The 121,335-nt window shown below is 41.9% G+C and overlaps 7 protein-coding genes across 7 annotated transcripts; all 7 read left to right on the forward strand.

Moving 5' to 3' along the window:
- The first annotated feature begins 4,881 nt into the window (after window positions 1-4,881).
- On the forward strand, window positions 4,882-8,188 carry LOC120052992 (B-cell CLL/lymphoma 6 member B protein-like). The gene is made up of 3 exons (XM_039000245.1): window positions 4,882-4,914; window positions 6,544-6,655; window positions 6,871-8,188. Exons 2-3 carry the CDS (start codon window positions 6,553-6,555, stop codon window positions 7,791-7,793), a joined length of 1,026 nt encoding a protein of 341 aa, XP_038856173.1. The 5' UTR covers window positions 4,882-4,914; window positions 6,544-6,552; the 3' UTR covers window positions 7,794-8,188.
- Window positions 8,189-34,252: 26,064 nt separating this feature from the next.
- Window positions 34,253-36,652, forward strand: LOC120052981 (zinc finger protein 112-like). The gene is made up of 3 exons (XM_039000231.1): window positions 34,253-34,372; window positions 34,606-34,717; window positions 35,054-36,652. The coding sequence occupies exons 1-3, from the start codon at window positions 34,283-34,285 to the stop codon at window positions 36,013-36,015; spliced, it is 1,164 nt and encodes a 387-aa protein (XP_038856159.1). The 5' UTR covers window positions 34,253-34,282; the 3' UTR covers window positions 36,016-36,652.
- A 19,313-nt stretch (window positions 36,653-55,965) lies between these two features.
- LOC120052930 (zinc finger and BTB domain-containing protein 18-like) lies at window positions 55,966-67,975 on the forward strand. The gene is made up of 6 exons (XM_039000167.1): window positions 55,966-56,372; window positions 56,729-56,859; window positions 57,038-57,211; window positions 60,156-60,308; window positions 66,448-66,559; window positions 66,880-67,975. Exons 1-6 carry the CDS (start codon window positions 56,096-56,098, stop codon window positions 67,842-67,844), a joined length of 1,812 nt encoding a protein of 603 aa, XP_038856095.1. The 5' UTR covers window positions 55,966-56,095; the 3' UTR covers window positions 67,845-67,975.
- Window positions 67,976-78,830: 10,855 nt separating this feature from the next.
- LOC120053014 (zinc finger protein 583-like) lies at window positions 78,831-80,103 on the forward strand. Its single transcript, XM_039000267.1, has one exon. It carries the CDS (start codon window positions 79,009-79,011, stop codon window positions 79,753-79,755), a length of 747 nt encoding a protein of 248 aa, XP_038856195.1. The 5' UTR covers window positions 78,831-79,008; the 3' UTR covers window positions 79,756-80,103.
- Window positions 80,104-81,155: 1,052 nt separating this feature from the next.
- Window positions 81,156-88,513, forward strand: LOC120052989 (zinc finger protein 629-like). The gene is made up of 3 exons (XM_039000241.1): window positions 81,156-81,176; window positions 81,400-81,524; window positions 84,063-88,513. Exons 1-3 carry the CDS (start codon window positions 81,164-81,166, stop codon window positions 84,984-84,986), a joined length of 1,062 nt encoding a protein of 353 aa, XP_038856169.1. The 5' UTR covers window positions 81,156-81,163; the 3' UTR covers window positions 84,987-88,513.
- Window positions 88,514-99,297: 10,784 nt separating this feature from the next.
- On the forward strand, window positions 99,298-101,112 carry LOC120052980 (oocyte zinc finger protein XlCOF8.4-like). Its single transcript, XM_039000230.1, has 2 exons — window positions 99,298-99,342; window positions 99,526-101,112. The coding sequence occupies exons 1-2, from the start codon at window positions 99,334-99,336 to the stop codon at window positions 100,684-100,686; spliced, it is 1,170 nt and encodes a 389-aa protein (XP_038856158.1). The 5' UTR covers window positions 99,298-99,333; the 3' UTR covers window positions 100,687-101,112.
- A 359-nt stretch (window positions 101,113-101,471) lies between these two features.
- LOC120052973 (ichor-like) lies at window positions 101,472-108,630 on the forward strand. The gene is made up of 4 exons (XM_039000222.1): window positions 101,472-101,610; window positions 102,149-102,260; window positions 103,065-103,192; window positions 107,092-108,630. The coding sequence occupies exons 1-4, from the start codon at window positions 101,521-101,523 to the stop codon at window positions 108,034-108,036; spliced, it is 1,275 nt and encodes a 424-aa protein (XP_038856150.1). The 5' UTR covers window positions 101,472-101,520; the 3' UTR covers window positions 108,037-108,630.
- The last annotated feature ends 12,705 nt before the right edge of the window (window positions 108,631-121,335 follow it).

Below are 121,335 nucleotides of genomic sequence, written 5' to 3' on the forward strand. Positions count from 1 at the left end.
CGTAGCGTACGTGCAGGTATGTACGGCAGGACCAAATCGGAAAGATAGGTAGGAGCAAGCCCATGTAATGCTTTGTAGGTTAGATTCGATATAGGCCGATAATATAAAAAACTTTCTGGGTCAAGATTTGGCTTTTTCCAGAGAGACTTTATTACTGCCACTTTTAGTGAGTTTGCTACCTTCACTTATAAAGAATGCATTAATTTTACAATGCATTTTTTATTATTGAATATTGTGTTACCTTACATCCTTGCCAATTCTAGACAGTGTCAATAGTGTACAATATAGCATTGATAGTAGCTAACCTAACCACCTCTTTTCCCCCAATCACTCTCTCGGGTGAAGGACATCTCACTGGAGGCTACAGGAGCTTTGTGAAGCCAGCGGGACACAATACATGGAGTGATGACCAACCAATCACTGTTGATGAGGGGAGTGGAACCTCAACCCAGCACGTTATCATGATAGAGGTTAGTGTAACAGTATAACATCAGAATTACAGTACATCAAATGTGGCCAGTTTATTTCAGAAAGGCTCCCCTCAGCTATTCACTTCCTTACATGTAACATCCTCATTTATCTGCCAGAGGAGCTTGTGAGACTTCCTTACTACATTGTTATCCAATTAAACTCATGTACCGGTAATAACCCCCTTTCTTCTTGTGTCAGTCTGCAGATGCAGAGGCTGCAGGTCCTGGAGGATTGTCTCTGGTCAAGCATGAGAGTTCTGAAGGAGAGGAGGACCCACGGCACAGCAGAGACATTCCTACTGGAGCAGCTGGCGCGCCCCCTGTAGCCATGGAGGACCCCGCTACCCTCCCAGTGCAGCCCAGGACCCGATGCAGAATCACGGAGGTCAGTGGAATGCCGAACGCCGTCCTCAAGTCAGAGACCGACACCGAGACTTTAACGGGGCTGGGACAACTTGACTGTCCTCCTGCTCGCTCAGAGTATTTACTTTATGGTAACATGAGCCTGAGGACGGTTCTGTCCCATCAGAAGTCAGGTGACGTGTTACAGACTCAGAATGACCCGTCCTGTTCATATGTTACGGAAACAGAGATGATACCTGGTGACATGCCATTGGTTTTGGATACACAGACTAATCCAATGAGAGGGGACTGGAACCAGTACAGTAGTAGTGTATACTCTGAAGGGTGCCTAGATAAGAAAGGGGAGGGTCTGGTCGTAGATGAGGTCACTGTGAAAGTGGAGGGTGACGCTCCTCTGACATGGAATGCAGACGAGACTCACTTAGGAGAAGGACACTCGCAGGGCAACACCAGTGACTTCTTAGACTACAGGGAAAGCTTACAGACAAATGGAAATGTTGCGACCCACTCCCCTTTACACCCAGTGTCCACATTGATGGCACCTTTCGATTCACACGGCCACGTCCTTTTCGATCAGGTATTGAACTCAAACAACAGGGCTAGAGAGCAGGCTCAGGGATGGGAAACAACATCAGACAATAGTAAAGAGGAACGGTTCCTCTGCATGTTCTGTAACAAAGGCTTCAGCTGCCCCCAGAAGGTGGAGATCCACCAGAGGGTCCATACAGGGGAGAAATCCTTCAGCTGTACCCAGTGTCACATGCACTTCGCCAAGGCTGGCAACCTGAAGAGGCACCATATGGTCCACACAGGGGAGAAACCCTTTAGCTGTAGCCAGTGTCACATGCACTTCGCCCAGGCTGGTGACCTGAAGAGACACCAGCGGGTCCACACAGGGGAGAAACCCTTCAGCTGTACCCAGTGTCACATGCGTTTCACCCAGACTGGTGACCTGAAGAGGCACCAGAGGGTCCACATGGGAGAGAGGCCGTTTGCCAGTACGCACTGTGGGAAGAGGTCCTCAGAGAGGAGATACCTCAGGATGCACCAGCAGAAAAACAATTCCACTCTATAACATAGAAAGTAACCATTCCACGCGATATCCTCTGACATTTAGATCAAACCCTGATTTATAGACAAATATACATTTTCATTCTTGTAAGCAAAATATATCCACATATGCATTTAGAATAACGAGAGTAACAGATTTCAATGTTGAATATTCCTGGGTAAAATATTGCATCCAGACATTGTGTGGAACACCTTCCTAATATTGAGGTGTCGAAAGCGTTCCACAGCATGCTGGCCAATTTTGACTTCAATGCTCCCCACAGTTGTGTCAAGTTGGCTGGATGTCCTTTGAGTGTTGGACCATTCTTGATACACATGTAAATTGTTGAGCGGAAAAAACCCCAGCAACGTTGCAGTTTTTGACACACGGTGTGTCTGGCACCTGCTACCATACACCGTTCAAAGGCACTTAACATTTTTTTTGTCTTGCCCATTCACCCTCTAAATGGCACACATACACAATCCATGTCTCAGTTGTCTCAAGGCTTAAAAATCATTCTTTAACCTGTCTCCACCCCTTTATCTACACTGATTTAAGTGGATTTAACAAGTGACATCAATAAGGGATCTTAGCTTTCACCTGAATTCACCTGGTCATGGAAAGTACACTAATGTTTTGTACACAGTGTATATCCACCATGATGGGCTTCACAGCAACAGTAAACATGTCTAGACAGGAGATATGCTTGTTTAAACTTTAGAATTTCAGTTGATTGCTATAGGGCCCTCTTGAGCCAATCAGTGTAATTTTGTAAATGCCAGGGCCCGGTTTCCCAAAATGGTTCTAACGATGAAAAGGAAGAGAATGGAGAAGAGAAAGATGCCTGTCACCTTTATTAATTCAGCCACTTACTTAGATAACTAGCAAGTTAAGCTTAGGCAAATTGTGTTTTTCACGCAGGAAATATCTTGCTGTATTTTGTAAACGCAGATCTAAAATGCTTATTGTAATTTCTGTCAAATGCAAGATTGACTTTAAGCAAAACATTAGGAAATGTCGCTGGCTACATTCTTTCTATGATAAACATTAGAAAGACTATGGCCATGCATCGCTTTTGCAAAAAAAATACCTTGCTTTTTCATTCTAAGTTAATTTATTTGTGTGGCTGCCAGTCAAATAGCTTTGCACTTCTGTTGTCATCTGATGAAAATGAAGCTATTTTCTGCCGAATGTGTTTCACTAATGTATTTATTGTGAAGGAAAACTATAGTTAAATGAATAAATAGTTAAATATAAAACGCGACCCCTGTCTACACAGCTGGACTCACCTGCTCCCGCTTTCTCCCGTTGTGCTATTTGCAAACCAACTGTTCTGGGGAACTGCGGTAAGCTTCATAATGTAAAATGATGTCTAATGAAGAACGCTATATGCTTTATCTCCTAACGTATTGCACAAGTTGACTGCAGGTATATGCTTAATAGGATCAGACCCCTTTTTTCAATTTTCGCCTACAATGAGATACCCAAATCTAACTGCCTGTAGCTCAGGACCTGAAGCAAGGATATGCATATTCTTGATAACATTTAAAAATAAACACTTTGACGTTTGAGGAAATGTGAAATTAATGTAGGAGAATATAACACATTAGATCTGGTAAAAGATAATACAAACAAAAAAGACATGTTTGTTCCATCATATTTTCGAAATGCAAGAGACAGGGCATATGTTAGAATTCTGTGTCATTTTAGATGTTGTCCACAAGATGGCAGCAGTGTGTGCAAAAGCTTCAGACTGGGGGGGGTGAAGCCAGAGACAGCAGTGGGGTCAAACTGTAGAACCCAGTTTCTACATTTGAATATAGACATTTATTTTTTCTAACAAAACTACACTACATTTTATCTCTGGAACCCTCAGATGAAGATTACTGAATGTAAGTACATTTTTTTACTTTCAAGGTGAATGTATCAAACCAGTTGCCGTGATGTGTTTTGTTGTGTATTTTTCTGTAATAGCTACTGTAAATTGGACACTGCAGTAAATTAACAAGAATTTAAGCTTGCCCATATAAGACATGTCCCGGAAAGTTGGCTGTTGTGTACAATGTTTTCTAGTCACATTATCGCATATTGAGCAACAACCGTCCCGGTGTAGGAACAATGATCCCGTAGTTGTTAAGTAGCTACAAACATAAACATTTATTGAAAAACTGCAAAGAAATAGTTAATACGGTATTGATAAACCATTCTGTGGCTATTTCCAAATACCCCAGTATACACGGTTTACCTCCCAAGCCTAGTTCCTAAATGTTTTGTACACTCGGTGTATAAGGCATATACTGGAAAAGCCTAAAGTCTGTTACGTATTGTGTTTGTACTGTGTAAGCTATAATGATGTTCACAAATGCCTATTTCATTACCTCCATTCAATACTTAATTTTTTTTCAAGACCGGATGCACCAGAATATGAATGCAGATTTGTAGTTGACGTGTGTGGTGTATTTAAAACTTGTTTATGTTTATTAATAAACACAAAATGGTACTTTTTCAACACGGTCATTGAGACTCTTTAATATACACCACATCTGATCTCACCCTATTCTGCATACATCCAACAGCACTTTATAACCAATATACACTTACTAAATATACCCACAAACAAACAAACACCTACTGTACACGTCAAAGTAGTTTTGTCAGGTTTGTTTGACTTATCATAGATTACTAATTTACCCACATCATATTTATGTCCACCCTGATGGGTTTAACAATTAAATCATTCTGTAACTACAGTATAGGACTCAAACGTAGTGTGGATGGGTAAACACTCCATGTTGAATGTGTGTTTATTATCTGTGTATGTGTACCTGAGGGAGTGTCTGTATAATCTGTATCACCTGTCTCTTCCAGGAGGAGGAGGGTCCAGAGGTGCTGCTGGTGAAAGAGGAGGGGTGTGAGGAGGGTCTGGGGAACCCTGAGGGGACCATGGTCATAGAGGACAACCAGACTACACCTCCTGAACCCACAGAGGAACCAGCTGAGCAGCACAGGACCACACACAGTCTCACTGAAGTGAGCCCACTATGAACTACTGGCTGAATAGTATTAGGTCAGGGCCCGTATCCACAAAGCCTCTCAGAGTAGGAGTGCTGATCTAGGATTAGTTTTGCCTTTTCGATCATAATCAATAAGACTAAGTAGACAGGTGGGAACCTGATCCTCGATCAGCACTTCTACTCTTTGTGGATACGGGCCCTGGGCATCTCAGAAAAGGTCCTAGGAATCCAGTTCAAACCTGTTTTAAGACTAAAAACACTCCCAGCTCAGAGTAGGTTTTAGGATGGTGTTAAGACACTGCCCAGACAAACTCTGAGGCAGGAGTAAAATCAACTCAAAAGTTTCTCAGCTGGTAATCACAACAGTTTGAGGTACTGCAAATGAAAGATGGTGATGACGCACGCTCATTGGCATTGTCACAAATGATGGGGAATAACCAATCGCAATGAGGCATCGCCAGCTGTGAACTCTATAGTAGTGAACTCTACAGTTCCCAAACTGTGGGGAGGGAGGGTGGAATTTCGAAATGAGTTTTTCTCTTGTCATGTCAGTCATTACATACCTTAGAGAGCTATTTAGAACTTGTCAGAAATGTCCAGATCAACTAGCCCATGTCAGCTAATGTTTTTTTAGCCCATAGATTTTCCTGTAACGAGTCACTTGAGTCACTCAAATATTACGGGATGTTCTCCAATGCTGGAAGGGGGGCCTGAGTGAAAAAGTTTGGGAACCCCTGCTCTATAGCACGTCTTAAACCACAATGAATGTGACTGTGAATGTTAGAATTTTCGCCTGACACGATCACATTGCCTAATCTTAATTATTGCCTACATGATATGTTGGCATGCATAACCTTTTTTTTAACCAATTTATGATGGTTGTTTAAAGCAAAATGTTGACTATTGCTGTTATCAACACACTCCTCACTCCTTTTAACAACTGTATATCGCTTTGGCACAGTAGGTATCAAGTCACTTGCCAATAATGTTGCATGCAACATTTTACTAAAGGTCTATCATTTGCATTGAACACAATCTAAGTTAACTTAAGCCCTAGATGCCTTCCATTGCTACAAAGGGATAGCTTGAAATAACATGTTCTAGGAAATTAAATAATGAAAAGAAAAACATGTTTATTAATTTCTGCCTAGTGGTTATAAGTATTTAGGCATATCATGTGAAATGATTGTCAAAAGTGCAAGAGATACTGTTGCATGTAGGTCTAGATTATTTATGGATTGATCATATATAAATATCAAAACATTATTCCAACAATTCCAAAGCATTTGCAAGTGGCACAGGAACCACTGACTCGCTGCATATTTACCCATAAGAGTAGGAGTAAAATGTCTCGATTCTCAGCACTTACGACCAATTTCCTACTACTGAGATGCTTTGTGGATACGGGCCCAGGTCTTGATTAATTTTGTCTTAAGTGTGGGACCGTGCCTTTCAATTATCAAAGCTTTATAGAGTGTCAAGTAATCAAATCAACTAACACATTTGCTGCATAGTATCAAATCAACTAACATGTTTGCATAGTACTCATAGCAATCCCTCTTTGCCCAATCAGAAGATGCTCCATAGCAGGGTGCTCATATGAGATTTCTTGATCCAACATCCTCTCACTCTTTATCTCTTACAGTCAGTAGACATGGAGGATGGGAAGCCTGACCTGCTGCTGGTCAAAGAGGAGACGATAGAAGACGGACCAGAGAGCATTGATCTGCTGAGTGGACTAAAGATGGGGGAGCAAGGTAAGGGAGAAATACATATAGCCTACAGTAATAGATCTTCAACGGGCAATTTTTTTTCTTATTCATTCATAAAATTAAGTCAATACAACCCTATGTTTATATACAAAACACACACATTATAAATGTATGAACTTGAGCAAGTAATTGACTCCACTGCATATGTAGAGTCTTCTCTGCCATGTTTGTGAAGTCTATTTTCTAACCTCTTCCTGAAGGTGGTTGGCTCGAGGCTAACAGAGCAGACTGGGCGGCCATCTTGGATTCCCAGACCCAGGCGTGTGCAGCTAAGAGCCCAGGGGACAACATCACTGAGCAGGCCAGTACCAGAGGGGACATAGTGGAGGTCAGTGGATGGGACAGCATCCTCAATTCTGGGCTTGGGAACAACACTGTTAACCACAACCAGAAACAGACAGTTGAACACAAAACAACAACTGAATTTAGTCTCCATGACAACAGACTGGCTGACACCAGGGCGAGGCGTAGATTTGGTCTGCGGGGACGAGGAGGTGTCCGTATTTGTCTGGAGAGAACAGACACAGACTTGACTAGCATTGATCCGTCCTGCTCCTATAGTTGTGATTCAGAGAGACTGATGGTCCCTCTAACAGGTGCTGCATTCAGCCTGCCTTCTATAGGATCTATCAACTGGAACATGAACCCTGCAACAGCACAGACACTCCCTGGCCTTCATCCTCCTCATACTCTCCTCCTGTTAAACCAGACCTCAGACAATGCCAGTGCCTCAACACTAAATGGCTACACAAGCCCATTGACAAATTACATTAGTAGTAATGCTATCAGCAAATACGGAGGCAAAGAGAAGCGCTTCCTGTGTTCATTCTGTGGGAAAGCCTTCAGTTTCCCCAAACAGGTGAAGATCCACCAGAGGATGCATACTGGGGAGAAACCGTTTGTCTGCCCCCTATGCCGGGCCAGTTTCTCCCACCCGTCCAACCTGAAGAGGCATCAGAGGGTCCACACGGGTGAGAAACCCTACAGCTGCCCCCAGTGTGAGAAGAGGTTCTCCCACCAGCACCATCTGAAGATGCACCTGAAGATCCACACAGGAGAGAGGCCGTTCACCTGTACGCTACCTCAGGATGCACCAGCAGAAAATGCACACAGCCATGTATAGATTGTAGTGATATGTAGTGTAGTACAAGTTAGTATGTAGTGTAGTACAAGTTAGTTTGTAGTTAATTCTGTTGGTTTTAGATGTATAGAGAACTGGATGAGGATAACTGAGGAAAGAAAGAGTATGATGAGGCAGAGTAGATGATATGGTGATGGTTGGTGTGATCGTGTCTGTAAAAATGCTTCACTGATAAATTGATAACCTTGTCTTTTGGTTTGATGCTGGTGTTTTATAATGAGGAAATTATAGTGCCTTAATTCATGTTTACTTTACTACTTTATGTAAAGATATGTGTATTGTAATGTTGAACCTTTTCCAAAGCGAGGGCACCAGATTTACAGAAAAGTTATTTTACTTGTCATGTATCGTTTGTGCAATAAAAGTACTGAACTTCATGTTGAGTGTGTGACCATTGAAAAAACATGAAATACAAAATTGACTCTGTGCTGACTGACTTGGTTATTTTTGTATCATTGCAGGGACTGAGTTTCCCTTATTTCAGTCGAACCAAAACATTATACTTCATTCTTGAATCAACACATACGGAATTGTTTTATAATAAACTCCAATGGCTCCATATTGTTAGGTACTTGAATCACAGTGTTAGAGATGGGCTCAACTGTGGTTAACATTTTATAATATAATTTCATGTTTCTGTAAGTACAGCAAAGAGTTCCTTATATAAACCTTTATGCTGTTCTGTTGAATTTCGTGAATATCTGCTCTGAATTAAGATGCCATTCTTTCTGCAGACATCTTTGTGTTTCAGCTATGACATGACACCTTGAGTTTGAACACATCTATTTTGGTAATTGAAGTGGATTTACATCCGGTAACAGAATTATGGTAATGAAATGACATCATCGGTCCCTGATCTGTACTATATAGAAATTCATAATTATGGATTTGAATGTTTATGGTGATGAATTCTGAACAGGTACACAAAAAGGTAGAAAAATGCGATATCCACCTTTGCATATTTGGGTATAATTCTACACACTGGTTATTATTCTAATCGACCCCCAAACAAGACCACAGTAGGGCCGACCTAGACAAAATCTAAACCAATCGTATACGTCTACGTTTCACAAGTTTGGACATGACAGTAGAGTTCAGTAGAAAGTATTCAGACCCCTTGACTTTTTCCACATTTTGTTACGTTACAGCCTTATTCTAAAATTGATGAGGAAAATATTTGATTTAATCAATCTACACACAATACCCCATGATGACAAAGCGAAAACAGGTTTTTAGAAATGTTTGCAAATGTATTTAAAATAAAAAACAGATACCTTATTTACATAAGTATTCTGAACCTTTGCTATGAGGCTCGTAATTGAGCTCAGGGGCATGTTTCCTTTAATCATCTTTGAGATGTTTCTACAACTTGATTGGTGTCCACTTGTGGTAAATTCAATTGATTGGACATGGTTTGGAAAGGCACTCACTTGTCTATATAAGGTTCCACAGTTGAGAGTTCAGGTCAGAGCAAAAATCAAGCCGTGAGGTCAAAGGAATTGTCCTTAGAGCTCCAAGACAGGATTGTGTCGAGGCACAGATCTGGGGAAGGGCGACAAAAAAATTCTGCAGCATTGAAGGTCCCCAAGAACACAGTGGCCTTCATCATTCTTAAATGGAAGACGTTTGGAACCACCAAGACTCTTCCTCGAGCTGGCTGCCTCGGCCAAACTGAGCCATCGGGGGAGAAGGGCCTCGGTCAAGGAGGTGACCATGAACCCGATGGTCACTGTGACAGAGCTCCAGAGTTCCTCTGTGGAGATGAGAGAACCTTCCAGAAGGACAACAATCTCTGCAGAACTCCACCAATCAGGCCTTAAATAGAATAGCCAGACGGAAACCACTCCTCAGTAAAAGGCACATGACAGCCCGCTTGGAGTTTGCCAAAAGGCACCTAAAGGACTCTCAGACCATTAGAAACAAGATTGAACTCTGGCCTGAATGCCAAGTGTCACATCTGGAGGAAACCTGGCACCATCCCTACGGTGAAGCATGTTGGTGGCAGCATCATGCTGTGGGGATGTTTTTCAGCGGCAGGGACTGAGAAACTAGTCAGGATTGAGGGAAAGATGAACGGAGCAAAGTACAGAGAGATCCATGATGAAAACCTACTCCAGAGCGCTCAGGACCTCAGACTGGGGTGAAGGTTCACCTTCCAAAGCACACAGCCAAGACAATGCAGGAGTGGCTTCGTGACAAGTCTCTGAATGTCCTCGAGTGGCCCAGCCAGAGCCCGGACTTAAAACCGATCTGACATCTCTGGAGAGATGTAAAAATAGCTGTGCAGCCATACTCCCCATCCAACCTGACAGATCTTGAGAGGATCAGCAGAGAAGAATGGGAGAAACTCCCATTGAATTGTGTTGAAGCATACAACCTCAGGGAGCTACAGACAGTTCCTTGGACCTAATGGTATAGTTTTTGCTTTGAGATGCCAACTGTGGGGTCAACTGTGGGACCTTTGTATAGACAGGTGTGTTTCTTTCTAAATCATGTCCAAACAATTGAATGCCCAAACAAAGGACTCCAATCTCAAGGATGATGAAATGTACAGTGTCTTCAGGAATACTTATGTGAATTAGATCATTCTGTATTTCAATTTGCTAAAATTTCTAAAAATAAGTTTTCACTTTGTCATTATGGGGTATTGTGTGTAGATGGGTGAGAATTGTTTTTGAATTATTTTTAATCCATTGTGAATTCAGGCTGTAACAATGTGGAATAAGTCAAGAGGTATGAATACTTTCTGAAGACACTGTACATTTCAGTATATACACACAAAGTTGGTCACATGGGGGAGAGCCGTTGCTTTGTTTTTTAAAAACCAGGTTTGCTGTTAACTTGCGCTATATGAGATGGAATCATGGCTCTGTATCAGTGGGGGCTGCTGGGGTGAGGACGGCTCATAATAATGGCTGGAACGGAGCTAATGGCATAATACCATTCCCCTAATCCCATTACAGCTATTACCACAAGCTTGTCCTCCCCAATTAAGGTGCCACCAACCTCCTGTGCTCAATATAATACTGTAGAAATGTCGGGACCAGTTTATTACTGGTCACCCATTCTAAAACTGACTGCAACTCTGTTTAGGGTCTCTTTGTTTAGGGTTGCAGTGATTTCACTAGCTGTGGTTGCTGACACGTATAGGGTTGAATCATCAGCATACATGAACACACAGGTTTTGTTTAATGCCATTGGTCATTGGTATAAAAAAAAAGAGTAGAGGGCCAAGAGAGTAGTGGTACGCCACACTTTACATGTTTAACATTAGAGAAGCTTTTATTAAAGAAAACCCTCTGTGTTCTATTAGATCAGGGGTAGGGAACCTTTTTGCCATCAAGGGCCATTTGGATATTTATAAATTAATTTGGGGGCCATATTATTAAAATTTGCTATTTTCTGCTTAAATCGTGTTTTAATTTGACTTTAATCACTGACATTGGTTTTATAGTATAAATATGACTTATGATGTTTCTTGTGTCCTTGAGTATTTAGAAAAGTGCTAGTCCTATTTAAATAAATATTAGTATTGTAAATAATGTTGTTGTTATGATTACTTGTTCAAACTCACCAATAATGTGATGGCTGAAACTGCTTATCTTTGACGAGGCGTTTGATGTCAGCTGGCAGTGAAGATGACGCTACTCGCAGCTGGTTTTCCAGGTTTGTGTCAGTCAGTCTTGAGCGGAATCGAGTCTTTGCAAGAGTCAGTTTGGAAAAGAACTGCTCATAGCAGTAGGTCGTCCCGAACACAGATGTAAATTTAAATGTCTCCTCAGAACCGGAAAATGCTCAGCACTAACGTACATTTTGTAGAACTCAAGGAGAGGGAGGTTGTTGTACCTGGCTTTGAGCTCCTCATTGCTTTGCAGCTCAATGACTTCGTGTTGTAGGCCATCCGGCACATCCGCTGGTTCGACGTTAAACGGGGTTGTAAATATGTTCAACTACGGTTGTTTACTTTTCACATCCTTAAACCGGTCACAGTTATTGACTGTATGCTTGTTTATTCCATGTGTAACTCTGTCTTGTTGTTTTTGTCGCACTGCTTTGCTTTATCTTGGCCAGGTCGCAGTTGTAAATGAGAACTTGTTCTCAACTAGCTTACCTGGTTAAATAAAGGTGAAATATATATATATATATTTTTTTTTTTTTAAAGGGCCAGATGTATACAGAATGGTGTCCTCTACATAGAGGTGGATCAGAGAATCACCAGCAGCAAAAGAGACATCATTGATCTATACAGAGAAAAGAGTCCCGAGAATTGAACCATGTGGCACCCCCATAGAGACTGCCAGAGGTCCGGACAACAGGCCCTCCGATTTGACACACTGAACTCTGAGAAGTAGTTGGTGAACCAGGCGAGGCAGTCATTTGAGAAACCAAGGCTATTGAGTCGACCAATAAGAATGTGGTGATTGACAGAGTCGAAAGCGAGGGCCAGGTCGATGAAGACGGCTGCACAGTATTGTCTTTTATCGATGGCGGTTATGATATCGTTTAGGACCTTGAGCAGTCTCACATATGGTGAGACTGCAGAAAAGTTCTGCTTTTCTGATGTATCAAATACTTATGTCATGCAATAAAATGCAAATTAATTACTTAAAAATCATACAATGTGATTTTCTGGATTTTAGATTCCGTCTCTCACAGTTGAAGTGTACCTATGATAAAAATTACAGACCTCTACATGCTTTGTAAGTAGGAAAACCTGCAAAATCGGCAGTGTATCAAATACTTGTTCTCCCCACTGTATATATGAAAAAGACAGGCTATTTACACGGGATAAGACACGGGATAACACAAAGACAAACACACACGTTTGACTGCTATGCCATCTTGGAACAAGTCAGACAGACACTTGGTTATGTCCACCATGAAGGCCAAATCACACATCCACTTGTCATCACTCAGTTCCGCGACAGGTTTCCCCTTCATCTCCATGAATTGTTTTACTTCATACTTCAGTCCGTAAAACCGCGTGACCATGTTTCCACAGCTCAACTTGCACAACACAGTGGTAAACTAGATCACCATACTCCGATTCAAGATCCCTCAATAGCTCCTTAAACTGGCGGTTGTTCAGCCCTTTGCTTTTAATAAAATTGATGGTCGACACTACAGTTGTCATTACGTTGTTCGGCTTCAGGGACTGTATACACAGACTTTCTTGATGTACGATGCAGCTGCATACAATTAAATCACATCAAGACTGAGACAACTCATTTCTTTTTTTCACTAATGCGGTTAACCCCTTTTTCGAGCCAACCATTGCTGGGGCTCCATCTGTAGTAAGGCCACTTAATTTTTCAAACCGTAGCTCAAATTTGCTCATAGCTGAGACAAGTCTCTCAAACAAGTCCTCACCTCTGGGTGGTGCCATGCATGGCTTCCAAAGACAGCAATTCTGGAAGCTTCAAAAGGACTGGAAGCTTCAAAAGGAGGGTGGTGCTTGGAATCATTGTTCTTCTCCTGTCACCCATGGTTACCTGCAAGGAAACACGTGCCGTCATCATTGCTTTACACAAAAAAGGGCTTCACAGGCAAGGATATTGCTGCCAGTAAGATTGCACCTAAATCAACCATTTATCGGATCATCAAGAACTTCAAGGAGAGCAGTTCAATTGTTGTGAAGAAGGCTTCAGGGCGCCCAAGAAAGTCCAGCAAGCGCCAGGACCGTCTCCTAAAGTTGATTCAGCTGCGGGATCGGGGCACCACCAATACAGAGCTTGCTCAGGAATGGCAGCAGGCAGGTGTGAGTGCATCTGCACGCACAGTGAGGCGAAGACTTTTGGAGGATGGCCTGATGTCAAGAAGGGCAGCAAAGAAGCCACTTCTCTCCAGGAAAAACATCAGGGACAGACTGATATTCTGCAAAAGGTACAGGGATTGGACTGCTGAGGAGTGGGGTAAAGTCATTTTCTCTGATGAATCCCCTTTCCGATTGTTTGGGACATACGGAAAAAAGCTTGTCCGGAGAAGACAAGGTGAGCGCTATCATCAGTCCTGTGTCATGCCAACAGTAAAGCATCCTGAGACCATTCATGTGTGGGGTTACTTCTCAGCAAAGGGAGTGGGTTCACTCACAATTTTGACTAAGAACACAGCCATGAATAAAGAATGGTACCAACACATCCTCCGAGAGCAACTTCTCCCAACCATCCAGGAACAGTTTGGTGACGAACAATGCCTTTTCCAGCATGATGAAGCACCTTGCCGTAAGGAAAAAGTGATAACTAAGTGGCTCAGGGAACAAAACATCGATATTTTGGGTCCATGGCCAGGAAACTCCCCAGACCTTAATCCCTTGAACTTGTGGTTAATCCTCAAGAGGCGGGTGGACAAACAAAAACCCACAAACTCTGACAAACTCCAAGCATTGATTATGCAAGAATAGGCTGCCATCAGTCAGGATGTGGCCCAGAAGTTAATTGACAGCATGCCAGGGCGGATTGCAGAGGTCTTGAAAAAAAGGGTCAACACTGCAAATATTGACTCTTTGCATCAACTTCATGTAATTGTCAATAAAAGCCTTTGACACTTATGGAATGCTTGTAATTATACTTCAGTATTCCATAGTAACATCTGACAAAAATATATAAAGACACTGAATCAGCAAACTTTGTGAAAATTAATATTTGTGTCATTCTCAAAACATTTGGCCATGACTGTAGAGCTTTTTTCATAAAAACAAAAATGTATTCATGAATTGGCTCGGGGGCTTGATCAAACGGTCTCAAGTTTTTTTCCTATAATTCTTTATATCATTGATCTTGGCTTCATAATAAAGTTTCTTCTTTTTGTCACATAATTTCGCAATTTGCAGTAAGTCAGCCAGTCAGATGTGCAGCCAGACTTATTAGCCCCTACTTTTGCCCCCATCTCTTTCATCCATACAGTTTTCAAATTCCTCATCAATCCATAGAGCCTTAACAGTTCTAACAGTCAGTTTCTTAACAGATGCATGTGTGTTAATAATTGGAAGAAGCAATTTCATAAATTCATCAAATGCAGCGTCTGGGTGCTCTTTATTAATCACATCAAACCAACAAACTCCGTACGGGAGTTGCAGTGATGAGACAAGACTGTAACTACCAATTGCATAACACAGAATTGGGTATCCAAAAGAATAGGCTTTAGATGAGGTAGGTGAACTTGCAACCACAACACAACACTTCCATAACACTTGACATGAGATCTTCTCTAAGCATTACAGAGATATGGCTCTGAATATATACAGCAACACCTCCTCCATAGGCATTCCTGTCTCTTCTTTAGATGTTATCTTTGTATTGCTACTGCTGTATCATCAAAGGAATTACCTAAGTCTCAGAAATTGCTAATGTATGAATGTTAGCAAGTTATTTATTAACATTATTTCTTAGGCTACATATATTACCTGGGTAGATGATCAGAGATAGACATAATATGGAAAATAACAAACAAAGCAAGAGAAAATAAAAACATTATTCAGCAGTCCATCAATCAGTTGGTATGTGTTAGTGTGTGTGTGTGCTGCGCAGTTGAAGCTACGAACCCTCAGGCTTGGCTCTCTCATTCCTTCCAGGCTTTTGGGAGGGAAGGTGAACATTGAGCTTATCATAGCAGATGTAAGCAATGTCCCCACGCACTGACAGCTTTCATGGCTGGGATAAGTTATTTCCTCTTCTGGTGCACAGCTTCAGGATAGTCCTTGTTGGGGAAGATGTACATTCCTCTTAAGCTTTGGCTCCTTCCAGAACAGCACCTTGTCCTTGAACCTCAGGAACTTGACCACTATCAGGCCTGTCACCTGGGCCGGTGATGGGTTTTCCAGTCCTGTGGGCGTGCTCCCCCTCAATCTTCCTGTGGTCCATCTTCAGTTTCTCAGTGATAATTTCCCTCACTTTCTCCTCAGACGACGTCCAGGTCTCTTGGAGATTCTGCAATTCCGTCCACAACGTTGTTCTGCCTTGATTGTCCCTCGAGATAATATGATTTCTCTGCCATTGTTATCATGGATTTGCATACAGAACTGATGTCCTCTCTCAATGAACTACAGATTGCTGTCATCTTGCTGTTCTCCTGTTTAAACTCATCGAGCTGACCCTGTGAGAACTGCAAACTGTTCTTCAGGTCCTTGACCTCTCTGGTCAGATCATCCATTCACACGTTAGTTGACTCTACCAGTATTTCGACACAACACTTGAAGTTATTTTATTGTTGTTGTAACAACTGCTTGTAGAACTATTGTTGTTTGTTTAAAAGATCCTTCACCTGTGATAGAGAGACACAACTGTCCTCAACGTTACTCCCACCGGCTTTGGTCTTTGTCATGGTAGCAACGTAGGCTACGCTTTTACTCCTCGCAGTTCCAGACAGGGCAGGTCACAGGGCAATTAGAAACAGCAGCAAACAGCAGGGATTCAAACAGTCAGGGACAATCTGTGGTCCTAGCCGCGAGGGCTGTGAGCTGTGTACAAGCTGCTAAGGAAACCTGGCTAGCTTGATAGCTAACTAACTAACGTTAGAAGCTAGGCTAGTGTCTGCGCCAACAAGGGAACAATGAGCTACTTCTCTGCAGCAAAATAGACTTGCTATTGTTCCCTGTAATACAGTAAACGTACTACACCTTAATGTGATACACTGAGTATACCAAATATTCGGAACACCTTCCTAATGGGTTCCACAGGGATGCTGGCCCATGTTGACTTCAATGCTTCCCACAGTTGTGTCAAGTTAGCTGGATGTCCTTTGGGTGGTGGACCATTCTTGATACACAATGGGAAACTGTTGAGTGTGAAAAATCCAGCAGCGTTGCAGTTCTCAACACAAACCAGTGCGCCTGGCACCTACTACCATACCCCGTTCAAAGGCACTTACATTTTTTGTCATGCCCATTCACCCTCTGAATGGCACACATACACAATCCATGTCTCAATTGTCTCAAGGCTTAAAAGTCCTTCTTTAACCTGTCTCCTCCCTTTCATCTACACTGATTGAAGTGGATTTAACAAGTAACATCAATAAGGGATCATAGCTTTCACCTGGATTCACTAGGTCAGTCTATGTCATGGAAAGAGCAGGTGTTCTTAAAATGTTTTGTATACTCAGTGTATGTTGACAATTATTTGAAAATAACAGAATTACAAAGCACAGGTCAATGTTTCTCCAAAACGAAATATTTGACATTAGTTGGCAGGGGTCTTTACTGCTACATTGTGTTTTCATGTATTTCAAATATCTTTGAAGTATTTTTTCTGGTAGATGTTGTCTAAGTCCCCTCTTCCATCTGTTTGACCAGAAATCAAAGCCTTTGCTTATTCCTATTTTTTAGGATATAAAATGGTTGTAATATGTATATATGCCTATATTTCCCAAAAATATAGACTCTTAGCTTTCATTTGACATGATCCTATGATTTGCACATGTTGGTGCTGTGGTACACCGTGGGGTGTTGGGTTGAGCATGCATAGATTGACACAGAGACAGGGAGGCTTTAGTCCGCAAAAACAACTTTACTAAGACAGAAAATAAATATAGCAAAGAAAATCACTACTTTTGCTTGGAGTCAGTCTCTCCCCCTTCTCTCTCGCAGTGTGCCACCATGCTCCTTTTATTTGGCCTCCAGGGCTGGTTGGCACTTTCCTCTAATTACCTCCACTTAGAGCTGTCCGTGTCGGGGTGCCCAGCTCCCGTATTCCCAGCAGAGGGAGCCAACGTCGCCTCACGTACCTCCCCTCTATTACCATCCCCGGGGTATACCTCCTGGGATACCACAGTGCTCGTGGATTCTTTTACATGGAAATGGCCATTTGTTATTACAGTCTGCAGTCCATGCTGGCGGAGATCAGGAGCCGTTGCTCTTCCTTCCCGAGTCAGAACCAGGATGGAACCGCAAGGGACAGAGACTGCACCACCACACAGAACACAACCAGTGGACAGGTGGACTGACCAACTTCAGTCCTGGTGGTCATCAGTGACACAGCCCAGACCATTCTCTTCACAGTCTCAGTGCAGGGATGGAGCAGGGCCTGGGGCTGATAGAGATAGACCCTCCTGTTCCTATGATACAAACACCACAGTATCCATGATGAACAGAGCAGGTCACCCTGGGCTGCAGCCTTCACAGAGAGTTGTGTAAGATGCCCCTGGTGGTAGTCGAATATGAAGTCTGTCTTCTCTTTCAGGATCTCGCCTAATGCCTAGGGAATGGTTTCATAGAAGGTCTAGGCGGCAGGTAGCCTAGTGGTTAGAGCGTTGGACTAGTAACCCAAAATGTTGCAAGATCAAATCCCCGAGCTGACAAGGTAAAAATCTGTCATTCTGCCCCTGAACAAGGCAGTTAACCCACCGTTCCTAGGCCGTCATTGAAAATAAGAATTTGTTCATAGTTAAATAAAGGCAAAATAAAAAGGCCTGCCTCAGTTACCTCATGGTTACCCCACTAATACAGGCAAGGTCAGGGTGGGTGTTCAACATAAGATGTACCTAGCCTATAACACTCAAACAATGGCTAGAGGTCAAGGAGGGAGTGCAAAGACTAACCACCTGACATGCTGACGACGTGCGAGCGTCGCAAAATAAATTTAGAAATCCATGTTATTCAATTATTGCACCCACACTTCTCGCGCGCGCCAACGAGCGTCTATGATGCCAGGGGCTAAAATAGAACTCATTCCTATTTCTGACGCAGATCGCGCTGCAAGTTCTGCCTCTCCCATCTCCTCATTGGTTTATAGAAGCAGGTACCCACGTGCCATCTCCTCATTGGTTATACCCACGTAGGGAATTGAAAGACGAACTTTGTTGCGGGTTGTCGTGGTAATACAATGAAAGTTTAGATGTGATCACCATATAAGTTCAAAGATGAAAAAGCCTGGAAGGAGGAGAGATGACTAGAAACGATTCGGTTGGCCGTTTTATGTGTGGATTAATTGTCGGAGTAGAGGTACTTGTGCATTTCAGGTAAAATAACAACTCAATGTTTATATCCCAGGACAAATTAGCTAGCAACAGCAAGCTAGTGTGGGGTTTTGCTAGGCTTAGCGTGCTAAAATAACTATAAACTAGAAGGATTTTGCATTAATTAAAGTTTAAGCTACTGACTCATGTAAACCTGACATTTGTCTTTGTTCTCAGGAGAAACAGTTCTCATAGCCTAACCATGAGGCCACAGCCTGAAATATGTGTGTGTATGCAATAAAGTACAAGGCCGTAAGATATGAACAATAATGTGTGTGTGTGTGTGTGGCAAGAAGGGCTCTGTACTGTGTGACCGAAACTGTGCTAATCTTAGAGAGGCACAGGAGGGGTGTAGAGGGAGGGGGGTGAATCAGGAGACTGCTGACTGTGGTGTACAATAGACAATAACAGATAAACTATACACACGAAGAACATCTGTGAGGTTCTGAGTTATGCACTATAACCCAATACTATAACACATGTGATTGAATATTAGCAACTGTTGGCCTGGGAGCCTGGGTCTCTGTGTGTGTGTGCTGGAAGTAACAGTTAGCCTCAGATAAGTGTGCTGGGAAGCTGTGGTTAGCCTTGAGCGAGAACAGTGGGCTTTGTATACAGGTGCAAATAGCTCAGACAATGTTGCAGAGCTGTCTGACCTCAGTCTCTGGGGTGAGGGAGCGTAATCTACCCAGCAACAGCGCCGGGACACCAAAGAGCGTTAAGGGGCTGGGACTAGCTTAAGCGCCAACACCAACGATAGGCTGGGTGAGTCTAAACCACGCCCAGTCTCTACTCTGACAGGCCGGCTCGGAAGCGGGAACTATCTCTGTCATGAGTATATTGTAATATCTTTGTCAGGAACAAATCAGTTCTCTGTCTTATCCTGCGTGATGAAACATTGAACCCGTATATACGGAAATTGCATTTGCCATTTATTAACTTTTGAATTAAACAATTATTTTAACCAAGTTCAGGTGTGCTATTGTTCCTATCTCAGTTGAACCTTCGCAGCCTTAACACTAGCTAAATAGGACAAATTAACGTTAGCTAGCAAGTGCAAGCTAACTAGCTAAATTGCCATACATGTTTAATGCTTTTCGACCTGTCCCCAAATGAATGTCATTGGTTCAGAGTTTGTTTTGATATTTTAACCTGGGTGTCGTGATCGCGTTGTGTGGGGGGGGCAAAATACATTTATGCATGATAGCGCACAATGGCGGGTTTGGGTTCCGTGTGAGGGTGGTTGCTTCTGTTTCTTAAAGTATGGGTCAGGTGGGTCGCGACGTAAATGTATCATTATTTAATTAATTACTGGAATCAGTTTGGTAGCTGCGCGAGTGTGAGAGGTAGAGGGAGATGCCCGTGTGCTTCGCGGTTTACCGGATCTTTTTCTGCAGTTTTGTTGAAGATCACTCCGCGATCTACACGCTGCGGCGCTGTGGTTCAAGCCACTGACTTGTTATTCCCACTTGCCATCACTCACTGCTGTCATGAAATGGACTCATGCTAGAACTCACAAGTTCTGACTGAGCTCAATCGTCATGAAACGCAAATACAGTGATTACTTTTTGTCTCTTTCATACAAACTTTGAGAAATAACGAGGAGCGCCCACAATATGTTTTGTGTGGGGAAGTGCGTAGTAATGAGTGTCAAAACGAACAAATTAATAGAACGACACGTACTGACCAAACATCCAGGCACAACATGACGGTAAACCCAGTGAGTTCTTTCAGAACAGGGAAGAATGCTTCAGGAAACAGTGCTTCGAAAGTGGAAAAGTAAGTCAACTAGCAAGGCATTGTTGTCATTTCATTTATGCAGAAATAAGGGAGTACTATCTCTCATAGTAGATGTGAGTTTCTCTTTCAAACAATCCCCTGGCCTTGTAACGTTAACGTTACACAACTAATAGTTAACTTTAGCCAAAGCAAGCTAACTACTGAGAGCGCAACCCTAAGAAACAGTACAGATGAAGATAAAAAATGATCAGGCCTACAGTACATTTTACTGTAGACATTATTGGTAAACAAGTATAGATTGGAACTGTTGCTGTTAAAATACAAGTAATCATTTTTATTCTGAACTGGAATAAACTGATTGAAGCAAGATGATTTTTGAGGCAAACACTCACACAGTTCTGGGTTGCTCATCTGCAGCATTAAGCGGTCTCCTGCCTGACTGAGAAAGCAGTAGATGTTCTGATCCAGTTTGGCACCACGTACCTATGCAAGTCAGGGTTCTCAAGTACAGAAACAGTGTCAATGCTGAGCATGACCTCAGTGTTGTACTGTTAAAAACTGAGCCCACAATAGACCTGCTTGTTGGAAGCTTCAACCAGCCACACACCTCTCATTAGGAATGTGTGTATGTAGGTGTTTTCTGGTCTACATCTGTGTGATGTGATCAAGCAGTTTATTCCAGTTCAGAATAAAAAAATATGTATTTTAAACAGCAACAAAGTCTAGGTTGGAAGTATCAACAATAATTTATACAGTAAGATGTACAGTAGGCCTGACATTTATCTGTACTGTTACTTAGGGTTGCACGTTCAAAAAGCCTGTGTGTGTGTGTGTGTTCTGTTATACATCTGTGTGATGTGATCAATCTGTTTATTCCAGTTAAGAATTAAATTATTTATTGTATTTAACAGCAACAGTTCCAACCTAGACAGGTATGTAAAAGTGTTTTTAAATGGAGAAAAATAAACATGAAAAGATATTTATGGGTATTTCATTATTTGTTTATGTCTATATTGCATTTTTGTTAGTCATAAAGGCATTGAAATGTACCGATATTTACGTATAGTTGCATATTTTCCTAAGCTTGGGTCCCAGGAAGACACAGAATTTATGATTTGGGTCCCAGGCTGAAAAAGTTTTAAGATCCCCTGCTCTAGTGTCATTGTGTCACAACGTGGGGGGCCGAGCATTAGGACGGACGCTGACAAGCTGTACGCATGCCCCACGTTTAGGAACTGCTTCACTGAGGCAAACTATGTGAAGCGGCACCAGACCGTTCTCACCAAGGCCCTTCAAGTGCAAACTATGTTACAAGAGCTTCTCCTTCCTGAGTAGCCTTATCAAACATAGGAGTGTCCACAACGGGGAGAAATCGTGGCAGTGTGGCTTGAGATGTACACAGGGGATATCTGGGAACCATTCTTTAGCTGACATATTATGGTTATCATGTATAGTGTCTTGGGGTACAGTAAGAGTTTTTTGGGATTACTAAGTCCCTCAGTTGAACATCTGGGTATGCTCACATGACTTGTTGTTTGAGGTGCTGGCATTAAAGTGTAACACTACATTTCCCCCTCTGAGTTTTGGTTTTGCCTGTGTTCTATTCATAACAATATAATGTTCCTATTTTTTGTATTATTATTTTACATAATCAGGTGGTCTGGAGGTGAAAGAAATGCACACCTATTTAGGCGAGGTGCTGGCTACCGGAAAAGGAGAGCCTCAGATGCAATAATTTAATAACCAATGTTTCGACAGACAAGCTGGCTTCATCATCTGTTCCTTTATGTAAAAAAAAAAAATAGGTGATCAAATCTGTCAGCAAATGAAAATCATGTTGTCTTTTTGATATGAAACCTATAGGTTTCTGTCCTTACCACTGATAGGATCTAGCCACCCATTCTTTTTAGGTCAGTAGCTAGGTTTCCATCCAATTTGCAACAGATTTTAATGTGAATATTCTAATATCTGCCTAAAACAGTATGCATTTTCTCACCAGTGATGTGTTTTGATCAAACTGACTTTTTGTGGATAAAAGGCTGTGTGTGATGATGTAGTTCACATAAAAATAACTTTTACAGTTCCAATTCCCATGTACTGAATGAAATTACAAGTTAAATAGGTTTCCATCATATTTTTAACTCTGATGGTTTTGTCACAAAAACTGTGGGGTACTGGGTTGGGTAGGTTACTTTCTAAATGTAATCTGTTACGTTATTGATTACAATTTGACAGGTAACTAACTTTTTGATTACCCAAACTCAGTAGCGTAATCTGATTACATTCAGTTACTTTTAGATTACATTCCCCTTAAGAGGCATTAGAAGAAGACAAAAATGTATGCTACCAATTGAACAACATCGATTGCAGGATAAATCAATGTTAAAGTTTACATAGCTGGCCATATATAGTTACCTTTTACTTTATGGGTTGGTTATGTAGGCTTCTTCTAACCTATCGCTTTATACTACATATAATAATAATACGATTAAATAATATCTTTACATTAGAAACCAAAGTCTATCAAAATTCCAGTCATTCCAATAAATGTTATACCCCTATATCTTGAAGAATAGGACTTGGAAATATGGAAGTATAGATTAGCCAAATTGTTTTACCTAGGCATAACCTCAACTAAGGATTTATTAGCCAGCCCTACTATGTTTATGATTTTGTTGTCATGGAGGACTGATTGGGCTCATTGATTCGAGTTGAAAAATAAATGCTGCGCTCATGGAATGGCATGCTTTGAGCGCGACTGAAAATGGCTATTACATGTGAAAAATGAATGCCATATGCTACATTTGCTATAGGCCTAGCTCTGTTTACCTTTTTGTTGGTGACACTTTGAGATCTTGATAATATGCAGCGCAAATCCACAGATGAAACAATAACAAAATTGTCGCCCGCCTCTGTAATCTGATTACAATATTTGTTGCTGGTAAAGGATTACAGCTACCGTTTTTTTTGTTGTAATCCGTTACTTCCCAACCCTGGTTATATAGCAAATGTGCCTACTCTGGTCTAGGCACATGCACTCTTGCCAACAAACTCGGAGATACAGTGCGCGTAGGCAACCTTCATTATGAGATTATTATGGATAAGAGTGATATTATTTGTCAAACGGCAGCCAAGCATCGATCATCATGTCACCAGAATAAGACCCTTGATATTTATTGGAAAGGTGCATCAAACTCATCACTTTGCACATTCACCACCCTGTGAAATTCATCATACTGTATTTAATCTGTAACATAATAAACTGCATGAATTGAGTCGTAGTGGGAGGACCACACAACATATCATAGCATGACTCCAAATTCACTTCGAAGTGATGGTTAAAATAGCAATATTTGTGCATGAAGGCGTTTCCACCGCCAATTCTTGCAGAATACATTTTACCGACACAGAAAGATCCAACCATGTCGAATGAATAAATTGTCTTCGTCATTTATTTTAAAAAATCCATCAGCCTGTCGTGACGTTTTGCCTACGTCAGGTAATTCATTCGCATGAAATGGTTGGATGGAAACGTGGTTAGTTACGGAAATTGTTCTAAACAAGTCTGCTCTGAAAGATACTGATCGTGAAATATTTTATGTGTAATGTAATAAACAGTACCGTTTTTCAAAGAACAGCCCGCATACCCTTTTCATTTAGCCACCATCTTTGATCTATGACGCCAACCAATTGAGCGCAATAGTAATGGCGTCGTTTTGTATGCACTAACGGAGGCTAACTCCGCCATGGCTCGTTGGCCAAAGCCTAAATTAATGGGGTTTTTTTAATTGTTTTTTTATAAACACCGAAAATAAGGTCTGTGGTAAACACAGGTTCAGGAGAATTTATACGTTTTGTTCTATGAGATAATCTTCATCAGCTAACCATACTTTGTGGATTTTGAAGCATTTATATAATCAAAACAAGCGCATAAAGGCTTCATTATTCATAAAGGTCATGTTAACTGACTGATGTTATCTCATTGAACAAAATGTAAAGGATCTCCTAACTAACAAGAGGTAGAAAAGGCTAACTCGTCTGTGGTTTTTAGGACTACAAGCTCGCAAGGTCTACGCCCATAAAATCCTTTCTCTAACCTCCATTCTGCCAGTAAGAACATGCAAGACCTAGCAAGAAAAAGTCTGTGACCGCGGCACTTTCCCTTCAAAATAAAAGTCCTGCAATGAAGATGGTAAAACAATTATAATACAAATGGTTGAAATTCGTAAAATTTTATGAGAAAATGTTAGCAGACTTAGAATTGTCTTTAATAATATCAAAAAAGGAAAACAGTTAATCGCCATAATTGCATAAATAATGTCATAGCATTGACATTATTATTAACAGCATTGAAGGTAATGATTACTAGATAGTTGTTATGTTAATTGCCTGTACCACCTAAAAGGGGGGGTCCATTCTACTCAGGAGCACTTCTACTTTCCAAATCCACAGAGTTTACAACAGGAGGAGCATCAGTGCTCATTTTGCAGCCCTTAAAGTCTGGCCTATCAGTTTAAATGCAACAGGATTTTCATATTGGACATACATATTGCATTGTACTACACTATGAAACAAAGATAAATGACAAAGAATGATAGTAAAAAGCTTTGGAGCACCTTAAATGAAATTTCGGGCAAAAAGGCATACCCAGCTCCATCATTCATTAAATCAGATGGCTCATTCACCACAAAACCCACTGATATTGCAAACTAATTTAATGATTTTTTTCCATTCGTAAAATTAGAAACTTAAGCATGATATGCCAGCAACAAATGCTGACACTACACATCCAAGTATATCTGACCAAATTATGAAGGACAACCATTGCAATTTTGAATTCTGTAAAGTGAGTGTGGAAGAGGTGAAAATATTATTATTGTTGTCTATCAACAATGACAAGCCACCCGGGTCTGACAACTTGGATGGAAAATTACTAAGGATAAAAGCGGACAATATTACCACTCATCTTTGCCATATCTTAAATTGAAGCCTACTAGAAAGTGTGTGCCCTCAGGCCTGGAGGGAAGCAAAAGTAATTCCGCTACCTAAGAATAGTAAAGCCCCCTTTACTGGCTCATATAGCCGACCAATCAGCCTGTTACCATCCCTTAGTAAACCTTTAGAAAAAATTGCATTTGACCAGATACAATGCTATTTTACAGTAAACAAATTTACAACAGACTTTCAGCATGCTTATAGGGAAGGACATTCAATAAGCACAGCACTTACACAAATTACTGATGATTGGCTGAGAGAAATTGGCCCAAAGTGGAGGAGATATTGACTTCATCACTACTTGTCTTTGTGAGAGGTTTTGACATGTTGAATGCACTGAGCTGTCTGTTTGAACTATTTGCACACAGCTTGGACAAACATGCATACCCCACAAGACATGCCACCAGAGGTCTCTTCACAGTCCCCAAGTCCAGAACAGACTATGGGAGGCACACAGTACTACATAGAGCCATGACTCCATGGAACTCTATTCCACATCAATGATGTATTTGATAACATTCCACTCCAGCCTTTACCATGAGCCTGTCCTCCCCAATTAAGGTGCCTCTAACCTCCTGTGGTACAGTCCAATAAATGATAGGACTACACACACACAAAAAACATTAAAAAACAAATAAATCACATAGAAATACTTTAAATTATTATTTCTATGATAACTTGTATAAAATATATAGATAATTGTGGACATTTTCCATTGTTTTGGCACAATTATTCATTTGCAAAGTGAAAGTGTACAGGACTCTTATTCAGAAGAATTCCACAAATCCGTGACTCGGAAGTACTTAGTTCTTCTTGCCTGTGTCACAGTTTCTGGACCATAGAGTTTTGTATGGCCTTTGGTCGGACTTTTGCCCAAACCCCAGTGTCCAATTACAATTTCCACGTTAGCGTTTTTAATTCGCGTTGCAGATAGGACTTGGTTGATATATGTTATTTAGGCAACGCTAGCTAGCTGCTTACAATGGCTAACTGTATGGTTTTTCACACTCAAATAGCCTCCGTCATGGAGGCGCTTGCGAATGCAGCCGTGGCAGAGATCTGTAAACTCGTAGACGACGACTATGCAGTGTTTCGTTTGGAAGTAACTCAAAGCCAGAAAGAAAACAGGACATTGCGGAGGAAACTACAGTTACTGGAACTGAAGGTGGCACGGGAGCGCGCAGAGAGGACAATGCGAGAGCGCGTCCTCGCAAGTCGTCCAAGAAGTGTCAAGATTCTCGACCAGTACAGAGGAATGGCAAGAGGTACATTTTGCAGAAGGACAAGACTGCCGGGCATAGCGCCCTGTTCCCCTCAGCGCACGTGTGGCTTTACATGTGTTAAGTACATATGGTTGACCAAAATTGGGTGTTGGTCAGTTTTTGGATTGCATGGAATAATTCCCCTGATTCCTTTGTTCAAGATAATTAAGACACTATCATATTTTAACCAGATTCTTGATTTACAACATTTCCTATTATTTACTAATTGAAAACAATATGATGCATGGAACATAATCAATCGATCTATAAATAGTATATCAAGAAGTTATGAGAAGTGTTACCTTACAGACAGTGTCAAAACGGTCAATAGTGTACCTAACCACCTCTATTCCCCCAATCATTCTCAGGCGAAGGACATCTCACTGGAGGCCACAGAAGCTTTGTGAAGCCAGCTGGACACAATACATGGAGAGATGACCAACCAATCACAGTTGATGAAGGGAGTGGAACCTCAACCCAGCACATTATAATAATAGAGGTTAGTATAATAGTGTTGCATAAAATGTTTTTTTAACTTTGTAAATCAAATGTGGCCTGTTTATTTCCGAAAGGCTCCTCTTCAGCTATTCACTTGCTTACAGTGCATTTGGAAAGTATTTAGACCCCGTCACTTCTACATTTTGTTACGTTACAGCCTTATTCTGAAATTGATTAAATCATTTTTCCCACTCATCAATCTACACACAATACCCCCATAATGGCAAAGAAAAAAATGAATTTTTGATTTTCTTCTCTCAATATATTAAAAATAAACTGAAATATAACAATTACGTAAGTATTCAGACCCTTTACTCAGAACTTTGTTGAAGCACCTTTGGCAGCGATTACAGCCTCGAGTCTTCTTGGGTATGACGCTACAAGCTTGGCACACCTGTATTTGGGGAGTTTCTTCCATTCTTCTCTGCAGATCCTCAAGCTCTGTCAGGCTGGATGGGGAGCGTTGCTGCACAGCTATTTTCAGGTCTCTCCAGAGATGTTCAATAGGGTTCAAGTCCAGGCTCTGGCTGGGTCACTCAAGGATATTTAGAGACTTGTCCCGAAGCCACTCCTGCGTTGTCTTGCCTGTGTGCTTCGGGTCATTGTCCTGTTGGAAGTTGAACCTTCGCCCCAGTCTGAGGTCCTGAGCAGGTTTCTAACATGGATCTCAATGTACTTTGCTCCGTTCATCTTTCCCTCAATCCTAACTAGTCTCCCAGTTCCTGCCGCTGAGAAAGATCCCTACAGCATGATTCTGCCACCACCATGCTTCACCGTAGAGATGGTATTAGCTAGGTGATGAGCGGTTCCTGGTTTCCTCCAGACGTGATGCTTGGCATTCAGGCCAAAGAGTTCAGTCTTGGTTTCATCAGACCAGGGAATCTTGTTTCTCATGGTCTGAGAGTCCTTTAGGTGCCTTTTGGCAAACTCCAAGCAGGCGGTCATGCGCCTTTTACTGAGGAGAGGCTTCCGTCTGGCCACTCTACCATAAAGGCCTGATTGGTGGAGTGCTACAGAGATGGTTGTCCTTCTGGAAGGTTTCCCCATCTCCACAGAGGAACTCTGGAGCTCTGTCACAGTGACCATCGGGTTCTTGGTCACCTCCCTGACCAAGGCCCTTCTCCCTCGATTGCACAGTTTGGCTGGGTGGCCAGCTCTAGGAAGAGTCTTGGTGGTTACAAACTTCTTCCATTTATGAATGATCAAGGCCACTGTGTTCTTGGGGACCTTCAATGCTGCAGAATTTTTTGGTACCCTTCCCCAGATACGTGCCTTGACACAATCCTGTCTCAGAGCTCTACGGACAATTCCTTCAACCTCGTTGCTTGGTTTTTGCTCTGACATGCACTGTCAACTGTGGAACCTTATATAGACAGGTGAGTGCCTTTCCAAATCATGTCCAATCAATTGAATTTACCACAAGTGGACTCCAATTAAGTTGTAGAAACATCTCGAGGATGATCAGTGGAACCAGGATGCACCTGCGCTCAATTGCTTTATAGAAAAATAAGGTATTTCTGTTTATTTTTAATACATTTGCAAAAATGTCTAAACCTGTTTTCACTTAGTCATTATGGGGTTTTGTGAGTAGATTGATGAGGAATTTAGAATTAAGGCTCTAACAACAAAATGTGGAAAAAGTGAAGGTGTCTAAATACTTTTCGAATGCACTGCACCTCTACATTCTCATTCTCTACATTCTCATTTATCTCGTGAGACTTCCCTATTGTACCGGTAATAACCTTCTCTCTTCTTGTGTCAGTCTGCAGATGCAGAGGCTGCAGGTCCTGGGGTTAAGCAGGAGATGGCTGAAGGAGAAGAGGACCCACGGTACAGCAGAGACATCCAGACTGCAGCGGCTGGAGCGCCCCCTGTAGCCAAGGAGGACCCCACCACTGCCCCAGCGCAGCCCAGCAGCATCACGGAGGTCAGTGGAATGCCAAACACCATCTTCAAGACAGAGACATACCCCAAGACTTCAATGGTGCTGGGGCGACTGGGCTGTCCTGCTCCCCACTCAGAGTATTTACTTCACGGTAACATGACGACGGTTCTGTCCCATCAGGACTCCGGTGATGTGTTACAGACTGTCAATGATCCGTCCTGTTCATACGCTACAGAGACACAGATGATACCTGGTGACATGCCTGTGGTCTTAGATACACAGACTAGTCCAATGAGAGGAGACTGGAACCAGTACAGTAGTAGTGTATACTCTGAAGGGCGCCTAGATAAGAAAGGGGAGGGTCTGGTCGTAGATGAGGTCACTGTGAAAGTGGAGGATGACGCTCTTCTGACATGGAATGCAGACCAGACTCACTTAGGAGAAGGACACTCGCAGGGAAACACCAGTGATTTCTTAGACTACAGGGAAAGCTTAGAGACCAATCTAAATGTTGGGACCCACTCCCCTTTACATGCGTTCAGGGATTGCGACCCAGTGTCCACGTCAATGGGGTCTTCCGATTCACACAGCCATGTCCTTTTCGATCAGGTATTGAATTCAAACGACGGGGTTAGAGCCCAGGCTCGGGGAGGGGGAGCAACATCAGGCAAAAGTAAAGAGAAACGGTTCCTCTGCATGTTCTGTAACAAAGGCTTCAGCTGCCCCCAGAAGGTGGAGATCCACCAGAGGGTCCACACAGGGGAGAAACCCTACAGCTGTACCCAGTGTAACATTCGCTTCGCCCAGGCTGGTGACCTGAAGAGGCACCAGAGGGTCCACACAGGGGAGAAACCCTTCAGCTGTACCCAGTGTAACATGCGCTTTGCCCATGCTGGCAACCTGAAGAGACACCAGAGGGTCCATACAGGGGAGAAATAATACAGCTGAGCCCAGCGTGAGAAGAGATTCTACCGCCAGCAGCCAGCTGAAGATGCACCTGAAGGTCCACACAGGAGAGAGGTGGTTCGCACTGCAGGAAGAGGTTCTCAGAGAGGAGCTACCTCAGGATACACCAGCAGAAAACCATTCCATTGAAAGTAACCATTCCAACTCGATTGCTTCTGACGTTTCGATCAAACCCTGCATTAAAGACAGATGAATTGTCAAGAGATCCACAGTTGCATTTGGAATTACTAGAGTTACATATTTCAGTGTGGAATATTCGGGAGGAATGTTGCTTCCAGACATTGTGTAAAATACACACTGAGTGTACAAAACATTAGGAACAACTGCTCTTTCCATGAATCCAGGTGAAACCTACAGTATGATCCCTTATTCATGTCACTTGTTAAATCCACTTAAATCAGTGTAGATGAAGGGCAGGAGGCAGGTTAAATAATATTTTTTAAGTCTTGAGACAATTGAGAATGTGTGCCATTCAGAGGGTGAATTGGCAAGACAAAATATTTAAGTGCCTTTATACGGGATATGTAAGTAAGTGCCAGGCACACCGGTTTGAGTGTGTCAAGAACTGCAATGCTGCTGTTTCCCATGTGTATCAAGAATGGTCCACCACCCGAAGGACATCCAGCCAACTTAACACAACTCTGGAAGCACTGGAGACCTTTGAGTCAATGCCCCGACGAATTGAGGATGTTCTGATGGCAAAAAGGATGTAACTCAATATTAGGAAGGTATTCCTAATGTCTTGCATACTCGGTGCATAAGGCATATATATGCCTAAAAAAATGTGTTTGTACTGTGTAGGCCAGTGGTTCCCAACTCCAGTCCTCGAGTACCCCCAACAGCACACATTTGTTGTTGTAGCCCCAGACAAAAAAACAGCTGATTCAACTCATTAACTATGTTTCCATTACATTTAAAGGTTTTTCATTGACATTTAGAAAGTTTGGGTAGAAAATAGATGTGACAGTTGTCTATTGCGGTGCGTTTCCATTGAACTGTCTTGTGTCGATCAAAAACAGCAGACGTAATGACTACATATCAAAAAAAGTACCTGTCCAAAGTTTGGACACACCTACTCATTCAAGGGTTTTTCTTTATTTTTACTATTTTCTACATTGTAGAATAATAGTGAAGACAAAAACTATGAAATAACATATATGGAATCATGTAGTAACCAAAAAAGTGTTAAACAAAATATATTTTAGATTCTTCAAAGTAGCTACCCATGACAGCTTTGCACACTCTGAAATATCACATTTATATAAGTATTCAGACCTTTTACACAGTACTTTGTTGAAGCAGCTTTGGCCGCGATTACAGCCTCGAGTCGTCTTGGGTATGACGCTACAAGCTTGGAACACTTGTATTTGGGGAGTTTCTCCCATTCTTCTCTGCAGATCCTCTCAAGCTCTGTCAGGTTGGATGGGGAGCGTCGCTGCACAGCAATTTTCAGGTCTCTCCAGAGATGTTCGATCGGGTTCAAGTCCGGGCTCTGGCTGGGCCACTCAAGGACATTCAGAGACTTGTCCCGAAGTCACTCCTGAGTTGTCTTGGCTGTGTACTTAGGGTCGTTGTCCGATTGGAAGGTGAACCTTCGCCCCAGTCTGAGGTCCTGAGCAGGGTTTCATCAAGGACCTCTCTGTACATTGCTCCGTTCATCTTTCCCTCAATCCTGACTGGACTCCCTGTCCCTGCCGCTGAAAACATCCCCACAGCATGATGCTGCCACCAACATGCTTCACCGTAGGGATGGTGCAAGGTTTCCTCCAAACGTGACGCTTGGCATTCAGGCCAAAGAGTTCCATCTTGGTTTCATCAGACCAGAGAATCTTGTTTCTCATTGTCTGAGAGTCCTTTAGGTGCCTTTTGGCAAACTCCAAGCGGGCTGTCATGTGCCTTTTACTGAGGAGTGGCTTCTGTCTGGACAATCTACCATAAAGGCCTGATTGGTGGTGTGCTGCAGAGATGGTTTCCTTCTGGAAGGTTTTCCCATCTCCACAGAGGAACTCTGAGGCTCCTTTAGAGGCCCTTCTTCCCCGATTGCTCAGTTTGAGTCTTGGTGGTTCCAAACTTCTTCCATTTAAGAATGATGGAGCCCAATGCGTTCTTGGGGACCTTCAATGTTGCAGAAATGTTTTGGTACCCTTCCCCAGATTGTTCCTTCAACCTCATGGCTTGGTTTTTGCTCAGACATGCATTGTCAACTGTGGGACCTTTATATAGACAGGTGCCTTTCCAAATCATGTCCAATCAATTGAATTTACCACAGGTGGACTCCAATCAATTTGTAGAAACATCTCAAGGATGATCAATGGAAACAGGATGCACCTGAGCCCAATTTCGAGTCTCATAGCAAAGGGTCTGATTACTTATGTAAAAAAATTATATATATATTTTGCAAAAATGTCTAAACCTGTTGTTGGTTTGTCTTTATGGGGTATTGTGAGATCTGGTATTTAAAAAAATATATATATTTTAGAATAAGCCTGTAACGTAACAATGTGTAAAAGGTCAAGGGGTCTGAATACTTTCTAAAGGCACTGTATATAGCAACACCTCCCCCATAAGCAATTCTGTCTCTTCTATGGATGTTATATCCTTGTAGTTGCTACTGCTGTTTCATCAAAGGAATTATCTAAGTGAGTCTTAGAAATGGCTAATATGAATGCTATCTGATGTTAGCAAGTTATTGATTTCATTAACCTTATTTCTAAGGCTACATATATTAATGAGTATTTTTTTTGCCCTTTCTTGGGTTGCCTCTCAGAGATAGACATAATATAGAAAAGAACAAAGTAAGAGAAAAAAAAACATCCAGCAGTCCATTAATCAGTTGGTGTGTCTTTGCTGCGGGTGGACAATAAGCTTGTCATAGTGGATGTAAGCAATGTACCCACACGCTTTGGCAGCTTTCATGGCCAGGTCAAGTTATTTTCTCTTCTGGCCCACCGCTTCAAAAACTTGAAGAATTTTGAAGAGAAAAATGGCCAATTGTTGGTTAATCCAGGTGTGGAAAGCTTATAGATTTACCCGGAAAGGCTCAAAGCTGCCAAAGGTGATTCTAACATGTATTGACTCAGGGGGTTATATACCTATCTAATTATGATATATTAGTGTTTTATTTTTCCTACGGTTAGAATTTTTCTTCCACTTTGACGGAGTATTTTGTGTAGATCGTTGACATTTTTCTTTTCAATTTAATCCATTTTAATCCTACTTTGTAACACAACAAAATGTGGAATAAGTCAAGGGGTATGAATATTTTCTGAAGGCACTGTATATGATGTTCCCAAATGCTTATTTCATAACTTCCATTCAACTACTTAATTTCTTTCCCAAGACACTTTTAATGAGAAAATTAATGTAGTTATCATGTAGATGTATCATTGTAGTTTAGACATGTGGTTTTCATACGTGTATTTAAACTTGTTTATGTTTAATAAACACTAGACTTTCTAAGACTTTCATTGAGACTCTCTTTTGTATATTACATCTGATATCACCCTATTTTGCATATACCCGACAGCGCTTTATAACTAAATACACAGTGAGCTCCATATTGGGACAGTGGCACATTTTTTGTTGTTTTGGCTCTGTACTTGAGCACTTTCGATTATAAATGATACAATGACTATGAGGTTAAAGTACAGACTGCCAGCTTTAAACTGAGGGTATTTTTAATCCATATCGGGTGAACTGTTTAGAAATGACAAAAAAAATTGTACATAGTCTCCCCATTTTAGGGGACCAAAAGTAATGGCACAAAAAAAGTGAGAAGGTTAGAGAAGCACAAATATCATACCCCCCCCCCCAAAATGTGTCACTGTCCCAATATATTTGGAGCTTACTGTAGCTACACATACCCACACACTAACAAACCTACTGTACACGTCAAATTTAGTCAGGTTTGTCTGATGACTTTTGACTTCTCATAGCCAACTTATTTTTACCCACAACATCATATTTATGTCCACCATGATGGGTTTAACAACAATGAAGTAATTCCGTAACTGCAGTATAGGACTCAAACGTAGTGGGGATGGGTAAACACTCCATGTTGAAAGTGTCTTTATTATCTGTGTGTACGTACCTGAGGGTGTGTATGTATAATCTGTATCACCCGTATCTTCCAGGAGGAGGAGGGATGTGAGGAGGGTCTGGGGAACCCTGAGGGGACCATGGTCATGGAGGACAACCAGACTACACCTCCTCCTGAAGCCACAGAGGAACCAGCTGAGCAGCACAGGACCACATACGGTCTCACTGAGGTGAGCCCACTGAACTACTGTCTGAATGGTATTAGATCAGGTCTTAATTTTGTCTTAAATATGGGACTATGCCATTGAATTAGTATTAAACCATTAGTATTGTATTAAATCAACTAACATGTTTGAATTGTACTCATATCAGTCCCTCATTGTCCAATCAGAAGATGCTCCATAGCAGGGTGCTCATATCAGATGTCTTGATTCAACATCCTCTCACTCTGTATCTCTTACAGTCAGTAGACATGGAGGATGGGAAGCCTGATCTGCTGCTGGTCAAAGAGGAGACAATAGAAGACGGACCAGAGAGCATTGACCTGCTGAGTGGAATAAAGATGGGGGAGCAAGGTAAGGGAAACATACATACACCTGCTTCTACACCTGCATTGCTTGCTGTTTGGGGTTTAGGCTGGATTTCTGTACAGAACTTTGAGATATCAGCTGATGTAAGAAGGGCTATATAAATACATTTCATTTGATATAGCCTACATACAGTAATAGATCTTCAATAGGTATAGTGATGCACCTGGCTATAATTGATTTTCTTCATTCATAAAATGAAATCAATACAACTTATGTTTACATATAAAAACACACATAATAATGTATGAACTTGACCAGGTAATATACTGAAAAAACTCCTTATGTAGAGTTCTCTGCCATTTTTGTAACCTCTTTCTGCAGGTGATTGGCTGGAGGCTAACAGAGGAGACTGGGCGACGATCTTGGATTCCAAGACAGGTGCAGCCAAGGGCCCGGTGGACAACATCACCGAGCAGGCCAGGACCACAGGCGACATAGTGGATGTCAGTGGAAGGGACAGCGTCCTCAACTCTGGGCTGGTGAACAACACTGTTAACCACAACCAGAAACAGACATTCGAACACAAAACAACAACCGATCATAGTCTCCATGACAACAGACTGGCTGAGACCAGGGTGAGGATTAGATTTGGTCTGCGGGGACAGGGAGGTGTCGGTATGCGGCGGGAGAGAACACACACAGACTCGGGTAGCGATGCTCCATCCTGCTCCTATAGTTGTGATTCAGAGAGACTGATGGTGCCTCAGGTTAACCCTCCAACAGGTGCTGCCTTCAGCCTGCCTTCTATAGGATCTATCAACTGGAACATGGACCCTGCCACAACACAGACACTCCCTGGCCTTCGACCTCCTCACACTCTCCTTATGTTAAACCAGACCTCAGACAATGCCAGTGCCTCAACACTAAATAGCTACACAAGCCCATTGACAAATGACATTAGTTGTGACACTATCAGCAGATCTGGTGGCAAAGAGAAGCGCTTCCCGTGTTCGTTCTGTGGGAAAGTCTTCAGTTTCCCCAAACAGGTGGAGATTCACCAGAGGATGCACACGGGGGAGAAACCGTTCGGCTGCCACCTGTGCCGGGCCAGTTTCTCACACTCGTCCAGCCTGAAGAGGCACCAGAGGGTCCACACAGGGGAGAAACCCTACAGCTGTCCGCAGTGTGAGAAGAGGTTCTCCCACCAGCACCAGCTGAAGAGGCACCTGAAGGTTCACACAGGAGAGAGGCCATTCACCTGTACGCACTGCGGGAAGAGGTTCTCAGAGGGGAGATACCTCAGGACACACCAGCAGAAAATGCACACGGCCCATGTACAGTGACATGTAATGTAATACTAGTTAGTTTGTAGTTAATTCTGTTGGTTTTGGATGTAGTGGGGAACTGGATGAGGTGAACTGAGGAAAGAATGAGTATGATGAGGCAGAATAGATGATATGGTGTGACTGTGTCTGTAAAAATGCTTCACTGATGAAAAGTGATAACCTTGTCCTGTTTGATGCGTTTTTTTATAATGAGGAAATATTAGTGCCTTAATTCATGTTTACCTGACTAAGTATTGAACACATTTATTTTGGTTATTGAACTACAGTAGGTATAGTGGATTTACATCCAGTAATGGAATTACATCTTGGGTCCCTGATCTATACTATACAGAAATGTATAATTATGACTATGAATGTCATTTGCTTCATGATGATGTACCCTCATTAGGTACACAAAGGTAGAGAAATATGTAATATCTGTATTTTGCATATTTGGGTATTATTCTACACACTGGCTATTATTGTAATGAGCTCCGCCCCCAAACAAAATCTTGTTTCACAAGTTTGGACATCACAGAAGAGAACCGTACAGGACAGTAGAGTACATTGTACTGTACTGTTCTCTAATGTGCTCTACTGTACAATACTTTACTGTTCTGTACTTTACTGTTGTTACAGGCTTTGGTTTTTCTATTTATATTTCGAGGTTGGACTTTAGCACGTTGGGTGCACCGATTGGTTTCACCTCGTTAGTCAGTATGTGTTACACCTGCGCTGGCCTGTCATCTCGTTAGTCAGAAGGTGTTTCATCTGTGCTGGCCCAGTGCTCCAGATGGCTTGAGAGATGTGGAGGGTTAACACCTTTAGTTGGCTCTCCCTATTTGATTTATTAAAAAAACAATCCTTTATTTGATTTTCACTTTTCGTTTTGCTCCACTTTTTGGTTTGTGTCCAGTCTTTAATTTTGGTGTGGGTTTTAATTTAGTTTGCCGTTTTTTGGGCAAATTTAATGGCCGCTCATGGTGAGTGTCTTTTATGTCCCAGTTGTTGTTGCTAGTCAACTTTCAGTGGACAACCCCATGAGTGTCTTTCAGAACCCCTCCTAGAACCCCACCTGTTTAGTTTTTGTTCGTTCCCCCTTCTGTTGGAGAAACAATTTTTGGTTTCTTGCTGGGGAATATAACAAAATGAGGGCTCGTCCGAGATCTTCAAGCCCAGGAGTATGATAGTTGCTCTAATCTTCTACTCTGAAGCTCTGCTTTGCCCAGATATTAGGGTGTTCAAAAGACACTTTTGTGGTAGAGTTTCTGTCACTGACATCCACCCTGAGGGCTTCGAAGATTGGTGGAATCATTTTGAAAAGTTGCATGAACACACAGGCTAATAAAAAAAAGTTTAAAAAGCCATGGACTTTAAGTTGGAAGCGTTTTTGGAAAACCCGACATGGAAGATGCTAGTACGAAGAAGAATATGCTCGTCAATGCAAAGCATTATGACATTAAAGTTGCACATGCTGATTCAAAAGCAGTATTCAAAGAGTTAGTCTATACTGCTTTGGTGGAGGAGGAAATGCTTCCGGAGAGGGAAGGATGATGAAAAGGGTCCTACGGGTGGTAGAGTACACCCCATAGATGTGCAACTGCGAGAGGTAGAACTAAAGGCAAAAAGGAAACAGAAGCTAGAGCTTGAGCACAAGAAAAGGGAAAGAGAACATGCAGCCAGATGACAAGAACAGGAACGTGAGCATGCCATGAAGATTAGGAGAGATGGATCTAGATGCACTCCGAATCCAGTCAGGCCATCTTGCACCTTCGACAGAGTTTGATCTTGGTCAGAACAGCCGACTTGTACCGCCTTTCAACGAAAAGGAGTTGGACATATATTTTACTCGGTTTGAGCAGATTGCCAAATTCCTAAAATGGCAGAGAAATACACTATATATACAAAATGATGTGGACACCACCTTTTAATTTGCGTATTCGGCTATTCCAGCCAAACCCGTTGCTGACGTGTATAAAATCAAGCACACAGCCATGCAATCTCTATAGACAAACATTGACAGTAGAATGGCCTTAATGAAGAGCTCAGTGACTTTCTGCCCTGCTAGAGCTGCCCCGGTCAACTGTAAGTCCAGTTATTGTGAAGTGGAAACATCTAGGACCAACAACGGCTCAGCCGTGAAGTGGTAGGCCACACAAGCTCACAGAATGGGACCGCCGAGTGCTGAAGCGTGTAGCGTGTAAAAATCGTCTGTCCTCGGTTGCAACACTTACTACCGAGTTCCAAATCTCCTTAGGAAGCTTCATGAAATTGGTTTCCATGGCCGAGCAGCAAGCCTAAGATCATCATGCGCAATGCCAAGCGTCGGCTGGAGGGGTGTAATCCTCATCACCATTGGACTCTGGAGCAGTGGAAACGTGTTCTCTGGAGTTATGAATCACACTTCACCGTCGAGCAGTCCGACGGACAAATCTGGGTTTGGTGGATGCCAGGAGAATGCTACCTGCCCCAATGCATAGTGCCAACTGTAAAGTTTGGTGGAGAAGGAATAATGGTCTGGGGCTGTTTTTCATGGTTCGGGCTGGGCCCCTTAGTTCCAGTGTAGGGAAATGTTAACGCTACAGCATACAATGACATTCTAGATGATTCTGTGCTTCCAACTTTGTGGCAACAGTTTGGGGAAGGCCCTTTCCCGTTTCAGCATGACAGCATGTCTTTTTGATTGGTGGTTTGGTTCTCAAGAGGTCAAAGACCTTGAGGATTTAAAGACACTTGTCAAGCACTGCAGCAGTAATGAACGTAGGAAAGAGTATCTATAGGCTTTCGTTGTCATTATTAGTGGCTTGGGTCTTTTTTAATAGGGAAATATTTAACTTTTTCTGTTCATCGGAGTAACAACATGAATTTGTGCATGAGGCACAAATAATGCAGTGCGACTCAAGTTTCGCCATCAGCTTTTTGGTCAATGTCAGGGGGGAGGAAAGGGAGAGCGGAGGACCCTCCATCAGCTGAGACCGACCACTGGCACTGTCAGCCCAGTAAAATAAAAAATAAAAAGCAAATTATTTAAATGTATGCTTCAGAAGTAATACAACAACGGCTCTATTACCGGTGTGATCATATAGCCCACCTCAAATTTTGAAATATAATTTTTTTAAATGGCCCTAACAACAATGCATTGGCAGGGCAATTCAAGCAAAGCCAATATACTGTGATTGGGCTTATAGCTTACTGTACAAACCTCATTGCTACAGTACTGTTTTTAAGTGGTCAATGTTGCATAGGCTTACGTTTTTGTAAGTCATGTTAAAAAAAAATCTGAGCTGTAAATCTCGGCTTGCATTTTCACTCAATGTAATCTTGACTCAGAAAAGTTTGGTGACCACTGTTCTAGAGTTTTTCCCTGTTAACACTATCAACGTTTCCCTTTACTGTGGCAATTGTGATCGAATCAACGCAATATTAGACACTTTCAATGCAACAAAACAAACTATGCAAGAGATGTTGTTGTAGGCAGAATGCATCGGAGTAGGATTATATTGCATTGACACGCACTACTCCGCCGTACTCTACACAGACCGGTGCGGCATAAAGTCAGAGCTGCAGTAGGCCTATATGCAAATAGACCATTGGCATATATGGATCTGTGCCATTTACTTTGAACTGGACTGTATTTACAGCATGAGCAGTCGTGAGTAGATGTGCTTGTTTTGAAATCAAATTGAGAGCTGTATGCAGCAACGTGTGCACATTTTGTTCATATCCTTTGCTACTTAGTGAGTTATTAGCCCAGTTATAGATCATTTGTAGTCAACAATAGGGGAGTGATTGCTTCCTATAAGAGCACAAAATGTGTACATCTTTGAAAAGCGAGAGAGGTAAAGCGCTTTTTTATTGTCTTAAAGGGGTAGTGTTGTATTTTGAGACAGCTTATTCAAGCCTAAGTAGTCAATAGGCAGAGGGTAGCATAATTTGTCTGATTCTCTGTAATAATTGTATGGGAATAATAATGCATTTTATTTTGTAAATTGGTTTCTTGCATCAAATAACACAACATTGAACACCACACATTAGCTGCTACTGTAGGCTGAATGATAGATCAGCTATTTCCATGTTAAAATGTTATGGGATGTATTTTCTCCATAGTTTTTGATGGTAGGTCACTCTGGTAGGGCCTACATTATGATCAAATAGCCACAGTAGCTTACATTGCCACTGTTAAAACTGTAACTTAAAGCGGGTACAGCCTCAGTGTTCACAGTAAACGGACGCTGGAAGTTGCACATCATTTTCACAACGTTCCAGTTTGCACTCAGTAGACCTGAAATTTCCTCAGTGCCCCAAAAAAATGAGGGAACATTGTTTGTGACTACTATGATTTCCCATTTAAGCCAATTCAAATGCAGTAATTCCGTTACAGAATTAGTAACATAATTATGAGTTTTAATCGCTTAATAATACATAAACAAAATGTATCAGTAAAATTACTATAACTAATTGGTAGGTATACTTATTACTTCTTTGAACTTCCATTATCCTCCCTCCTTGCGAGGGAGAGAAATTAGAAAATATCTTAAATATATGTGGATTTGTAATAACAGAATTACAAGGCACAAGCAATGTTTCTTAAACGTAAAGGCAAATAATATCTCAAACTACACTGAACAAAAATATAAACGCAACATGTAGAGTATTGGTCCCATGCAACACACTATCACAGTTTATTGTGTGAAATGGACACAAATTACAGGCACATGAAAAAGTCCACTTTTCGTGTCTATTACATGTTTTTCTTTCTTCATAATGTATTTGTGTACATTACACAAATTCCAATTTGTTGTGGCTAACGTTATCTAGGCTGGGGGTTAGGGTTAGGTTTATGAGTTAGGTTAGGGTTAGGGGGATGGTTAATTAACACTTTAAGTAGTCGCAAAGTATCTAAAAATGAGTAAGTAGGTGCAAAGTAGGTAATTATCAAAAATGCTAAAGTTATCCATGATGAGATTTGAACACACAAACTTTGGGTTGCTAGACATTCACATTATACAACCTCCCATCCTCCCTGACCAACCACCCTCCTATCGTTTATGGCTTAAGTAACCTACTGTCTTTATCTGTGATTGAAATGCACTGTATAAAAAATTGTGTACGGCACAGGAAAAAATATACTTGTTTTGTGTGCCTGTCACAAATTTCCAATAAGAAATTAGTTTCTAGTTCACAATAATCTGTGATACTGGGTTTGTTTCAGGAGCTGAAATAAAAGATCCCAGAAATGTTGCATATATACAAAAAGCTTATTAAATGTTTTGCACAAAATTGTTTAAATCATAGCATTTCTCCTTTGTCAAGATAATCCATGCACCTGACAGGTGTGGCTGATTTAAACAGCATGATCATTACACATGGGCACCTTGTGATGTGGGCAATAAAAGGCCACTCTAAAATGTGCAGTTTTGTCACACAACACAATGACACAGATGTCTTAAGTTTTGAGGGAGCGTGCAATTGGCATGCAGACTGAAGGAATATCAACCAGAGCTGTTGCCTGAGAATTGAATGCTAATTTCTCTACCATAAGCCGCTTCCAATGTTGTTTTAGAAAATGTGGTAGTACATCCAACCGGCCTCACAACCGCAGACCACGTGTAACCACGCCAACCCAGGACCTCCACACCTGGCTTCTTCACCTGCGGTATCATCTGAGACCAGCCACCCGGACAGCTGATGAAACTGTTGGTTTGCAAAAACAGAAGAATTTCTGCACAAACTGTCAGAATCTGTCTTAGGGAAGCTCATCTGCGTGCTCGTCGTCTTCACCAGGGTCTTGCCCAGACTGCAGTTTGGCATCGTAACCGACTACAGTGGGCAAATGCTCACCTTTGATGGTCACTGCCACGCTGGAGACTGGAGAAGTATGCTCTTTACGGATTAATCCCGGTTTCAACTGTACCCAGGCAGATGACAGACAGTGTATGGCGTTGTGTGGGCGAGCAGGTTGCTGATGTCAACGTTGTGAACAGAGTGCCCCATGGTGGTGGTGGGAATATGGATGGCAATTTCAATGCGCAGAGATACCGTGACGAGATTCTGAGGCCCATTGTCGTGCTATTCATCCACCGCCTTCACCTCATGTTTCAACACGATAATGCACGGCCCCATGTTGCAAGGATATGTACACAATTCTTGGAAGCTGAAAATGTCCCAGTTCTTCCATGGCCTGCATACTCACCAGACATTTCATCAAGTGAGCATGCTTTGTATGCTCTGGATCAAAGTGTACAACAGCGTGTTCCAGTTCCCAGAGATATCCAGTAACTTCCTACAGCCATTGAAGAGGAGTGGGACAACATTCCACAGGCCACAATCAACAGCCTGATCAACTCTATGTGAAGGAGATGTGTCGCACTGCATGAGGCAAATTGTGGTCACACCGGATACTGACTGTTGTTTTAATCCATGTCCCTACCCTTTTTTTAAGTTGTCTGTAACCAACAGATGCATATCTGTATTCCCAATCATGTGAAATCCATAGATTAGGGAAGAGGGGGAGAGAGATATATATATATAGTTGCAGTTCCACAAAAAAAATATATATATACATACATACTTAAATTCACACAGTACACCGGATAAGACATGAGAAATACTCCAGATATAAAAGACTGACCCTAGCTCCCCAACACAAACTATTGCAGCATAAATACTGGAGGCTGTTTGTGTAAAATTTACCAGAGAGAATGAATAAATTAACGACTAATTCAGTAGTTTTGTTTTCATTTGAATAATAATATATTACATCTTTCATTGTAAATACATGGGTCTTATTGATGAAATGTAAATACTTAACTCGCTCCATAATATATCCATAATAACTTCACAGTCACGCTCATAAAAAATGTGTATAATAGCTTCATGAATTTAGCCAACAAGTTATTGCAAGGGTATTTTTGATTTAAGTGAATTTCTTTTACTTTATTTGATAAACAAAATTTGTGACGGAGCAACCAAGTGTTCTTCCATTCAATTTCAGTAATTAATGCATTCCAGAAGAATTTCCTTCCCTCTAGGAGAGATCTTGTTCTTGGAGTTAAAAAGTTATCTTATGAATGTATTATTACATTACTTATCCAGCAACCTTCTAACATAAGTTTTGCATCTATCTTGACATGTTCTCCAAAGCACAAATGAGATTTAATTAATTAAGTCCTGAAGGTATTGCTTGGCATATAGAATTCAATTATTTATAATGTATTGGGAAGTTCTATGTTTTGAAGAACTTTCTATAAGAGAGTATATTTCCTTTTTATCAAATAAATCAAGCACAAATATCATATTTATTTCAAAACACTTAGGAAAGAACAAAGACTTGTTTTTAACAATTTCTTTGTTGTTCCATAGAAGTGCCTTGTGTGGGGAGAAGTTGTGGACATAAATTTCCAGGCTAAATGGGCTTGTTCATGACATTTGGACAGTTTGATGGGTCATTTTGCTGGAGAATAGTTGCAGTTCCACAAAAATTGAAGACCACCCAATTTCATAAAAATATGACAGGGAATGAAATACCATATAGATTCAGAACTATGCATACATCTTTCCATCCAGTTTACTTTAAAGGTATTGTTGATATCAATGAAATCTAGTACTTCAAGCCCACCATCAGCTCTTTGGTTTGATATTACAGACTTCTTAAGATGCGTTGTATATTTTTCCATATAAAGTCTAGGAAAGTCTTGTTGATATCCTTGCTGGTTTGATCAGCTACAAATAGGGAGACCAGGGTAGACAAAACGTGACAGAACTCTGCTTTGGACAATAAAACCCTTCCAATAATAGAGCGGTCTGGCTGGAGCCAGTTGTTAAAGATGGATTTTGCTTTCTTTAATCTCTGAGAGAAATTGAGATGTTGACGGACAATATGGTTCTTCACAATGTGCACCCCTAAATGTTTCACATTATCTTTCACTGGAATATTCTTAACAGATTGGTCATTTGAGTTATGCAGGGTCAATATTTCGCATTTAAGTTAAGTTCCAGACCAGAAGCAGAAGAGAATGATTTGATAATATTAAGTGCAAAAGAAACTTGATCCTTGCCTTTTAAAAACAGAGCTGTATCGTCTGTTAATTGAGATATTTGTATTTATTTTCCAAATATTGAAATACCTTTTAATTCAGGGTAGTTTAAAATGCTCATATTAAAAAAATAAAAAAACGTACAAAAATATTGACTTATCCTTCATTTGACATGCTCCTAAGAACTTCACATGTTGGTGCTCCTTTTAGACGGAAATGCCCACATGTTGTTTCAAGCTGGGTAAATTACAAACTGATAACGGTTGCATCCTCCGCCTAGACGCAGTGGGCACTCCGCGTCTCGGGGATCGACCTGTGTCGTGCAGGACGCCGCTCAAAGGAGTGATCAATGGGGTAGCATTGAGTGTAGTGGATCAAATGAAGTTTTTTTATTTCCGGGTGTTTGTGACGCATGCTGTTTGGTGAGATGTAGACCCAGTGGCAATGGCGAGACAGAATACCCTGTCTGTCTCGTTGAACTTAGGCACAGAGTTTCTACTTGATAAGGTCAGCTAAGGTTATATTCATTATTCTGTGAGAGCCTATGTTCCTAAACCCTACTGTGCTTTAGGTGCCAAGGATTTGGAGCAGTGTGTAGGAGGGAGATCCCACGATGTGAGAAATGTGCAGAAGGGCATACCCAAGCGTAATTTTTTTCTTGTTGAAATATACTTAAATCATACTTCATCAATATATTTAAGTATTTAGAAGTATGTCTGTGATAAATATACTTTCATATATTTAAAATATATAATATCTAAATTAGATTTTTGTTGTTGTACTTAAGTACACTACCGTTCAAAAGTTTGGGGTCACTTAGAAATGTCCTTGTTTTTGAAAGAAAGGCACATTTTTTTGTACAAAAAAAACCAACACCAAATTGATCAGAAATACAGTGTAGTTATTGTTAATGTTGTAAATGACTATTGTAGCTGGAAACGGCAGATTTTAGAATATTTAACCAGGATTTTCCTGCAGCTTCACGTGTAGTTACAGGAATGAGAGTCTAGATAGGCCCAATGAGACCATAACTTTAAAGCAACAACAAAACATCTACATGTCATTCGAAATGTTACATGAAACATAGACACTGCATGTTTCTTTGTCATGCCTAGTAGCAGGTCTGTTTGTGCTTTAGTCAACTCCTCTACCATTTATAGCCAAGCTAAACATTACAGAAGAATGAAAAAGATCAACAGCATTTTAATATATTTTTTATAGTTGGTATAATAATTTAATTCAGTAATACAATACAATGGGTTCTGTCAACAAAATCATTAACAATAATAATAACCAATAATGACATCATTATAATCAGTAAACTCTTCAAGCAGTCTGTGTGTGAACTAGACAACACATTCTTTCTTCCTCTGTCCTTGTTTCCTCCACTCCTTGTTTCCTCCACTCCTTGCCTCACCATGAAAGTGCATTGGAGCACGAGGGGAGGAACCTTGCCTCCTCTCCCCCAATGTGCTTTGAGAGGGAGGTGAGGAATGGAGGAAACAAGGGGAATATCTCAATTGCATTTTCTTCATTCCTCACGTCCTCTCTCCTCACCTCCTTCTCAAACCCCATTGGATAAGAGGGTGAGAGGTGAGGGACCTCTGACCTTCTCATCCAATGGGTTCTTAGAATGAGGCGAGGAGAGAGGATGCAACGAATCAAGGAAATGCAATTGAGATTCTCTCAAGGACAGAGGAAGCTATGATAATTTTTTGACAGTGCCAGACTGACTGAGCTACCATAATACCCATGGCATGTCCAGAAACACACCCTAGCCCCTACTGCCCAGAGTCTAGACACTTGTCTGGGAGCGATTGATGGGTGGTGACATGGTGAGAGCTCCACCTTACCGTCTGATAGGCTTGGGGGAATTTTGGCGGTATTGCTTACACTTGTCCAATTCTCTCAGATTTCCACAAGTGTGTAGGGACAGGGGCTAGGGGTTGTTTCTGGACAGGACCCCACAACCCTTCGGGTGTGTGGTGGACTTACAGCACGGCACTTGAGGCATTGGTTGGATGTTTAATTCCATTGCTATACACGCACAGATTTGCAGAGGTGTAAGCTGGACACACCCACAGCACCCTACCAGGCTGACCAGACAGGTCTGTGGAGCTGGAGGCCCTCCTGTAAACAGTGAAATTATGTATTTACATCTACTATTCACACCCTTGCCTCAATCCGAACCACCCAGGGCATTTGACCCAAAACAACACCACCGGAGAAGTGGCAGACGGAGCGGTCTGCTGGTCAGACTTCAGAGGCACGCACACCACCCACCGCTTCTGAGTATATTACTCGCTAATGTCCAGTCTCTAGATAACGAGGTAGACAAAATTAGAGCAAGGGTTGCTTTCCAGAGAGACATGAGGGATTTGAACATACTCTGTTTCACGGAAACATGGCTTTCTCGGGATATGCTGTCGGAGTCGGTACAGCCACCTGGATTCTCTGTACATCGTGCCGACAGGAATAAACATCTATCCGGAAAGAAGGGCGGGGGTATATGTTTCATGATTAACGACTCATGGTGTAATTGCAACAACATACAGGAACTCAAGTCCTTTTGTTTACCTGACCTATAATTCCTCACAATCAAATGCAGACCGTATTATCTCCCAAGAGAATTATCCTCCGTTATTGTCACAGCCGTGTATAACCCCCCTCAAGCCGATACCACGTTGGCCCTCAAGGAACTTCATTGGACTTTATGCAAACTGGAAACCATGTATCCTGAGGCTGCATTAGCTGGGGATTTTAACAAAGAAAATTTGAGAACAAGGCTACCTAAATTCTATCAGCATATTGACTGTAGTTTTCGTGCTGGAAAGACACTGGATCAAGGCCCTCCCCCTCCCTCCTTTCGGCAAATTTGACCACGACTCCATTTTGCTCCTCCCTTCCTATAGGCAGAAACTCAAACAGGATGTACCCGTACTAAGAAATATTGAATGCTGGTCTGACCAATCCACGCTTCAAGATTGTTTTGATCACGCGGACTGGGACATGTTCCGGGTAGGCTCAGAGAATAATGTTGACATATACGCTGATTCGGTGAGTGAGTTTATAAGGAAGTGCATAGGAGCTGTAGTACCCACTGTGACTATTAAAACCTACCCTAACCAGAAACAGTGGATGGATGGCGGCATTCGCACAAAACTGAGAGCGCGAACCACCAAATATAAACATGGAAAGGTGACTGGGAATATTGCCAAATACAAACAGTGTAGTTATTCCCTCCGCAAGGCAATCAAACAAGCGAAATGTCAGTACAGAGACAAAGTGGAGTCGCAATTCAACGGCTCAGATGTGAGATGTTTGTGGCAATCAGACAATCACGAACTACAAAAATAAAACCAGCCATGTCACGGACACCGCGACGTATTGCTTCCAGACAAACTAAACACCTTCTTCGCCCGCTTTGAGGATAATACAGTGCCAACAACGTGGCCCACTACCAAGGACTGTGGGCTCTCCTTCTCTGTGGCCGACGTGAGTAAGACATTTAATTGGGTTAACCCTCGCAAGGCTGCCGGCCCAGACGGCATCCCTAGACTAGTCCTCAGAGCATGTGCAGACCAGCTGGCTGGTGTGTTTACGTACATATTCAATCTCCCTATCCCAGTCTCCGGTTCCCACATGCTTCAAGATGGCCACCATTGTTCCAGTACCCAAGAAGGCAAAGGTAACTGAACATCGCCCTGTAGCAACCATTGTTCCAGTACCCAAGAAAGCAAAGGTAACTGACTAAATGACTATTGCCCAGTAGCACTCACTTCTGTCATCATGAAGTGCTTTGAGAGGCTAGTCAAGGATCATATCACCTCCATTGTACCTGTCACCCTAGACCCACTTCAATTTGATTAATGCCCCAATAAGTCCAGAGACGATGCAATCACCATAACACTGCACACTGCCCTATCCCATCTGGACAAGAGAAATACCTATGTAAGAATGCTGTTTATTGACTATAGCTACGTAACATTGCAAAAATCAGAAATTTTCTGTCCAAAAATGATGCAGAAAAATTAATCCATGCATTTGTTACTTCTAGGTTAGACTACTGCAATGCTCTACTTTCCGGCTACCCGGATAAAGCACTAAATAAACTTCAGTTAGTGCTAAATACGGCTGCTAGAATCCTGACTAGAACCAAGAAATTTGATCATATTACTCCAGTGCTAGCTTCCCTACACTGGCTTCCTGTTAAGGCAAGGGCTGATTTCAAGGTTTTACTGTTAACCTATAAAGCGTTACATGGGCTTGCTCCTACCTATCTTTCCGAGTTGGTCCTGCCGTACATACCTACACGTACGCTACGGTCACAAGACGCAGGCCTCCTAATTGTCCCTAGAATTTCTAAGCAAACAGCTGGAGGCAGGGCTTTCTCCTATAGATCTCCATTTTTATGGAACGGTCTGCCTACCCATGTGAGAGACGCAGACTCGGTCTCAACCTTTAAGTCTTTACTGAAGACTTATCTCTTCAGTAGGTCATATGATTGAGTGTAGTCTGGCCCAGGAGTGTGAAGGTGAACGGAAAGGCTCTGGAGCAACGAACCGCCCTTGCTGTCTCTGCCTGGCCGGTTCCCCTCTCTCCACTGGGATTCTCTACCTCTAACCCTATTACAGGGGCTGAGTCACTGGCTTACTGGTGCTCTTTCATGCCGTCCCTAGGAGGGGTGCGTCACTTGAGTGGGTTGAGTTACTGACGTGATCTTCCTGTCTGGGTTGGCGCCCCCCCTTGGTTTGTGCTGTGGTGGAGATCTTTGTGGGCTATACTCGGCCTTGTCTCAGGATTGTAAGTTGGTGGTTGAAGATATCCCTCTAGTGGTGCGGGGGCTGTGCTTTGGCAAAGTGGGTGGGGTTATATCCTTCCTGTTTGGCCCTGTCCGGGGGTATCATCGGATGGAGCCACAGTGTCTCCTGACCCCTCCTGTCTCAGCCTCCAGTATTTATGCTGCAGTAGTTTATGTGTCGGGGGGCTAGGGTCAGTTGGTTATATCTGGAGTACTTCTCCTGTCTTATCCAGTGTCCTGTGTGAATTTAAGTATGCTCTCTCTAATTCTCTCCTTCTCTCTTTCTTTCTCTCTCTCGGAGAACCTGAGCCCTAGGACCATACGTCAGGACTACCGGGCATGATGACTCCTTGCTGTCCCCAGTCCACCTGGCCTTGCTGCTGTTCCAGTTTCAACTGTTCTGCCTGCGGTTATGGAACCCCTACCTGTCCCAGACCTGCTGCTTTCAACTCTTAATGATCGGCTATGAAAAGCCAACTGACATTTATTCCTGATTATTATTTGACCATGCTTGTCATTTATGAACATTTTGAAAATCTTGGCTCTCTCTAATTCTCTCCTTCTCTCTTTCTTTCTCTCTTTCGGAGGACCTGAGCCCTAGGACCATACGTCAGGACTACCGGGCATGATGACTCCTTGCTGTCTCCAGTCCACCTGGCCTTGCTGCTATTCCAGTTTCAACTGTTCTGCCTGTGGTTATGGAACCCCTACCTGTCCCAGACCTGCTGTTTTCAACTCTTAATGATCGGCTATGAAAAGCCAACTGACATTTATTCCTGATTATTATTTGACCATGCTTGTCATTTATGAACATTTTGAAAATCTTGGCTCTCTCTAATTCTCTCCTTCTCTCTTTCTTTCTCTCTCTCGGAGGACCTGAGCCCTAGGACCATACGTCAGGACTACCGGGCATGATGACTCCTTGCTGTCCCCAGTCCACCTGGCCTTGCTGCTATTCCAGTTTCAACTGTTCTGCCTGCGGTTATGGAACCCCTACCTGTCCCAGACCTGCTGTTTTCAACTCTTAATGATCGGCTATGAAAAGCCAACTGACATTTATTCCTGATTACTATTTGACCATGCTTGTCACTTATGAACATTTTGAACATCTTGGCCATGTTCTGTTATAATCTCCACCCGGCACAGCCAGAAGAGGACTGGCCACCCCTCATAGCCTGGTTCCTCTCTAGGTTTCTTCCTAGGTTTTGGCCTTTCTAGGGAGTTTTTCCTAGCCACCGTGCTTCTACACCTGCATTGCTTGCTGTTTGGGGTTTTAGGCTGGGTTTCTGTACAGCACTTCGAGATATTAGCTGATGTACGAAGGGCTATATAAAATAAAAAAATAAAAATAAACTTGATTTGATATAGCTCAGCATTCAACACCATAGTATCCTCCAAGCTCATCATTAAGCTTGAGGACCTGGGTCTCAACCCCGCCCTGTGCAATTGGGTCCTGGACTTCCTGACGGCCGTCCCCAGGTGGTGAAGGTAGGAAACAACATCTCCAATCTGCTGATCCTCAACACTGGGGCCCCACAAGGGTGCATGCTCATCCCCCTCCTGTACTCCCTGTTCACCCATGACTGCGTGGCCATGCAAGCCTCCAACTCAATCATCAAATTTGTAGACGACACATTAGTAGTAGGCTTGATTACCAACAACGACGAGACAGCCTACAAGGAGGAGGTGAGGGCACTCGGAGTGTGGTGTCAGGAAAACAACCTCTCACTCAACATCAACAAAACAAAGGAGATGATCGTGGACTTCAGGAAACAGCAGAGGGAGTACCCCCCCTATCCACATCGATGGGACAGCAGTGGAGAAGGTGGAAAGTTTTAAGTTGCTTGGCGTACACATCACGGACAAACTGAAATGGTCCAGCCACACAGACTGTGTGGTGAAGAAGCCGCTTGTCACCTTAAACCCTCACAAGCTTTTACAGATGCACAATTGAGAGCATCCTGTTGGGCTGTATCACCACCTGGTACGGCAACTGATGTCACAAGAAGGCCAAAAAGATCATCAAGGACAACAACCACCCGAGCCACTGCCTGTTCACCCCGCTATCCAGAAGGCGAGGTCAGTACAGGTGCATCACAGCTGGGACCAAGAGACTGAAAAACAGCTTCTATCTCAAGGCCATCAGACTGTTAAATAGCCATCACTAACACAGAGAGGCTGCTGCCTACATACAAACCTGAAATCATTGGCCACTTTAATAAATGGATCACTAGTCACTTTAACCTTTCTGAACCACCCATCCCGGATCCGGGATAATTGTCATCAGCATAGCATAGCGTAGCATAGCGCCACAGGTAAATAATATTACTAGAAAATATTCATATTCATGAAATCACAAGTGCAATATTGCAAAACACAGCTTAGCCTTTTGTTAATCCACCTGTCGTCTCAGATTTTGAAATTATGCTTTACAGCGAAAGCAATACAAGCGTTTGTGTAAGTTAATCGATCGCTCGACAAAACAATAAGTACACTTAGCATCAGGTAACTTGGTCACGAAAATCAGAAAAGCAATCAAATTAATCGTTTACCTTTGATGATCTTCAGATGTTTTCACTCACGAGACTCCCAGTTAGACAACAAATGTTCCTTTTGTTCCATATAGATATTTTTATATCCAAATACCTCCGTTAGTTTGGTGCGTTATGCCCAGGAATCCACCGGAAAGAGCGATCACGACAACGCAAACAAAAATTCCAAATTATATCCATAATGTCCACAGAAACATGTCAAACGTTTTTTATAATCCATCCTCAGGGTGTTTTTTTAAATATCTATTCGATAATATATCAACCGGGACAGTTGGTTTTTCACTAGGACCGGGAGTAACAATGGCTGCCTTTCCCTTTTGCGCACAACTCACTCTGAGAGCCCCCACCTATCCACTTACGCAATGTGGTCGTTCACGCTCATTCTTCAAAATAAAAGGCTGAAACTATGTCTAAAGGCTGTTGACACCTTAGGGAAGCCATAGAAAAAGGAGTCTGGTTGATATCCCTTTAAATGGGCAATAGGGAGGCATAGGAACAGAGAGGTTTCAAAAACAGGGGCACTTCCTGATTGGATTTTCTTCAGGTTTTAGCCTGCAATATCAGTTCTGTTTAACTCACAGACAAAATTTTGACCGTTTTGGAAACTTCGGAGTGTTTTCTATCCTAATCTGACAATTATATGCATATTCTAGTTTCGGGAGCTGAGAAATAGGCAGTTTCAAATGGGTACGTTTATTAGCCAAAAACGAAAATACTGCCCCCTAGCCTTAAGAAGTTTTAATAACACACCTTTAATAATGTTTACATATCTTGCATTACTCATCTCATATGTATATATTGTATTTTATACCATCTATTGCATCTTGCCTATGCTGCTCTGTCATTGCTCATCCATGTATTTATATGTATATACTCTTATTCAATTCCTTACTTAGATTTGTGTGTATTAGGTAGTTGTTGTGGAATTGTTAGACTACATGTTAGATATTGCTGCACTGTCGGAACTAAAAGCACAAGCATTTTGCCACACTCTCAATAACATCTGCTGACCATTTGTATGTGACCAATAAAATTTGATTTGAAATGTTGAGGTTACAGTACACTTCCAAGATCTTCATACAAAAGAGTCAGACAGCTATCCAGGAATTTCACAGAATCAAGGTAAATGTGTAATTCAATGGTTAAATGCTTAGTATATGATATAACAACAAACAACAGTATCATAAATGTAAGGAAAGAAAGGTGGTGTTTTATGTCACACGACTAACTGGTATCCCCGCACTCTGTACCGGTACCCCCTGTATATAGACTCGCTATTGTTATTTTACTGCTGCTCTTAATTATTTGTTACTTTTATTCATATTTTTGGGGGTATTTTTCTTAAAACTGCATTGTTGGTTAAGGACTTGTAAGTAAGCATTTCACTGTAAGGTATTGTATTTGGCGCACGTGACAAATAAAATTTGATTCGATTTTTTGCCAAATCTGTGAAGACTAAGCATGAAAAAGGGTTTAAACATAAGTTTTGATTCAACTCATGAATTATATTGAATGTATCTATATTCCCCCTTTATATCTTAATGTATCCAAAAAAATGCAAATGATTATTAATGACTTGGTACCCTAGTTTATAGAAAGACCCATATACACTGAGTGTACAAAACATTAGGAACACCTGCTCTTTCCATGACATAGACTGACCAGGTGAATTCAGGTGAAAGCTATGATCCCTTATTGTCACTTGTTAAATCCACTTCAATCAGTATAGATGAAGAGGAGAAGGCAGGTTAAAGGATTGAGACAATTGAGACATGGATTGTGTATGTGTGCCATTCAGTGGGCGCAAGAACTGCTACGCTGCTGAGTTTTTCACTCTCAAATGTTTCCTGTGAGTATCAAGAATGGTCCACCACCCAAAGGACATCCAGCCAACTTGATACAACTGTGGGAAGCATTGGAGTCAACATGGGTGGAATGCTTTCGACACCTGTTTGAGTCCATGCCCCAATGAATTGAGGCTGTTCTGAGAGCAAAAGTGGGTGCAACTCAATAGGTGGTCCTAATGTTTTGTACACTCAGTGTATATCACACAATGTCTGGATGCAATATTCTACCCAGGAATATTCAACACTGAAATCTGTTACTCTCGGTATTCCAAATGCATCTGAAAGTCTTTTTTGCTGATAACAATGAAAATGAATCTTTGTCTTTAATGCAGGGTTTCATTTAAATGTCAGAAGCACTCCAGTTGAATGGTTACTTTCTATGTTATAGAGTGGAATGTTTTTTTTGCTGGTGTATCCTGAGGTATCTCCTCTCTGAGAACCTCTTCCCGCAGTGTGTACCAGCGGACGGCTTCTCTCCTATGTGGACCCTCTGGTGTCTTTTCAGGTCACCAGCCTGGTCCATGCTCTGACGGATTAAGGCTGTTCTGAGGGCAAGAGGGGGTGCAACTCAATATTAGGAAGGTGTTCCTAATGTTTTGTACAATCAGTGTAGTATACTTAAAGACAGAAAAACAATGCATTTAAAATGTGTATTAAGTGTAATGATAGTAAACGTAGTATACTTAAGATATACTAGAAAAATACATCTTGTATTTGTAGTATATTATGTGAATTTGTAGTATATTTAAGTAAAATATACTTTTTTCTCATTTGGATAGTCAGAGGGAGTGTAAAGTTGGGATAGAGAAAGCACTGTGTGTGTGGGCACCCATGCAGCTGGGGAGCCGAAGTGCCCTGTGAGAGAGAGACAGGTTGAGATTGCCAGAGTTTGAGTGGGGCAGAAAGTATCCTATGCTGAGGCAGTGAAGAGTAGCGGTTAGCCCAAGGTTGAGGGATTAGACTGGGAGCCCCTCAGTGAGTAGGCCTGAAGAGAGAGTGTTACGGGATTTTTGTGAATAATGACTAAAATATGTATACATTTGACTTAGAATTAAAACTAAACAGAATACTACTATGTTACTGTATGGATGAATGAACCTCTGAATATAATGTGTTCCTTGTTAGAAAGAATGGAGTTATCTTCAGACAGGCTGGAATGATGAGTTCCTTACAGGAAATTCTGTCTCTACCCAGGGAGGGGAGAGACCTTGGGTTGGTTGCAGATTGTCTAACAGGTGGCAGACAAAATAAGAACGATAACTGTATTGCCATTGTATCCGAGAGGAGGAAGGACCTTTTAAAACCTATGACATCATCTTTATTATATAACCTAATGTAAATTGTACTATGATCAGTACTCTCGAGAATAAACGCTATTGATTGATTGATTTTGAGACTGGTTTCTGTCCATTTAATGCTGATAAGTATCTTACAAATTCTTATGTATGGGCAGAGTGTTTTAATTGAATTGGTTGATAAACATATAGGAATTAAATTCCTTTAACAGCGAGAGATCCAGAGAGGATGAGTTTTAGTAAGGTAGGGTTTCTTGCGTTTATTGCTATGGTGGAGCTTGAATCAATTTGCAGTGGAAATTAAGAATGGACATTTGTCCAAAGAAATTGAAAAATAAGAAAAATTGGCTAGGGTTGATAATTCCCCATCGTGTCTTGGTAGGAGTATGTTTTCTGGAACTATGTACACCCAACTCTGTAAACCCATTGAAGATATCCAAAGTGGTGGAGAAAGCTTTGGGTAAAGTTAAATCGGAGCAGGGCACCTATTAAAAGGAGTCATTTCTGGAGTTGCATAATAAGTTGATATTGATGTGCTAAAGTAAATTCCTGGAGTGGTTGATGTACGCTGGATGAATTGTGTGGTTAACGGCAAGCAGGAGAAGAGTTTGTCTGTCCTTGTGTTTTTTTATGAGGACTCCCTCCTGACCCGAGTGCAGCTGGGATATGTGTATTATCCTGTCAAAGCCTTTATATCCAGGCCTTTGCAGTGTAACAGTTGTAAAATGTTTGGACATGTAGAAAGTGTCTGCAGACGGAAGGAGCCGAGGTGTGGGACGTGTGGGGGAAACCACTTTGATGGAGACTGTATAGCAGAAGAGAAATGCAAAGGAATAAAGTATTGCAACTGTGGTAGAGAACATGAGGCGACATCCTTGGAATGCCCAAATAGGGTGAAAGAGATGGAGGTGGCCAAAATCAGGGAATTCAGTCTGTCTCCTAGGCGGAGACGGTAGGAAGGGTAAACATAGTAGGAAGTCCGATGTTGTCAGGTAGGCCTCTGCAGGCTGCAGAGTTGGCCTCCCACCAGCAGGATCCAGATATGCTGTATGTAAAGAAGGTGGACTTGTGGGCTTTATGGCAATGGTGATCAATGGCACAGCTAACGTGGAGGGAAAGTCCAGGAAGATGGGCATTACTGTGGATGCGGCAGAGTGGTTCCTTGGACTAAAATATTCTCAGTGGAGGAGTTCCATGAGGTGCTGTCAAGAGCAGTGATACCCTCTCAGGCCCCAGAGCCTGGGAGGGAGTTATGGACGTTTGAAGAACTGAAGAAGTGAGCGATAATAACAAAACTGATCTCCCACTCTCACAATATGGAGTTTCCTTTTTTCATCCCCGTACAGCTGGTGGCGGTAATGCACCATAAATATTGGATGCCAACCGCTGTAAAGAAGAAGTATAAGGAAGTGAACAACAGTGACAATGAACAATTTCTACGTTCGCGTTTTTATTGTTGTTATTTAGACGTTTAACACCCTGGATTTACTCACCCTATAAAGTGTATAATTCGTGTTGGAGACTACTTAGTTGATAGATGTTATCTAGGTAACGCTAGCTGCTAACAATGGCTAACTGTATGGTGTTTCACACTCAAATAGCCTCTATAATGGAGGTGCTAGCGAATGCAGCCGTTGCAGAGATCTGTAAACTCGTAGATGACGACTATGCAGTGTTTCGTTTGGAAATAACTCAAAGCCAGAAAGAAAACAGGGCATTGCGGAGAAAACTACTGGAACTGAAGGTGGCACGGGAGCGCGCTGAGAGGACAATGCCAGAGCGCGTCCTCGCCATTCGTCCCAGTAGTGTCAAGATCCTCGACCGATACAGAGGAATGACAAGAGGTACATTTTGCAGAAGGCAGAGGATGCGCGGCCTGTTGCCCCGTTCCCCTCTGTACATGTGTTCAGATGTGTTACTCAGAATTTAGTCTTGGTCAGTTTTTGGATAGTATGCAATAATTCCCCTGGTTACTTAGCTATCTTGGCGCAAAGACACAATATCATATTCTAACCAGATTATTGATTTACTGCATTTCCTATTTACTCAATGAAAACAATGTGATGCAATGGACATAATACATCAATCAATAAATAGTATTTCAAGAAGTTATGATACATGTTACCTTAGTGTACAATATACAGTTGAGCATTGACAGTACCTAACCTAACCACCTCTTTTCACCCAATCACTCTCTCAGGTGAAGGACATCGCACTGGAGGCTACAGAAGCTTTGTAAAGCCTATTGGACACCATACATGGAGAGATGACCAACCAATCACTGTTGATGAGGGGAGTGGAACCTCAACCCAGCACGTTATCATTACAGAGGTTAGTTTAGTAGTGTTGCATAAAAATTACAGTACATCAGATGTGGCCGGTTTATTTCAGAAAGGCTCCCCTCAGCTATTCACTTGCTTACATGTACATCCTCATTTATCTGCCATAGGGAAGTTTGTGAGACTTCCCTGACATTGTTATTCAATAACCTCCTCTCTTTTTGTGTCAGTCTGCAGATGCAGAGGCTGCAGGTCCTGGGGTCAAGCTGGAGAGGTCTGAAGGAGAGGAGGACCCACGACACAGCAGAGACATCCAGACTGGAGCGGCTGGAGTGCCCCCTGTAGCTATGGAGGACCCCACCACCGCCCCAGCGCAGGCCAGGACCCAATGCAGCATCACGGAGGTCAGTGGAACCCAGAACGCCGTTCTCAAGTCAGAGACAGACACCGAGACTTTAACGGGGCTGGGGCGACTGGGCTGTCCTCCTGCTCCCCGCTCAGAGTATTTACTTTACGGTAACCTGAGGACAGTTTTATCCAATCGGGACTCAGGTGATGCATTACAGGCTGACAATGATCCGACCTGTTCATACGCTACAGAGACACAGATGATATCTGGTGACATGCCTGTGGGCTTAGATACACAGACTAATCCAATGAGTGGGGACTGGAACCAGTACAGCAGTAGTGTATACTCTGAAGGGTTCCTAGATAAGAAAGGGGAAGGTCTGGTCGTAGATGAGGTGATTGTGAAAGTTGAGCGAGACTCTCCTCAGACATGGATTGCAGATGAGACTCACTTAAGAGAAGGACACTCGCAGGGAAACACCAGTGAATTTTTAGATTACAGGGAAAGCTTGGAGACAAATCTAAATGTTGCGACCCACTCCCCTTCACATGCGTTCAGAGATCGCGACCCAGTATCCACGCCGATGGGGCCTTCTGATTCACACGGCCGCGTCTTTTTTGATCAGGTATTGAACTCAAACGACAGGACTAGAGCCCAGGCTCAGAGAGGGGATGCTACATCAGGCAATAGTAAAGAGAAACGGTTCCTTTGCATGTTCTGTAACAAAGCCTTCAGCTGCCCACATAATGTGGAGATCCACCAGAGGGTCCACACAGGGGTAAAACCCTTCAGCTGTACACGGTGTCATATGCGCTTCGCCCAGGCTGGCAACCTGAAGAGGCACCAGAGAGTCCACACAGGGGTGAAACCCTTCAGCTGTACACAGTGTCACATGCGCTTCGCTGAGGCTGGTGACCTGAAGAGGCACCAGAGGGTCCACACAGGGGAGAAACCCTACAGCTGCCCCCAGTGTGAGAAGAGGTTCTCCCGCCAGCACCAGCTGAAGATGCACCTGAAGGTCCACACGGGAGAAACGCTGTTTGCCTGTACGCACTGCGGGAAGAGGTTCTCGGAGAGGAGCTACCTCAGAATACACCAGCAGAAAAATCATTCCAGTCTATAACATAGAAATAAACCATTTCACACGGTAGCTTCTTGCATTTAGATCAGACCCTGCATTAAAGACAAATGTTTACATTGTCATTGTTGTCAGCAGAAAAGATCCACAGATACATTTGGAATAACGAGTATCAGATTTCAGTGTAGAATATTGCTGGGTAGATTATTGCATCAGGACATTGTGTGTTATAAGCCTAAAATGTGTTACATATTATGTTTGTACACTGTAGGGTATATGTTTACAAATGCCTGGATTACTTGCGTTCACCGACTGAATTTTTTCGCAAGACACTTTTAATGAAAAAATAAATGCAGTTCAAGAAGTTAATGTCGATTTTTAGTTGGGTCATGCGTATGTGTGGTTTTCATATGGTTTATGTCAAACTTGTTTATGTTTAATAAACACAAAATGGGACTTTTCATTCTAAGACTTTCATTGAGATTCTCTTTAATATACATCACATATGATCTCAACAGTGCTTCATAACCAATATACACTTACTAAATATACCTACTAGGCCCATCATTTAACGCGTGACATGTTTATCGCTGTACATTTTTCGGATGCCGTTAATTGCGTTTCCATATCTTGACCGCATGGAACCTTTTAAGCGCATGTGTTTCCGCACCGGCGCTTTTAAGCGCAGAACACAACAGGGAACACCGCTACAGTTAATGCTTGCACCTTTGCATAGCTGAAGATCGTGTGCCTCTAGCCAAAATCATATGAAAGTTATACCCAATATTACTGGAGCTATGTTTGTTTTGTTTTTTCTGCCGCAGATTGGTGCGCATGTCACAGGCTGTTTTAAACTTCTCGCAAGCTGCTGTTTTTTGGTTTGATAACAAACACCATTGTTTAGCAAGCTAGTCATGTTACCCAGCGACCTGATAACTTGACCACTGACTAGGCTATGCACACATTTGGATGGCACAGGAAGAACTGAAAAGGAATTGGCTCCTCAGAGATGCTTCAAAGGTAGGCTGCATACGCACGAGTGTGTGTGAGAGAGAGGATGTGTGTTTCAAGTTTCACGGTTTTATTGTCATGTGCACTAGTACAGTGTGCGTAGGACTATGTGTGTAAAGTTATCTGAACAGTAGAGATGGTTACAATGTTTTCATCAGTTTAAAAGCTCTTTGTATCCATAGAGACAGTTATTTTTTCCTAGAATGCCTGAAGCTTTAACAGTACTTAAAACTGTGTGTGTAAGAGAGGGAGTGTGTGTGTCTGTACTGTGTACAAGTCTTACACTTCAATAACATTGATACGAGAGAGTAGGCCTACTCAAACATTGGGAGCATTAATAGCTGTAGCTATGTTAGTGACGTGTTTTGTTCATGGTGGAAATGCTATTAAAAGATTTTGACGTAGATCATTTTGTGTTTCCGTTCCTTACAATCAAAGCATAGTACGCCTGTACCTCAATGCACTACTTTTAAATTGAAAAATCTTTCTTTGTGGCCAAATTTGAGCAGATTAATCGCGAGTAACTAATGCCATTAACTTGATTATTGTCATCGTTTGACAGCCCTAATATCTACACATACCCACACACTAACAAACACTTACACATACCCACACACTAACAAACACCTGCACATACCCACACACTAACAAACACCTACTGTACACGTCAAAATAGTTTAGTCAGGTTTGTCTGATGACTTTTGACTTAGCATAGCTGACTTATATTTATCCACAACATAAAATGTATGTCCACTATGATGGGTTTAACAACAATGAAGTCATTCTGTAGCTACATTATAGAACTCAAACGTATTGGGGATGGGTAAACAATCCATGCTGAAAGTGTGTATATTATCTGTGTGTACAGATTACCTTAAGGAGTGTAATCTGTATCACCTCTCTCTTCCAGGAGGAGGAGGGTCCAGAGGTGCTGCTGGTGAAGGAGGAGGGTCTGGGGAACCCTGAGGAGAACATGGTCATGGAGGACAACCAGACTACACCTCCTCCTGAACCCACAGTGGAACCAGCTGAGCAGCACAGGACCACACACAGTCTCACTGAGGTGAGCCAACTGTGAACTGGGCCGTTCCATGAAATGAGTGCCTTTTAAAACTTCTTTGGGATAGGGGGCAGCATTTTCACTTTTGAATGAATAGCATGCCCAGAGTAAACTGCCTCCTACTCAGTCCCAGATGCTAATATATGCATATTATTATTAGTATTGGATATAAAACACTCTGAAGTTTCTAAAACTGTTTGAATGATGTCTGTGAGTATAACAGAACTCATATGGCAGGTAAAAACCTGAGAAAAAATCCAAACAGGAAGTGGAAAATCTGAGGTTTGTAGTTTTTGAACTCAGCCCCTATCGAATACACAGTGGGATATGGGTTATTTTGCACTTCCTACGGCTTCCACTAGATGTCAACCGTCTTTAGAACGTTGTTTCAGGCTTCTACTGTGAAGTGGGAGCGAATTAGAGCTGTTTGACTAAGGGGTCTGGCAGCTGCCTCGTTCTCAGTCACGCGCATTTCACATGAGAGGTAGCTCTCGTTCCATTGCTTTTCTACAGACAATGGAATTCTCCGGTTGGATCATTATTGAACATTTATGATAAAAACATCCTAAAGATTGATTCTATACTTAGTTTGACAAGTTTCTTCGACCTGTAATATAACTTTTTGAACTTTTCGTCCGACTGGACCTGAATGCGCGTTTGGATTTGTTTACCAAACTCCCTAACAAAAGAAGCTATTTGGACATAAATGATGGACATTATCGAACAAAACAAACATTTATTGTGGAACTGCGATTCCTGGGAGTGCATTCTGATGAAGATCATCAAAGGTAAGTGAATATTTATGCTATTTTTGACTAATGTTGACTGCGCAACATGGCGGATATTTCCTTTGGCTCGTTTGGGCTCTGAGCGCCGTACTCAGATTATGCTTTTTCCGTAAAGTTTTTTTAAAATCTGACACAACGGTTGCATTAAGGAGAAGTGTATCTAAAGTTCCATGCATAACACTTGAATTTTCATCAACATTTATAATGAGTATTTCTGTGAATTCATGTGGCTCTCTGCACAATCACCGCATGTTTTAGAACTACTGAACGTAACGCGCCAATGTAAAATTAGATTTTTTGATATAAATATGCACTTTATCGAACAAAACATACATGTATTGTGTAACATGAAGTCCTATGAGTGTCATCTGATGAAGAACATCAAAGGTTAGTGATTCATTTTATCTCTTTTTGTGACTCCTCTCTTTGGCGGGAAAAATGGCTGTGTTTTTCTGGGGCTTGGTGGTGACCTAACATAATCGTTTGTGGAGCTTTTGCTGTAAAGCATTTTTGAAATCAGACACTGTGGCTGGATTAACGAGAATTTTATCTTTAAAATGGTGCCTAATACTTGTATGTTTGAGAAATTTGATTTATGAGATTTCTGTTGATTTGTATTTGGCGCCCTGCAATTTCATTGGCTGTTGGCGAGGGGCGGAACCCCAGTCCTAGACAGGTTCACTTTTTAGGGATAGGGGGCAGCATTTTCACTTTGGATGAATAGCGTGCCCAAATTGAACTGCCTCCTACTCTGTCCCAGATGCTAATATATGCATATTGTTATCACTATTGGATATAAAACACTCTGAAGTTTCTAAAACTGTTTGAATTATGTCTGTGAGTATAACAGAACTCATATGGCAGGCAAACGTCCAAACAGGAAGTGGAAATTCTGAGGTTGGTCGATATTCAACTCATCGCCTGTTCAAATCCCAGTAAGATATGGATCTGTTTGCACTTCCTACGCATTCCACTAGATGTCAACAGTCTGTAGAACGTTGAATGAAGCTTATACTGTGTTGTGGGGCCGGATGAGAGGGGAGTGAGTCAGTGGTCTGGCAGATTGCCAGATCCTGGTCACGCGCATTCCAGGTGATATTGCCTTGCGTTCCATTACTTCTACAGACACGAAGGAATGCTCCGGTTGGAACGTTATTGGATATATATGATAACAACATCCTGAAGATTGATTCTCTACTTAGTTTGACCAGTTTATTCGACCTGTAATATAACATTTTGAAGTTTTCGTCCAACGTTATGCGGGACTTGCACGAGCGTTTGGATATGTGTACTAAACGCGCTAGCAAAAGTAGCTACTTGGAAACAACAATTTTTTGTGGAACTAGGATTCCTGGGAGTGCATTCTGATGAAGATTATCAAAGGTAAGGGAATATTTATGATGTATTTTCGTATTTCTGTTGACTCCAACATGGCGGAGAAATGTTTTTTATATCTGAGCGCCGTCTCAGATTATTGCATGGTGTGCTTTTGCCGTAAAGTTTTTTTAAAATCTGACACAGCGGTTGCATTAAGAACAAGTATATCTTTAATTCTATGTAAAACATGTATCTTTCATCAAAGTGTATGATGACTATTTCTGTTATTAGATGTGGCTCTCTGCAATTTCTCCGGATATTTTGGAGGCATTTCTGAACAATGGCGCCAATGTAAAGATTTTTGGATATAAATATGCACATTATCGAACAAAACATACATGTATTGTGTAACATGATGTCCTATGAGTGTCATCTGATGAAGATCATCAAAGGTTAGTGATTCTTTTTATCTCTATTTCTGTTTTTTATGACTCCTATCTTTGGCTGGGAAAATGGCTGTGTGTTTTTTGGACTTGGCGGTGATCTAACGTAATCATATGTTGTGTTTTCACTGTAAAGCATTTTTTAAATCGGACACGATGGGTAGATTAACAAGATGGTTATCTTTCATTTGCTGTATTGGACTTGTTAATGTGTGAAAGAAAATATTTTTGAATTTCCCGCGCTGCCTTTTCAGCGGAATGTTGTGGGGGGGGGGGTTCCGCTAGCGGAACGTGTGTCCTAGAAAGGTTAAAACATATTTTTAAGTTGAAATTGTGCACCAATATTTCATTTTAAAAGCCTCCCGAGTGGCACAGCGGTCTAAGGCACTGCATCGCAGTGTTGAGGCATAATGACAGCCTGGGGTTTGATCCCAGGTTGTGTCACATCCGGCCGTGACCAGGAGTCCCATAGGGCAGCGCACAATTGGCCCAGTGTCGTCTGGGTTTGGCCGGGTGGCTTTACTTGGCTCATCGCGCTCTAGCGACTCCTTGTGGCGGGCCAACTGACTTCAGTTGTCAGTTTCCTCCGACACATCGGTGCGGCTGGCTTCCGGGTTACGCGAGCAGGTGTTAAGAAGCAGTGCGGCTTGGCGGGTCATGTTTCGGAGGAAGCATGACTCGACCTTCGCCTCTCCCGAGCCTGTTGGGGAGTTGCAGTGATGAGCCAAGATCGTAACTACCAATTAGTTATAACAAAATTGGGGAGGAAAAGGGGGTAAAATTACAACAACAAAAATATATACTGTTCCCGATTTTTCTGGAACCCGACTTGCCTATTGATACAGAGATTTCTGTGCATGTGCTGGATTTTTTTAACGTAGCTGCTGCTCACTCAGCTGCCTACGTAGCTAAAATTGATACAATATTTTTTCCCTCGTCAATCGGCACATAATACCCCATAATAACAAAGCGAAAATAGGTTTTTATAAATGTTAGCTAAATTAAATTAAATGTACATAAGTATTCAGCCCCTTTGCTATGAGACTTGAAGTTGAGCTCAGGTGCATCGTGTTACCATTGATCATCCTTGAGATGTTTCTACAACTTGAATGGCGTCCACCTGTGGTAAATTCAATTGATTGTACATGATTTGGAAAGGCACATACCTGTCTACAGTGCATTCGTAAAGTATTCAGAACCCTTTACTTTTTCCACGTTTTGTTACGTTACAGCCTTGTTCTAAAATTGATGAAATAGTATTTTTTCCGTCATCAATCTACACACAACACCCCATAATGACAATGCAAATTAGTATTTTCGAAATTTTTGCAAATGTATTAAAGATTCAGAGCTGAAATGTCACATTTACATAAGTATTCAGACCCTTTACTCAGTACTTTGTTGAAGCACCTTTGGGTATGACGCTACAAGCTTGGCACACCTGTATTTGGGGAGTTTCTCCCATTCTTCTCTGCAGATCCTCTCAAGCTTTGTCAGGTTGGATCGGGACTGTCGCTGCATATCTGTTTTCAGGTCTCCCCAGAGATGTTAAATCGGGTTAAAGTCCGTGATCTGGCTGGGCCATTTAAGGACATTCAGAGACTTGTCCCGAAACCACTCCTGTGTTGTCTTGGCTGTGTCCTTAGGGTTGTTTTACTGTTGGAAGGTGAACCTTCGCCCCAGTCTGAGGTCCTGAGCGCTCTGGAGCAGGTTTTCATCAAGGATCTCTCTGTACTTTGCGCCATTCATCTTTCCCTCGATCCTGACTAGTCTCCAAGTCCCAGGCTCTGAAAAACATCCCCACAGCATGATGCTGCCACCACCATGCTTCACTGTAGGGATGATGCCAGGTTTCCTCCAGATGTGACGCTTGGCATTCAGGCCAAAGAGTTCAATCTTGGTTTCATCAGATCAGAAAATATTTTTTCTCATGGTCTGAGAGTCCTTCACTGTAGGTGCCTTTTGTCAAACTCCAAGCAGGCTGTCATGTGCCTTTTTACTGAGGAGTGGATTCCGTCTGGACACTCTACAATAAAGGCCTGAGTGGTGGAGTGCTGCAGATATGGTTGTCCTTCTGGAAGATTTGGGTATTATGTGTAGATTGTGTGTAAAATTATTTAATCAATTTTAGAATAAGTAACAAAATGTGGAAAAAGTCAAGGGGTTTGAATACTTTCCGAATGCATTGCATATGCAAAGGTCAGTACTCCTACTCTGAGACTCTTTGTGCATACGGCCCGGTCTTGATTCATGTCATCTTAAAAGGTAAGTTCTGCCACTTTTCAATCTTATAATCATAATTTCCAGCACCAAACCAGTGTCTACATATGTGAAAACAGACTGTGGTTAAAAAGATAAGGTCCTAAAAAAATGCTTCTCTGTGACGGATTAAAAGTAAAAAACATTCATTTTCAAAACCTGCACCGAGTTTCTAGCCCAAGGGAGGGTATTTTCTTGCTCCCTACATCACCGCGAATCTCAGTGTTTGAATATCACTTTTTTTATGTCATCGGGTAGAATATTTTTACCTTATTTTTTTCTACTTAACATTAGAAATGTGTCGGGTTTCCATGGTCGAGCAGCTGCACACAAGCTTAAGATCACCATGCGCAATGCCAAGCGTCGGCTGGAGTGGTGTAAAGCTCGCCGCCATTAGACTCTGGAGCAGTGGAAACGCGTTCTCTTAAGTGATGAATCACGTTTCACCATCTGGCAGTCCGACGGACGAATCTAGGTTTGGCGGACGCCAGGAGAACTCTACCTGTCCCATTGCATAGTACCAACTGTTAAGTTTTATGGATGAGGAATAATGGTCTGGGGCTGTTTTTCATGGTTCGTGCAAGGCCCCTTAGTTCCAGTGAAGGGAAATCTTAATGCTATAGCATACAATGACATTCTAGATGATTCTGTGCTTCCACCTTTGTGAAAACAGTTTGGGGAAGGCCCTTTCCTGTTTCAGCATGACAATGCCCCCATGCACAAAGCGAGGTCCATACAGAAATGTTTTGTAGAGATCGGTGTTGAAGACCTTGACAGGCCTGCACAGAGGCCTGACCTCAACCTCATCTAACACCTTTGGGATGAATTGGAACGCCGACTGCGAGCCAGGCCTAATCGCCCAACATCAGTGCCCGACCTCACTAATGCTCTTGTGGCTGAATGGAAGCAAGTCCCTGCAGCAATGTTCCAACATCTAGTGGAAAGCCTTCTCAGAAGAGCGGAGGCTGTTATGGTAGCAAAGGGGGGACCAACTCCATATTAATGTCCATGATTTTGGAAAGGGATGTTCTACGAGCAGGTATCCACATACACTAAAAGTGTGTTGACACTGGTATTTTGCTGGAGATAATGAAAGTGAGGTTGAAAAGTGGTGGAGTTGCCCTTTAAGTGTGAGACCATGCCTTTGAATTATCAAACCATTAAGGAGTGTCAAGTAATTAAATCAACCAATATGTTTGCATAGTATCAAATCAACTAACATGTTTGCATAGTACTCATAGCAATCCCTCATTTCCCAAACAGAAGATGCTCCATAGCAGGGTGCTCATATCAGATTTCTTGATCCAACATCCTCTCACTCTGTATCGCTTACAGTCAGTAGACATGGAGGATGGGAAGCCTGATCTGCTGCTGGTCAAAGAGGAGACAGTAGAAGACGGACCAGAGAGCATTGATCTGCTGAGTGGACTAAAGATGGGGGAACAAGGTAAGGGAGAAATACATATTTACATTTTCGTAATTTAGTAGACACTCTTATCCAGAGCAACTTTACAGGGAGCAATTAGGGTAAGTAAGCAGGTACCTTGCTCAAGGGCACATTGACAGAATTTTCAACTAGTCGGCCCAATGCTCTTAACCACTAGGCTACCTGCCTACATACAGTAATAGATCTTCATTGGGAATAGTGATGCGCCTGGCTATTTTCTTTCCTATATTTTCTTAATTCATAAAATAATGTATGAACTTACTTAATGTATGAAAACTCTGCCATGTTTGTAAAGTCTATTTTGTAACCTCTTCCTGCAGGTGGTTGGCTGGAGGGTAACAGAGGAGACTGGCCGACCATTTTGGATTCCCAGACCCAGACCGGTGCAGCCAAGGGCCCAGGGGACAACATCACTAAGCAGGCCAGGACCAGAGGTGACATAGTGGAGGTCAGTGGATGGGACAGCGTCCTCAACTCTGGACTGGGGAACAACACTGTTAACCACTACCAGAAACAGACAGTCGAACACAAAACAACATCCAAATTTAGTCTCCATGACAACAGACTGGCTGAGACCAGGGCGAGGCATAGATTTGGTCCATGGGGACTGGGAGGTATCCATATGAGGCGGGAGAGAACAGACACAAACTCTGCTAGCGATACTCCATCCTGCTCCTATAATTGTGATTCAGAGACACCTTTGGCGCCTCAGGTTAACCCCCTAACAGGTGCTGCCTTCAGCCTGCCTTCTTTAGGATCTATCAACTGGAACATGGACCCTGCGACAACACAGACACTCCCTGGCCTTCGTCCTTCTCACGCTCTCCTAATGTTAAACCAGACCTCAGACAATGCCAGTGCTTCAACTTTAAATGGCTACACAAGCCCATTGACAAATGACAGTAGTAGTGATGCTATCAGTAGATCCGGTGGCAAAGAGAAGCGCTTCCTGTGTTCATTCTGTGGGAAAGCCTTCCGTTTCTGCAAACAGGTGGAGATCCACCAAAGGATGCACACGGGGGAGAAACCATTCGGCTGCCACCTGTGCCAGGCCAGTTTTTCACAATCGTCCAGCCTGAAGAGGCACCAGAGAGTCCACACAGGGGAGAAACCCTACAGCTGCCCCCAGTGCGAGAAGAGGTTCCCCCGCCAGCACCAGCTGAAGATGCACCTGAAGGTCCACACGGGAGAAAGGCCATTCGACTGTACTCACTGTGGGAAGAGGTTCTCGGAGAGGAGATACCTCAAGATGCACCAGCAGAAAAACCATTCCACTATAACATAGGAAGTAACCATTCCACTCGATAGCTTCTGATGCTAAGATCAACCCCTGCATTAAAGGTAGACGCAGCAAGATGACATGGATGCATAAAATAAGCAGCAGTTGTGGGTCAATCGTTGAAGTGCAAGGCCCAGACATTGTGTGATATACAGTTGAAGTCGGAAGCTTACATACACCTTAGCCAAATACATTTAAACTCAGTTTTTCACAATTCCTGACATTTAATCCTAGTAAAATTCCCTGTGTTAGGTCAGTTAGGATCATCGATTTATTATAAGAATGTGAAATGTCAGAATAATAGTAGAGAGAATTATTTATTTCAGCTTTTATTTATTTCATAAATTCTGATGGCCACTCCCATACCTTGACTTTGTTGTCCTTAAGACATTTTGCCACAACTTTGGAAGTATGCTTGGGGTCATTGTCCATTTGCGATCAAGCTTTAACTTCCTGACTGATGTCTTGAGATGTTGCTTCAATATATCCACATATTTCCATCCTCATGATGCCATCTATTTTGTGAAGTGCACCAGTCCCTCCTGCAGCAAAGCACCCCCACAAGATGATGCTGCCACCCCCGTACTTCACGGTTTGGATGGTGTTCTTCAGCTTGCAAGCCTCCCCCTTTTTCCTCCAAACATAACGATGGTCATTATGGCCAAACAGTTATATTTTTGTTTCATCAGACCAGAGGACATTTCTCCAAAAAGTACGATCTTTGTCCCCATGTGCAGTTGCAAACCGTAGTCTGGCTTTTTTATGGCGGTTTTGGAGCAGTGGTTTCTTCCTTGCTGAGCGGCCTTTCAGGTTATGTCGATATAGGACTCGTTTTACTGTGGATATAGATACTTTTGTACCTGTTTCCTCCAGCATCTTCACAAGGTCCTTTGCTGTTGTTCTGGGATTGATTTGCACTTTTCACACCAAAGTATGCTCATCTCTAGGAGACAGAACGCGTCTCCTTCCTGAGCGGCTGCGTGGTCCCATGGTGTTTATACTTGCATACTATTGTTTGTACAGATGAACGTGGTACCTTCAGGCGTTTGGAAATTTCTCCCAAGGATGAACCAGACTTGTGGAGGTCTTTTTTTCTGTGGTCTTGGCTGATTTCTTTTGATTTTCCCATGATGTCAAGACAAGAGGCACTGAGTTTGAAGGTAGGCCTTGAAATACATCCACAGTTACACCTCCAATTGACTCGGATTATGTCAATTAGCCTATCATAAGCTTCTAAAGCCATGACATCTTTTTCTGGAATTTTCCAAGCTGTTTAAAGGCACAGTCAACTTGGTGTATGTAAACTTCTGACCCACTGGAATTGTGATACAGTGAATTAATCTGTCTGTAAACAATTGTTGGAAGAATTACATGTGTCATGCACGAAGTAGATGTCCTAACCGACTTGCCAAAACTTTAGTTTGCTAACAAGAAATTTGTGGAGTGGTTGAAAAATGTGTTTTAATGACGCCAACCTAAGTGTAGGTAAACTTCCGACTTCAACTGTATAAGACATATAATACAATATTGTGTTACAGCCTGAATTTAAAATGTATTACATTTATATTTTTGTCACTGGGCTATACAATACCCCATAATTTCAAAGTGGAATTGTGTTTTTCAAAAGTTTTACAAATGAATTACAAATGAATAGCTGAAATGTATTGAGTCAATAAGTATTCAACCCATTTCTTATGGCAAGCCTAAATAAGTTCAGGACTACAAATGTGCTTAAGTCACATAATAAGTTGCATGGACTTTGGTGCAATAATACTGTTTAACTTGATTTGTGAATGACTACCTCATCGCTTTACCCCACACATAAAATTATCCCTCAGTCAAGCAGTGAATTTCAGACACAGATTAAACCACAAAGACCAGGGAGGTTTTTCAATGCCTCGCAAAGAAGGGCACCTATTGGTAGATGGGTAAAAATATAAATATCAGACATTGAAAATCCCTTTCGTTACACTTTGGATGGTGTATCAATACACCCTGTCACAACAAAGATACAAGCGGCCTTCCTAACTCAGTTGCTGGAGAGGAAGGAAACTGCTCAGGGATTTCACCATGAGGCCAATAGTGACTTTAAAACGGTTACAGAGGATAATGGCTGTGATAGGAGAACACTGACACAACAACATTGTAGTTACTCCACAATACTAACCTAATTAACAGAGTGAAAAGAAGGAAGCCTGTACAGAATAAACATATTCCAAACACACATCCTGTTTGCAACAAGGCACTAAAGTAATACTGCAAGAAATGTGGAAAAGCAATTCACTTTTTGTCCTGAATAAATACAATGTGTTATGTTTGGGGCAAATCCAATCCAATATATTACAGAGTACCACTCTCCATATTTTCAAGCATAGTGGTGGCTGCATCATGGTATGCTTTTAATTGTTAAGGACTGGGGAGTTTTTCAGGATAAAAAAAAATGGAATGGAGCTAAGCACAGGCAAAATCCTAGAGGAAAACCTGGTTCCGTCTGCTTTCCACCAGACACTGGGAGATTAATTCACCTTTCAGCAGGACAATAACCTAAATCACAAAGGCAGATCTACACTGTATTTGCTTACCAAGACGACAGTGAATGTTTCTGAGTGGCCGAGTTACAGTTTTGACTTAAATCTACTTGAAAATCTGAGGCAAGACCTGAAAATTGTTGTCTAGCAATGATCAACAACCAATTTGACAGGGCTTGTAGATTTTCTTTTAAGAATAATGGGCAAATGTTGCACAATCCAGGTGTGGAAAGCTCTTAGAGACTTACCAAGAAAGACTCTCAGCTGTAATCACTGCCAAAAGTGCTTCTACGAAGTATTGGCTCAGGGGTGTATTTTGAATTTGAGCTGTAACTCAAAATGTGGAATGAGTCAAAGGGTATGAATACTTTCTGAAAGCCCTGTATATAAGCCTAAAAAGTCTATTACATATTGTGTTTGTATTACTAGTATTATTAGTAGTACTAGTATTTGTAGGCTATATGATGTAAACAAATGTTTATTTCATTACTTCCATTTAACTACTTAATGTTTTTTTCCCCCCAAGACACTTTTAATGAGTATACTAATACAGTTTATCATGTTCATGCAGATTTTTTGTTGTGGTGTTTTCATCTGGTGAATATAAAACTTGCTTGTTTAATAAACAAAAAATTTGACTTTCATTCTAAGATTTACATTGACTCTCTTGTATACATCACATCGGATCTCACCCTATTCTGCATATAACCGACAGCACTTTCTAACCAATATACACTTACTAAATATACCTACACATACCCACACACTAACAAACACCTACTGTACACGTCAAAATAGTTTAGTTAGGTTTGTCTGATGACTTTTGACTTAGCATAGCGGACTTGTTTTTTTACGCATATCATATTTATGTCCACCATGATGGATTTAACAACAATGAAGTCATTCTGTAACTACATGATAGGACTCAAACGTAGTGGGGATGGCTAAACACTCCATGTCAGGGTTTTTTTCTGGATCAAAATGGGGCATATGTGGTAGATGTGACAGGGGGCATGGTCAATGGTGCGGTCGCTGACTGTCTAGCTTTTATTTAGGTGATTGTTAGTTCTTAATGATGATCTTATTAAAATATATAGGTCCATTTATCTTTATCTAGTTTTAGTCATGTAAGTTCACACTGAAAATGTTTTTTCATCCATTTTTATTTTTTTTATATATATTTTTTTTACTGTTTGGACATAGGCTGCGCGGGGGAAAAAACCCTGCATGTTGAAATTGTGTTTTATCTGTGTGTGCGTGTGTACATACCTAAAGGAGTATACTGTATGTGTGTGTAATCTGTATTACGTCTCTATTGCAGGAGGAGGAGAAGAAGGGGTATGAGGAGGGTCTGGGGAACCCTGAACGGACCATGGTCACGGAGGAAAACCAGAATACACTTTCTGAACCCACAGAAGAACCAACGGAGCAGCACAGGACCACACACAGTCTCACAGAGGTGAGCCCACTAAACTACTGTCTGAATGGTACTAGGTTAGTGCCCGTATCCAGAAAGCCTCTGAGTAGGAGTGCTGATCTAGGATCAGTTTAGCTTTTTAGATCATAATGAATAAGACTATGTAGACATGCGGGGACCTGATCTTTGATCAGGGCTTCTACTCTGAGACTCTTTGTGGATACGGGCCCAGGTCTTGATACATTTTGTCTTAAGTGTGGGACCATGCCTTTGAATTATCAAACCATTAAAGAGTGTCAAGTAATCAAAGGGTCGTTACGTTTGATTTCAATCCCTTTTTAACTGCACCCATTTTGATTTGAATGACACTTTCCATACTTGCCCATGGTAGAAGGGTCAGAAAGTTACTTTTTTTTACTGGAATCTCAAAACGTTCAGGAGATAGGTGCTCAAAGTTTTGCATACCCCACCATACCATGAGACAGCCATGTCTTCATTTAATCTGTTAAACTCAGAGATTGTTTTGGTCCTCAGATCCTTAAGTGGTACCTACTTTGTCAATTTCAGTCAGAAAATAGAAAGTGACATATCATTCGAAAGCTACAGCACTTGTCTTTTTGGAAATCGAGCTCAAATTAATCTTACTGCTGGCAATGTCATAAGAATGCCCCCCCCCCCCCCCCCCCCATGTCACCAAAAGGCCAAGTTACCAAAAGTGCAAAAATGTTGTATGCATGGAAAGGGTGGTCATCGTAATGCAATGCATTTATTTTTCTTTCCACACTTAATGACATTACCTTGAATGTAGCCTTGTTGCGAACCGGGCTTCCCTAAAACGAGAAGCCTGGGGAAGTTCCATGGCAGAAATCAGCCTAAAGAGGAGTGAGAACCCGGTGTAAATCAGTGACGCCTCGCAACACATCAAACCAATCAAATGCCTTGCTTGGGCGGAGCTCCAAAGGTGCTCACCAGGTTAGTGCCGTAGGAGCAACTAAAAGGACTAAAAACAAGCACCAGTGACAAAACATTTTAGAATGTTTGCAGCATGCTGGTTTTTACTGCATTTTTCTGTTACTCAAGATGAGCTAAAGCTGCTGCAGGAGGGGAGAAATGGTCTAGAATTTTGACATTTCTGGAGTGATATTTGTCTGTGCAGGCTAGCATGAGGCACACGAAGTAGCTAGTCACAGGGTTTGTTTTGAGAAAAGTCCAGAGAATTGAATGTTAATTTCTCTACGTTGTTTTAGAGATTTTGGCATTACGTCCAACCGGCCTTACAACCGCAGACTATGTGTAACCTCGCCAGCCCAGGACCTCCACATCCAGCTTCTTCACCTGCTGGATCGTCAGAGGGGGGAGGGCGGGGTGCTAAGGAGTACTTCTGTCTGTAATAAAGCCCTTTTGTGGGGAAAAACTCATCCTGATTGGCTGGGCCTGGCTCCACAATGGGTGACCATTGCTTCCAAGTGGGTGGGCCTATGCCCACCCATGGCTGCGCCCCTGCCCAGTCATGTGAAATCCATAGATTAAGGCCTAATTTATTTATTTCAATTCACTGATTTCCTTATATGAACTTTAACTCAGCAAAATCTTAGAAATTGTTGCGGTCATATTTTTGTTCAGTATAGCTAGCTCCCATTAGCTACTAGCTAGTTCAATTTCGCTCACGATTCTTCTTCTACTTTGAGGTTTATGAGCAGACTACAATCATAAAGTGTATTGCCGCCACCTAATGTAGTAAAATATGACACAAAAAACGAAATATGTTTTAGATGAACAAATTCATACTAACTACCAAAAACAATCAACACTAACCAAAATTCACGCTACTACTTCTGTTAAAATCACAATCTGATCCCTACACAGGGTCAGGAGCCCTGGAGGGCGGTACATCTTTCGCCGCCAGTACCCCTTGCAGGTCATCCGCTGTGAATTCTTTCAGGCCCAAAGACTTTTCTGCCGCAGCCACAATGATGTCCAATTTTTTAATGTCTGGGGTGTATCCACTACCATATCATCAACACTAGCGTCACTTGCTGTCTCAATTCTTTTGCTTGGTTCTGCGTAGGAGATCCTATGACCCGCCCTTACTTTTGCCACCTTGACCTCCCTCACCCTTACAGGGCACTCCAAGAACTCTGGATAATGATCCCCACCACAATTGCAACAATGACCTTCTTCACTCCGATCTTCAATATACTCCTTCCGTCTGCAAACATTTTTGACATGGCCAAATCCTTTACAGTTATTGCATTGTAGTGGCTTATGGACAAATACTCTATCTGCATACTTTTCGTGACCTAACTTTACATGCATAGGAATGTGCTCTTTATCAAAAAACAAAGGAACCGACTGAGTTTCTTCCTTTTCCCCATTCACCATGTGGTTCAGGGGACGGACACCAACCACATCTTGGATTCGCTTTAATTATTCAGTATCTACCTCCATCGAGACCCCGGCTATGACTCCTTTAACTGGTGCTCTACTCCGCAGTTCAAAGCATAATTCTCTCACGATTATAAAGCCAACAACATTTGTATTAAAACAGCACATTATTGACCTAAAAGGTTAGCTGTGAGCCCAGTATTTAGTTTATGCAGAATCAGTTTTAGGCCTACATAGACAGTACATGGTTGCTCTATCTCCCTCAAACTCAACTCTGGACCTCAAAGCCAGTTCCACTGCTTTTTTTCCCTTGTTCCCCTTTAATCAGGGACTGATTTAGACCTGGGACACCAGGGGCGGCAGTGGTTAGAGCATTGACCTAGTAACCGAAAGGTTGCAAGATTAAATCCCCGAGCCGACAAGATAAACATTTGTCGTTCTGCCCCATGAACAAGGCAGTTAACCCACTGTTTCTAGGCTGTCATTGAATATAATAATTTGTTCTTAACTGACTTGCCTAGTTAAATAAAGTAAAAAAAAAAAAAAAAGATCAGGTAGAACAGAAAATCAGCAGGCTCCGGACCTCGTAGGGTAAGAGTAGAATACCCCTGGTCTATCTACTATGGGAACAACTACAACCTTTTTGCAAGCATCATTGCTAAAATGAATAAAATCAAATGAACCTCATATGTTACTGCAATTCTCATCTCCTGTAGCCTAATGGTCATCTCCTTATTTTCGTACTGTACATTCTATTACAAGGTGTCGTGACGTGACTATCATTAATGGGATGACTGTTTCAAAATCAAATCAATTAACTGTTTAATTATTACGGGATTAAATGAATCATGTAACAATTAACTCATTAGCAATATTGGGGCACCACGGAAAAAGTTTGTTTAATGAGTTACCGTTTCCCGAATTAACTGAAGAATATCAGAATGTTGTTATCATATTAGTCATCCATTAATTATTATTACCTCATATCAGTCTCATTCTGAACGTCGTTGACTTCAAATCTGCACGAACCCTAGTCTACATGATGAAACTTTACATGAAAAACAATTCTCATTTAGAAGGCTAAAATCACATTTCATCTTCTCACAAATAGTTTCATATTTAATCATATAAGGTTTACAACATTTTGATGTAACTCTGACATATCCATTGTGATATCTCTTAAAGTTACAATATTTCCGTTATAACATCTTTAATGATATCACCAAACAATAAATGTTCTCACATGATTGTTCTTTAAGTCCCTCCCGTACATTTCCCACATTCTTTGTGTAGAAATATTGTTTCAATGTTCAATCTTTTGATGTTAAAGTTTTAGGGCAGAGTCTCTCTCTACACACCAAGCAATTTTGACTTCTCCATACTGCAGTGCACGAGAGAGGAAGTTTACGACCGGTCGTTAAAGTCCTAGAACCGGCCCCACTTCCCCCCCTTCCTCTCTGGTGGGAGAGAGAGAGTGGCTTCCGTCTGGCCACTCTACCATAAAGGCCTGCTTGGTGGAGTGCTGCAGAGATTGGTTGTACTTCTGGAAGGTTCTCCCATCTCCACAGAGTAACTCTAGAGCTCTGTCAGAGTGTGACCATTGGGTTCTCGGTCACCTCCCTGACCAAGCTCTTTCTCCCCCAATTGCTCAGTTTGGCCAGGCGGCCAGCTCTAGGAAGTCTTGGTGGTCCCAAACTTCTTCCATTTAAGAATGATATAGGCCACTGTGTTCTTGTGGACCTTCAATGCTGCAGAAATGTTTTGATACCCTTCCCCAGATCTGTGCCTCAACACAATCCTGTCTCTGAGCTCTACGGACAATTCCTTCGACCTCACGGCTTGGTTTTTGCTCTGACATGCACTGTCAACTGTGGGATTTAGTTATTGTCAACTTTTCTATTTAGTTATTTTTACTTTTACTCAAGTATGAGAATTGGGTACTTTTCCCACCACTGGCAGTATCATATTTCAAAGAACAGCTTGCTTTTGAATTTAACCACACCCTTTGAGCTATGACACCAACCAATAACATCCTTTCTCTTCAGTGTAAATGAGGCCCGCCGTTTGGTGTGATGCAGACTCGGTGGAGAGCGCGAGACTGAAGTGACCTCGTCTTTACTTTTTCCCCTCCCCAGTGTTTACCCGATAAAGTCATGTTAGAATATGTAAGTTATCCGTTGAGAGCTTTTGTTTTGAACCCCCTACTGTGTTTTAGTTGTCAAACTTATGGTAATGTGTAGGAAGAATATTCCAAGATGTGAGAAGTGTGCAGGAGGGCATGGGACAAAGGGGTGTGTTTCAGTGGAAAAAGCTGTGTCAATTTTGGGGGTGCCCATATTGCTGGGGATCAGAAGTGTCTGGTGCGAGAGAGACAGTTTGAGGTTGCCGGGGTTCAAGCAGTGCAGAAAGTGTCAAGCTGAGGCAGTGAGGAAAGTAGATGATGATGGGCAAAGGGTGAAAGAGCCTGAGAGGATCCCTGTGAGTAGTAGGCCAGTACAGAGTGACCCAAGCTATTTGTGCTTTAGTAAGGTTGGCTTCTTGGTGTTTATTGCTATGGTCATTAATTGCACCGTACAGATGGAACAGATATTCCAGAAGATTGATTTGGTAGTAGTAGCAGATACGTTTTTGGGTGTCCGAGATTTTAGTGCAGAAGAACTACAGGGGGTTTTGAGAATGGGTTCCATCCTCCCAGGCCAACGGCCTGGTGTAGGACTTTTTAGGGCCAAAGTAGTGGGAAGGGGTGGTAGGTTTGTTGGGGACAGTGGCGTGTATGTGGGGGGGGGGGGGGGGGGGGGTAGGTTTTTGGGGGGATATTGCCGTGTATGTAGGGTAAGATGGTGGTGCAATTAAATTCCCCCAATCTACTTTTCCATTTTCTGTGAACAAAATGTGAAATTCACACTACGACCTGTGAAAGGCAGCAATACGCAACTAAGGGTCTAGTCTGCCGGAAAACCACACAAAGAAGACTGTAAACGGAAGTGAACACAAGAACAATTTCCATGTTTGCGTTTTTGTTGTTATTTAGATGTTTATTAACACCCTGGAATTCAAAATATTAATAATTTAACTGCATAGCATCACATACTTACGACATGTAGTCTTTAATTCGCGTTGGAGACAGGACTTAGTTGATAAGTGTTATCTAGGTAACGCTAGCTAGCTGCTAACGTTAGCTTACAATGGCTAACTGTATGGTTTTTCACACTCAAATAGCCTCCATTATGGAGGTGCTAGCGAATGCAGCCGTGTCAGAGATCTGTAAACTCGTAGACGACGACTATGCAGTGTTTCGTTTGGAAATAACTCAAAGCCAGAAAGAAAACAGGGCATTGCGGAGGAGACTACAGCTACTAGAACTGAAGGTGGCACGGGAGCGCGTCCTCGCCATTCGACCCAGTAGTGTCAAAATCCTCGACAAATACAGAGGAATGGCAAGAGGTACATTTTGCATAAGGCAGGGGTTGTCGCCCCGTTCCTAGCTGCACATGTGTCATAGGTGTTACCCAGAATTGGGTCTTGGTCCGTTTTTGGATAGTATGCAATAATTCCCCAGATTATTTAGCAAAGAAACAATATATTCTAACCTGATTATTAATTTACAGCATTTACTATGATTTACTCAATGAAAACAATGTAATACATGGAACATAATACATAGATAGTAAAAAATGTTTTGTCACACACTAGATAGGTGCAGTGGAATGTGTTGTTTTACAGGGTCTGCCATAGTAGTGCCTTGCTCAAGGGTATATCAACATATAGTTTTTTTTTTTTAACCCTGTTGGTTCGGGTGTTCGAACCAGCGACCATCTGGTTTCTGGCCCGACCCTCTAAACACTAGGCTACCTACCGATGAATTACGTTACGTCCTTGCCATTTCTAGACAGTGTCAATAATGTACAATATACCGTTGAACATTCACAGTAGCTAATCTAACCACCTCTTTCCCCCCAATAACTCTCTCAGGTGAAGGACATCTCACTGGAGGCCACAGGAGCTTTGTGAAGCCCGTGGTACACAATACATGGAGAGATGACCAACCAATCACTGTTGATGAGGGGAGTGAAACCTCAACCCAGCATGTTATCGTGATAGAGGTTAGTGTAATAGTGTTGCATAAAAAATTTGTTATTTGTAACTCAAATGTGGCCTGTTTAGCGCTCCCGAGTGGCGCAGCTGTCTAAGGCACTGCACCTCAGTTCAAGAGGCATCACTACAGTCCTTAGTTCGAGTCCAGGCTGTATCACATCCGGCATGTGATTGGGAGTCCCATAGGGCGGCACATAATTGGCCCAGGTTTGGCCGGGGTAGGCTGTCATTGTAAATAATAATTTATTCTTAACTTAATTATTCACTTGCTTAAATGTATATCCTAATTCATCTGCCATAGAGGCATTGTTATCTTCCCTACGACATTGTTATCCAACTCATGTACCGGTAATAACCTCCTCTCTTTTTATGTCAGTCTGCAGATGCAGAAGCTGCAGGTCCTGGGGTTAAGCTGGAGAGGTCTGAAGGAGAAGAGGACCTACGGCACAGCAGAGACATCCAGACTGGTGCGGCTACAGAGCCCCCTGTAGCCACAGAGGACCCCACCACCACCTCAGTGCGGCCCAGGACCCGACGAAGCATCACGGAGGTCAGTGGAACGCCGAACGCCGTCCTCAAATCAGACACGAAGACTTTATCGGGGCTGGGGCGACTTTGCTGTCCTCCTGCTCCCTGCACAGAGTATTTACTTTACGGTAGCCCAAGGACGGTTCTGTCCCATAAGGACTCTGACGCGTTACAGACTCACAATGATCCGTCCTGTTCATACGCTACAGAGACACAGATGATATCTGGTGACATGCCTGTGGGCTTAGATACACAGACTAATCCAATGAGAGGGGACTGGAACCAGTACAGCAGTAGTGTATACTCTGAAGGGTTCCTAGATAAGAAAGGTGAGGGTCTGGTCGTAGATGAGGTCACTGTGAAAGTGGAGAGCGACCCTCCTCTGACATGGAATGCAGACAAGGCTCACTTAGGAAAAGGACACTCGCAGAGCAACACCAGTGACTTCTTAGACTACAGAGAAAGCTCAGAGACCAATCTAAATGTAGCAACCCACTCCCCTTTACACCGAGTGACCATGTTGATGGCACCTTCCAAATCACAAGGCCATGTCCTTTTCGATCAGGTATCGAACTCAAACGACCAAAAGGCCAAGGCGCGGGAAGGGGGAGCAACAACGGGTGGTAAAGAGAAGCGGTTCCTCTGCATGTTTTGTAACAAAGGCTTCAGCTGCTCCCAGAAGGTGGAGATCCATCAGAGGGTCCACACAGGGGTGAAACCCTTTACCTGTAACCAGTGTCACATGCGCTTTGCCCATGCGGGCAACCTGAAGAGGCACCAGAGGGTCCACACAGGGGTGAAACCCTTCAGCTGTACCCAGTGTCACATGTGCTTCGCCCAGGCTGGTGACCTGAAAAGGCACCAGAGGGTCCACACAGGGGAGAAACCCTACAGCTGTACCCAGTGTCCCATGCGCTTCGCCCAGGCAGGTGACCTGAAAAGGCACCTGAAGGTCCACACGTGAGAAAGGCCATTTGCCTGTACGCACTCCAGGAAGAGGTTCTCTGAAAGGAGCTACCTCAGGAGACACCAGCAGAAAAAACATTCCACTCCATATCTTCTGATGTGTACATCAAACCCTGCATTAAAGACAAAGATTCATTTTCATTGTTGTCAACAGAAAAGATCCACAGATGCATTTGGAATAACGAGAGTAATCAATTTCAGTGTTGAATATTCCTGAGTAGAATATTGCATCCAGCCATTGTGTGATATATAAGCCTAAAAAGTCTGTTTCATATTGTGTTTGTACTGTGTAGGATATATGATGTTCACAAATTATGTTTCATTACTTCCATCCACTAATACATTTTTTCCCAAGACACTTTTAATAAAAAATGAAGTTCATGCAGATTTCTATGTGTGGTATTCATATGGTGTATTTGACACTTGTTTATGTTCAATAAACCCAAAATGGGACTTTTCATTCTAAGGCTTTCATTAAGAAGGCGCTTTATAACCAATATAGACTTAAATATAATAAATATACCTACACATATCCACACACTAACAAACACCTAATGTACATGTCAAAATAGTTTAGTCAAGTTTGTCTGATGATGACATAGCTAACTTATATTTACCCACACCATATTTTATGTCCACCATGATGGGTTTAACGACAATGAAGTCATTCTGTGACTACAGTATAGGACTTAAATGTAGTGGGGATGGGTAAACACTCCATGTTGAAAGTGTGTTATTATCTGTGTGTGTATGTACCTGAGGGGAGGGAGTGTATGTCTGTGTAATCTGTATCGCCTGTCTTTTCCAGGAGGAGGAGGGTCTGGGGAACTCTGAGGAGACCATGGTCATGGAGGACAACCAGACTACACCTCCTCTTGAACCCACAGAGGACCCAGCTGAGCAACACAGAACCACACACAGTATCACTGAGGTGAGCCAACTGTAAACTATTGTCTGCATGGTATTAGGTCAGGGCCCGTATCCACAGTGTCTCAGAGTAGGAGTGCGATCTAGGATCAGTTTTGTCTACATACTCTTAATGAATAAGAATATGTAGACAGGTGGGGACCTGATCCTCGATCTGAGACTTTGTGGATACGGGCCCAGGTCTTGATACATTTTGTCTTAAGTGTTGGACAATGTCTTTGAGTTATCACACCATTAACATCTAACCAGTAGCAAATTAACTTACATGTTGGCATAGTACTCATAGCAATCCTTCATTGCCCAATCAGAAGATGCTCCATAGCTGGGTGCTCATATCTGATTTCTTGATCCAACATCCTCTCACTCTGTATTTCTTACAGTCAGTAGACATGGAGAATGGGAAGCCTGATCTGCTGCTGGTCAAAGAGGAGACAATAGAAGACGGACCAGAGAGCATTGATCTGCTGAGTGGACTAAAGATGGGGGAGCAAGGTAAGGGAGAAATACATATAGCCTACATACAGTAATAGATCTTCAATGGGAAAATTTATGTCACCGACAATTTTTGGTCTTCATTTTCTTCATTCATTCATTAAATGAAACTTAAGTTTACATACACTTAATGTATGAACTTGACCAGGTAATTGACAAAAAACTCCATATGTAGAGTTTTCTCTGCCATGTTTTTAGTCTATTTTCTAAACTCTTCCTACAGGTGGTTGGCTGGAGGCTAACAGAGATTGGGCGGCCATCTTGGATTCCCAGACCCAGACCGGTGCAGCCAAGGGCCCAGGGGACAACATCACTAAGCAGGCCAGGACCAGAGGCGACATAGTGGAGGTCAGTGGATGGAACAGCGTCCTCAATTCTGGCCTGGGGAACAGCACTGTTAACCAGAAACAGACAGTTGATCACAAAACAACATCCAAGCTTGGTCTCCATGACAACAGACTGGCTGAGACCAGGGCAAGGTGTAGATTCGATCCGGGACAGGGAGGTGTCCGTATGTTGCTGGAGAGAACAGACGCTGCTAGCGCTGCTCCTATAGTTGTGATTCAGAGAGACTGATGGCGCCTCAGGTTAACCCCCTAACACAGTGGTCACTAACCTTTTCTGAGTAAAGATCACTTTCTGAGTCAAAATGCAAGCTTATACAACATGAATCTATTAAAAATAGTACTGTAGCAATGAGGTTTGTGCAGTAGGCTATAGGCCCAATACATTATCACTGCATATTGGCTTTGCTTTACTTTCCATGCCAATGCATTGTTGTTTGGACAATTTGTAAAACTTATATTTCAAAATCTGAGATAGGCCATATGATCAGTTGTTGTATTACTTGTGAGGCATCGCTGAGTGAGCGTACATTTAAATCATTTTTTTCATTTTACTGGGCTGATGGTGCCTGCATCTGATGGTCCGTCTCAGCTGAGGGAGAGAGCGGTAGATAGGCCTCTCAATGTCCCTCCACTCTCTCTTTCCGCTGCTGTCACTGACCAAAAAGGTCTGGAGTCGCACCCCATTATGTCTGCCTCATGCACATGTTGTTGCTCCGATGAAAAGAGAAAGTGAAATATTCTTCAATATATAAAAAAAAACAAGCCGCTAATAATAACAACAAAGCAAGCCTAGCAATACACTTTCCTACTCATTCATTACAACTACAGTGCTTGTTGTAGTGCCAGTGGAAGTAGGAAGAATGTGCATTGTATTGCTTATAAACGTGTTGAATACAAAGTGTTGACAGGGCTGAGTAAGAGCTTAAACATGAGCTCACTCATAAAAACAGCAGCTCTTTGCTATTCGTGGACAGTCTCTCTCTAGTCATGATTTTAAATGTTTTAAAATCTCACAGCATCAACTTTGCTGTAGCTGTCTTTTAAGCTTTCTACGTTACTGCAGACACGGTAATCTAAGCCGTCCGATTGGCCGGAGGTAGGCCTATAGTGCACTTGATTTGCTCTCCGGGCCTGCCAGGAAGGCAGAGTTTGAACCATTTCATGTGTCGGAAGGTACAATGGGAACACAGCTGAATCAGTTGCACCTACCGCCAACAGTGCAAGACAAGTAAAAATATAAAGGAACGCAAGGCTTTATCATAGTTTTTTTTTACAGAAATGTTTGACGGTCGACCGGTTGGTGACCACTGCCCTAACAGGTGCTGCCTTCAGCCTGCCTTATATAGGATTTTTCAACTGGAACATGGACCCTGACCTTCGTCCTCCTCACACTCTCCTTATGTTAAACCAGACAATGCCAGTGCCTCAACACTAAATGGCTACACAAGCCCATTAACAAATTACAGTAGTAGTAACGCCATCAGTAGATCCGGTGGCAAAGAGAAGCGCTTCCCATGTTCGTTGTGTGGGAAAGCCTTCAGTTTCCCCCAACAGGTGGAGATCCACCAGAGGATGCACATGGGGGAGAATCTGTTTGGTTGCCACCTGTGCCAGGCAAGTTACTCTCACTCGTCCAAGCTGAAAAGGCACCAGATGGTCCACACAGGGGAGAAACCCTACAGCTACCCCCAGTGTGAGAAGAGGTTCTCCCACCAGGACCAGCTGAAGATGAGCCTGAAGATGCACACAGGAGAGAGGCCATTCGCCTGTACACACTGCAGAAAGAGGTTCTCAGAGAGGAGCTACTTGAGTCTTTGTAGTTAATTCTGTTGGTTTTGGATGTAGTGGGGAACTAGATGAGGTGAACTGAGGAAAGAATGAGTATGATGAGGCAGATAGATTATATGGTGATGGTTGGTGTTATGGTGTCTGTAAAAATGCTTCACGGATGAAAAGTGACAACTATGTCCCTTTTAGATTTTATAGTGAGGTAAGGATAGTGCCTTAATTCATGTTTACTTGACATGAAGTACTGAAGCTGTGTGTAATGTTGAACCTTTTCAAAAGTATTCTAAAATTCATTTTTTTTAAGCGAGGGTACCAGATTGACAGAAAAGGTCAAGATTGACAGAAAAGGTCAAGTGTTACCATAGTGAGGAAAGTTATTCTACTTGTCACATCGCTTTGCGCAATAAAAGTACTGTACTTCAGAGTTATGTGAGCGTATGACAACTTTGTTGAAATTAAATACGAAATCAACTCTGTGCTGACTGACTTGGTTATTTTTGTATCATTGCAGGGACTGAGTTTCCCTTATCTCAGTCAAAACAAAACATTATACTTAATTCTTGAATGAACACATATGGACATTGTTTTTATAATACACTCCAATGGCTCCATATTGTTAGGTACTTGAATCACAGTGTTAGAGATGGGCTTAACTGTGGTTAACATTGTATAATATCATGTTTCTGTTTGTACAGCAAAGAGTTTCTTATATAAACCTTTATATGCTCTTCTGTACAATTTGTGTTTACAGTCTGCAGTCCATGATGACCTGCTGATATCCGGTGTTGCTGGTGGAAGAGACTGGACCTCTGAGGCGGCTGGTCACAAACCCTGGCCCTGGATCAGAACCCTGGATCAGGAGCCATCGCGCTTCCTTCCCGATTCGGAACTAGGACCGAAACACGAGGGACAAAGACTCCACCACCACATAGAAGGTGGATTGAACCACCTCAGTCCTGGTGGTCATCAGAGAGATGGAGGCTCCAGTCAGGGATCCAGTCTGCAGCCCAGACCATTCTCTTCACAGTCTCAGTGCAGGGATGAAGCAGGGCCTGGGGCTGATGGAGATAAACCCTCCTGTTCCTATGATACAACCACCACAGTATCCATTATGAACAGAGCAGATCACCCTGGGCTTCAGCCTTCAGAGAGAGTGGTGGGAGACCCATCTGGTGGTAGTCTATCAGCAAGTCTGTCTTTTCCTTCAGGGTCTCATCTAATGCCTGGTGAATGGGTTCATAGAATGTCTGGGCCTGGGTCTAGCCTTCCTCAGTTACCTCAGGTTTACCCCACCAATACAGACACGGTCAGGATGGGCATTCACCACAGGAGGTACCTAGCCTATAACACAGAACACAATCCCAACAACACCCAAACAATGGCTAGAGGTCAAGGAGGGAGCTCAAACACTAACCACCTGGTGGTGGCACCTGCTTCTACCTCCTCTGGTGTTATTGGCTCACAACGTGGGAGGCCAAGCGTTAGGTCGGATGCAGACAAGCCGCACGCATGCCCCACGTGTGGGAAGCGTTTCACTGAGGCAAACTATGTGAAGAGGCACCAGACCGTTCACACCAAGGAGAGGCCCTTCAAGTGCAAACTGTGTTACAAGAGCTTTGCCTTCCTGAGTAACCTTATCAGACATAGGAGTGTCCACAATGGGAAGAAATCGTAGCACTGTGGCTTGAGATGTACAAAAGGGGATATCTGGGAACCATTTTTTAGCTGACATAATATAATTATCATGTGAAGTGTCTTGGGACAAGAGGTTAATTAATCACATACCCCTCAACCCTTTGTTAACTGTAAATACCTGTTTTTAGAGAGACAGTAAACCTAGGCTAGAACAAGGACAGTTGAGTATTTACCTTACTGAGGTGATGTAGATGGGATAAAGTCGTTCTATTATTTTCTACTGTATTCTTGCTAACACACTGTTCTTTCTAAACAAGTCTGCTCTCAGCTTGAAATATACTGATCATAGGAGATTTGATGTGAGATGTAATAAGCATTACCGTATTTCAAAGAACAGTGCGCATACCTTTTTTGTTTAACCACCCCCTTTGAGCTATGACACCAACCAAAAAAGACTCTCTTCTTCAGTGTAAACGGAATCGCTGTGTGTATTAACTGTAGGGGTAGCCATGTTGCTGGAGATCAGAAGTGTCCAGTGAGAGAATGGCAGGTTGAGGTTGCCAGAGTCAGTGTAGTATGCTAAGGTAGTGAAGAGAGTAGTAGAGGAAGATCCAGGGCGAGGGATCCTAATAGTAGGCCGAAGTTAATAGAGAATCAATAGAGAGTGATAGGAATAACGCGTGCTTCGGTTAGCTTGGCTTCTTAGCGTTCATTGAAATGGAATCTAAATCACAGAAAATATATTTTGTGCCAGCTGCAGAGAAGAACTTTACGTGATTTTACTGCAGAAGATTTACAAGGTGTGTTGAACGATAGTGTCCCGTCCTCCCAGGCAGCCAGCCTGGTATAGGATCAGATGGGGCCAAAGTGGTGGAATAGTGAAGTTTTAGGTTATTTATTTATTTTCGTTTTATTTATAAATATGAAGTTTAAATAAAGAAAGATTATTAAACAGTAACATACAAAAAACAGAACAGCCAGAGGGATTACAGAAATAAATAATATTACAAATCCACATTATATCAAATCAAATACAGACATGTACCGAATACATTGCCATTTTGTTTGGCATACGTTTGAATGATTCTAATAAAAAAAAATCCAAATCAGATTTTTAACAATTGGGCTTTTTCTTCATAAATGTTGAATTTTTATGAAAAATATTCCTAATAAAATAGAGATTTATGACATACTGACGTTCAATTGTGGAATCAGTGTAGTAAAATAATATGTCAAACTTAGATATTTCAATGGTTGTATGCATTTTGTTGCCAATATATAGTTTTACATCAGTCCAGAACACCTCACTATGTAAACTATTTTCAAAACAAGTGTTCAATATATTCAGTTTATTGTTCACAGAAACTGCATTCACTGGTAACACGAGGTATATATTTAGAAATCAAGCTATTATACGGGTAGAATCTATGGATAATCTTAAAGGAGATCACCTTTACTTTATTGGTCACCATACATTTGTGTGGAGTGAGCCAAGCACGGCGCCAGTTTACATCAAACGATGAAGCCCAACAAAATATAGCAAGAAGGAATAGATTTCCTGTAGAAAATATCCCTTAATGAACGATTGTTGAATTTCTTATCTAGTGAACTTATGCCATTCACCTGGATATCGCTTACAATAGATGTTTCAAAATATGCATTATTCTGAAGTAAAGATTTTATCCCACTAGGTATAGCTTTTATAACAGTGTCATATTCCTTGCTTGAAACCTTGAAGTTGTATCTTTCCATACATTCTCTCCACGTAAATTGACTGACACTAATTCTTACTAATTGGCTAGACAAAGGACAAAGTCTTTTGAGAACCAGTTACGGTAAAATAACATCTTGTTTCTATGTAATATCGAACAATTATTCCATATAAAACATTTATGAGGTGAAAAGTTGTTTATACAGCAAAGCCCAGCACGTTAAAACCTGCTTGTGAAAAGCCGCCAATTTCATTGGAAGTTTACCCACAATATAGGGACTTTGTAGTAGAAAATTAAGCCATCCGAGCTTCTGAAAAACAAAATGAGGTATAATATTCCAGAAACTATGAGGATTTTTTAAGTACCTTTTAACCCAGTTGACTTTTTATATCTGATTAAAGAGAGTGATGTCAAAGACATTTAGACCGCCATTACAAACCCAGTTGGTGATAACATCTATTTTTATCTTATCTGGCTTGTTTTTCCAGATGAAGTTGTACAATAGCCTATCTAAGGTACAGCAAGTGCATTTGGGAATGTCAATAGATGAAAAAAGATAGGATGCACGAGATAGCCCCTCAGCTTTGGATAAAAGCACCATCCCTTGAAGACTTAAATCTCTCCCTAACCATGAGGATCATTTATTTTTGATAGATTCAGTTACAGGATTCAAATTTAAGATCATTCACAGCCTTAAGATTTTTGGTGCTCTTTACACCGAGGTAGGCTACAGTATATTTTTTCAGAGATGTTACAATCTGCTGGATTGAAAGCTCCTTTCAGAACAAAGATCTCGCATTTGGAAAGATTTAATATCAAACCTGAGATTTTGGAGAACTGCTTCACAATATCCAATGCTAATCTAGCTTGTGACACATTTTTCAAATTAAGTGAGGTGTCATCCGCCAGTTGGGATATCTTAATCTCTCTGGCCTGGAATGTAATGCATTCAAATTGACTTTGATGAACTAATGAGCATAAGGTTTGAGATACTAACAAAAATTAAAAAGGTGAGATTGGACAACCTTGTCGTATTCCTTTGTAAATGTTAAACTTTGAAGATGTTCCATGGCAGAGTTTGATACAGCTATTGCCACCATTATACAGAGTTCTAATAGCATCAACAAAAAATTTACCAAACTTCAAATGCTTAAGACAATGAAAGATCAAATTTGTGACAAATGCTTGTCTGAAAATTAAAAAATAAGATAACGGGGAAGTCATCCAATAGATCACAATACTCAACCAAATCTAACACCAGCCTCAGATTATTAGATATATGGCACCCTTTCATAAACCCTGATTGACATTCATCAATCAGATCATTCAAGCACCACTTTAACCTTTTCGCAAAGATTGAGACTATCATTTTGTAGTCGTTATTTAGGAGTGTGATTGGATGCCAATTATCAATAATTAAGAGATCCTTGTGTGGTTTAGGTATTAGAGTAATAGCCCCTTGCTTCAGAGAGATGGGTAGTTCTCCCTTCTTTATAGCCTCCTTAAAGGTTTCAAGTTTAAAAAAAAAAGTGTTATTTCTTCAGAGGTCTTGTAAAATTCAGAGGTTAATCCATCACAACCTGGAGATGTTCTTTTTTAATTGAGCAACATGATGTTGGATGTCCGTAATGGATAAATCTTGACAACAAGACCGATTTGAATTCTTCACTAACCGAATTAACATTCTCTATAGAATCAAGGAGATCCTTAGAGTCACTCAAACTATTATCTAAGGAGTAAAGATTATCATAAAACTTAGTGGTAAAGTCTGATAACAACTCTCTATCCTCAGAGGTTACCCCATTAATCTTAAATTTCCGAAGTGTGTTGAGGTCCCATCTCCTCTTTTCCAAATTAAAAAAGTATCTACTGTTTTTTTCGCCTTTTTCAAGCCATTGTTTTCTGGATCTTATGAAGGCTCCTCTAGCCTTTTCCTCTTATAATGTATCTAGTTGATTCTGTAAATCATTCAATTTAGCTTTCTCATTAAGATCAAGATGCTCAATCTCGGTGATATCAGAGCTCAGCTACCTTATATTTCCTTATTAAAGCAAGCTGTTTCCCATAAGTAATACAGGCTGAGCAAATTTTAAATTTCAGCAGTTCCCAATATTTCCCATATTCTGCATTAGAGGTAGCTAAATTCCAAAAAACAAAAATGTGATTCTTAACCACATTTTTTAAATCATCATGCAATAATGAGTTATTCAATTTCCAATAACCACCAGAGTATTTCTTATCATCATTACTGCACATTCTTAGTCAGCCATATGACTTTATGATCCGCCAGGACTGCAGGCAGTATTTTTACCTCGACAGTGTTGGGCTCAAGACTAGAGGTTATCACCCACAAGTCAATTTTTGATTGTAGTGAACGATCTCTATTACTCCATGTGTACTGTTTCTCTACAGGGATTTTAACTCGCCATATGTCAATTAAGTCCAGGCATTGGAGGAAATTCATCAATTTGTTCACACCAATGTTAGGCCTATGGGCTAATCTATCAGTCTCATTATAATAAACCATATTAAAGTCCCCCCCAACTATAATCTGACTGGATGGATATTTTCTCAGAAGTAAGTCATTTGGAGGGCTAGAACAGTATCCATATACATTAAACAACACAAATAATTTGTCCATGTAAAAGAAAATCCCTTCAAAATGATGTGCTAAAATGTGTAACCCCAGCTGAATGATTAGTCCCATGGGCCAAGACAATGTCACTGCCCCACTGATTTTTCACCAAATTATAGTCCTCTTTACATGAATGTGTTTCTTGAACGAATACAAGATCTGCGTTGCAGTCCTTACAAAAAAAAAGCTTTAATCTTCAACAGGTTTCGTATCCCCCTGGCATTGATTGACGTAATCTTCAAGTCCATATACAAAATAGAAAGGAAAATCCTATGCAATCTCAACTCTACCCTCTATAAAAAGGTGCTTCATATACAGTACCAGTCAAAAGTTTTTGGACACACCTACTCATTCCAGGATTTTTCTTTATTTGTACTGTTTTCTACATTGTAGAATAATAGTTAAGACATCAAACCTATGAAATAACACATGGAATCATGTAGTATCTAAAAAGTGTTAAACAAATCAAAATATATTTTATATTTGAGATTCTTCAAAGTAGCCATCCTTTTCCTTGACAGCTTTGCACACTCTTGGCATCCATATTATGACAGTGATTCCCTCAACGTCAGCAAGACAACAGAGCTGATTGTGGACTACAGGAAACGGAGGGCCGAGCACACCCCATTCACATCGACGGGGCTGTATTGGAACGGGTCGAGAGCTTCAAGTTCCTCGGTGTCCACCTAGGATCTGTCATGGTCCACACATCAACACAGTCGTGAAGAGGGCATGACAACACGTCTTCCCTCTCAGGAGGCTTAAAAGATTTGTCATTCGCCCTCAGATCCTCAAAAGGTTCTACAGCTACACAATTGAGAGCATCTTGACTGGCTGCATCACCGCTTGTTATGGCAACTGCTTGGCATCCAATCGCAAGGCACTACAGAGGGTAGTGCATACGGCCCAGTACATCATTGGGACCGAGCTCCCTGCCATCCAGGACCTCTATACCAGGCGTTGTCAGAGGAAGGCCCTAAAAATTGTCAGACTCCAACCATCCAAGTCATAGACTGTTCTCTCTGCTCCCGCACGGCAAGCGGTATCGTTGCACCAAGTCTGGAACCAACAGAACCCTGAATAGCTTTTACCCGCAAGCCATAAGACTGCTAAATAGTTAGTCCAGGTAACTATTTAACTATCTGCATTGACCCTTTTTGCACAAACGTTTTTGGGACTCAGCACATACCCTGCTGCTACTGTTTATTATCTATCCTGTTGCCTAGTCACTTTATTCCTAGTTATATGTAGATATCTACAGTACCTCAATTACCTCGTAACCCTGCACATCGACTTGGTACTGGTACCCTGTGTACAATGCATTCTGAAAGTATTCAGACCCCTTCCCCTTTTCCACATTTTGTTACGTTAAAGCCTTATTTTAAAATTGATTAAATAGTTTTCCTCATCAACCTACATAGAATACCCCATAATGACAAAGTGGAAAAACTGTTTTTTAAACATTTTGGCAAATAAAAACAGAAATACCTTATTTACATAACTATTCAGACCCTTTGCTTTGAGACTCGAAATTGAGCTCAGGTGCATCCTGTTTCCATTGATCATCCTTGAGATGTTTCTACAACTTGTTTGGAGTTCACCTATGTTCAATTCAATTGATTGGACATGATTTGGGAAGGCACACACCTGTCTAAGTATTCAGACCTTTTACTCAGTACTTTGTTGAACCACCTTTGGCAGAGATTACAGCCTCGAGTCTTCTTGGGTATGACGCAACAAGCTTGGCACACCTGTATTTGTGGAGTTTCTCCCATTCTTTTCTGCAGATCCTCTCAAGCTCTGTCAGGTTGGATTGGGAGCGTCGCTGCATAGCTATTTCACAGTCTCTCCAGAAATGTTAGATTGTGTTCAAGTCCGGGCTCTGGCTGGGCCGCTCAAGGACATTCAGACTTGTCTCGAAGCCACTCAAGCGTTGTCTTTGCTGTGTGCTTAGGTTCTTTGTTCTGTTGGAAGCGGAACCTTCACCCCAGGTCCTGAACGCTCTGGAGCAGGATCTCTCTGTCCTTTACTACGTTCATCTTTCCCTCAAGCCTGACTAGTCTCCCAGTCCCTGCCGCTGAAAAACATTCCCACAGCATGATGGTGCCACCACCATGCTTCACCAGGTTTCCTCCAGACGTGAGGCTTGGCATTCAGACCAAAGAGTTCAATCTTGGTTTCATCTTGTTTCTCATTGTCAGAGTCCTTTAGGTGCCTTTTGGCAAATTCCAAGCGGGCTGTCATGTGCCTTTTACTGAGGAGTGGTTTCTGTCTGGCCACTCTACCATAACGGCCTGATTGGTGGAGTGCTGCAGAGATGAATGTCCTTCTGGAAGGTTTTTCCATCTCCACAGAGAAACTCTGGAACTCTGACAGAGTGACCATCGGGTTCTTGGTCACCTCCCTGACCAAGGCCTTCTCCCCCGATTGCTCAGCTTGGCCTGGTGGCCAGCTCTTGGAGTCTTGGTGGTCCAAACTTCTTCCATTTAAGAATGATGGAGGCCACTGTGTTCTTGGGGACCTTCAATGCTGCAGAAATATTTTTGTACCCTTCCTCAGATCTGTGCCTCGACACAATCCTGTCTCGGAGCTCTACGGACAATTCCTTCGACTTCATAGTTCGGTTTTTGCTCTGACATGCACTGTCAACTGTGGGACCTTATATAGACAGGCGTGCGCCTTTCCAAATCATGTCCAATCAATTGAAATTACTACAGGTGGACGCCAATCAAGTTATTTTTTTTCATTATAATAGCACAGAGGCTGTCTACTTACCTGGAAAGGAACAAGTACATTGATACATCTGTACCGAAAGCAGGCATTCCTGGTTTCTCTGGTTGCCTGGAACATACTAGTATGATTTGGCACCAGATCCAAACAGCTAAGAAGGACAAGAGAGACCTCTATGTCATCTTCCTCGACCTGGCCAATGCCTTTGGCTCAGTTCCCCATGAACTCCTCTGGGAATCCTTCAACATTTTCCACGTACCAGAACCCATCACTACACTGGTAAAGGCCTATTTCCAAGACCTGCAATTGTGTTTCACAACACCTGACTTCACAACAACATGGCATCGCTTGGAAGTAGGCATAATGGCAGGCTGTACAATTTCACCTCTGGCCTTCACTATGGCCGTCTTCATCGACCTGGCCAAGGCTTTCGACTCTGTCAATCACCACATTCTTATCGGCAGACTCAGTAGCCTCGGTTTTTCTAATGACTGCCTTGCCTGGTTCACCAACTACTTTGCAGACAGAGTTCAGTGTGTCAAATCGGAGGGCATGTTGTCCGGTCCTCTGGCAGTCTCTATGGGGGTACCACAGGGTTCAATTCTCGGGCCGACTCTTTTCTCTGTATATATCAATGATGTTGCTCTTGCTGCGGGCGATTCCCTGATCCACCTCTACGCAGACGACACCATTCTGTATACTTCTGGCCCTTCCTTGGACACTGTCGTATCTAACCTCCAAACGAGCTTCAATGCCATACAACACTCCTTCCGTGGCCTCCAACTGCTCTTAAACGCTAGTAAAACCAAATGCATGCTTTTCAACCGTTCGCTGCCTGGACCCGCACGCCCGACTAGCATCACCACCCTGGACGGTTCCGACCTAGAATATGTGGACATCTATAAGAACCTAGGTGTCTGGCTAGACTGCAAACTCTCCTTCCAGACTCATATCAAACATCTCCAATCCAAAATCAAATCTAGAGTCGGCTTTCTATTTCGCAACAAAGCCTCCTTCACTCACGCCGCCAAACTTACCCTAGTAAAACTGACTATCCTACCGATCCTCGACTTCGGCGATGTCATCTACAAAATAGCTTCCAATACTCTACTCAGCAAACTGGATGCAGTTTATCACAGTGCCATCCGTTTTGTTACTAAAGCACCTTATACCACCCACCACTGCGACCTGTATGCTCTAGTCGGCTGGCCCTCGCTACATGTTCGTCGTCAGACCCACTGGCTCCAGGTCATCTACAAGGCTATGCTAGGTAAAGTGCCGCCTTATCTCAGTTCACTGGTCACGATGGCAACACCCACCCATAGCACACGCTCCAGCAGGTGTATCTCACTGATCATCCCTAAAGCCAAAACCTCATTTGGCCGCCTTTCCTTCCAGTTCTCTGCTGCCTGCGACTGGAACGAATTGCAAAAATCTCTGAAGTTGGAGACTTTTATCTCCCTCAACAACTTCAAACATCTGCTATCTGAGCAGCTAACCGATCGCTGCAGCTGTACATAGTCCATCGGTATATAGCCCACCCAATTTACCTACCTCACCCCCATACTGTTTTTATTTATTTACTTTTCTGCTCTTTTGCACACCAGTATCTCTACTTGCACATGATCATCTGATGATTTATCACTCCAGTGTTAATCTGCTAAATTGTAATTATTCGCTCCTATGGCCTATTTATTGCCTTTTGCACACATTGTATATAGATTCTCTTTTTTTTCTTCTACTATGTTATTGACTTGTTTATTGTTTACTCCATGTGTAACTCTGTGTTGTTGTCTGTTCACACTGCTATGCTTTATCTTGGCCAGGTCGCAGTTGCAAATGAGAACTTGTTCTCAACTAGCCTACCTGGTTAAATAAAGGTGAAATAAAAAATAAAATAAAAATTCTACATTCTACTCAGGAGCACTTCTAGTTTCCAAATCCTTTAATAGGAGAACACAATAGCTTGAACTGTAACCAGGATCCATGCAATTGTCACTCCGAGGCGGATGCAGGCTCATGCACAGATAGAGACGATAGTTTCAAATCATTCCAAGCAAACAGTTTGAAGCACACGTATTCGATCTTCCAGAATCGAAATGATACCAAATCGTTTATTTCATTTTTGCACCTTATAAAAAACGACTTTGAAATCACAGGTAGAGAGAGGCTGCAGTAGCATAACGGTGGTGCTGTTGAGCAAATGTTCAATTGTTAAAGAAAGATGTGTTTACAGTCATGACAGAAAAACACAGTACATACAGACACACACCGCTTCACAGCAAGATCTAAGTGAGTTTGATGTTTTTTTTCTATTTCCTTAAACAGAGATTATAAATAGTGTTTAACAAAATTTTCTTGCTCTATCCCCACATTTTTAAAAGTAGTTATATTACAGTGAACTTTGATGACCCCTATGTAAAAAAATGAACCTGTAAAAATAGCTGGTAGATTTTTTTTTTAGATGTGTGCACTAGTAGATCAATAATCCATTGTTATTAACATGGCAAAGCATAACATGCCCATACTGTGCCAGCTCCAAGATTGGAAAAATACTTGTTTACTGTATATTAGGTAACCTAATACAATTTTAACAGTAAAAAATGATTTTAAACATCTTGTCACGTGCTAGATCAATAATACATTGTCATTAACAATGCAAAGCATAACATACACATATTATGACAGCTACAAGATAGGAAAAACACTAGTTTATTGTATATTATAAACTGGGTGGTTTGAGCTCTAAATGCTGATTGGCTGACAGCCGTGGTATATCAGACCGTACGTATATCACGGGTATGACAAAACATTTATTTTGACTGTTCTAATTATGTTGGTAAACAGTTTATAATAGCAATAAGACACCTCTGGGGTTTGTGGTATATGGCCAATATACCACGCTGTATTCAGGCACTCCACATTGCGTCGTACATAAGAATAGCCCTTAGCCATGGTATATTGGCCATATACCACACCCCCTCGTGCCTTATTGCTTAATTACAGTAAACTTTGAGGGATTATAATTCAATTTCAACACAATGTAAACATTTTGTCACATGACACCAGTAGATCAATAATAGAGTGATTAACATGACACACCATTGCTTCCTTGCGATCTTGGGGAAGAAGATGAGAGGAGGATGTACACCATTGAAGCCAACGAACAGAAGAGAAGCAGAAGAGACTCCAACCTGACTGCTGGAAGAGGGAACCGACTCAGTGATGAAAGGACACACACCAATTCTATGTAGCCTCTTGCATGGTGTTCATTTAAATTCTTGCCAATAATAGAGCAACAAAAGTAATTTACAACATTAACAATGTCTACACTGTATTTCTGATCTATTTGATGGACAAAAATGTGCTTTTCTTTAAAAAACAAGGACATTTCTAAGTGACCCCAAACTTTGGAACGGTTGTGTATGTACATTTTATATTTCTGTATTTCATTTTCAATTCATTTGCAAAAAAAATCTAAAAACATGTTTTCCCTTTTTCATTATGGGGTAGATGGGTGGGAGTAAAACAATGATTTAATCAATTTTGAATTCAGGCTGTAACACAATAAAATGTGGAATAAGTCAAGGGGTATGAATACTTTCTGAAGGCACTGTAAGTGTTGAGACGGTGCGTTAAATCCCCAACGAAGCTTTAGCGTTGTTATAGATTAAATGGAGAGCCAATGTATCCCATTGAGCCCATTCCAGTCATTACCGGGGTGTGTTTGAAAGTTTTTTTTTATTTTTTATTCAGCAGTCGTAACGTTAACGGAAAAAACGACAGGCACAAGAGTATGAAAGAGTTAAGGGTAAAAGCAATCAATCCAGCGATATTTAAGTGACAAGTGGATTTTGCACCCTTCAAACACAGGAAATGGATGGCTGAAAAAGACAGATTTTCAGGTGGGCTGGGCATGCGCATTGCTTCGTTAAAGGCCGCAAAATGAGCAGCCACGCTCCTCTGGGTGTCAACTCTGTGGATATTGAAACTAAAAGTGCTCCTGAGTAGAATGGACCCCGCTTTTACTCCGACACAACGTAAAGACAATTCTGCAATAAATGATAGGAGTATATGTAACAGTATAACTTTAGTCCGTTCCCTCGCCCCGACCCGGGCGCGAACCAGGGACCCTCTGCACACATCAACAACAGTCACCCACAAAGCATCGTTACCCATCGCTCCACAAAAGCCGCGGCCCTTGCAGAGCAAGGGGGACCACTACTTCAAGGTCTCAGAGCAAGTGACGTCACCGATTGAAAGGCTATTAGCGCGCACCACCGCTAACTAGATAGCCATTTCACATCGGTTACATATACACACACACAAAATGGTTGACCATTTAGGCTTGAAAAAATAAACAAATAAATCACACATCTTATAGAAAGACATTTCATGATTATTTGTATGATAAGTATAAAACATATTGACAATTGTGCACATATTCCATAATTTTCGCCTCTAATTATTCATTTATAAAATGTACAAGACGGGACTCTTATTCTGAAAAATTCAAAAAATCTGTGCCCAGAAGTATTTAGTTATACTAGCCTGCTTGAAAGTGGTGTCTGTTTTTATAAATCGTCCTTTACAATGTTCTTGCTGTAAAATATTTGGACATGTAAGAAGTGTCTTTAGAGGTGAGAAGCCGAATGAGATTTCACATGCAAGGTAGAAGAGAATGGACAAGGAGCAAAGAAAATTTCCCAGGACATAGACATATCAGATATTGGCAGAAAGCTTACATTCTTGTTAATCTAACTGCACTGTCCAATTTACAGTAGCTATTACAGTGAAAGAATACCATGCTATTGTTTAAGAAGAGTGCACAATTTTGAACATGAAAAGTTATTAATAAACAAATGAGGCACATTTGGGCAGTCTTGATACAACATTTTGAACAGAAATGCAATGGTTCAATGGATCAGTCTAAAACTTTGCACATACACTGCTGCCATTTAGTGGACAAAATCTAAATTGCAACTGGGCTGGAATAATACATTATGACCTTTCTCTTGTATTTCAAAATGATGGTACAAAAAAATACAAAATAACGTTTTTTTTATTTTTATATTATCTTTTACCAGATCTATTGTGTTATATTCTCCTACATTAATTTCACATTTCCACAAACTTCAAAATGTTTCCTTTCAAATGGTACCAAGAATATGCATATCCTTGCTTCAGGGCCTAAGTTACAGGCAGTTAGATTTGGGTATGTAATTTTAGGCGAAAATTGAAAAAAAGTGTCGGATCCTTAGGAGGTTTAAGGGATGCAGAGGCTGTCAGAAGGGGAGAAAGGTCGAGTATCTGTGAAGGTCCGATGGTGGTGAATACCGGTAGGCCTACACTGCAGCCTGAGTAGGCCCTATCACCAGCAGCAGGACCCAGAAATGATTAATGTGAAGAAAGTGGATTTTGTGTCTTTTATAGCGATGGGAGTAAACGGCACTGCACAAGTTGAAAAGAAGTCAAGAAAGATCAACATAATTTCTGCAACTGAACGCTTTCTGGGATTAAAATATTTAATGAGGATCTACATGGTGTACTTTTTTTTTTTAACCTTTATTTAACTATATCATATTCTAACCTGATTGTTGATTTACTGCATCTCCTATTATTTATTCAATAAAAACAATGTGATGCATGGTACATAATCAATCAATCTATAAATAGTATATCAATACAATATGAAAATTGTTACCTCACATCCTTGCCAATTCTAGACAGTGTCAATAGTGTATAATATACTGTTGAGAACAAATTCTTATTTTCAATGACGGCCTAGGAACAGTGGGTTAACTGCCAGTTCAGGGGTTAACTGTCTCATGCTGTCCCACCCTCTCAGGCCCCAAAGCCTTTATTTTTTCATGACTGAAGGAAATAGGAATGTCGTTTTTGGAAATGTTTAACATAATGTTATTTTCCCTTCACCATAATGGAATTCACATTTATTCGATTTTTCTTCTCACCTCCGTCCAGTTGGTGGCGGCAACACACCATTTGCGTGTAGTTCGCCATAAAACCTCACGGAAGAAAAAGTAAACGGAAGTAAGCGTTGAACAAGAACAATTTTCACGTTAGCGTTTGTGTTAGATTCATTAACACAATGAAACTCAAACTGTGACTCATTTAACTGCACAGCATCACATACTTGCCCCAGGTAGTCTTTAATTTGCGTTGGAGACAGGACTTGGTTGATATATGTTATCTAGGTAACGCAACCTAGCTAGTAGCAGTTAACAATGGCTAACTGTATGGTTTTTCACACTCAAATAGCCTCCATCATGGAGGTGCTAGCGAATGCAGCCGTGGCAGAGATCTGTAAACTAGTAGACGACGACTATGCAGTGTTTCGTTTAGAAATTTCTCAAAGCCAGAAAGAAAACAGGGGATTGCGGAGGAAACTACAGTTAATAGAACTGAAGGTGGCACGGGAGCGCGCAGAGAGGACAACGCGAGATCGCGTCCTCGCCAGTCGTCCCAGCAGTGTCAAGATCATTGACCGATTCAGAGGAATGGCAAGAGGTACATTTAGCAGAAGGCGGAGCTGCGCGGCCTGTCTCTGCACTGCACATGTGTAACTTTAGATGTGATAACCAGAATTGGTTCTTGGTCCGTTGTTGGATAGTATGCAGTAATTCCCCTGATTACTAAGCTATCTTGCACAAAAACACAATATAATATTCTAACCTGATTGTTGATTTACTGCATCTCCTATTATTTATTCAATAAAAACAATGTGATGCATGGAACATAATCAATCAATCTATAAATAGTATATCAATACAATATGAAAATTGTTACCTCACATCCTTGCCAATTCTAGACAGTGTCAATAGTGTATAATATACTGTTGAGCATTGACAGTAGCTAACCTAACCACTTCTTTAATTAAGCAATAAGCCTGAGGTGATGTGGTAATATACTATGGCTCTAAGGGCTGTTCTTATGCACAATGCAACACGGAGTGCCTGGATACAGCCCTTAGCCATGGTATATTGGCCATATACCACAAACCCCAGAGGTGCCATATTGCTATTATAAACTGGTTACCAATGTAATTAGAGCAGTAAAAATACATGTTTTGCCATACCTGTGGTATACGGTCTGATATGCCATGGCTGTCAGCCAATCAGCATTCAGGGCTCGAACCACCCAGTTTATAACCCCCAATCACTCTCTCAGGTGAAGGACATCTCACTGGAGGCCACAGGATCTCTGTGAAGCCAGCAGGACACAATACATGGAGAGATGACCAACCAATCACCGTTGATGAGGGGAATGGAACCTCAACCCAGCATGTTATCATGATAGAGGTTAGTGTAATAGTGTTGCATAAAAAATGTACAGTTACTTTGTAAATCAAATGTGGCCGGTTTATTTCAGAAAGGCTCCCCTCAGCTATTCACTTGCCATAGGGGAGCGTGTGAGACTTCTCTATGACATTGTTATCCAATTCAACTCATGTACCGGTAATAAACTCCTTTCTCTTGTGTCAGTCTGCAGATGCAGAGGCTGCAGGTCCTGGAGTCAAGCAGGAGAGGTCTGAAGGAGAAGAGGACCCACGGCACAGCAAAGACATCCAGACTGGAGAGGCTGGATCACCCCCTGTAGCCACAGAGGACCCCACCACCACCCCAGCGCAGCCCAGGACCCAACGTAGCATCACGGAGGTCAGTGGAACGATGGAGGTTAGTGGAACGCCGAACGTCGTCCTCAAGTCAGAAACAGACATCGAGACTTTAACGGGGCTGGGTCGACTGAGCTGTCCTCCTGCTCCCTGCTCTGAGCATTTACTTTATGGTAACTCGAGCCCGAGGCCGGTTCTGTCCCATCAGGACCCAAGTGACTCGTTATATACTGTCAATGATCCATCCTGTTCATACACTACAGGGACAGAGATAATACCTGGTGACATGCCTGTGGGCTTAGAGTTACACACTGATCTGTCTAGAGGGGACTGGAACCGGTACAGTAGTAGTGTATACTCTGAAGGGTGCCTAGATAAGAAAAGGGAGGGTCTGGTCATAGATGAGGTTACTGTGAAAGTGGAGGGCGACATTCCTCTGACATGGAATGCAGACGAGGCTCAGTTAGGAGAAGGACACTCGCAGGGCAACACTAGTGACTTCTTAGACTACAGGAAAAGCTTAGAGACAAATCTAAATGTCGCAACCAACTTCCCTTTATATGCGTTCAGGGATCGCGACCCAGTGTCAACGTCAATGGCACCTTCCGATTCACAGGTATTGAACTCAAAAGACAGGGCTAGAGTCCAGACTCAGGGAGGGGGAGCCACATCAGGCAATAGTAAAGAAAAACGGTTCCTCTGCATGTTTTGTAACAAAGGCTTCAGCTGCCTCCAGAAGGTGGAGGTCCACCAGAGGATCCACACAGGGGTAAAACCCTTCAGCTGTACCCAGTGTCACATGCGCTTCGCCCAAGCTGGCACACTGAAGAGGCACCAGAGGGTCCACACAGGGGAGAAACCTTTCAGCTGTACTCAGTGTCACATGCGCTTCGCCCAGGCTGGTGACCTGAAGAGGCATCAGAGGGTCCACACGGGAGAGAGGCCCTTCGCCTGTATGCACTGCAGGAAGAGGTTCTCAGAGAGGAGCTACCTCAGGGTGCACCAGCAGAAAAAACATTCTACTCTATAACATAGAAAGTAAAAATTCCACTCTATAGCTTCTGAATTTTAGGTCAAACCCTGCATTAAAGAAAAAGATGAATTGTCATTGTTGTCTGCAGAAAAGATCCACAGATGAATTTGGAATAATGAGAGTAACAGATTTCAGTGTTGAATATTCCTGGGTAGAATATTGCATCCAGACACTGTGTGATATTTTAGTCGTATATAAGCCTAAAAAGTTGGTTACATATTGTGTTTGTACTATGTAGGCAAAATGATGTTCACAAATGCCTATTTCATTGCTTCCGTTCAACAACTGATTTTTTCCCCCCCAAGACACTTGAATGAATGTAGTTTCAAGTTAATGCAGATTGTTTTGTTGATGTTTGTGTGGTTTTCATATGGTGTATTTAACACTTGTTTATGTTTAATAAACACAAAATGTGACTTTTCATTCTAAGACTTTCATTGAGACTATCTTTAGTTAGCATGCATCTATATACACTTACTAAATATAGCTCCACACACTAACAGACACCTACTGTACACATCAAAATAGTTTAGTCAGGTTTGTTTGTCTGAATTTTGACTTATCATAGCTGACTTATTTTTACCCACGACATCATATTTATGTCCACCATGATGGGTTTAACAACAATGAAGTCATTCTGTAACTACAGTATAGGATGCAAACTCAGTGGGGATGGGTAAACACTATGTTGAAAGTGTGTTTATTATCGTGTGTGTATACGTACCTGAGGGAGTGTATGTCTGTGTAATCTGCATCACCTCTCTCTTCCAGGAGGAGGGTCCAGAGGTGGTGCTGGTGAAGGAGGAGGGTCTGGGGAACCCTGAGGGGACCATGGTCATGGAGGACAACCAGACTACACCTCCTCCTGAACCCACAGAGGAACCATCTGAGCAGCACAGGACTACACACAGTCTCACTGAGGTGAGCCAACGGAAACTACTGTCTGAATGGTATTAGGTCAGGACCCGTATCCACAAAATGTGTCAGAGTAGGTTTGCTGATCTAGGAGCAGTTTTGCCTTTTCTATTTGGAAAGGTCCTAGATTAGCACTCGTACTCTGAGACTAGGGGCCCAGGTCTTGATTCATTTTGTTGTAATTGTGGGACGATGCCTTTGAATTATTCGTTTCATTTGATTACTTGACACTCTTTAAAGTTACATGCTAGCTGTACCTGAAGACTTCCAGTCTTTGCACTAAGCTAGTTTGCACTGGCTTGCAAAATTGCCTCTAACTTCCTGCATACTGGACGCAGAGACGTAAAAATTGTATCCACAATTTAATCTGATTCTGGGGAAATCATGAACTATCCCTTTAAAGAGTGTCAAGTAATCAAATCAACTAACATGTTTGCATAATACTCATATCAGTCCCCCATTGCCCAATCAGAAGATGCTCCATAGCAGGGTGCTCATATCAGATTTCTTGATCCAACATCCTCTCACTCTGTATCTCTTACAGTCAGTAGACATGGAGGATGGGAAGCCTGATCTGTTGCTGGTCAAAGAGGAGACGATAGAAGACGGTCCAGAGAGCATTGATTTGATGAGTGGACTAAAGATGGGGGAGCAAGGTAATTGAGAAATACATATAGCCTACATGCAGTAATAATCTTAAATGGGAATAGTGATGCACCTGGCTTTTATTTTTGTATTAAACACATATGAAACAATATGATTACTTCATTTATTAAACAATATCAAAACAATTTGTATAAAATACAATAACTAAAATGTGTACACTGAGTGTACAAAACATTAGGAACACCTGCTCTTTCCATGATACAGACTGACCAGGTCTATGATCCCTTATTGATGTCACCTGTTAAATCCACTTTAATCCGTGTAGACAAAGAGAGGAGACGGGTTAAAGAAGGATTTTTAAGCCTAGCGACAATTGAGACATGGATTGTGTATGTGTACCAATCAGAGGGTGGGTAAGACAAAATATTGAAGTGCCTTTGAACGGGTTATGGTAGTAGGTGCCATGCGCACCGGTTTGAGTGTGTCAAGAACTGCAACGCTGCTGGGTTTTTCACGCTCAACGGTTTCCTGAGTGTATCAAGAATGGTCTACCACCCACAGGACATCCAGCCAACTTAACACAACTGTGGAAAGCATTGGCGTCAACATGGGCCAGCATCCCGGTGGAACGCTTTCAACACCTTGTAGAGTCTATGTCCCAACGAATTGTGGCTGTTCTGAAGGGAAATGGGGGTGCCACTCAATGTTAGGAAGGTGTTCCTAATGTTTTGTACACTCAGTGTATATCAACATAAGTCAGACATCACCAGGCAAATAACACACTAAAAATCCATGTCTAAAAATCCATCCATGTGTCATGTTTGTTAAGTCTGGACAGTAACATTTTCCTGTAGGTGGTTGGCTGGAAGATAACAGAGGAGACTGGGAAGCCATCTTGGATTCCCAGACCAGGACGGGTGCAGCCAAGGGCCCGGGGGACAACATCACTGAGCAGGCCAGGACGAGAGGTGACATAATGGAGGTCAGTGGATGGGACCGTGTCCTCAACTCTGGGCTGGGGAACAACACTGTTAACCACAACAAGAAACCATTTTTTTTTAACACAAATCAACATCTGAACTTAGTCTCCATGACAACAGACTGGCTGAGACCAGGGCTAGGCATAGATTTTGTCTGCGAAGGTGGGGAGGTGTTTGTATGCAGCTGGAGAGAACAGACACAGACTTGGCTAGCAATGCTCCATCCTGCTCCTATAATTGTGTTTCAGAGAGACTGATGACGCCTCAGGTTAACCCCCTAACAGGTGCTGCCTTCAACCTGCCTTCTTTAGGATATATTAACTGGAACATGGACCCTGTGACAACACAGACACTCCCTGGCCTTCGACCTCCTCACACTCTCCTAATGTTAAACCACACCTCAGACAATGCCAGTGCCTTAACTCTAAATGGTTACACAAGCCCATTGACAAATGACAGTAGTAGAGATGGAATAAGTAAAAGTGGTGGCGCCAAAGAGAAGCGCTTCGCGTTTTTATTCTGTGGGAAAGCCTTCAGTTTCCCCAAACAGGTGGAGATCCACCAGAGGATGCACATGGGGGAGAAATTGTTCAGCTGCCACCTGTGCCGGAACAGTTTCTCGGACTCATCCAACCTGAAGAGGGTCCACCTAGGGGAGAAATCATTCAATTGCCTCCAGTGTGAGAAGAGGTTCTCCCACCAACACCAGCTGAAGATGCACCTGAAGGTTCACACGGGAGAGAGGCCATTCACCTGTCCGCACTGCGGGAAGAGGTTCTCAGAGAGGAGATAACTCAGGACACACCAGCAGAAAATGCACATGGCCCATGTATAGTGAAATGTAAAGTAGTACTAGTTATACTGAACAAAAATATAAATGCATCATGCAACTATTGGGTGAGTTACAGTTTATATTAGGAAATCAGTCAATTGAAATGAATTCATCAGGCCCTAATCTATGGATTTCACATGGCTGGGCAGGGGTGCAACCATGGGTGGGCCTGGGAGGGCATAGGCCCCCCCACTGGTGAGCCTGGCCAATCCTCGGGAGCCAGGCCCAGCCAATCAGAATGAGTTTATCCCCTCAAAAGGGCTTTATTACAGACAGAAATACTCAGTTTCATCAGCTGTCCGGGTGGCTGGTCTCAGACGATCCCGCAGGTGAAGGGTTACACGTGGTCTAAGGCCAGTTGGATACAGTCAAATTCTCTAAAACAACATTGAAAGCGGCTTATGGTTGAGAAAAGAACATTCCGTTCACTGGCAACAGCTGTGGTGGACATTCCTGCACTCAGTATGCCAATTGTACGCTCCCTCAAAACTTGAGATATCTGTGGCTTTGTGTTGAGACAAAACTGCACATTTTAGAGTGGCCTTTATTGTCCACCTGTGTAATGATCATGCTGTTTAATCAGCTTCTTGATATGCCACACCTGTCAGGTGGATGGATTATCTTGGCAAAGGAGGAATGCTCACTGACAGGGATGTAGACAAATTTGTGCACAACATTTAAGAAAAATAAGCTTTTTGTGCGTATGGAACATTTCTGGGGTCATATATTTCAGCTCATGAAACATGGAACCAACACTTTACATGTTGCGTTTCTATTTTTGTTCAGTATAGTTTGTTGGTAGTTAATTCTGTTGGTTTTGGATGTCGTAGGGAACTGGATGCGGTGAACTGAGGAAAGAATTAGAATGATAAGGTGATGGTTGGTGTGATTGTATCCGTAAAAATGCTTCACTGATGAAGTGACAACTATGTCCCTTTAGATTGATGCTGGTGTTTTATAGTGAGATAAAGATAGTGCCTTAGTTCATGTTCATGAAGTAGTGAAGATGTATGTAATGTTGAACTTTTCGAAAGTATTCAAAAAAATGATTTATGAAGTAGTGAAGCTGTGTGTAAGTCCCGTATGTGAGTGTATGACAGTTTTGTTGAAATTAAAGACTAAATCGACTGTGTGCTGACTGATTTGTAAAAAAAAAAAAATCCCTCATCTCAGTCGAACCAAAACATTATACTTCATTCTTGAATCAACATATACAGTGCATTCAGAAAGTATTCTGACTTTTTCAACATTTTGTTACATTACAGCCTTATTCTAAAATTGATTAAGTCGTTTCTTCCCCTTATCAATCTACACACAATACCCGTAGTCAATTTTGCACATTTATAAAACAATATATTCCAAAAATTACCTTATTTACAAAAATATTCTGACCCTTTGTTATTAGACTTGAAATTGAGCTCAGGTGCATCCTGTTTCAATTGATCATCCTTGATGTTTCTACAACTTGATTGGAGTCCACATGTGGTAAATTCAATTGATTAGACATGATTTGGAAAGGCACACACCTGTCTATATAAGGTCCCACAATTGACAGTGCATGTCAGCACAAGAACCAAGTCATGAGGTCGAAGGAATTGTCTGTGGCGCTCCGAGACAGGAGTGTCAAGGCACAGATCTGGGGAAGGGTACCAAAAAATCTCTGCAGTATTGAAAGTCCCCAAGAACATAGTGGCCTCTATTATTCTTAAATGGAAGAAGTTTGTAACCACCAAGACTCTTCCTAGAGCTGGCTGCCTGGCCAAAAGGAGAAATCGGGAGAGAAGGGCCTTGGTCAGGGAGGTGACCAAGAACCCAATTGTCACTCTGAGAGAGCTCCAGAGTTCCTCTGTGGAGATGGGAGAACCTTCCAGAAGGACAGCCATCTCTGCAGCACTCCACCAATCAGGCCGTTATAGTAGATTGGCCAGACGGAAGCCGCTCCTCAGTTAAAGGCACATGACAGCCCACTTGGCGTTTGCCAAAAGGCACCTAACGGACTCTCAGACAATGAGAAACAAGATTCTCTGGTCTGATGAAACTAAGATTGAACTCTTTGGCCTGAATGCCAAGTGTCATGTCTTGGGGAAATCTGCCACCATCCCTACGGTGAAGCATGGTGGTGGCAACCTCATGCTGTGGGGATGTTTTTCAGTGGCAGGGACTGGGAGAGTAGTCAGGATCGAGGGAAAGACGAACGGAGCAAAGTACAGAGAGATCCTTGATGAAATCCTGCTCCAGAGCGCTCAGGACCTCAGACTGGGGCGAAGGTTCACCTTCCAACAGGACAATGACCCTAAGCACACAGCCAAGACAATGCAGGAGTGGCTTTGTTCACACGTACGCCTGCCCCACCTGTCAGAAGCGCTTCGCTCATGCGAACTATGTGAAGAGACACCAGGCCGTTCACACCAAGGACAAGCCCTTCAAGTGCAAATTATGTAACAAGAGCTTCTCCTTCCTGACTAGTCTCTGAATGTCCTTGAGTGGCCCAGCCAGAGCCTGTACTTGATCCAGATCGAACATATAGGGAGAGACCTGAGAATAGCTGTGCAGCGACGCTCCCCATCCAGTCTGACAGAGTGTGAGAGGATCTGCATAGAAGAATGGGAGAAACCCCAAAATATAGGTGTGCCAAGCTTGAAGTGTCATACCCAAGAAGACTTGAGGCTGTAATCGCTGCCAAAGGTGCTTCAACAAAGTACTGAGTAAAGGGTAAATGTGATATTTCAGTTATGTTTTTTATAACTGTTTTTTGCTTTGTCATTATGGGGTATGTGTGTAGATTGATGAGGAAGAAGAAAAACGGTCATACATTCCAGAATAAGGCTGTAATGTAACAAAATGTGGAAAAAGTTAAGGGGCCTGAATACTTTCCGAATGCACTGTATGGAGCATTTTCTTTTTTTATAATAAATTGCAATGACTCCATATTGGTAGGTACTTGAATCAGTGTTAGAGATGGGCTTGACTGTGGTTAACATTTTATAATGTCATGTAATGTTTCTGTCTGTACAGCGAAGAATTTCTTATATAAACCTTTATGCTTTTCTGTACAATCTTTATTTGCAGTCTGCAGTCCATGAAGACCTGCTGATATCCGGTGTTGCTGGCGGGAGAGACTGGACCTCTGAAGCTGCCTGTCACAAATCCTGGTCCCGGATCAGGACCCTGGATCAGGAGCCGTCACTCGTCCTTACCGAGTCAGAACCAGGACCCAACCATGGGGGACAGAGACTTCACCACAACCACTACATAGAACACAACCAGTGGACAGGTGGACTGAACAACCTCAGTCCTGGTGGTCATCAGATAAACAGAGGCTCCAGTCAGGGATCCAGTCTGCAGCCCAGACCCTTCTCTTCACAGTCTCAGTGCAGGGATGGAGCAGGGCCTGGGGCTGGTAGAGATAGACCCTCCTGTTCCTATGATACAAACAACACAGTATCCATGATGAACAGAGCAGGTCACCCTGGGCTTCAGCCTTCACAGAGAGTGGTGGGAGACCCCCCTGGTGGGAGTCTAACAGGAAGTCTGTCTTCTCCTTCAGGGTCTCGTCTAATGCCTGGTGATTGGGTTCATAGAAAGCCTGGACCTGGGTCTAGCCTTCCTCAGCTACCTCATGGTTACCCCACGAATATAGACAGGGTCAGGATGGGCGTTCACCACGAGCGATACCTAGCCTGTAGCACAGCACACAATCCCAACAACACCCAAACAATGGCTAGAGGTCAAGGAGGGAGCTCAAAGACTAACCACCTGATGGTGGTGTCTCCTGCTTCTACCTCTGGTGTCATTGGGTCACAACGTGTGAGGCCGAGCGTTAGGACGGAAGCCAGCAAGACGTACGCCTGCCCCACCTGTCAGAAGCGCTTCGCTCATGCGAACTATGTGAAGAGGCACCAGGCCGTTCACACCAAGGACAAGCCCTTCAAGTGCAAACTATGTTACAAGAGCTTCTCCTTCCTGACTAGCCTTATCAGACATAGGAGTGTCCACAATGGGGAAAAATCGTAGCAGTGTGCCTTGAGATGTACACAGGGGATGTCTGGGAACTATTCTTTAGTTGAATTATTATAGTTATCATGTCTAGTGTCTTGGGGTAAGAGGGTAATTAAACCACATACCCCTCATTAACCCTTTGTTAACTTGCTATTTGAAATTGGATTGTAAAATACTTATTTTTATGAGAGTTGCTAACACACTGTTCTTTCTAAGCAAGTCTTCTCTCAGCTGTAAAGACCGTGATCATAGGAGATTTGAAGTGTATTATAATAAGCAGTATCTTATTTCCAAGAACAGCGCGAGTACCTTTTTCATTGAACCACACCCATTGTGTAAATGGGAGTGAACAATGACCAATAACTATTTCCACGTCAGCGTTTTTATTGTTATTTAGACTTTTATAAACACCCTGGAACTCAAAATATGACTCATTTAACTGCACAGCATCACATACTTTCCCCAGTTAGTGTTTAATGCGTTCCGGTAACTCAGAGCTCCCCAGGTCACCCGCCTCTCGTGCATATTTTTTGTTCCGGCACCTCCCGATTTACAAATTAAGCACTGATTACATGATTAAACAACCAAAGTTATTCTACAACATTCCCAGATTTTTTTGGTGTCTTGTTTTCGTTCTATTGTAAGGCCTACATGAAATGTACAAAACGTGTTTGTATGTAAAAAATTATTGAAAACACATATCGCCATTTTTTATAATAAACTCCAATGGCTACATATTGTTAGGTACTTGAATCACACTGTTAGACATGGGCTTGACTGTGATTAACATGTTCTAATATGATGTAATGTTTCTGTATGTACAGCGAATCGTTTTTTTCAGGTAGCCTAGCGGTTAAGAGTGTTGGGCCAGTAACCGAAAGGTCGCTGATTTGAATACCCGAGCATGACTAGGTGGAAAAACCTGTTGATGTGCCCATGAGCAAGACACTTAACCCTAGTCGCTTCTGTATGTCGTTCTGAATCAAAGCGTCTGCTAAATGACTAAAACGCAAATGTAATAAACCTTTATGCTTTTCTGCACAATCTTTGTTTGCAGTCTGCAGTCCATGAAGACCTGCTGATATCCGGTGTTACTGGTGAGAGAGAGTGGACCTCTGAGATGGCTGGTCACAAAGACTTTCCCCGGATCACGACCATGGATCAGGAGCCATCACTCTTCCTTCCCGAGTCGGAACCGGGACCAAACCACACAGAGCACATCTGGCGGGGAGTGAGCCGGCAACCGGAGGGTTGCTGGCATCAATATCTCAGGTGCCACCTACCACTGATGTTCCCTTGAACAAGGAACTTAACCCCCTAAACTGCTCATTGGACGGTGCACTGCAGCTGCTCTCTGCTCCAGCCTCTACAACCTAATGTGTGTTTGTATGTATGTGTGTAAATCAGGGGGTTGGATAAAAGCAGAAGAAACATTTCCATCACACAATCCCAATAACAATGGCTAGAGTTCAAAGACTGGCTCCTGCTTCTACCACATCATAACGTGGGAGGCCAAGTATTAGGACAGACAAGCCATACCAGCCGTATGTGTAGGAAGCGCTTCTCTGAGGCTAAGTATGTGAAGAGGCCGTTCACACCAAGGAAAGGCCCTTTAAGTGCAAACTCAGCAAAAAAAGAAACGTCCCTTTTTCAGGACCCTGTCTTTCAAAGATAATTTGTAAATATTCAAATAACTTCACAGATCTTAATTGTAAAGGATTTAAACACTGTTTCCCATGCTTGTTCAATGAACCATAAACAATTAATGAACATGCATCTGTGGAACAGTCGATAAGACACTAACAGCTTACAGACGGTAGGTAATTAAGGTCACAGTTATGAAAACTTGCGTGAACGTGTCTTAGGCATGCTGCAAGGAGGCATGAGGACTGCAGATGCGGCCAGGGCAATACATTGCAATACGACAGCGCTACAGGGAGACAGGACGGACAGCTGATCGTCCTCGCAGTGGCAGACCACTTGTAACACACCTGCAGAGGATCGGTAAATCCAAACATCACACCTGCGGGACAGGTACAGGATGGCAACAACTGCCCGAGTTACACCAGGAACGCACAATCCCTCCATCAGTGCTCAGACTGAGGCTGGACGGAGGGCTTGTAGACCTGTTGTAAGGCAGGTCCTCACCAGACATCACCGGCAACAACGTCGCCTATGGGCACAAACCCACCGTCGCTGTACCAGACAGGACTGGGGAAAAAATGCTCTTCACTGACGAGTTGCGGTTTTGTCTCACCAGGGGTGATGGTCAGATTCGTGTTTATCGTCGAAGGAATGAGCGTTATACCGAGGTACTCGGGAGTGGGATTGATTTGGAGTTGGAGGCTCCGTCATGGTCTGAGGCGGTGTGTCACAGCATCATCAGACTGAGCTTGTTGTCATTGCAGGGAATCTCAACGCAGTGCGTTACAGGGAAGACATCCTCCTCCCTCATGTGGTACCCTTCCTGCAGGCTCATCCTGACATGACCCTCCAGCATGACAATGCCACCAGCCATACTGCTCGCTCTGTGCGTGATTTCCTGCAAGACATGAATGTCAGTGTTCTGCCATGGCCAGTGAAGAGCCCGGATCTCAATCCCATTGAGCACGTCTGGAACCTGTTAGATCGGAGGGTGAGGGCTAAGGCCATTCCCCCCAGAAATGTCTGGGAACTTGCAGGTGCCTTGGTGGAAGAGTGGGGTCATCTCACAGGAAGAACTGGCAAATCTGGTGCAGTCCACGAGGAGGAGATGCACTGCAGTACTTAATGTAGCTGGTGGCTACACCAGATACTGACTGTTACTTTTGATTTTGACCCCTTTGTTCAGGGACACATTATTCAATTTATGTTAGTCACATGTCTGTGGAACTTGTAGAGTTTGTCTCAGTTGTTGAATCTTGTTATGTTCATACAAACATTTACACATGTTAAGTTTGCTGAAAATCAACGCAGTTGACAGTGAGAGGACGTTTCTTTTTTTGCTGAGTTTACAAGTTGATTTGATCCATACTACGACAGTTGATATTGCTCGTCCGCATGCGGATGACTAGCAGGCTTGTGCATGTCGCACGTGGCTATTCAAATGTCGAACTCTTCATTGTGACATTGCTGAAACATCAAGCCATTGTCTAGTAAGTGCCACATTTTCATTTGTGCCTCAAATCAAAATGAAAGAAAAGTTATCTTGCAAATTCAGCAGGATATGGTGTGAAATAGGCTTGTTTAAGTGCCGTCTTTATTGTATTACTTATCATTAATGCCGTCTTTGGTGTGGTTATCAATGCATGAGCACCTTTTTTCTCACTTCTATCAATACAAATCATTGTATTAAATCATGCACAAGTTTTACTGTGCGTGAAGTTTCAAATACATTGTCATTACTGTGTAATATGATAGGTATTTTAACAATACAAAGATTTTTTTTACAAAACATTTTTTTATTAATAGAATATTTACAGTAATCAGTCATATTCCTCAAATGAAGGGGATGATGACGCAATCTTTGAGAGGTAGGAAATACAAGTTAATTGGTCCTCAACTAGCAGCACGTTCGATTGGGCGTCAAGAATTCAGCATAGTACGTTTTTATAAAGGTCTGGTTATTAAATAGGTAAATAGTTTAATCCATTCTCCATTTCATGAATTTATTCACCGGTGAATAGTGTAAGGGAATTCTGCCCTATGTTATACAAGAGACCACAGGAAACTTATTTGATCAGAGGTTAGTTTGTTTAATAAGGATTGCAAGCCAGATTGCAACCTGGAGTATACACTTACAGTAATTTGCAAGTAACACACTCAGTACAAAAGATGGTGTTTTCCCTTTTTATCCCCTACTGAGGATCGCCCCGCCCAGGGTGATGTCCCTTAACTTTAATACCAAATAAGCTCATAATTAATACAAAGATGTCTCTGCCAGGCGGAGTTCAGCTTATTGTTATTTGCAGTTAGTTTCCCAATCCTCCTTCCTCCTATTGCTATCATGTGCTAGCAGAAGTAAGACTGGAACATAGTTTCAACAGGAACTGAAAGTATAGTTTCAACACACAGGCATCTGACTTTTGTACAGTTGACCTCTTCATGCACTTACAAAGTCTCTACCACTGATTCTTAATCTCAAGCTAAAGCAAAACATTAATCATTGTACTTTTGTAATTACAGGTATTCCTATAATGTACAGATATTATTACATTCTTTTCACTTCCCCCTTTGGAGGCAAAACCTCCAACACAAACATTACAATCAATTATTTAGGTTCATAAGGACACAAATACGGCAATCATCTCTTTGTCACATAGCACGCAAGCTTCATTACAACACACAGGACAAACGTCACACTGGCACCTGGCACAATAATAAGGGTCAGCATGGTGGACATTTAGAAAATGTAATTTGGTAATGGATTAGGATCAGGTTCACTCTCAGGGTCAGAGTTCACCCTCTCCATTCACCAGGGCATGCTGAGAATAGTGTCAACAACTTTAGTACACAACTTCTTTACCCATGTCACAATTAGCATAACATCAATCAAAACAATCCATCCATAATACATTAATTGCTTCACTCATATAGTTATTAACATACTAAGAACATACCCAAATCAATTGGTCAGTTTTCAAAAATCTTTCAGTTTCCAAATCATAATCAATACCCAATTAATTATCCAACCCAAAATTAGACTAACAATGCTTCAGTGATTGGTCCTAGTACTCAGTTAAAAACCCTCAACTTAGCACATCGACACTGGCAGAATGTACATTTATATTAACATACAGCATAATTATCCATAATTATAGTGTTCACTTTCTTATCATGATTATAACCACAGATCAGTATCCCAATGCATTCTTAATCTAAATAACTAAATGTAGCAATGTGTATACCTCTACAATCAACTTAATACCCCAAATTCAAATCAATTCTGGGCGTAGTTGACAAACTCCACCCTTCAGGCACTCAATCTTCTGGCGCCTCTTCATAGTTTAAGTGGATGGCCCATGATAATGTCGCACCCTTGCCAACCAGCAACACGAGAGAACTTTTGGAACGGATCTCTCTCCATGCTTACTCCACGTGTACTCCTGTCCCACTCCTGAGAGAAAGGGCATGAGAGAAAAGCAGTTGATAGCTTTGATTGGATGCTTTACACCGGTTGCTGGCTCGGACTCAGGTCTCTCGGTAGAAGTGGTGCGGACAGAGCCGGATTGAACGCCTTTGTCGCTCTTCTTCAGCCGGTTAGAGGGGGTTTTGAGGTTCACACCGTTTTCATGGTCAAATTATTCCTTCCATGCATTAAGACAACGACTACAGTCACCCTCATGATAACCTCGAGAGGACAGATCAGAAACACAGTTTAGTTTAGTTCAGTTCATTTCTAAACACGTCAAAGAGAATAACAACACATTCTGTTGAAAACATTTTTTTAAATTGGCTTATACTGCCCATCTGTTAAAGGAATTTTGATTCCTGTTTATTAACCAATTCAATTAAAACACTCTGCCCATAAATAAGAATTTGTAAGATAATTATCTGCATAAAATGGACAGATACCAGTCTTAAAATCAATCAATCGATAGCGTTTATTCTCGAGAGTACTGAATCATAGTACAATTTACATCAGGTTATATAATAAATATGATGTCATAGGTTTTAATGTCCAACCTCCTCTCGGATACAATGGCAATACAGTTCGAGTTCTCATTACTGTCTGCCACCTGTTCAACTATCTACAACCAACTCAAGGTCTTTCCCCTCCCTGGGTAGAGACAGAATGTCCTGTAAGGAACACAGCATTCCAGCCTGTCTGAAGATAACTCCATTCTTTCTAATAAGGAACATATTACATTCAACATTTATGAGTTATAATTCTAAGTCAAATGTATACATATTTTAGTCATTAAACACAAAAATCCCGTAACATATCCACCCTATGACTAAATATTATACCTTTAATCGTACTTATAGTTTTATTCGAAATATTAAAAAGCACAATTCTATTTTTATTAGAAATATTTCTTGTTTTCCAAATACAACCTAAATCAACCACAACATATTACACTACATCAATATATGTATTGTATATTATATATATATATATGTATTGTATATTGTATATATTGTATATATATATATACACATCAGAATCATAAAAAGCATCAACACAAGATGAGAACTAATATTTATAATGTCTCAAAGTAGCCGGATCCATCCTCGGTCTGGGAACCAGTATTCATCCTCCCACTGGTCAGAACTTGGAATCGGTTCATATCCTTATCAATATTGTCCTTGATTTCTCCAGAGTCCTGGAAATGAGACCTTTCACACCCAGAATCAAACAGCATTCACACAGAATCAAAACACTCATACAGGTGAAATTGGCCCATGACACAGTGATTATGACAATTTTCCATTCCCCAAACATCCTGTCACATCCATTTTTAAGAGAATTATCACTCCAGAGTTTTCTGCCAATTCGTGAGCTAAGGTGGTTTAAACCAATCAGGGCCTAGGTCACTGATCCGTCTAGAGCCGTGTCATCAGGGATAAATGTGCAACATTCTGCTCCAAATAAGACGCACACGCCACCCTTTTCTGCCGATAACCAGAATCAAACACTATCCTATGTAAATACTATTGTCAAAAGATCCGGACGGATCACTCCTCCTCTCTCTTCTACCTGGTTCTAGGTCCTCGTTTTAGATAAGGGTGAAAAGCATGTCTAAATAAATACTATCGGTCCAATTGGTAGGCAGGTCAGGCCACAACCTCATCCCTCCATATAACAACCAGACATCCACTCTGGGCCTTTTTATCTTACTGAAATCCCCAGAAGTCAACCATCCAGTCAGGTCTTACTTCCTCTTCATCCCATCCGTTTGTAATGTGCCAGGCCCTACAATAATAGTGTCCTTCTGTAACTGTGAAAGGAGGAATGGAGGTAATGGGCACATGGGGATAAAGGTTATGCAGATCAAAGCAACTGTCATTGTCTGGCTTCCCTGCCTTCATGAACAGCTTTATCATACAGGCCATTCCCCTGAGTATATCAATTCCATCAAATGGAAAGGAGATGGTGGTCAGCTGTGGTTTGGCAGTAGCACAGACATTTTAACCAAAGTTGGAATCCCCAAACCCAGTCTCCACCTCTATCACTTCTCTAAGGTAATTGTCTGAATTATTCGTATAGGTCCTTTACCCTGGATGATATTAGGAATGTCCGTGGCGTTAGGGAGATGAATTGAACTCTGGCTGACCATAGTCTTCTTACCAGCTTTAACCTCTGCCACCTGGAATGGTACCATAGTATCAGTTGAAAACTGGTCGAAGCCAACATACCATAACCCAAAATCCTGGGACTTTACCGTTTTAATGTTAATTCGTACCTTTATACAATACTTCCTCTGCTCGGGAACACAGTCAGAAACTCCAACCCTTACTATACTCCATCTGTTCCTAAATTGGATGTATGGGTTTGCATAGCTCTCTCTCTGTGTGTGAGCTATGACCTGTGTCCATGAACCACAGGAGACCTACACAGCCTAAATTCTATAATGACTCTTAGTCCTAGACTGCCCAGGAGTCAGAGACCCCTTTTGGTCTACATAAAACTCCATTGACACATCCTTCCTAACCTCCACTCTAACTTCCTGTCTATCCAGATCAAGGGATCTCTTATGCTTGATTAATACAAAATTCTCTTCATCGAAACCATGGGTCAAGTTACCACCTTCTGCAAACTCAGGTGGGGTGTGGTGTATTTAGGAATATGGCTCCCACAATAAGACAGCTCAGACCAATCAGCGCCCCTGTAAAGCCCCACCCTCTCCCAGAGAACATATCAACCGCCAGAGATCAAGCAACACTTTCACTTCTATGAACGTACACAGTGATGAGAGGGCGGGGTCAGGGAATCTTCATTAAGGAGTTGACCCCCGAACTTTATTAGCTACGGTTCTTCTCCTTAACTCTGTGATCATTCGGCAGTGTCAGTGTGTCCTACCCTCCCACAAGTGTGAAATGCCCTCAGGTAACTCTTTTCAGTTATTCTCACTGTGAATGCAGTCACAAGGAGTGCTTGGTCTGGCCCCTCCCAATGGGGCTGCATTCCACCTATTCTCCTCAGGTGATTAGATCCAGATCCAGTCCCCTGGCCCAATCATGTCGGTAATCCCCTCCTGTAGTTCTCCTGTAGAGCATAAAATCTTGGACATACAGGTTTGGTTAACAAACAGTTTTTTAATGTGTTCTGCTAGAACCTCTGTCATTCTATCTGTTCTATTTGATTAGCTAGAATGTCATCCATTATTATCCTAGGAACCCAACTCTAGGAAGAATATCTTGACCTAATTTTTTAGTTACCATACTCGTCTCCGCCAAGTAAGTTGGGAACGCTATATATATATAAAAATATATATATTTTATTTTTATTATTATTATCTGATAGGCCACATCTGATAGGCCACATCCTATCCTAGACCATCCCCCCTTTTATACTTGGCTCCGCCCTTGTATCAATCCTGAATCAACATAACAATTCTCTGTTAAGTGTTTTATTTACTTTAAAAGTTATCAGTGCTTTCCCTTAGTTCCTGAAACCAACTAAGTTTTTCATTCCCTCTGTCTCCCCTCAGTAACCGTGACCCAGTCTGTGCCACTCCTATCTCTCTGCTCTGCTCGCACCCACCCTTCTAAGTTCTGTGTAATGGTACGGCTTATCTCGGGACGCATTCCACTGATTATACTGGGCCTTGAGTCCCTTCACTGCCTGTAGCTTGGTCCCAAACATTAACTAAGTGTCTCTCTGTTATCTGAACCCATGGAATTACAAACCAAACAAAAAAATGTCTATGGTGGAAATTTCTACAGTCCTTACATAGGTTAAATAAGGTTACTAATGAAATATCTCCTTCAGGATCCCACTGTATTTTATCTAAACCTCCATAAGTTGACCAATGGCGCCCTCTAGTGACTTTATCCTCCACCAATATCCACAATTTTGTATCACCTCAGAAGCCATCAGCCATACCACCACTTCAAAGAAGTGTTATTTATTATATTATACAAAATAAAGAACCCTTTATCTAAAAAAATTACGTATTTATGAAAACTCAGAAAACAAAACTTCAAATGTTCCATATGCGAATCCCCTCAAACCCAACGTTTACTACAAGCAAAACCTTAGCAATTATAATAAGTATATTGTACACCCTCAAATCATTAGTTTTAAATTTCTTTAATGGTTGATGTAACTCATTCAGTCTTTCTCCAAATTGTCTCCCCAAAATACTTTATACCCTGCCATTAAACTCACACAACTGTGATAAACGTGTACTGTCCCTTTAAAATAAAACACTCCCAGCCAGCCATACCAGTTTGCGGCCCGTTCTTTGTTCCTCATAATGAAAACAAATAATGTTTAGAATACGTTTACTTCTTGTTCGAATTCCCTGGTGTTCCCTAACCAAAAAACAATAACTTTTAGCCACTTTTGAAAAGTGACTCCAAGCTATAATGCACGCCTTTTCCCTCTAAATGACACAACCAATTTTCTCTGTCATAATTTGATACGGCCACACCCGGTGGGGAAAGTACAAATTGTATTCCGTTCCTCCTATAATACCCAATGCTAAATTCAACGTTGTGGTTAAATATACGGATTTGCCAATCATTATCAAATGTTGAATATACAGGTTTAGTAATTTTATCAAATAGATTAGTATAGTTCAAATCAAGATATGCGTTTACATATGGATATACATTCTCACTGTTGCTCTCTTTAATTAAAAACTCCTCTACTATAGTATTTATTACTAAATGGAATTAACAATCCCTAATATAAGAATTCTTATCAAATATGTATTCAAATTAATCACAGTCACTACATCATTGCCTGGTTGCATAAGTGCATCGTGAGTTATGTCAACAACTAGCGCTCAACCTGTGTTCTGAACGCAGCAACTTTCAACGAACTGTAAATCATTGTTGACTAACTGCAACAGGCAATAGTACGGGTTCGATAAACCAAACCCAATTTATCACAAAGGTTGGATCTTGAATATAATTTTACAACGTCAATCAACATCTCTCAATCGAAATTATACTGCCAGAAGTACAGTAAAGAGTGTACCTGAACAATGGCCAAATCCATTCGAGTAACGTAATTGTGTATCCCACCTAATGACGTTGTTTTACGTCGTTACACAACATATCAACCTGCCTTTAGCAACGTACCCTGAAAATTAGTAGCCAATACACTACCAAAACTAACTCTCTTATTCCTGCCTCTAGGCAAAACATCCACTTACTCCAACTGAGTTTTGCACCAAAACTATCGTATAAGTAAAATCAACTTCTCAACTTTCTCTACTCCAAATGTAAACGTACCATATACTTCGCTAAATTTATTTCGCATGTCAGTCATCCATAATAATTATAACATTCCGATGGGCACAACTTTATCGTATTTCTCCGTTATTCTTTAGAATTCATCAGGTTTAGGTAACTGTCACTTCTACGATTCAGTAATATAAATACGACTCATGTCTCCATACATTATTCATGAAGATCATTGAGGCAACACAACGTATCACATCGAAAGCGCATCGCTATCATTTAGAATTAGATTAGTCTTTCATTTGAACCTAAACAAGTTATTAAAACGTTTCAGTTTATATCCTATACCGACACTAATGACCATATTTTCTCAGGCAAAACATACAAATGGTTTAATTACAATTAAAGACTCAGATTTTAGTCAGAGCATTTACCGTGAATCGAAGTCAGGTCTCAAGCTCGGGAGGCAGCTATTTAACCCCTGATCCACCATCACTTTTGGAATAAAGGAGCCAATAACCCTATTATTACAATTTTCTGTAGTCGCAAACTCCCGTCCATTCCGGGACCTCCTTGGAGAATTTACTACCCATGTTTAATAAATCCTTGCCGCTCCTAGTAGCTATGGTCCTATTATTATAATTTTTCTATGATTTATGTATGTGTTGTTTTTACCGTTAGTTTTTACCTAGTTATTTTGGTTGTTCTCCCGTTTGGAAACTTTATCTATAGCGTTGCATTTGTTGGACATTAAATCTTACCCGTACAAATATAAACTATTTCCCCGGGGCGTATAGTCCCAGTTAATAACCTATTATTTTGTGTCATAGGACTTTTAAAGTTAATATCTCGTATCTTACTCCGCCATATTAGGTTTCCCTCTCTCCTGGAACCTCCTGTCTATAGATTTGGCTTTTATCTCAGATGTATAGATTTCGGTTTCCCTCTCCTCCTGTTTTGATACATCTTTCAGTATTGAATAAGTGCAGTCACCTTGCCCGAACAGGACCACCCTTCCTCCTCACAAAGCCTAGTTTATATCCTCACCTATTTTAATATATCTACCGCTCCGTTTCATAGTCAGACTACTTCCCCTATACAGATCAGACTAATCAGACTGATTAGGTTAGAACTTTAGTTTATATATGTATTTTGACTTAATGGCTGTCCTATTTGCACAACACGACTGCACCTGTCAGCACCTGTCAACACCTGTCCTAGTATCTCGTTGTAACGTTCGTCTGGTGGTGTATTAACGGACCAAGGCGCAGCGGGTGATGAATACATACTGACTTTATTACAAACAGACGAAACACTGACAAAACACTAGAACAAACTACAAAACAATAAACGAAGGCAACAGACCTGAAACAAACGAACTTACATATAGACGAAGGACGCAAGAACAGGAACAGACTACCTTAAACGAACGGACAAACGAAACAGTCCCATGTGGAATACACTGACACAGGAACAATCACCCACAAACAAACAGTGAGAACAACCTACCTTAATATGACTCTCAATCAGAGGAAACGCCAAACACCTGCCTCTAATTGAGAGCCATACCAGGCAACCCATTAACCCAACATAGAAAACACATAACATAGACTACCCACCCAAACTCACGCCCTGACCAATTAAACACATACCAAACAACAGAAAACAGGTCAGGAACGTGACACTCGTCTTAATAACCCCTTTGGCCCCCGGATCTATTAAGTTATTTTTATTTACGGTAGTGCACCTTACCTCAGGTCAATTTCAGACCTGCCCCCTTATCGATACCTGTATATTGGTCATACAAAACCCCTTGGATCTGTTTGGAATAGCAAAGGTCCTATTATTGATAAATTGTAAACCTTTTAGAACATTAAATCAAGGATAACTTAAATCATTCCCCCCAGAATCAAGAATATAGGCTACTGACCTTGTCGCTGACTGGGAAAAGCAATGTTCATTGGATTCTCGTCACCACCTCTGTCGTGTACCAGTTCACCACTGGCCTGAAATAAACCCTCAATTCAGAGGTCAGGTCTTTGTCTTACGGATCCTGGATCCGGCCGTGCACGGTTTTCAGCAGTTTCTTGGAACGACAGAGGCAGATTTTGAGATCCGACTCGAAGGACCAAATTGTTAAAGGAATTTTGATTCCTGTTTATTAACCAATTCAATTAAAACACTCTGCCCAAAGATAAGAATTTGTAAGATAATTATCTGCATAAAATGGACAGATACCAGTCTTAAAATCAATCAATCGCGTTTATTCTCGAGAGTACTGAATCATAGTACAATTTACATCAGGTTATATAATAAATATGATGTCATAGGTTTTAATGTCCAACCTCCCCTTTTAGCTAATATTGGCCGATTCCGATATGCTCACCGATATATCGTGCATGTAACTAATATTATATACCTTGATTAGATAAGTATTCAGCCCGAGTCAATACATTTTTGAAACACTTATTTGAAAAAATATAAAATAAACAGACTGTTATTTTTAGCTAAATACAATTAATGTTCATTTTCTGTAAAAAAACTAAAATATAAATTTTTCCCATAATGTGCATATTGTCCCCCAAAATCAAATCCACATTAGTACAAAAAATCTGATTTACCATCATTTGATTGTATGATTATTTCGTTTTTAGAATTTTGAAGTAAATATACATTTTTGTCATATTTATGGTAAAAACTACTGCCAATTAAAGGGTCGGGGGGTAGAACAACATTTTACATATACTTAATTTTATTGACAAAAACTGATTCATCCATTGATCCTGAGACAATGACCCAAAATATGGCTTAGTTTTATGTATTTACTTACCCCACAGCCAGCATTAGCATCACTGTTAGTGAAACAATGTGAGTGGTAGAGCCAATGCCAGGATGCTTCAAAAAGCATGCTCAAATCCTCAATGTCAGTCCAAACCAAATGTTATCGCATCCCAAATACCATCTTAAGTTGCACATATA

This window comes from Salvelinus namaycush, chromosome 8 (genome assembly GCF_016432855.1).
Source record: "Salvelinus namaycush isolate Seneca chromosome 8, SaNama_1.0, whole genome shotgun sequence".
Lineage (NCBI taxonomy): Eukaryota > Metazoa > Chordata > Actinopteri > Salmoniformes > Salmonidae > Salvelinus > Salvelinus namaycush.

What these genes read in the sequence shown, in the direction of transcription:
- LOC120052973 (XM_039000222.1), top strand. Translation starts at nt 101,521, where the DNA reads ATGGTCATGGAGGACAACCAGACTACACCTCCTCCTGAACCCACAGAG. An exon ending in CTACACACAGTCTCACTGAG is followed by an intron (nt 101,611 to 102,148) that starts GTGAGCCAACGG and finishes TATCTCTTACAG; the next exon opens with TCAGTAGACATGGAGGATGG. An exon ending in CGAGAGGTGACATAATGGAG is followed by an intron (nt 103,193 to 107,091) that starts GTCAGTGGATGG and finishes CTTTATTTGCAG; the next exon opens with TCTGCAGTCCATGAAGACCT.
- LOC120052989 (XM_039000241.1), top strand. An exon ending in CCAGAGGCGACATAGTGGAG is followed by an intron (nt 81,525 to 84,062) that starts GTCAGTGGATGG and finishes TTGTGTTTACAG; the next exon opens with TCTGCAGTCCATGATGACCT.
- LOC120052992 (XM_039000245.1), top strand. Translation starts at nt 6,553, where the DNA reads ATGGAGGATGGGAAGCCTGACCTGCTGCTGGTCAAAGAGGAGACGATA. An exon ending in ACTAAAGATGGGGGAGCAAG is followed by an intron (nt 6,656 to 6,870) that starts GTAAGGGAGAAA and finishes CTCTTCCTGAAG; the next exon opens with GTGGTTGGCTCGAGGCTAAC.
- LOC120052981 (XM_039000231.1), top strand. Translation starts at nt 34,283, where the DNA reads ATGGTCATGGAGGACAACCAGACTACACCTCCTCCTGAAGCCACAGAG. An exon ending in CCACATACGGTCTCACTGAG is followed by an intron (nt 34,373 to 34,605) that starts GTGAGCCCACTG and finishes TATCTCTTACAG; the next exon opens with TCAGTAGACATGGAGGATGG. An exon ending in AATAAAGATGGGGGAGCAAG is followed by an intron (nt 34,718 to 35,053) that starts GTAAGGGAAACA and finishes CTCTTTCTGCAG; the next exon opens with GTGATTGGCTGGAGGCTAAC.
- LOC120052930 (XM_039000167.1), top strand. Translation starts at nt 56,096, where the DNA reads ATGGCTAACTGTATGGTGTTTCACACTCAAATAGCCTCTATAATGGAG. An exon ending in AGCACGTTATCATTACAGAG is followed by an intron (nt 56,860 to 57,037) that starts GTTAGTTTAGTA and finishes TTTTTGTGTCAG; the next exon opens with TCTGCAGATGCAGAGGCTGC. An exon ending in CCACACACAGTCTCACTGAG is followed by an intron (nt 60,309 to 66,447) that starts GTGAGCCAACTG and finishes TATCGCTTACAG; the next exon opens with TCAGTAGACATGGAGGATGG.
- LOC120053014 (XM_039000267.1), top strand. Translation starts at nt 79,009, where the DNA reads ATGATATCTGGTGACATGCCTGTGGGCTTAGATACACAGACTAATCCA.